At 57.1% G+C, this 107,143-nt stretch overlaps 9 protein-coding genes across 20 annotated transcripts; 5 read left to right on the top strand and 4 right to left on the bottom strand.

The window, feature by feature from the left end:
- Nucleotides 1–5,469: 5,469 nt before the first annotated feature.
- On the bottom strand, nt 5,470–50,340 carry PPIP5K1 (diphosphoinositol pentakisphosphate kinase 1). 11 transcript variants are annotated; one of them, XM_062642608.1, is made up of 32 exons: nt 50,234–50,340; nt 46,053–46,222; nt 45,584–45,758; nt 43,392–43,587; nt 43,213–43,303; nt 42,882–42,967; nt 42,491–42,645; nt 41,418–41,519; nt 40,984–41,145; nt 39,850–39,971; nt 39,289–39,390; nt 38,478–38,564; nt 37,322–37,397; nt 36,685–36,794; nt 36,026–36,111; nt 35,554–35,682; nt 33,204–33,325; nt 32,280–32,462; nt 31,271–31,412; nt 30,412–30,635; nt 29,303–29,430; nt 28,705–28,819; nt 27,180–27,287; nt 25,819–25,935; nt 25,412–25,576; nt 24,264–24,354; nt 19,364–19,486; nt 16,180–16,242; nt 13,555–13,734; nt 7,986–8,123; nt 7,444–7,557; nt 5,470–6,398 (listed from the first exon to the last, which is right to left on the bottom strand). In XM_062642608.1, exons 3-32 carry the CDS (start codon nt 45,728–45,730, stop codon nt 5,737–5,739), a joined length of 4,326 nt encoding a protein of 1,441 aa, XP_062498592.1. In that variant the 5' UTR covers nt 45,731–45,758; nt 46,053–46,222; nt 50,234–50,340; the 3' UTR covers nt 5,470–5,736. The 11 variants fall into 11 exon arrangements, with proteins under 11 accessions (XP_062498592.1, XP_062498593.1, XP_062498591.1 ...); XM_062642609.1 differs by lacking the exon at nt 50,234–50,340 and adding an exon at nt 50,081–50,131; XM_062642607.1 differs by lacking the exon at nt 50,234–50,340 and having other exon boundaries at nt 46,053–46,407.
- A 551-nt stretch (nt 50,341–50,891) lies between these two features.
- Nucleotides 50,892–59,763, top strand: CKMT1A (creatine kinase, mitochondrial 1A). The gene is made up of 9 exons (XM_062642587.1): nt 50,892–51,219; nt 56,005–56,203; nt 56,566–56,661; nt 56,779–57,000; nt 57,480–57,565; nt 58,549–58,672; nt 58,820–58,954; nt 59,183–59,308; nt 59,513–59,763. The coding sequence occupies exons 1-9, from the start codon at nt 51,071–51,073 to the stop codon at nt 59,627–59,629; spliced, it is 1,254 nt and encodes a 417-aa protein (XP_062498571.1). The 5' UTR covers nt 50,892–51,070; the 3' UTR covers nt 59,630–59,763.
- A 2,893-nt stretch (nt 59,764–62,656) lies between these two features.
- On the top strand, nt 62,657–70,838 carry PDIA3 (protein disulfide isomerase family A member 3). The gene is made up of 13 exons (XM_062601781.1): nt 62,657–62,860; nt 62,959–63,037; nt 63,898–64,015; nt 64,448–64,555; nt 65,466–65,595; nt 65,799–65,915; nt 66,399–66,524; nt 67,010–67,192; nt 67,710–67,818; nt 68,695–68,823; nt 69,542–69,621; nt 70,130–70,187; nt 70,434–70,838. The coding sequence occupies exons 1-13, from the start codon at nt 62,706–62,708 to the stop codon at nt 70,551–70,553; spliced, it is 1,512 nt and encodes a 503-aa protein (XP_062457765.1). The 5' UTR covers nt 62,657–62,705; the 3' UTR covers nt 70,554–70,838.
- Nucleotides 70,839–74,967: 4,129 nt separating this feature from the next.
- SERF2 (small EDRK-rich factor 2) lies at nt 74,968–75,673 on the top strand. Its single transcript, XM_062642621.1, has 3 exons — nt 74,968–75,125; nt 75,273–75,381; nt 75,488–75,673. Exons 1-3 carry the CDS (start codon nt 75,119–75,121, stop codon nt 75,549–75,551), a joined length of 180 nt encoding a protein of 59 aa, XP_062498605.1. The 5' UTR covers nt 74,968–75,118; the 3' UTR covers nt 75,552–75,673.
- Nucleotides 75,674–77,612: 1,939 nt separating this feature from the next.
- On the bottom strand, nt 77,613–81,323 carry SERINC4 (serine incorporator 4). Its single transcript, XM_062642618.1, is given in 12 exon segments — nt 77,613–78,176; nt 78,607–78,834; nt 78,836–78,897; nt 79,117–79,189; nt 79,324–79,450; nt 79,521–79,616; nt 79,842–80,053; nt 80,115–80,208; nt 80,292–80,371; nt 80,440–80,618; nt 80,959–81,105; nt 81,209–81,323. Coding segments are annotated over 12 exon segments (1,605 nt in total). The 5' UTR covers nt 81,299–81,323; the 3' UTR covers nt 77,613–77,959.
- A 582-nt stretch (nt 81,324–81,905) lies between these two features.
- Nucleotides 81,906–82,792, top strand: HYPK (huntingtin interacting protein K). The gene is made up of 4 exons (XM_062601736.1): nt 81,906–82,131; nt 82,276–82,331; nt 82,450–82,501; nt 82,632–82,792. The coding sequence occupies exons 1-4, from the start codon at nt 81,946–81,948 to the stop codon at nt 82,725–82,727; spliced, it is 390 nt and encodes a 129-aa protein (XP_062457720.1). The 5' UTR covers nt 81,906–81,945; the 3' UTR covers nt 82,728–82,792.
- A 322-nt stretch (nt 82,793–83,114) lies between these two features.
- Nucleotides 83,115–86,978, bottom strand: MFAP1 (microfibril associated protein 1). Its single transcript, XM_062601735.1, has 9 exons — nt 86,801–86,978; nt 86,496–86,715; nt 85,790–85,919; nt 85,344–85,531; nt 84,740–84,848; nt 84,508–84,668; nt 84,101–84,260; nt 83,834–83,923; nt 83,115–83,730 (listed from the first exon to the last, which is right to left on the bottom strand). The coding sequence occupies exons 1-9, from the start codon at nt 86,877–86,879 to the stop codon at nt 83,548–83,550; spliced, it is 1,320 nt and encodes a 439-aa protein (XP_062457719.1). The 5' UTR covers nt 86,880–86,978; the 3' UTR covers nt 83,115–83,547.
- Nucleotides 86,979–87,305: 327 nt separating this feature from the next.
- LOC134176036 (collagen alpha-1(I) chain-like) lies at nt 87,306–93,480 on the bottom strand. Its single transcript, XM_062642629.1, has 5 exons — nt 93,400–93,480; nt 92,492–92,681; nt 90,832–92,335; nt 88,451–88,583; nt 87,306–87,755 (listed from the first exon to the last, which is right to left on the bottom strand). Exons 1-5 carry the CDS (start codon nt 93,478–93,480, stop codon nt 87,306–87,308), a joined length of 2,358 nt encoding a protein of 785 aa, XP_062498613.1.
- On the top strand, nt 90,527–106,389 carry FURIN (furin, paired basic amino acid cleaving enzyme). Of its 2 annotated transcripts, none has more exons than XM_062601722.1 (16): nt 90,527–90,695; nt 93,421–93,793; nt 97,635–97,733; nt 98,844–98,939; nt 99,156–99,284; nt 99,546–99,622; nt 99,973–100,061; nt 100,231–100,403; nt 101,160–101,372; nt 102,120–102,220; nt 102,348–102,451; nt 102,601–102,718; nt 103,605–103,784; nt 103,884–104,008; nt 104,423–104,539; nt 104,623–106,389. In XM_062601722.1, exons 2-16 carry the CDS (start codon nt 93,614–93,616, stop codon nt 105,189–105,191), a joined length of 2,370 nt encoding a protein of 789 aa, XP_062457706.1. In that variant the 5' UTR covers nt 90,527–90,695; nt 93,421–93,613; the 3' UTR covers nt 105,192–106,389. The 2 variants fall into 2 exon arrangements, with proteins under 2 accessions (XP_062457706.1, XP_062457705.1); XM_062601721.1 differs by lacking the exon at nt 90,527–90,695 and adding an exon at nt 91,466–91,608.
- Nucleotides 106,390–107,143: the final 754 nt, after the last annotated feature.

Below are 107,143 nucleotides of genomic sequence, written 5' to 3'. Positions count from 1 at the left end.
GGAGGGATGAGCTAGAAAGCAATACTGCAAGGCTGGACATACAGCTCCAAGGTATTTCCATCTGCTGTGTCACCCACGGTGCTTGGCCCGGCGCCGAGGTCTGACTTCATAATAAGCATCCAGGACCCTGTGTTGTGCTTGCCTGGGACACATCAGTCTCAGTGCTTCTTTTCTGGCAGCTGACACAAAGAAAATGCTGCTTAGAAACTTGCTCCTGGGATTCAAATGGAGTTTCTAGGAAAACTGTTTATTTTGCATTTAATTTATATATTTATTTTTTGATGTTAAGCTGAGTTTTGTGTGAATTTAATAATTTATATATGTTGACATGACACCATGTACTCTTAGTTCAGAGGTTTCTCAGCGCAAATACTTAGACGCTGCAATTTGAACAGCAACATACAAAGGCCCCAGAGAACCTGCTGGCAGCAGCAGGGCTCAGCCATGTCTGAACTGCAGCGGCTGCAGCACAAGGCTGAGGCTGGCCACAGCCAGCCCTTCAGCAAAGCCCTTGGTAGGAGCATGTCAGCTCACTCGGGACTCAGCAGATCTCTGTCCTGCGCTGTACTCATTCTAACCATGGAATCACAGTGTGTCTGCCAGAAGAATAAATGTCATTCTCTGTAACCCAATGGGCTCAGTGCCCGTGAGTGCTGGTTATGGCAAGAGACTGCAGGTGGTACCACAGCTGCTCCTGCTGCCCCTGGACACTGCTGGGGTGGGGGGGGAGCTTCTGGCTCACCTGCAGTGGGCTGCTGCCAGCAGTGCAGGAACGAATGTGACCCTCCTTGACTGGCTCCCTGGATCCTGAAGCGTGGCTAGGTGTAAAGCTAATGCACTAACTTTAGATAGACCCACACATGAATGTTTCTCAGTTTTAAACTTGAAGCAATTGTGACTAAGCAGCAGTAGTAGTGAGGTTTTGCAAGGTGCCTGCGTCCTCCAGGCAGGAGTGTGGTCACTGGCACATGCTCCAGCGAAAACCATGTGCTCGGTGCTGCTGCTCGCTGCAGCCGTGCTGCTCGGACCCCTTTATCCTGTGGCAGTTTGCTTCTGCCTCGAGGCGCCACACTTTTTATTTAGTCTTTTGTGTCCGTCTTCTCCCTTCAACTTTTCTCCTTCCCCTCCCTCCCTCCATCTTAAAAGACTACGGGGAAAAAAAAACCTTGTAAAAATGCCAATTTGTAAAGATTCTGCCCCTGCTGAGCCTGCGGGAGCCAGCAGAACCCATCCAGAGCCAGAGGTGATACAAAACTATAGAGAGAAAGAGTTAAACTCTGCTTTTGCTTGTTTCTGCATGTGGGCAACAACGCGTAATCTTCCTGTATGTAATAGGTACAAAATACTATTTTAAACCTATAATTAAAGAAGTGAACGTCTTAACTGTATTGAAATGGCAACCTGTGCTCCTAGCTTCTTCTATGCTAAACGTCTTAAGAACAGAGCCCTGATTCTTTTCTTCAGCATCATGTTTCTTTTTGAATTTAGTTCCTCAAGTTCTGTCCTTTTGCTCATTTCCATGTGAAACACTCTGTAACTAACTGCTGTCGAGAGAGGAGCCCAACACATTCATAATAAAGCCACATTAACTGCGAACAAGAACACTTCCAGCGGTTTCAGGCTGGTCTTTGAGTGAGTCCCTGCATGGACACAGGGATGCTGAGAGCCCCGGCTTTGCCACTAACACCCCCCCCTGCACCGACACAGGGGCATGGAGCCTACCTGGGACCCCCACCTCCTTCCCTGCCCCCTGCACCACAGCCAAGGACGCAGCCCCCAGTGCTCCGGTGCGGAGCCTGGCACAACCCGTCCTGCCGCTGCAGCTCCTGCTCACGCGCTCCACGGTGCGCCGCTGCCGGGCCCTGCACTGCCGGCATTCCTTGGACCGGACACATCTCTGGTCCTGGGCAAGGCAGGAGGGACTTGGCTCAGGGCCTGTGGGCATTGGCGGGGCATCCCATGCTGCCAGTGCCCATCGCAGCAGCAGCCTCTGTACCTCTGCAGCACTCCAGGGTGACCGCTGGAGCGGGAGGCACTTGACTGCAGCCCTTCAGCTACTGAGCAGGGCAGCAGCCCTGTGCTCTGCCGGTGCTGCAGCGGTGCTGCCCGCTCAGCTCTGCTCCTGCCGGGGTGTCCTCAGGGGGAGACACAATGGCACAGCTGAACGCAAGGCAAAAGGAAAGCAGGTACCGGGCCACGGCCCTTCAGAAGAGAGGACATTGTGGCCACGGAGCACGGCACAGCTTGTGCAGCATGTGACACAGAGCTCAGGGCAGCTGCCAAACTGCTGCTGACAGGGGAGGAACCGCAAACCATTACCCTTAACCAGGAACTATTTCCACAGCTGCTTCCCTGCTAAGCAAGCATATGGACGTGGCCATGCTCCTGCTCACTGAGAGGCTGTGACTGTACATGCCTTTCCAGAGGTGGGAGCCTAAGGATCCTCCTGCAGAGCAACTTGAAGAGGCAAGCAGCAATCCTTCAAGCTCCTGGGCCTATGTCCCCCTGTGGCCTGCGACAGAGCAGCCATCCGCTGAGCGGCACCGAACCCAACAGTCCTGGGCCACAGGAGGAGCAGGCACATAGGACCCTCACACCAAGGGCAGACATAGGTGTCCTCTGTTGGTCACCTGTGTCTGTCGCTTGCTGTGCAGGACCTGGGGAGGGAGACCAGGATTAGTAACTTGTGGGGAAGGGGCATGGCTCTGAGAAAGCAGAACAGATAATCAAAGACAGGTCCCAGTAAGACAATGACACGGCCCTCCCTTAATCAGCTCCTTCGGTATTTGCCAACTGGTGCACCAGAGGAGTGCCCGAGGCAAAAGCAGCAATACTGAGTTTGGTCTTTTTTCAACATGCAGGGCTGCCCGGACCTTGAACCACCAAAGCCCAAACCCTGCACACGCTGCACAGCCCGACCCTTCCTGCAGCTCTAAGGACTGGTTGAGAGAAAGCCTGCCACTTTGCACAGCGCGCAGGCCATCGCTGCGCTCTGGCTACTTGGTACAGACAGTTGCTACTTGCTGCCTGTCCTGCCGCACGGCCTGGGCCATGTCTCTGCGCTGTTTTCCTGCTGCACACCCTGTCAACAACTCAGTTTTACTTCATTACATCTGCCAGGGGTTTGACAAGCCTGATCCAAACTTCCCCAACCACTGCAGGCAAAGAGACGCAGGACCATGCAGCAGTCACTTGTGCACATCACTACTTACGCAGCACAAGGGCATTTGAAAGTGCACCTTAAGCTGCATTAGCATAGATTTGAGGAGCAGGAACTAGCTTTGGCAAGATTAAGCCAAAAATACCAGCTTCTGCTGCTGCGCTCACAAACTGCAACCATCCTTTTCTTCCCCCCCCGCGTGAGTCACAGCCCTTCCTTACACCACCCTTCTGTTTGGAAAGGGCTTTGTGGATTAATCACTCCTGCTGCTAAGCCAAGAAAACATGGTAAAGACACTGCTAAGAAAGCATGGTCAGTGCTCAGATTTCACAACACACTGCAGATGTGCATTTGAAGCATTAGAGCACCGTGAAAGACAATTCTCGACACAGGCAGGCAATAAGCAGCCCTTTTAAAATAAAGGGCACCATCCCTTCTTGGCCTCTCTACGCAAGAGAGCAGCTACAGCCCAGAGCCCTGCTCCTGCATCACTGTGGGCAGCCCAGCTTTTTTCTTCTCAGCTGCCTGTAGGACAATATCTGCCCTTGAGTTCAGGACTTCTGCTTCCACAGCGCAAGCACCACCAGCCACAAGTCACCAGCCTGTCTCCCTGTTACCCTCTGGTCCTACAAACATCACAGTATTGTCACTGTGCAAGGTACCAATGCAGCTAATTTCTGGCTAGAGGACTCCAGCAACCAAAAGATAAGAGTTAGAAGCTGAAATTAGACACCAAGCAGAATTTACAGAAATCCTTTAAATTTAGGGATACGGAGGTTTGTACTTTTCATCACAAAACCCCTCTGGCCCCTCTCTTGGCCCCAGTCCCTCACCAAGCTGCAGAGCCACAGAGGAGCTGTGGCTGTGAGCTGCTTCCCTTTGTCATTCCCTCCATTACTGACCCTGGGGGGTACAGGACCCGGTGCTGCTCTGCCTCCCGTGCTCCCGCTGCCAGCTCCCGGGCAGGGGTCTGTGGCACCACCCAAGGCCTCTGTTCCTCCAGGTCTTTAAGGCAGGGTTGCCAATGAAAGCCTGGGGGCTTCCCTGCAGCAGGTCCCCTTCTCCCATAGCCCCGCAGGAGAGGGCAGCCGGTCCTGAATCCAGGCACTGTTCAGCTACTGCACTGCAAGTGACAGTGAACGCGACCTTTCTGAAGTGCCCGGCCTGGCAGGCAGGGGTTATGAGGTGTGAGGAAGAGGACACTGGCTGCAGGATGTGCTTGCTGATGGCAGCGAGCTGTGGACCGAGAGAAAGGAGCTGAGCAGGCTGACCCGGTGTTCGCATTCCACCACCAACCACCCTGGGACCTGGGGAGCCAGTACTGCTCCCCCCAGGATGACCGGGTCTTTCGTGGAGCAAAAGGGGCGTGTGGCCTTCTTGAGCACAGCCCCATGCCTATGCACTCACTTCAGTGGTGGCTTCAGCCACAGCTCCTCCTCCGGGACAACAGAGAACAAGCAGGGCGCGCTCCTTCACATGCACCGCTGCCCAAGTCCACATCAGAGACAGAGACGTTGGACCCACAGCATCAATTTACTGTGAACACACGTCATCATCACAATACAGCGTGGATATCTTTGGGCACAGCTTCACAGAAACACAGGTCCTAGCTACAGACAAACGCAGACTTGTCCACAAGTACAGGAGGCGCAGGAGGCACAGCCCTGGCCTGCACGCAGGAGGCGGCAGGGACACCCGTATCAACCTTGCCTTCAGGCTTGTGCTCACAAGTCAATTACATAAATATGTATTAAATACTTCTCATATATACTAGAGATATCTCCTTCTTGGTTTCTAATAATCCTGATTTGTTCAAATAGCAGTTTTTTTAAAAATTTCTGTCACCAAGACTTCAGAGCTGTGCCCTGCCCGACCCTTGGGGACGAGAAAAAACCCGTGTGTGTCCTCCCTGCCCACCTCTCTCAGGCCGGATGCCCAGGCTCCCGCCTGCCTGCCCCAGCCCAGCGGGAAAACATCAAAGTCTACACCAAAGAGATGTTTCCTTGCAGTTTTGCACCTCATCCCCTCACTACTCTCCTTCCCACGCTCAGAATGCTTTCTGCTTCTCCTAGTCTTCCTGCTATGGACCCTCTGGACCTGTTGGTGGTGGCCAGTGATGGGAACTGAGAGAGGAAGAAGGAAGGAACAGAGAGGAGGCTGGTGGTTGTGATGGATCTGATTGCTCTGGGCCCAGACTGCCTTTCTCTGTAGCCTATGGGCCAAAAAATCTCAAGGGAGCATCTGTCCCCTTTGGACTTACCACCCCAAAAGCCTTGGCTGCACCCATCCTTTAACTCTGCTGTCCCCTTGGGACACAGTGCAGCCCCATGTCCCCGTTCCACAGAGGTGCCATGCATTTGTTGTTCACTTAACAAGGCAGAGAGGCATCGTCTCATGCCAAATGGCAAAGAGCTCGCTTGTGGAGGAGCAGAGCAGACTCTTTCAAACCCCAAAGTCCTGTGGCCTTGGGACATGGCTTGTTCTGTGCTGTAGAGAGCCAGCCGCATGAGGTGCTGTGCAGGAAACTGGGCTGCCTCCAGGCTAGAAGCGCTTGCAGTTTGCTATCCGGTGAGCCACTAATTCTGCTGATTCCCCCGACACTGCAGCTGCAGCTCTTCCACACTTCTCTCAGGAGGCAGGGGCTGCCCCTGGCCTGGCACAGCACTGTCCCCCAGCGGCTCCTTGCCCACATGCTCTGGGTCCAGAACCTCGCCCAGCAGCTCCTCTTCACAGGGCACCAAGCCCTCCTTAGACAGCCCTGACTGACCCAGGCCAGTCATTCCCCCTACACACCCCTCACCTGACTTCACACTCTCCCCAGCCAGCCTTACATCAGGCCCTGCACCACACTCTGGGTTCCCTGTGTTACTTGGTTCTAACATTTCCCCAGCTGATTCTTCTTCATCCAGCTCCACCGTGCTCTTCTCTGGGTTAGAGTCCTCCTCCGCCAGCTCCTTCTCACACAGCTCCAGGACCCTGCCTGGCTCTGGGCCCTTATTCCAGGTGAGGGTCTCTGGGGCACTTGGCTCCAACAACCCAGACACCTCCACCTCCACGTCAAGCCCGCTGCCTGGCGGCTGTCCCTCTTCTTGCTCAGGGGACTGGCTATTCAGCTGTTCCTCGCTTTTGGGGGGACTGATGCAAAGTTTCTCACTGAAGCTGAAGCGAGCACAGTTGTCCACAGAGGTTGGGGAGGATGGGCCTGCACTGGAGACTGTGCTGGAGGGGCCACTGCTGTCTGCAAAGAGGAAGAAAAATCTTCAAAAATTAGCTGACATCTCCCCAGCCCAAAGCCTGGGCAGACCCAAGCTGTTGCAGTCCCACAGTGCTATAGCAAGTAGGTGAGGGTAGTCTATGTGCCATGCAACCTGGCCGGGGCCTGCAGCTGCCCCTGCCTGTACTTCTGGCAGCTCGGCCGAGGAAAACCCAAGCACACAACCCCTGCATGCTAAGCTCAAGTCACCACTGGAAGAAGTACAGATTCTCTACCAATGCTTATTCTTGCCTTATACTGTACAAGGAGCAAAACTAGAGAACAGATCTAGATTACATCTAATCCAATAAAGGGAGGAGGATTAAACAACTGTTTCCAGTCAGATCAGTTCCCTGACCTTGCTGCCCACACATACACTCTCTACTCCTGGCACAAAGAGGGTACAGCCAGGAGAAGAGAAGGATTGCTCCTTCAGTGGCAACCTTGACTTGTGTTATTAAGACATTCACGGTTCAACTGCTGGCTAATCCTTTACCATTCGAGTTCCAGTCAGATCTGCAAAGGGAGCTAACAACAGTCACCAGCTCTGCTGAGACTGTGACACATGAGGCCCAGGGGCTGCAGAAAAGCTTGTAAGTGAAGAACTAAATGATGGGCTGTCTGCATGGAGCTCTGGGTGAGGCATGGATGTGGCTGGTTATGAAAAGGTATTTCCATGCGCCAACACTGAGCTGGCCATATGCCACTGAGTATCACAAAACTGGAAATGAAAATGAGGTGCATTCAGGCCCTCTATATCCTAGTGCACAAAGCAGAGGATGTCTGGAGTGACAGCATCCATCCAACAGCACGTGTCCCCAGGATATACAATATTACAGAGTCCCTTTTTGCATCTTTCTTTGGAAAGTATGACTGCTTTCCCTTTTACCTATTTCCCTTTTCTGTTTCTGTTCCTTCAAGGGCAGAGCATAGAAACCCTGAGCACGAATATTTGGCTTCCACCATTTGGTACCCTTTACTTCCCTCCCTCACCATCACATTGACCCATGATGAAGAAGGGAACACTCACACCAAGGGGGCTTATCCGAACGCTGGCGCAATGGCAAAGAGGAAGATGACAGGATTCGCTGGGACATAAAGGGGTCTCCTGGTATCTGGCTGCCAATCATTGAATCAAACAAAGCTTCAAGAAAAGAAACACACAGATCAGTAATATTCAGACAGACGTAAAGGAATGGCTTGTAGCCCAGCAGCTGTAAGCAGGCACTCCCAGAAGGGCTCAAGAACAGTGCAGATTCAGAGCCACGCCTGTCCATCAGCTCCTGGGAATCTGAGGCAAAGATTTCCAAAGCTGGGGTTTGTATCCATGTCACTGAACTTATCAGCTACAGACAGACCTGACCGATTACTTGGCTCTCAAGTAAGTGGCCTCGGATGGCTGTGAGCTGGATCCCACCGCTCACTCCTGGGCTAGAACACTCTAGAACAGGGTGGTTTGTTTTGTTGCCAGTCCTGTCAGGCTGATCTGTCCCATTAACGCAGAGGACCAAACGCTCTCCTTGCCTCAACTCTGTTCTGGCGCACCCAGAGACAAGCCCACCTCACCAGTACCTGCAGTAGACTGGACATGCGACTCACTGCAGCTCCTGCACACAGCTGTCAGGAACTCGTTGACCTGTCGCAAAGAGAGGGAGTTGTGCAGGGTCTCCAGGGGATAAATGGTGGGAACCATGGAACAGCCTTCAAAACCTGGAAAGAAACCCAATCAGAAAATGAATAGAGCAAACAGCAACCTAAATCCATGCAGGACCACTCATAGCTGAAGGAGCTGGGCAGTCTGTGAATCAAACAGGCACACTCAGGCCTAAGGACACCTCTTCCAGGCCGAGAAAATCACCGCTAGGCAACCACATGCAGTAACAGACCTGAAAGCAAGCGTCCAGGCACACGCAGAAGGAGGGGAAGAGGAAGAAACGTATCTTAGCAGCAGCCGTGTTTGCTGCAAAGCCTGTGACCCTTTTGCTAAACTATATGGTCATGTTGGAGAACTTAGAACAGAGCCCGTGCTTTACAGAAGGAAAACAGGATTCGAGAGAAGTCCACAGAACATCCACAGGAGGACCCACCACCTCGGCCCAGCCTGGCACAGCCCCCCTCATCCCCTCAGCAAGGCAGCGCAGGCTGCTACAGAGGCAGGGAACAGCAGAGCCTCCACTCGCACCTCACAGCCTGCATTCCCAGTAAGGGATGGGCAATGTCTGAAGCATTTGTCCCCTTAACAAGACTTCACTGCCAGCAAACCCAGAATTAGTAGAAATATGTATCTCAACATTTAAGACACTTGCTCAGAGCTCTGCTGCATCACAGCCATTCACAGCAAACTCTTTGCTGCTCAAGCCAGAGGAGTGTTATTGCAAAGCATCTTCCTCTTCATCCAAGCTTCTTGGCAAGGTTTTGTGGAACCAAGCCAACCTGAAAGTATCAGAGGGGCAAGGAAGAATTAAATGAGTCTCTGAGAATATGGGAATGAGGCCTCCTCCTGCTCTGTAGCTCTTGAGTTTAAAGGCCTGTAAACTTGAGCTTAGGCTTCCTATTCTGTAACTTCCTAGCTCAACTGAGGAGCTCAGAAAGACCCTGGGAAGGAATTGGGTCTCCTACAGAGAAGGAAAATTACTTTGAAATGCAAGTACAACAGCTCTTGATGCTCTACTGTGTCAGGATTGCTGCCCAGCACACTGGGAGGCTGTAACTAATCTCTACAGCTTGACAGCACCTAAGGGGAAGACGTAAACCAGCCTAGATTATCTGCTAAGTGTGGTCACTGTTCCAGTCACCTCCAGGAAAGTCTCTGCTCCAGTCTGCTCATCTAACCCAGTTCTGCAAGAGGCAAGGAGCATGAGCCAGCAGATGAGCAAAGCCACATGCAGTATGAGGAGGCTGCAGACCAGATCATCACCAGGTCGCAGTGCTGCAGAGACACTGCTGTAACAGCTACTGGAGATAAAGAACCCTCCAGGCAGTCCAGGGAGGTTTACCTATGCCACAAAGGGCCTACAAACATCAATTTAAGGCAGGAAGGGTAACAAATCCTTGGCTAGGATGAAGAAATATAAGACACAGGAAAAATACCATACTCTTTTGTCCCTTGCTGAGAATCCTTAGAGTGCATGTGCTGAAAAAGGAAGAGTAACTGTTCATTATTTTCTCCTGGGCATTCTGGGAGAGTGAGATAAAAGACAAGACTTAACACCTTGCTGTGTGGAGATGGTTGTGGAGCACCACAGTATGAGGCTGATGTCATTTCACAACAGAATCTGTTTTAAGAGGGACCAAAGTTGGCTCAGCTGTTGGGGTCTCCAGAGGAAAAGGGAAGAAGTTTTACTACAACACAGGGCAAAGCAACATAGGTGGAAGATACACTGGAGGCACTGATGGGGATCCAAGTGATTGGGCACTCCTTTAGCAAAAAGAGCAAAAAGCAAACATGTGACACTGACAACACTGCTGATGTGAAGGGGTATACCTGTACCCTGAGGGGGTGATGCCTGCTCACACAGCTCAGCACTGTGGCACTTGACTGGTCTGAAGCAATTGGAGGAAAAAGCAAAAGTTTTCCTTCTCAAGCTGAAGCAAGACTATTTTTGAGGAATCCCTCTCATCTGTGCACGGCAGCCCACTTCCCCACACACCTCCCTTACCTGCCTAGCTGCTGGGAGAGGCAGCATCCTGCACCACAGCAGAGCCACAGCAGAAGTTACCAGTACAGACTGTAATCCTTACATGCATCACAGCAGCTCTGGCCACTGCTGCACCACACATGATTAACAAAGAACCCACATCTTTGGGAAGGGCAACAAAAATAAAGCACGAGTGCAAACCACAGGAGCCTTTCCAGCTGGACAGGTCCCCAGTGCCAAATGCCTGGCCACTGCGGATGCTTCCCAAAGCCTTTTCCTGGGGCCTGCAGGGCAGGAGTCTGTGATGCTGACAAAAGCATAAGAAATGAGACAGAATTCCATTCATTTTGTACCAAAGTCATACAGCAGCCCACAGAGGAATGAGTTTCATTTTTCATTTTGTTCAGGTTTGACTACACTGACTGCATTAAAATGCAGAGGGCAATCTGCTCCCTTCAGAGTGGGGTCTGCCCTGGAGGGGGAGGCATGTGGCATGGATCTGCTGACCAGAGTAGATAAAAATGAATCCCAAAGTCCACTGTAATCTTCTCCAGGTGAGGAGCACAGCGTGGTTATGTCCCCAGAACTTTTGTTCAGTAAAATAGGAAGAAATCATCTGTTAGACTAAAGAAGACAAGACTTGGTTATGGGAAAAACCTTAAGCTAGACCAGGCAGAGGAGTCTGCCAAGTATGTTATCTTGGATGTCCAAGGTGGCTGCGTGTGATGTGGGGGAGCAGCTATGGGAGACTCTCCACCCTGAATCGATAGTGCAGCAGCATCCTGACACAGCGGCAGAGAGAACGGCACTGCCGGAAGAGCCACTCTGCAGGCAGGAGCACCGGGGTACAGCTCCTGTCGGGGACTGCAAGTCCTGTTTCACCTCTGCCAGGCACACTGATGCCAAAGCTGAAGGTCCACTCGGGTTATGGCCGAGCCAACTGCGCTCCCGTTTCAACTCCTCGCCCCAGACCATGTTCTTGGCAAGCGCACGCTGTCACAAAATCTGCTCAGTGCAAGCAGGCTCATGAAGTCTTCCAGAGGTTCAAGGAGGGAGTGAATTTCCCCTTGCAGTAACACTGTTTCAGAGCTGCCCAGTACCAACACACAGCACTCCCTAAGAGCAGTAAGAAGGTGATTTGGGTACGAGCACCCTGGTGCAGCAACCATCTAGCATGCTATACTTTATAAAGCAATCGGAGACCTGCACCTGCCTCACATCTTCCATCAAAACCAGGCAATCCTAGATTCCTAGGAGACTCCAGCAGGCAGTGACTCTCCCCCCCAAGCAATCCCTCAAACCCCACTGACCTGTGGCTCAGAATTGCTCTGAACCTGATGTGCCTTTTCCATATTCTCTGGTCTCCCCTTGAACTCAGCTAAGCTCCTGACACCCGCATGTACCATGGTGAGGAGTTTCAACTCAGTGTGAGAAAAACCACTTCTGCCTGAAGCTGCGCCTACTCAACTCATTAGAAACCTCCCGGCTCCTGCACTGGAGCAGACACTGAACTCGGATCCCCCACCACCCCTCTCCAGAGCACTCCAACCACTGCCACAAGCATCTTTCCCAGACTGCAAATTTCTACCTTTTCCACATCATCCCAAGTGGTGATGGTCAGATCAGAGCCCCCAGCTTTATGTCTGAACTTGGGGCGGTTTCCCTTTGTCATGTACATTTATTTACATGGAACATCACCGGGTGGTTTACTGCCCGCTCCCTACCACAGGGCTGTCCTCTGCTCCTCCACAGCTGACCTCTGGCTTCAGTAGCATTGTAATTCATTACCCACAGGGACTTACTTCACACTCTTCTTTTTCCCACATAGAAAAGCACGGGTTTCCAGAGATTGCTTCCAAGCTCTACTGATGACCTTTCCAACTATGGATGCCAACTTACACTATTAACTCCCAGATTCTATCATTTAATTCATGCTTGCTTTGTATGGATAGAAGTACAGTTGAAAGCTAAGAAAGAATGGTTAGGAGTAGGCAGTTTTCACAAGGAGGAGAAGCTGGGCTGTCAGCTACAGAGACCAGAGAAACCCCTGGTCCGAGAAGAGCCCCAGCAGGAATCCCAAGCATTCTAATTAGCTGTGAGCTTGATGAGACTGAGAGAACAGCAAGAAGGAACTGGCTGATTGCAGAGATCAGATTCCCACACGGGAAGCCTGCCATGCTGAGGTACTCAGCTGGGGCGTTTGGCTGCACTGGGGCAGGCTGCACAACCCAGCTCCACGCTCAGTACATGGCAGATTGCTGCTCAAAGCCCCGAGTCCGTTTCTTCTCCCAGTGGAGCTCACAAGAGAAGCTCAGCCTTGGCTTTGAAGCAGTCTGCTGTGTCCCAGCATCTCTCCCCTTGAAGCAACTTTGCTCCTCTTTAGTATTTGTTGCTAGGAGACCAAGGATTGTCCTAATTATATATGGAAAGCAACTGCCATTTCCAAATTGTCAACTTGACAGAAAGGGCCATATTGAGAGAAAAACAGACTGTGTAAGAAAAAATCTCCTTTTTCAGGCTCTGAAAACACTTGATCCTGCTGCTTCACTTCATGGAAAGCTGCACTGCCTCTGCCCCTTACACCTATGGATCTGAATGAAAAAGGAGGTCCATGCATCACATCACACAGCGCAGCAAGCCACATGCACCAAGCAGGTTTTATGGTGCCAGGTAAATGTTAACAGCCAGCCTTAGGTAGCTGCCTCTCTGAGGCAGGAATCTTCCTGCTTGTCTTAGAAGCACTGAGACCTCAATGCATCAGACTTTCCATCCATGCCAGAGGCTGAAAAACACCAGAGAAACAGCAGCAAGCTGTGATCTGAAACAGCTAGATTCAATGCTGAAACCGCCTACCTCTTCCCACCAGAGACAAGACACACTGCAAAGTTCCTACCAGGCAGAACAGATGCCATGCAATGCAGCCACGCAGAAGCTCAGTTTCTACCCTCTCTTAACTCTGTTTCTCTAGAAACAACACAATCCCACAAGCACTCGCTTCCCCAAAATTCCCACAGCAAGTTCACTCTGCATGTGACCAGCTGCAGCACCTCCTTGAGCCTCTTCCTCCCCACAGTCCTACTATTCACTTCGGTTCCTCTGCTAATAATGGGGCACCCTGTGGTACCCCACCGAGACCTGCGCAGAGCTATCATGTCAGCCTGGTATCACACCAGTACTTGCTCAGTGTCTAACCTGAAGGAAGCTGAAGGGCTTACCCTGGCTAAAGGAAGAAGGCAACGAACAATTGCCAGAGATGGAAAGAACACAGTTTACAGCCACACAAAGAGCACTGGCTCCATGTGGAAAGGCTACTGCCTAAGGCTCCAAAACTGCCAGGTACAACAGCCCACACAGCTTGCTGCAGCAGCAGCCCAGAGATGTAAGGGATGCAGTGAGGGAAATGCTTTCCTTTTTTTAGAAGCAAAGCATACTTTGCATTCTCAAGCACTGGTCCCCGCTCAGCTCCAAGAGCAAGGGACCAAGGCAGCTGCAGCGTGCAGTACCGTAAAGACACTCCAAGTCCTCCTGCCCTGAGATCAGCCAGCTCCTGAAGAGGCGCAGGTGGTAGGAGCAGTGCTGGAGGTGATGGGCTAGAGCGGCATCCAGGGAGATGTTCCGGCTCGTGGCACAGTCAGAGGAAAAACGGCGCAGCAACTGGGCAACGTGGAGGTGCTCAAATGTATCTGGAGGAAAGGGGCCATAGAGAGTGAGAGGGGACAGAGAAACTGTGGGCAGAGCTGTGGGCATGGGGCTGCCAGCACCAGGGCTGCGGGGTGGGAACGACCCGCACCACACACTGCAGCCCAGTCCCTCCCGCAGCAAGCAGGCCAGGAAGACCCTTGGATCTACATACCCCCAGTCACGCTGCAGCAGGCCAGGCTCCCACCCGGCCCATGCTTTGCCACACGCAGCTCCAGCGCCGGGGCAGGCCCTGAGCAGCGAGGTGTCATCTTTGGAAGTGGCAGTCTGACAAGCGAATACATTTTAGGACAGGTTCCAAATCCAACACAGCTCAGGTTTGGCTCCATAAGAAGGTCAGGCCCGCGCTCACCCTCCCACAGCTGAGACAAGAAATCCAAACTGCAAACAGAGTGTTCCAGTCCTGCATCCAACGCAACCTCAGCACACGAAGAGAGCAAACGGCCCAGGGTCTGACTGAAAGCAGAGTGCTCAGGGCGTGTTAGAACAGAAGGGGCACAGAAGTGCTGACCTCACCGCTCCAGACACTCGGAACAGCCCTGTGGAATCTTCTGTGCTATCTTTGCATGGCAGACAAGACACTAGCATGCAGGCATGTCTCCTGATGTACACAGCCCCAGGTCACGCTCCCAAGACTCACAAGACAAGAGCACAAACCATTTGGCCCTGACACTGTGACATCTTGGCCTCTGCTCAGGTTCACCCATCACATTTCACCACACAGAGGCAGCTCTTCAGAAACAAAAGCCAGAGTCAGAGCTGTGAATAGCTTTTGCATCTTCAGGCGTGTGGTTCATGTGGCTAAACACCCTTCCTGCCAAAACCAGTGCCAAGCCTAAACCAAATACACCAAGTATGCCTTCAAGCTCACACCTGCTGGATCTCTGCCTTTCCTTTCTTGATTATGGAGCATGTTGCCACTTGGGCAAAACCTCATGTTCAGTTTCAATTTATCCTGTTTGGGGGGGATGCATTTGCTGTGCAGTGTGGCTTAGGAAAGACCAGTGCCTGGGACAAGTTTTGCTGGCAAGATAGAACAACACATCCTGCTGACACACATCACGTGAGCCCAGACGGTATCCAGACACACAAACAAATTGAGCAGTTGGCCAATCTGGGATAAACAAAACCAAGCAAACACAGAAAATAGATTCCCTTCAGTTATTCGAAACAATGAAGTCACAATTTAGCCGCCCTTTCCCCTTTCATCTTTCCCAAAACTTTGGTCTTTGGAACAGTCTTCTGAACTTCTTTCATCTTCCAGATCATGCAGAGCAGAGTATCTTCATATTTACTAAGCAACAAGATTGCAGAAGCAGCCTTGATCGCATAAGACAGAAATATTTAACCTGGCATCTTTCTGTGATCTGCTTTGATTCACCAGCAGCAGTCATGAGGTAGGAGTGGTGCTGTGAAGCAAACCTTGTCAAGAGTTTCTGTGCAAGATTCAGATAGCAAACACTAGTGCAAGACATCTGCTACAACAGAGCTAGCGGTCTTTAACCTCAGAAGACTCACAGTTCAGGTGTTGGGTTAGTAGCAATATGAAGCAGAGACAGGGAGTCAACAGAAGCACTGTCAGACATCCTTTACCAAGCCTTTCCACAGCTACCAGCATGCCAGGAGTGCAGCAGGTTGCCTCTCCCGGTGGCACGAAGCCCATCTTCTCCTACCTTAGGAAGGCGTCAGGCCCGAGCCAGCACTGTCCACCAACAGCAGACAAGTGAAAGCTCTGGAAAGACACCATTCCCAGGACAGCATCTCTGGGAAAGGTGAGCCTACTCCCACCAACATCACCACGACTGCAGTGACAGAGGGCCCACCGAACAGATAGGTTTACAGATAGGAGGCCATGAGGTTACCAGTATGACTGTGCTGAGGAGCACCATGCGTGGGGAAGGCTGTCAGCACTTCCTTCTCCCCCACCCTAGGCTGCACTCCTCCGTTTGACACACGAGTAGCCTCAGGCTATCCTTGCTTTGGTTCTGCAGATCTGCAGTGTAAAAACCAAGGACCCAAGTTGCTGAAGCTTTTAGGATACAGAGTGGATATCCCCCCCTCCCACCAAATCCAATGGCATCCCACCCCGACCCCCACCCCACCGAAAGGGAGCATGGAAGAAGGCCTTAATGTCAGCAGTGGAACTAAGGGCTGCTTTAGGAGTCCATTCTCAGAGCCACTGCTCTTGCTTTTTCACTGGGTACACAAATGCCTTGGGGGACAGCAGAGGAACAACTGAGCCATCACAGAGGATGAATGAACACGTTAGTCACAGCGAGACAATGGGGGAAGGTGAAGCATGTTCGGACACCAGGTACAGACACAATAAAACCACAAGAGTGCTGAGAGGAGACTATGTGCAGAGAGAATGTAACGTGAGTGTGGGGTTAGGAGTGTGAGGGAACGTCAAATCAAGGAAGCAAACGTACCATTAGTCGGATGCTTTGCAAACGACACAGAAAATCGTTTTACGGCTGGCATAGACAAGAGCTCTGAGGAAATAAAAACAGATCATCTCAGTTAACAGCCTGCTTCTAAGGATTCCCCAACCTTCATATGCTTGCAACTACCCTTTGAGGTTGACCTGCTGCTTCACCCCGACAATGTGCTCCCATTGCCACTGCTGTGGCAGCCCAGGCACTCCTGAACTGCAGGTCTGACTGAACCTCTTGGCTTCCTTGTGCTCTGCTGGCTCCCCACTGACCTTGCACTGCCCCGCAGAGTCCCTCTTGACACCACAAAACCTCAGCCACATTCTCTCCATCACCGACAGCATCTCACACCTACCCACCCTATCTGCAGCCGTCCTGAGAGCAACTCAGGCTCGGCCCAGGGTGAGAAGCAGTGAGGCCATGCTCACAGCCACAGGAGCACATGGCCAAGCAAGCAGCAGCACAGGAGGACAGCTCTCAGGATTCACCTCTGCCCAAGGAAAATGACAATCATTTTGCAAAGGAACTGAAGAGCTCTGGCATAGCCAAGTGCAGCTCAAACACCCTTGCAGTGTAAGCTAATAGAGCTATTCATGCCTTCACAGGTAAATCAACCAACGAATTAGGGAACAAAGAGAAGACCCCTGAAAACATGCCTCTACAGTTCTGCTGCTCAAAGCATTTCAGTACTAAGAGGATTAGGGATACACTGTTTGAGTGGTCCTCAGGCTTCTCCTGGCCATATTCCAGGCCAGGCCAAGCTCTCGCATAGAAATCACCCATCAGAAAGACAGTGCAAGGAAAGATTCTATGCAGCTAATGGGATGCAAACAGATGAGCCTTAGAAGACATGGATTAGTCTCCATATGCACCAAAGAAAAAAAAACCCACCAAAATGCAGACAACTTCAGTTTATTCCCACTTTGGAAATTCCTCAGCTATCATGGGAAAAAGAATGCCCTAGGTCAGACCCTCTGGATGTAGGATTTGATGAGACCCCAGCCAGTCATATCTTTTGCTGCTATTTGGGAACTTTTAGGAAATATTCAAAAATACTTTGATTTCTCTTTCATGTTCCATGTGTCCATTCCACCTAGTCAGTAGGGTCCTTACACCTATCCCTGCACACACTCCTAAAGATACACAAATCAATTTATGCTCCACACCCACATTGTGCTTCTCTAGCTACATCCACTGACTTTGCCAAATAACATATTTAAACCAACTCTCAAACTTGCAATTTTCTTTGCCAGTATAACAGCCATAAAACTGTTTTTCCCTCCTCAAACTCAACAAACAGAGCACAGCGATCTTCTCTACACATGCAATCCCTTAGAAGTACCCTAGTCCTGGAGCTGCGGCAGCCAGCTGGTAACCACCGCCATCCTACCCCACATCTCCCCCTTGCCTTTACAGCACATCAAGTTAAATGGTACTGCAACACAGTATACTGGATCCCTGCCTTCAGATGAGTCAGCTTCAAATCACAACCATCAGCTGAGGCTGGGACACAACTCTCCACTGAAGTGATCCTTAGCCCTCTTCCAGACCCCAGTAAAAAGGACTTCAGACATAAGGAGCATGTTAACTTCACTTGAGCATGTCTCTGATGAAGTGCTATAAGCCATGCACTACGCCTTGAAGCATCACAGCCATGGGAAAAAATTATCATGCAAAGATGTGCTCCAGAATCTGAAGGATTTTAAACATTACTAGCCTGATGATTGAAAAAGGCCTTGATACAAGTGTGCTCCTGCTATAGCTGCTATGTTACTTTATTCAGCTCTAGTGATGTTTGGCTTAAATGCTGTTGTTCAGCCTTTCATTGGTGTTCATTTAAGCAGGAACATGCAGATGGAGGCCTTTTCCACATTCCAAACTACCTTCTCTGGAAGCTAAACACCCTTTTGCCTCCTACTTGGTTTTCCAAGACCCCTGCTTCTTCCTCACAATTGCTCTTACTGCAGCAAGGTGCTGCTAGCACAGAGTGCCACAGCACACTAACAAACATGAAGAAAGAAGTGTAACATCCAGATGAGTAATTCTGGGCTGTGTTAGCCACACACTAGCTAAATCAGTCTGCCCGTTAAGTACTGGAAGGTGCAACTGTGTCCTGGCATGCAGAGACCTTGGCACTGAATTCAGGCTAATGCAGCAGGACTCTGCTCTGGACCTTAAACACGAGTAGCCAGCTGCAGGTACACTCCTACCGCACAGCCTACAGAGACAGGCAGCACAGCACCAGGACTGAGCAGGATCTGCTGTTCCCATCTGGGGATAGAGCAAGCAGTCTTTGATGCTCTTCCCTGAGAACTACTGCTGCCTTGGATTCACGCTGCTTGCAGTTATGGAAGGAAAGCAGTCAGAGCCCTCGCTGACCTTTTCAGCAGCTCTCCTGGTATTCACACCCTTGTCTTGTGTCAAACACCATGAGCTTATTCTGGGACCTCTGAGCCAGCACTTGCTGCCTTGAGCAGCTCTGACTGCTACAGCAGGGTTTAAAACCCTCCCAGTTTACCCTTCCTGTCTCTATCACTCCCAGCCTGGTGTGTGCTAGGGAGCTCCATGCAAAGGAGAGAAGCAACACAGTTTTTTCTTACACAGTGAAAAGCTGCACACAAAGCCAGTATATGTAATGGTCTCAATACAACAGCATTTATGAGGTTCCAATAGCTCTGAGACTGGATAGCAGCTTTCTGCCCTGATCATCTAGGCCATTTTTCTTTCCTCAAAGCTGGACAAAAATCCAAATGAACCAATCTCCTGCTTTTCCCAAAGGCTCCAAATTAATAATCTTCCCACCTTGTAATCCACCAGTGCCAGTGTTTGTTATGATTCCAGTAAGAAAGGCACTCAGACTCTGTAAAGTATTGACTACAATACCATTTGTTAGAACTAATACGAAGAATAAGAGGGGACAGATAATTTTACATCCATTCAGATGCTGGGAACCCTGAGTTATAATACCATACATCAGCATAAAACTCCTCACACAATAACAGCTCCTGTCTTGTCCTACCAAGAATCACAATTTCTTGGGATATGATAAAATGCATTACTGTAGATGTGATGAATATGCACGTTCTACTGTCATTCTTCTCAGCAGTCTGTCTTTGCCTCAGTAGCATCCTGAGACACCAAAGTCCACAGATTAACCACTGCTGCACAGGGACACACATACCGTCTTTGTATGTCAGGCTGCTGGCAAACTTTTTGCCATGGCTGCGAGCGTAGTCCTGGAGGTTGGGGGCACTGGAGGAGCCTCCCAGCACAGTGGTGCTAAACAGGCCGGTGCATTGTGACCCTGGAAAGGCATGGAAGGTGTTAGTATTGTATCTCCACTGCATGCAACTTCAGAAAAGCAGGGTTAGTCAAAGAATAAGGAATGAACTGGCCACTTCACAGGCAACCTCAGGAAATAAAATGATGCCAGGGAGCATAGGGATGCAGTATTTCCCATTCTAAATTCAACAGTGCCAAATGCACCACAGGTAGCCCAAAACTCAGCACCAGGAATGTTCCTGTCTCCATCCAGGGGTTTATTTCCATTTGGCTTTTTCGCCCTGCCCTAGGAGAAACACCTTGACACCCTCCAATCAGCAAATCTACATACTCATGTCAGAAAAGCCAGGATGCCAAATCAGTGATGTCCAGGTCACAGGGCTTCATGTTTCTGCTCCTCTGCCCCTTCTCTTTGGAAAGCTCCTTTTTCTGCAGGATACCGAGAGGAAGAGAGGACTGCCTGATCTGTTAATTAGCAAATGTGGATTAATGATGCTGTCAAGCAGTAAGGAAAGCAGTGTGAGCAGAGAGCTTGCGTTCACTAATGACTGCCCAGATGATATTTCACATTCATCTGGTCATGTCTGGCTACTCCAGAGAGGACCCAATTGTTCCATGAACTACCCTTGCAAAGCACCAGGTGCACCCACAGCATGGAACTTTGCCTATCCTATAGTGAGGAATATGGCATGCAAGACGCTCTCATGCACAGGAGGGCAACCTAATACCAGTGGCTTTGGCAATTGCTGGTGTTTGCTTCTCCAAAGCACAGTGTTCTGTAGAGTGACTGACATTATGTGATATTTAAGGGAACATAGAGCAATTGAAACATTATCAACTGAGGAAGGCAACTGTGAGTGAGACAAAACCTTATTATATGCCAGACAAACCCACTATAAGTTCTCTGCTAAGCCATCTTGATGCTGCATTCTGAACTGAGAATACTAACTACTAAAAACAACCTTACTCCCACATATAAAAGGCTTCCAGAAACAAGCAGGTTGATCTTGTTCCACCTTGTCTGCCAAGGCAAAAAAAATGACATACTGCCTATTAGTATTTAGCTGGAACAGTACAACTGTTACTACTGTTAAAAAGATCCTGCCTATACTGATTTGTCTTCTCTGTAACCTCCCATTTAGGTGGCTGAACAGTATAAAGGTTTCCACTCCCCAGAGCTTCTGAGCTGAACAAGCCCTGCTCTCCCACCTTCTCCTCCAAGGTTGTGTACTCCAGCCCTCACCCTCCTCCACTGCCCCTTTATGGTCTTACACCCGCCACATCCACACCTTCTTGCAGTAAGAAGCCCAGGACAAGACAGCAGAACTTCAGATGCAGTCTCACAAGAGGTGAATGAGGGGAAGAACTATCACAGAGCTACTCACAGGTCTAAGCTAAAGACATCTGCTCCCGGGAGCAGTGGGGGGGTGACCTAACGGGTTCTCATACGCACTGAACTTCAGCTATTCCACCACTGTGATGCTGCTGGTAGCTTTCCTCAGCATACACTAGCACATACATGTCCTTGGACAAACAGGCAACAAACTCTTGCCTGCAGGGTGACTGATACACAAGTCTTAGACAATTTCCTCCTCGTGGCTGGAATTGAAGCCCAGTGCTGGCTCAGCACAAACCAGAGTCTCTCAGAATGCAAAAGAAGCGTTGTCAAGCAGCAGCCAGGATGATGCTCCCAATCATCCTTCCACCACTTAAAAGCAAACCAGCAACAAAAATAACCTCAACAGATAAAAATGGAGCAGAGGAGTTTTGTGACTTTCTATCTTGAGCAACCTTGTGCCACTAATCATTAAGCTAAGGATACGCCACTGTAGACAGAGGCATCTTGATAGCACCCTAAAGCCAAAAGAGAATTTACAGAGATGACTCTATGGACAACAGCAACTGCCTACAGCAAACTCCAGGAGCCCACTGTAGCCAAAGTAAACGAACACACACACACATCCTAAAGAACATAGAATCATAGAATTGTCTGGGTTGGAAAGGTTCTTAAGATCATCTAGTTCCAACCCCCTGCATGGGCAGGGACACCTCACACTAAACCATGGCACCCAAGGCTCTGTCCAACCTGACCTTGAACACTTCCAGGGTTGGAGCATTCACAGCTTCCCTGGGCAACCCATTCTAGTGCCTCACCACCCTCACAATAAAGAACTTCTTCCATATATCTAACCTAAACATATGAGCCACTTAGTCAAGATGTAACAACATTTGCTAGCAATTCATGTATGTGGTGGATCTTTTTTGTATATTTGATTTTCAGATGTACCTTCAGTATTTCAGATATTTAACAAAATTCCCTTATTTCCCTAATAAATTTCAATTATTTTCCTATGGGAGTCTCAGCACAAAGCTTCATGCCCATTGGCAATACAACACCTCTATTGCTCAAACAGCAAGGAGTGATTTCACCTCATTTTGAAGTACTCTTGGATGCAAAGAAAGGCACTGAAACCTTTGCAGGCTTCTCAAGCTAGAAGCATACACACTATTGCAGACAATCCACAATAATGCACTTGCTCCTGCCCCCCCAAAAAATGTGGCATCCTCCAAAGCATCACTTTGCATAGACAAAGCAAGCTGCGGGCCACTCCTTTTCCAAAGAGACATTTCAAGGCTTTAAATTACAGGAAGGACACCATTCTGGCAGGTACAGCAGCAGAGTTATTATAGGAGCTCTATCCTGCTTCCCATTCCTGCATGCCTAAACACATGAGGTTAGACCTGAACAGACATTCTCCCAGAGAATTTGTTCTCTCAGAGATCCCGATAGCTTGCCACTGTCAGGGGCAGCAAGCAGTATCTGAATGAACCCCTCATAGCACAACTGCTGAGACAAGCATTAAAGGCAAAGTTCAAGCTCCTATGAGTTCTATATTATTTCTAGAGAGCACATTTCAGATCCTAAAAGCAGAAGAAACCAGATCTCTGCAAACAGGAAAGGAATCAGAATGATTCCCTGAAGAGCTTGACTTCTACAGGTAGAGGCATCAGAGGCATCATCCTTCTTAACAGTTCTCAGGTTAAGAGAAATTCACAGAAACACAGATATCCTAAGAACCAGGGACTGTGCAATCTGGGGTCTCTCTTCTGGGCCTGCAGCTGCAACACTCCATAGATGGCTGGGCTGAGTATCCAGCTAGAGGTCTACTGTCGCAGATCAGGACTATCAATTCCTGCTCAGCGTTTTGTCTCTGCAGAGCTTCACAGCTGGCAGACTGACAAGCACAGGCTTCCCAGCAAGACAAGTCAGGTAAGAACCTGGGATTAAACCTGCTGGGATCACATTTCAAATTCTGCTGTCAAGGAAAAGTAGTACTAAACAAGTGTTCAGCAGAGCTGTAGTCTTCTCTATTGCCAAACAGAGATTCCTCAGAAACCTGGAAAAGGCTGTGGCAAGTAGACTGTAATATCTGCTTTCCAGAGCACATGCCTTCTGGTACTCAGACATACCAACAGTAAAGATAATTTGTATGTAGCATTTGATGTATTCAGTAATCCTCCAAGCAGCTGCCTGTGCAACACCTCACAAATGCTTGTATTGATTCACATGGACTCACAGAATAGCCACAGGTATCTTCCAGCCTAAACAAGGCAGCTTGTTACAGCTACTATATCTTGCAGGTGGTCTGTGAAAGGCAAAAGTAAGTAGATGCACCACATGAAACAGCACATTCAAAACCCACTATGGCCAAGGCTATTGTGCCTTCATGAAAATCATGTGCATCAGCATTCCTTCTTAGATTTTTCCAACTGGCTGGGAGTTTAGCTGGCAGACTCCAGGAATACTTCCTAACCACTCTGGAGAAAATTCCCTTTACTTGGTAAGGACCAGCTTCCAAAGCAGCAGTTCATTCAAACGCAACAAAGAAACGATCAGGCTTTTTCAGGCCTCTTAGCTGCAGGATGTCCACATAACAGAGTAAGGGACTGATGAATCAGAAATGCTGCAAATCTAGAACCAGGCCAGAAGGTAAAAAACGTTTAAAGGAAAAAAGCAGGCATAACTTGGGCATTTCCACCTCCTGGTGCTTATTAGTCATTTGCAAGATCTAGCTTTCACAGCTGTCTTTGAACCTTGGGACACAAAGACAGCTTTTTAATTTCCAAACGGATCTTGCTTTAGTAAAAATATTTCAGGAAGAATTTCAACTACTAAGCCATAGTTCAGGTTAGCATGACAGGGAGCGGTATTCTCAAGGACAAGCAGAAAACACCAAGTACCCCAAAATACTCTCTTCTGCTGGCTACCATGCAAAGAATGGCTAACCAGGGATTCCAGCTCAATTACAGAGCTGTCAAACACCGTTGCAGATGACGGATCTGTTCCGCAGAAGAGATTTTTATGAAGTAAAGGCAGAAATACAATAATCTTACATGAAGAGCACCTTTGCATATAAACTACTGTTTTGCAGAACAGAAAGCACACCAGTTCTCATGTAAAATTATCTCTTCCTAATAAGTTCAGAAATGGTAGAACAAATGACAGCAATGTCGACCCAGAAGGCAACCTGCAAGTAAGCAGCCTGCTCTGCTGCTCACATACTATAAGGGATCAAAAGTGCACCTTCTGTTGCTAGAAGCTGAAGGAGAAGATCATACACAAAAGGAAATACAAGATAGTCTCTACAGTGGTCTAAACAGTAACACTAAAAGAAAACATGAAACATACAGAGAGACATACAAGGAACTTAAGCCACATGTGTATGTAGAGAGACAGACATGCCCACAGAAACACAGAGGTCCATGTGAGCAGGCTGGTTACAGGTCAAGTACAGTACCTAAGCCACTTTGCTTCATCTCAGAAGACTGTCTCGAGTAACTGCTGAAGAGGCGATAACCTCCTGATTTGGAAGAAGATTCAGATAGCACCTGCAAAGACAAAGAGTATCATCAGTGTCACACTCACTGGTCTCTGAAGGGAAAGAAAAGTATGCCTTTTCCTTAAAATCACAACTCCCAAGAAGCATAAAAGCACTCATATGCCAAGATTGTGACAGTGCATGCTCCATTTTAATTTCAAGTTTGCGTTGGGCTGTGGATCAGTGGAGATTTCAGAAGTATGAAGGGACTCAGGTACTGAGCTCCTTGTCTCTTGAGTCTCTTGCTGGGATCAGTGGGGCTTCCTTCTTTAGCAGCAGTGAAGTATATCCCCTTTGACTTAGTATGGGCCTTTACAAAGAGCCCAACTGCTGCATGCAAATATTACATTGTAAGTGACACAGAGATGGAAGCCCAGCTAACAAATACCTTGAGCCCCGATTCTGTGCTTTCACTGGTTCAGAAAAGATACAGCAAAAATGCCTGTAAAGTTCCTCCAAAAGGAGGGGCAACTCTAGAGCATTTTGAAGGTGCCTGCTGCCTGCGCAGCTAGCCCTACGACACGTAACAGCCCTGAAGGAGAGAAGTAAGAACAGTAAAATTGATCTTTGTTACTTTTTGCAGACCAGTGAACAGGACAGTTCTAAACCCTGGCAGTTCAAACCCTCTGTAGGAAACCCACCAGTTGGCAGGGACCTCTGGTCTGTGCGAGATCTTAGATGGGAGAAAGGAATAAGAAATGTGAAGCTGAACTGTGAGAGGTAAAGGGCCTAAGGGGAGTCATCACAGTTAGGTGAAGAGATTGCATACAGGCTTGCAGCTGGTTACCCTGATGCCTCTACAGAGCACATAATCTAAATAATACCTGCGGCTTTAAGCATTTCCTTACTTGCTTTTCCTCACCAGTTCCTCTGACCTGTGCTCCCCCTGTCCTTCCTGAATGAGGAGGAGTCTGGGAGGCCTGTTTTCCAAAACATCCCTCTTTAACATCTGCAGATCTCTTCCCAGAATCAACTCAAACTCTGGGCCATTAAAAGGAATGCCAGGAAACCAAAACCAAGCAAAAGACCTTCATTAGAACCACCAGGGGTGTGCAAGGCATCGTTACCTCCATGGAGCCAGTCTTGCGGTTCCTGATCAGCGGTGACCTTCGCTGGATGCTGACCGGCTCGGAAAGCTGCGGAGACCTTTGCTGCCCGTGGTCTGGCTCATCCATGCTCTTCTCCTTGGAGAGATCCTCCAGGCTGCCTTGGTCTGCTTTCTTGTCCTCATTCTGCAGCAGGGAAACATTGACATCTACAGGCACGTGGCTCTGCAAGCGCTCCCCAGGCACTGCCCAGCCCTGCATCTCCAGCTCTGGGCAGCCCAGGAGGATAGCAGGACACTCAGACTGCCATGGTGAGCCCTGGTGCAGCCCACTAGTGGCACACAGCAAAGCTCAGAGGACCACCTGCTGCTGGAGACTGGCTGGGAGCAGAGGCTGGCAGGGCAGCCAGAGCCAGGCAGCACGCTCACCTCTGCAGAGGCAGGGCGAAAGCCAAACCCTGTGGGCACGTTTCTGTCTTCCTCACAGCCTTTCACACCAGGGCTGAAATGCAGCTCCACATGGAAACGCTCTTCTGAAGATGGGTCCTGTGAACGTGAGGCACAGGGAACAGGTAAATAAATAATCATCAGTGCCACTGTCAGCACAGGCCGTGGCCTGGATCTGGCCATCTCGCCATACTGGTGCGGCGCGCATCCCAAGTGCATCCTTTTGGAAGGAAAGCGAAAGCAACAAGAAACCATGAACATAAATGCTCTAGGTTTGTCTCATCCAAAAGGACAGCCTATATTGGCACAAAGCTGAGGCATTCAAATTGTTGTTATTTTGTGACAACAGCCACCAGAGGACAAAATGGTCCTCTGAGGAATCAGGCTGTATGTATATCTCTCTATAGAGAAGTCTGAAACATAGTCCCTTCTGACCCATGCCTGCTGCAAAACCAGCACACTGGTTCCCTCCTGGATTTTTAATCAGGTTGTTCCAAGATTTAAGTAACTGTCTCTAACATGAATTTTTGTGGTTTTTTTTTTTTTTAAGGAAGCCAAAGCTTTTACAGTATCTGGCTGTAATGATGTAAAAAAAAAAGTTTCACCATCTCTACTTACTAACAGATTTACACCACTCCTGAGAGCTCTATACAGACCTTCTTTATTTTCTTTTACAAATGGCACCAGGAAATATTTCACTCCTACCATGAGAACCCCACATCAGCTCTGTGAATACAAAATTCTAACTTGATGCTGTATGGCGGAAAGGGACTGCATCCTCACACACTACAGCCTCCTGCAGTACAGGAGCTGGGATTCAACCTGCTTATGGTCATCACCATCAGCTTGCACATTCCATATGGTTTTGAAATTATCCTCTTTACTACCTGAAGGTACCAGTATATAAGTCCCTGACTATAGCAGTGTATTTGTTAAATAAAACAAAGTTTATGAATGTGGAATTTCTGGATATTTTCTAGAAATATTTTGGAAAAAAATCCAAATATAATTTTTTTAACTTATTTTTTCCTACTGTTCCTTTTTAATTAATATTAAGACACCACAAATTCTTTTGTACCAGGAAATGCTTTAAAATAGACAGTATTGGTTACTTGAGTTTGGTATTCCTGCTCAGGGTGGCATTTGCTGTCACGTAACAAGCATTAACTGGATCACTGCCTCCCACCTAAAAATAAAACCTAGCAGTTGTGCTACTGATCCATCCATCTTTACCCACAAGTGGAGAGAGCTCAGGCTACAGACTTCTCAGCTGAACTCATCTCTCAGAGACTGGGCCTTGCATCGTGGCAGGAAGTATTTTATCCTACAGCTACATCCCTCACCTTGTTGTTGTCCTCGTAGAGCATGATAACAATCTGGGTCATGTAGTTCAGCTCTGAGATAGCACTCAAATAGTCCATGGCTCTCTTCCACTGCTGGTCTTTGTTTTCCTGATATATACACATAAACAGTCACATGGAATAAGCAACAGCAGACACCTTGCAGCACTCAGTGAAATGGCTCTCAGGAAGTTTGGCTCTCCACAAGATAACAACACTGTCAGGACAAAAACTGCCTTGCTTAACTTGCATGAAGAGAGATGACCATGCAGTGAGGGCAGGGGGTGGTTACCGGAAGGAGCAACTGCATAGAGGGACACTACAGCTCCCCACACAACCCGTGTGCAGACCTGAGCACAGCCAGCCGCAAGCCCCCTGTGCCATGCTGACTGGAGGAAGCATAACCCAGCAGGTTCCCAGACACAGTCATCCCCAAATAGCGGCTACAGAAATCTCACAAAGTAAAAGCACAGGGAAGGAAATTGTGCTACGTAAGGGACAAAGGCAAGCTGCTTTTACATGATGCCGAATGAAAAGGCTAGAGGGCCACGCAGCACCGTGGGCTCCAGGCGGCAGGGCAGCCCACCCCACACTGCTTCTCAACACAGCCAGGGAATGGCTGTACCTGAAATGCTACTGCTGCTGCTGCAGGACATCTCACCACCTTGATGGATATGAAGTAAACCCCACTGGGACAAATGAACCCAGATGCAGCCTAATATCCCTGTGCTGGCAACCCAGCATCCTCCAACACTCAAGACAGTGAAACAAGTGACGCCTTACCCAGTGAGCAATTCAGAGGTACTTGTACAATCAGAGCCTACAGATACACTGAGCTTCCACGGACATCAAAAGTCACATCTGCTCAGCAAGCCCAAATTCTCAAGGCATTTCAGAACATCATGCTTAAAAATGGGAGGATAAATCTGAGAGCCTCTCGAGGAGTCTAAAGCAAAGCTTTTTTCAGGGTCTGCATGTCAATTCCTTCAGGAAGCAGGCTATGCGAACAAGTGAAGGTTGGACTGGATGAGTTAGTCCCCTAAAAATGTGCAATTTGTCCCTCTGGTAGAGAGCACCCCATATGCATTTGAAACCTGAAGTCAAACTGATCTATTGACTTAGAATTGACAGAAAATCACTAAATAACAGGGTCAAGCTCTTGAAATAAAGGCTTGCAGGAAGCAGGAAGAGAAATTCCCTCATCCCATTGCCTTGTACTGCTATCCTCCTACACAGGTAGGACTCTACTCATCTGAAACCAGCCAGACAGCTCTTGGAGAAAACATGCTTCTGTACAAGCAAGGCAGGCAGTGTCAGGACTGAGGAAGAACAATCCTACATGCTGGAAAGGCAGGGAGCTGCAACATGCAAACACAGCACAGATGGAGCTGGCTGGAGGTCACTAATGCACACCATCACTGGGGGAGCTGGCTAGAGGGACAAACTACAAACATACACTGTCCACCTCGGAAGGGCCACTGAGAAAAAGCAGGGAGGCTTACTCTGTGAGCACTGCTGGGACACTTACATCCAGGAGCCCCCCATAGCGGAAGATACTGAGCAGAGAGTGCACATGGCTCTCACTGGTGAAGTAGAGCCGTGTCCGAACATGGCGACCTGGTGACAGAACTCCTCTTGAGTACCTAAACCAAAACCAGCCCAGTGTTACTCACAGTCTGCCAGTGAATTGCCATCTTTCATACAGCAGCATTTCTGGACACCTAATGGAACAACATAACCCCACACTGTTGAAGAGCAGCAGGATCAGAACAAACAGTGAGAGCACCAGGCACAGAAGCAGCAAGTTTTATGTTATCCTAATGGAGACACATGGTGGGGCAGAGGTGGCCTCATCATACTAGCACTTGTCCCTTGCTGAAACAAGGATGAAGGCACAGCTATTCAACTACAGTGGGCTTTAGCTCCTGTGGCACCATGTTCCCACTCAGCAGTCTCAAGGTGCCTTTCTATTTCTCTTCTGTTCTAGAAGCACCACCATGCCTCCCTCTTGGTGTGTCCTCCAATGTATGTTGAGTGGCTCCTTCCACACCAGTACACTCTTCTGGTGTGGTTCCCACACACTGCTCCAAAGCTGCCCTCCCTGCCACCAGCAGCACAGTCCTTACAAGGGATGTAGTTTGTTGACAGACTCATCTTCATGGGTTCTCTGTAGGTCCAACTGGATCTTTTTAATGAGAGGAAGACAAAAGCCAATGGCAATCTCCAGTTTCTCCTCCTTATTAATCCCATATTCCTGTGGGAATAAAACAACAGACACCCTTAAGCCCTGGTTCTTTGCTACATCCACATGAAAGGAGGCTGGACATCAACAGTCCTTTCAAAATGACCACTACATTTAAGCAAGGACAGAAAGGGAAATGTCATGCAAAACCCGTCTCTATTTTTTTTCCCATACTGCAGAGGGTAACAAGAGACAGAGACTTCTCCCGCTGTCTGTACGTTGACTGTCACTATTCTTCCAGCAGCTGAGAGACACGTACCATCAGGGAACCCCTCTTATGACACACAAACTTATGTCCTGGCCTGGCATGAGCATTAATGCAACAACTGCTATCTGCAGAGATTAAATTTGAAGTGCTTTGCTGGAAACAGCCAAACTGCATCTTGTCGGGAACACCGTGAAGAAGTTTAGAAGACCAGTTCTGGGCACAAGCACAACTGGACCTTGCTGGTAGAAGCTCATCCCATCTGCATGAAGCATTTCTGCCAGAAGTGGAACAGAACAATGGTCAACACAGAGATTCACTGCATGCGGCCCTCCCTTCTCCTCCCATGTTCATGGGCATAAACTTCGTGAGAAACAAGCCAACTTTGAACACTGAACAAGTTCTGGTTTGACAAGAATAACAAATTTGCCAGAACAAGCCTTGACTTCATAACAGAAATCTCTTTCCCCCTGTTCAGTCTTGAATGTGGAGAACGGGAAGTTGCTGTAGCACACACGCAGCTTGCAGCTGTGCTATAATGCACTACAGTGAACACAGAAATGCTGCTGCATCATCTCATCATTCTGATGCTGTCAGAATCCCCATCCAGGAAGACAGCTCCTTAAGCCACAAATGGTATTGGCCTCATACGAACACGTCTGAGATATATCTGAGGAACACCTGTGATATGCTGCCTTGAGAGTTAACGTGCAAGAGAGCCAAGAAAAAAGACAGGGAAAGGGTCAGAAACTGACACCACAGGCATCATCACACGCGCAAGACTGTACCTGGGGTATGATCACATCTGCCAGGGCTTTGGAGAGTTTGAAGAGTTCAGCTGTGCCTTCCAGTTTGAGTGCACAGTTGTGCTGCACATCGTACTTGATGCAGTCATAGATATCAGGGATCTTGCTGATGTCGTAGCGCCCGTTTTTCATGCGGAAATCTCGCTCCAGCTTGCTCCAGCGCTGCAGCATCAGTTCTAAAGTCTCGCTGTGGTACAGCTGCAGGTCTAAACACAGAGAACACCCAACCACATTCACATCCTCACTGCTTCCGTGTAGAGTTCAAGTGACAGCTATGACTCCCTTCTCTCAGCACAGAAGGGCTCTGATCATATGTCACCCACAGAGATCCCAGACTGGAAAATCCACTGGACCTGTTGCATGGAGTTTTAACCTGCAGAAACAAGCTACTCCCAAAATACTTGAGAAAAGTGAAGCTACTTGCCTGTTGGCTCATATCTGCCATAAACTGTGTGAAATGTCCCACAGATGCCTCCTAAAAACCTCTGCATTGTTACTAGGAAAGTTCTTAGAGATGAGCAAATCATGACTGATAAACTTACTGTTTATAGTCCTGAGCTCCCTACAGGAAATGCCTGAAAAAGTCAGGCCTCGCTCTCCAGGCTATACTGCTGCTGTTCACATTCACTCCAAACCCAAGATGCACATATCATTCCCTATACATCACAGCTCTCTTTAACTGTAGTTTAAAGTGAAATAGGAGCCTTCTACATCAATAGCACATACAGCATTTTGCTTTAGAATTTCTTTGCTACAAACATAAACCACAGTGGTGTTTGGGAGTTCTGAAGATGTAACAACAAAGAATCTGCTCCAGACTCTTTCCAGTTCTGATGCTCACCTGCAGATTTTGGGTCTTCCAGACGTTTTCGTATCTGGGAGGTGAGATTCTCAATCAGGCTGAACACCTGGTTGCAGACCTCAACTGGGTTCTGGATAAACGTCATGGAGTTGAGCAGAGAAGCGCTGCCTGTAGGTGCTAGCTGAGAGAAGATACCAGTAGAGATTAGTTAGTATCCTCACACACTGGAAACACATAATGTTTGCCTTCTGCAGCTCTACTGCTTTCTGATCCATACAGAAGTGTCCCCAGCAGAGTGCAAGAAGCTGGCCTATTCCTAGGGGTACTTAGGCATGTCCTAAAACTTTCTCAGGACCAAACTCAGAGGGAGCAAACAACTGCTCCTACCAGATCAGACCTCCCTCCACCTACAATATCCACTCTTGTCTAACTTTGCTTCTGTGTTTCAGCAGAAGGGTTTCACAGAAGTTTTAAATAGTTGAGATGGTAAATCTGTTCCTTAATGGTGACGGATTTCAGGCCAGTAACCAGATCTCAACCTGGGAAAAACCGTGGTTTGGGGACTTGTTGGAGAAGCGGATGTAGTGCTTTTATTGCTTGCTGTGCTGGATGTAGCCCATGCTCTCTCCACTGCACTTATCAGACACTGATAGGAACACAAAAGGGTTCGTATCCAAACAACATGTTCACACAGGCACAGAGCACAGATCTGGGATGCGGCGAGGTGCACTGCCTGCCCACAGCAACTGGGCAGCGTGCAGCAAACCATGAGAATTCTTCTTTTAGCACACCCGTAAGAATAAAATGCCCTGGGACTTCTAATAGGAGAGGAAGATTCTTCAAGGGGACAATGGAGCAACACTGAGGATTATCACCTGGAGAAGGGCAGGGGCCTGCCCTTTCCCTTCTTAAATTCAGTTTATATCCTGTCATCTTGAACTGATCTCAGAATAACCAACTACTGTTCACATACCAGCAGGCTTCACATCAAACCACCACTATTCTCCTTCCAGATACAGGAAGTAATAAAGCCCCACAGGTGCTTTACCTTTTCGTAATCCTCTTCACAGAACTCAGCATCCTTCTGCATGATCTCATGCAGTCGTGCCTTCACTCTGTGTTGACAGCTGCTAAGGGAATCGCTGTCACTGTCCAGGAGACCATTCATGTTGGCACTTTTCACCATTTGCACCAGGATGGGGGTCAGTTCTCCTTCCAGGGCCAGCAGACCCTACAGCAACACCAAACAAGGTTTCAGCTATGTGCAACCCAAGCAAAAAGCATTTCTGGTAGTTTCATGGCCAGCCTTCAGTCAACTTAAGTGAAATCCCAACTGTCCTTAAGGAGCAGTTATACAGCAACAGTACCTACAGTCACCAGTGACTCTGGAATGCTCCTAGAGCTACTCGACACAAAAGGTCAGCACAGCCTGCACAGCCCAGATCTGTCTAGGCAATTGCTGAGCAGACAACCCAGTCTGCAGGGAAATGGTGATACAGCAGAGGCTCTGAAGGACAGCTAAGGTCACCCTTGGCTCAAGCTTTAACTGCAGATGAACCTGTTTGCCCTCCACCTCACACTGCACCAAAGACATTTCATTTCCATTTTAAATCCAGCAGTCAAAGAATAACCACTCTGGCTGGGCAGTCATCCAAGAAACACTCATTTTGGAGGCAATTAATACTCAGCAACAGGTTTGAAGTGCTCTGACATCAAATACTCCATAAATAACCCCTTCACCAGCCAGAGTCCTATCCTGGACAGGATACTAAACATAGCATACATATGCAGCTACACTAGATTTCCAGTACTGCCCCATACACTTGCTATTTAGTGTACCACCATCCTCCCACCAGAGAGGGGGAAGCTCCTATGACAGCTCTTTATTTATCACCAGAGGTTTTCCTTTAGAACTGGCATATTTTAAGATTAATGTAGCAGACCTAACTGATGCCTAAAAGGGAGGAAGAACCTTTGCAAAAGCTGCTGCTGTCATCTGAACTCGTCCCTCATCTGAGGCATAGATCTTGAGATCATGACGGTAGGTGCTGTGCAGTCTGAGCAAGCCACATCCAGGGAAACCAGCGTAGTCACCTGGAACAGAGAACAAACTCAAAATGGATATTCTGACACCTGCAAAACTATCAGCTGAATATACTGCTTTAGACAACAGACTCCATTGTAGCAACGAAGTTATGCAGAGAATGAATCAATTCTATAGCCAGCATTTAGGCTTCTCCGAAGAAGACTGCTGCGGCTGTTGACAATGACTGCACTGGGATTCAGACTTTGCTTAACCTGGGAAACCTCATTTTGAGGAAAAAAAAAAACAAAAACAAAACAGCAAACATCCACCAGTGAAATCTGATGCTGCCCAAATTCTGCAGCAGCCCTCCCTGAGCACTCCACAACTGCTCTGCCTGCCTGGATAGCTTGAGATGCACAAACCCCTGCCTCCTTCGACGCGTGTCTGCCATCAGAACTGCAAGCAGAGCTGTTCAGCAGCAAGGCTCCTGGCTCCCAAAGCACATCTCACAGCACGAACTAATGGTTTGTTTATGATGGCTGAGTCAACCACAGGAGTCAGATCAGGAATGGCAGAAAGCGGCCCAGGCAGCTGGAGTGAGACCCTCCAAAGACAGTGCAGTGGTGACTAATTCCCTGCTGCCTGGAATCCCATGATGATTTTGCACAGTACCCAGTCACACTGCATGAGAAGATAGGAAAATTGCTCCCAGCTCTGAGCTCACAACTCAAAGAAACACCCTGCTAGACAAGGACAGACATAAGCCGCAAGTCAGCTATCTATCTGGACAAAGCTGCCATGTTCCATCTGCTACCCACGAACACAGCATCTCACAGCAAAATAAGATCTCTCCTTCTCCACGAGTGACTGTGTGAAGCAGACATCTCCAAAGCCATGACTCAGAACGACTGAAGTCACCTTGTACATGCTCACACCAAGCTCTACTGTGAGCAAGAGGGAAGCCACTCAGTGCTCACCAGATACAGAGCAGCTAGCTCAAAAATGGTATCGACTAACACCTTAGGGCTCAGCCCTACCTGCTGGTAACTGCACTCCACTTGACCAGAGCTCTGCAGACAGGTCTCCTCTCAGGTTTTGGGTCATTCCACTGCAATCAAGTCCCTGTGCTTCAACTGGAATGGCCTCTCCTGCACCCTGTCTTCTTGTCTCCCCAGTCTCTTGTCCAAGTCAATGGCTGATCCTCTCAGCTCTGGCTTCAGAGATCCACAACAGGCCTGGGAAGTCCCCAGCCTTTCTAACTCACCATTCCCCTGTTCAAGAATGGCACACAGGCCTTGTCATGAAGGCAGGATTAGCTGCTCTATAACTGTCCCTCAGATTGCAAGGCTGACCAGCCTCCTTTGGTCCCCCTTGTCATTTTTGAAGCTAGAAGTGACATTTCCTCTCCCCCAGCCCTCAGGCACACCCCCAGTCCCCACCACCTTTTGAAGATCATCTAGAGTGGCCTTGTAGTGACACCTGCCAGCTCCCACAGCATTCAAGGATGATTCTGCAGGGCCCATGGACTTACCATGTCCAGTTTGCTTAAGTATTCCCTGACACAATCCTCTTCCACCGAGGGCAACTCTTTCTTACTCCAGAAGGAAATTTATTTCATTTAAATTACCTTAATTACTTTCAAATTTAATTACTTAAATGGAATTAATTAAGCATACAAGTACAGGAGAAGTGGTATCCAATACTGGTCTCATCAGATCAATACAGCAGCAGTGTATGACTTCTGACTCTTTACTTGGATAAAAAAGGCAATCTTAGTCTTTTCCCTCCAAGCTCTTGCTGAGCTGCCTGTGTACTAAATGCTTTTCAGAGTGAGAATTATGGCAGAGAAAATATGGAGAAATTACCTTCCTATTCTCCTGGCTCAAGGCAGAATTCCCTTTGTTCCAAGGTAAGATTTCCTGTTTTCTACATCTGACCTAATTCCTTGTTAATCATAGGGAAATTCATACTTGCTGCATCAGAACATATCTTACTTGAACGGCTCCTCTTTTGTGAATACTGGCACATTAGTTGGAATAATGCTAATTGTGCTCCAAGACATGCTAGAGTTTACCCACTGCAGCAGACATCTCTAGCCAGCTTAGGGAGCTTTGGGTGCAAAACCCACTGGAATTGTTTACCCTATCCTAGCTAAAAGCACAAAACCAGTAAAGACCCAAGTCACACAGGCTGCACACAGCCCACAGACGTCTGAGCACCCTGCATGCTGGTGACTGCTGGCCTGGACAGTTTGGCACAGTCACAGGACAGGACCAGACACATGGGCAAAGCTCACCTTGGCCACCGGGGTACATACAGCGGAAGGCTCGGCCCAGCTCCTCTGCCTGGACTCTTCCTGCTGGTGTCAGCTCCCCACCCCACTTGAGCACCAGGAGAAGGGATGGGGAAGACTCTCGTCGAGCTTCTAGGAGACAAACAGCTACTCACTACATCAGATCTCACAGCTGAGCTTGCACGGGGAGAGGAGGGGAGGAAGAGGAGCTTGTCATCAGCATCCTGTAGAGTGTTATCAACACAAGCCTGACCCAAAATCCCCAGGAGCCAAAACAGCAGGTATGAAATTAAGAGACACTATTTTTTGAAGGCACAGGCTGACATTCATTAAATTCGAAGCATAAGCCCTGTGGCACCATCATGGTATGTTGGAACATGACATTATGCATCACTCCAACCCCCACATGTTGTGAGCAAAGGTAAGATATGGGTCACTAATCTTGCTTCCACATCCAGAGGCCAGGTTTCTTTACCTTCATCTTCACTTGCAGCTTTTGGATGTCCATGAGGCAGATAGGTTAACTGAACCTTACGGTTAATGCCAGAAAAATGTCCATACCTGTCACAAGGAGAGGGAGGGAAACAATTTAAAGAAATCAACCCCACTCACCTTTTGCCCAGAGGTCTCCAGGCACCACACAGCAAAAACACAGCACAGGCAAGAGACTTCATGCTGCAACACCAATTGCAACGCAACGCGAACATTTCTGCCATCTACCTGCGACCCAACATGCAGCCTCAAAACCAAACAACTCCCCCATATTCAAGTAAAAGATCCACTCACTTGCCTGCCCTTCAGCTGACAGCTCTCTGTGCTCTCATACCTCACTGGGGCTTTAATCAACCTTAGTTCATTTCTAGCTACATCTTTAAGTGAATCACAGAAAAAAAGCCTAGTCTGCCAGCACCCCAAGGAGAACCACATCCCTAGTGAGCAGAGAGAGCAGGGGAAGCAATCATAGCACAAAATCATCCTCTGAGCTCCACAGACTTGGCCTGAGCACAGACACTGCCTATGTATGCCACAGCGAGCTATGGTCCTGAGAGAAACCCTTCCTTTGCTTCTGTGATGCCAACACCAGACCCACAGCTCTAAGGCAAACTCACAGTGCCCTGAGATACGAGCCCTTACATCTCCAAGACGCTCTTTAGCTGTTCCAGTTTGGATTTCCTCTCCTCAATCTCACAGTCACTGTGGGTTCCCAGGTCCACCACAAGCTGCCGTGCAATGTCCAGCACTTCCTGTTGGGGAGCAGACAGTCTCAAGCATCCAGCAACTCTCTCTCGGACTCACCACTGTACTCCTGCGAGGCCTCTAGATGGCTTCACCCAGCATCAGGTTCACACAAACCAGCACCAGGGACACGTCACTTCACAAGACACAGCTCAGACAGGACAAATTTCATGCTGCAGTTTGGCTGATCCCCACCCTGTGCTCCAGCCCTGTTCAGAACCAAGCAGGGGCCTCCAACTACCCCACTCCCTCACCTCGACCCATCTTTCACCAGAGGCATCCACAGCAGATGGGCAAGTTGCATCAGGTCATTCCCATCCTATAGTCCTTGTATCAGCCAGGAACAGTTTCCATTCCACTCTCGGAATGGAACTGCTATCACCCAGCTGAGGGTGCACACAGTGAGGAATAAGAAAGGGAGTGTTTGTGCATGACACGGTTGCTCTTTTGAGAGCACCACCCTCCCAAAGAATTGCCTCACACTGGGATCTGTTTTACCTGCACGTTCCACACAGCAGCCCCAGAAAGGACCCACCTGTAGCTGCTCTGGTCTCTTCAGCTTCAACTTCCCTGTCTTGTAGCCATCATATTTCTCAAATAATTCAAAGAACCTGAACAGAGACAACAAAGAGCCCTGATCCAGTTTCTGCTGTTTTAGTGCTACAAGAACTGTCATCCCTCCATAGGCATTCATGCTCTGTTCTTCAGGGAGAACAAGTAGACCCACTGGCTCCTTTCTGTGCTTCAGAAATTCTGATAAAAACAAGTGTTTCCATCTTCAGGTACAAAAAGGAAGCAGCCACCAGCTTCCCATTTAGTGGGGTTGCCCTGGGTTCAGCTCTAACAGCTATTTTTCTGCTTTCTAGGATCTGGTGCAGTGCTGGGTTTTGGCTTTAGTCTGGGGATAACCCTGGTAACACACTGATGGTTTAGCTGGTGCTCAGTAGCACTTACCCCGACCAAGAACTTTTCAGTCTCATGCTCTGCCAGTGAGGAGGGACATGGGAAGCTGGGAGGAAGCAGAGACAGGACACCTGACCCCAACTAGCCAAAGGGGTATTCCATGCCACAGCACGTCATGCCCAGTACAGAATCTGGGGGGAGTTACCCAGAAGGCCCAGATCGTGCTAGGGTCAGGCTGGGTATTGGTCAGCAGGTGGTGAGCAATTGTATTGGGCATCACTTGTGTTTGTTGATGGGGTTTTTTTCCCCTTTCCTTTTTACTTTTATAGTCTCTCCCCTTGTTATTCCCCTTATCACTATTATTATTAGTGGTAGCAGTAGCAGTTTTGTATTATACCTTAGTTACTGGACTGTTCTTATCTCAACCCATGGGAGTTACATTCTTTCCATTCTCCTCCCCATCCCACTGGGAGCTGGAAGGAAGAAAGGAGGAAGTGAACGAGTGGCTGCACGGTGCCAAGTTGCTGGCTGTGCTTAATCCACAAAGGGAGCACTTCCCTTTGCAGCACCTAACAGAATTCACTCTTTCTTGCAGTGTTCACACAGAAGGTGCCAGATCCTTATGGTGAAAGGGGGATCCCCCAACTGGGCAGAAAGCATTTGCTTGAACAGAACCAGGAAAAAGCACTGCCTCCCATGCACTCAGCCCTTGTGCTCCTCCTCTTGAGTGAGGAAACAGGCCCTCCTCACTTCTCAGCAGCACAGCATCTTCTTGTCTTGACTCTTACCGGGGATGCTTCACTTCCATTTTCATCTTCTGCTTTGGGGTGCGATCTCCATGACGGATGACTGCAATAACACAACGAAGCTCCATCCTGAAGAAACACAATATACACCTGACAAATGTGCCCCTACGCTCCAGAACCGCCACCAGAAAGCAATTTCCCATTGTTCTTTCAGTTCCATCCTTTTGACAGCTGCTTTTCTCATCAGTGGCAGAACTCCCATATGAAACCAAGTACAAGGCTATAAAAGCAAAGTACTGCAGACACTACCAGGTCATCTGGTTTGCTATAGTAGCACGTACTTTGTTCACTTCTTCCATGCATGCAGGTGTGCTGAGGATCATAAAGAAACTTCTGCCATTGATCTTTTAGCCTCAGATGGTGGACAGTAAAGTGAGGGTCTGCAAGTGTACAGGCAATGTGAGTACTTCAGCTGATTGTTTTCCACCCTTTCCACTGGCAGCTCCACACACCTCTTCCCCAGGCAAGCAGCCTGCTGAACACTGAGCCAGCTGCAGTGATGCCCTCATCAGCTTCCTGTGCTGACCAAGAACCTGGGCCTTCTGAAAGCCATGTGAGCAGTTTCTGCAATTCCTGCAATGGCTGCTTGTCTGCATTCGCCAAAACTATGACTTGTTTACCATTCATCAACCCTTTTGTGTGCATGGCTAAGCCCTTCCACAGGCATTTCAGGATTGCAACCAAGACAGCAGCTGACAATGTCATGCTGCTGGATGATGTCTGTCCCTGGGACACGGTTTGCACTTTGTCCCTCATCTGGCCATCACCAGCATTCTCTTGAGAAGGTACTCACATGGTGCCTGAAGTTGTGGGGACGATGGGAATGTCTTCTGCCTCTGTTGGGATGGACCAGGGAATATGAAACTGGGGAGCCAATTCCCGCATGATTATATTTCTGGAAGAGATTATAATACAAATCTCACAAGAAATTCCATTCCCTTGGTTCTCCACCTTCTCCTTAGTGGTCCAAGCTGGAAGATTTGGAGAGCCACAGAATTTCCATTCATCATCCTTGCAGAGACATCTACCACACCATGGGCTGGCTAATCAGGGCACCCTAAAGGGACACCAATTTTCCTCATATCACCAATACTGCAGCTGGACTTAGCACCCAATGGAAAGTCCTGTAAGATAGCTGTCTAGTCTACAGCTAGATGTAAGGCCAACACAGGCAGAAGCTCCAGGGGCTAAAAGTAATTAACCCACTTCTCCCAGAGCCAAGCTCTCACCTGCTGAACAAATGTCCCTGCATGAACCACCTGCAGACCTCTCCAGCGTACTGATCAGCACCCCATATTCAGTTTCCTTTGATATGAGTTTCTTTACCTGCTATCAAAACTCTAATTTTACATACCCAAGGATTTTGGCACAGTCATCGTAATACTTCATGGAGTTCTTCACAAAGCTGAAGCCGTTCACATCGCAGACAAAGGAGTGGCCGTTTGCCCGCAGGAGGTCGAACCCACACACTGTTTGCTGCATGAGGAAGCAGAGGACACAGGACTCAGGTACGCTGTGAGGGAGTGCAGGAGGGGACAGCAGCCCGGGCACACACAAAGCAGCCAGTGCACACTGCGCAGCACTGCTCTGCTAGTGCTGCAGCCATTCTCCACGTTCTCCACTCCATGCCTGCCCCAGGAGCCTTGAAGAAGTGTGAAAATACAGCCAGCAGGAAGAGGCCCCTTAGAGGAGCCTTTACACCCTCACAGCTGTATCAAAAGCTCAACCCATGAGCTCCCGGATTAAGCTGTCAGTCACGCCCCACCTCCCAGAGATCTGAAAGCTTTAGACAAGAGCAGCGCCTGGCTCTCCTGCTCTTGCCTTTAGATCCAGCAATTTTGAATAGATGGACAGATGGACAGACAATAAGCAGTGCAGGCAAAGACATCCTTCACTAGGTGGAAAGTTGGGCTACAAGGTAGAACAAGCCCAAAGCTGTATGAGCACAACTGTATGGGTTGCAGATGGCAGTGGGGGTAGAAGCAGAAGCCAAGTGCTTCTGCTGTTGCCATTGCTGAACGTGTCATTTCACCATACCTAGACTCACACACTCACTCTACCTACCTATAAAATAGAACACAAATATGCACAAAAGACATATTAAAAATAGAAGAAAGCAGAAGAAGACCAAGTTTTGCACATAAGCACAACTAGGAAACAGTAAAGATGCGATGAGCACAGGTCAGATGGACAGAAGCATACTCAGAACCTGATATGAAATACTCAGATGTATGCTGGACACCAGCCACCCAAGAGCAGAGAAGGCATCTGCTGCAGGCCCTCCTGCCTTCCCAGTCATCTCTGACCAGCATTCTGCCATGGCCAGCAGGACCAGCTGCACCCAGCCAGCAGAGACAGCAACTGCCATCAGGCACCCAAGACTGCAGCACCAGACCCACATTGGGGTAACAGAGCTCAGCCTTCAACACTGAGATTTGGATCAGACATTCGTGGAGTATCCTGCCTGCACTGGAGATAAAACACAGACCTTAAAGGCTACGCAGACTTTCCGAGCAACTAGTTTCTCCATGGCAGTCAGCATGACTGGGTAACGGATTTCTTTCCCTTCACTATCCCGTTCAACCTTCCCATCCAAAGCAGGGGATTTGCGAGCCTCAGCATGGGCATAGTCCGGCCCCACAGTGTACACCTGGGAAGAGAAATAGGTGAACCTGACATAACCAGCTAGATTGACTGCAGCTTCCAGAAGGTGCTTCTACTGCAGACGCAGAGAGAAGAACAAATGGTATCATACACCTCCTGTTACAACTTACAGAACACTTGCTCCCCACTTTGGGATCCAGGCTGCACAGTCAGCACCTCGCAAACACTCACGAATCTAAGTAGGACTAAGCAGGACTGCCCAACTTTCAGGAATCCCAGGCCTGCTGAAGGATGGAGCTAATCCAGACTCTTCCTTACCTTTACATCAGTGCCATCTGTAGGCATAAATTCCTCATAAATGTATGAGCCTGTCTTCCTCACACTGCTCTCTGGGGAATACACACTACTCCGGCTGCCAATCTGAAAGTAGAGAATAAACACCTCAAGGAAGAGCATGGAGCTCCTTTTCTTAGATGGAAGAACAACAAGAGTAAGTTTCATTGCATAGGCCAAGAATTAGCAGAATGCCTCTCAGAACTCCCACCTATTCCAACACACTTATTTATATAGGACAAAAGAGACTCCAAAATGCAGCCTCTTCCAGGCTTTAAAGACAAGAAAAGTTATTACAGACCATTAAGTTGACTCCAATCACTACAAGGATATGGAACAAAAAACAGTGGCTAAGGACCCAGAAAGAAAGGAGCCTAGCTAATAATCAAATGAGAATAAAGGATGATGGGCAATAATCAGAGCCATTTAACTTCCTTCTCAGACAGTTGACTGCTCTTATGGGTATATGATGATGTTGGTTTCATTTTTAGTAAGGCTTTCGAGACAACCTCAAGTGGCATGCCTGCACGTTACCTAAGGAACAATCCATTTATTAATGGCAGATATGTAACTGATTGGAAAAAAGAAACATCACAGCTATTAACTGTGTGCTGGTGAAGTGGAAGTGCGTAAGGGCAGATGCCCTGTGCAATCTAAGAATGAATACCTCATTTAACACGTTTTCAAGCTACACTAAGCTGAGAAGGGCAACAATGATGCTAGAGGACAGGAACGTAAGTTTAAAAAAATTTATCTCCATAAACCAAGGAAGTGATCTGGAAAAAACAGCATGCAGCTCAACACAGAACATGGCTCTGTGACTGCTAGACAGGACACAGGTCAAACAGGAAGGCAAGGTCAGCATTACCACTAAAATATGCCCTTCTGCAATTCTCAGATAGATGGGGTTGAGCTAGAAGTTCTAAGGTCTAGATCTCCCCAGCACAAAACCTTCCCTTCCCTTCCACCTGCCCCCAACACTCCTTCCTGAAGCCACATGGGTTTCAGAGCCACATATCTGTTGGTTCTAGCACCAAACCTGGAGTCCCCCTCCTCACCTTCCGAAAGAGCCGCTGGCTGCCCCCACCTGCTGACGTCGGGTAGTAAATATACACATTATGGTCTTCAGCACTGACTGGCTTCTCTACAAATGGCTTTGGGAAAACAGCTCCATTTACCTCGACGTGGTCCTCTCCCTCCACCAAGTTGCACTCTGGAGACAAAGCACAGCAGCAGCACTTCAGGAAAGGGTGCAACAGCCCCAGTGCAGAGCTGAAGCCCTTCAGTCCTGGCCCGACAGACAGTTCTGCTGCTGGGAACTTTGTTCACAAAAAACAACAGACTTGTGAATCAGGCCTCTCCAAACTGATCGTCAGCACCTGCTTCTTGCAGAGTATCTGAAACAGTGCAGTACGCGACAATGGCTTTTGGCAGAGCCTGGACACTGACCTTCTGGCCTATCAGGATCTCGATTGAGCACAGCATAGCGGGGCAAGTCTATTCCCTCTTCTTGAAGGATCCGATACACTTCACGCCTGTAGAGGACAGAAACGGTATCACAAGAGTCTAGAATGTCCTCAGTAAGTGCCAAGGCTTCACTCCCACAGATGAAGAACAAAGTCAAATGAACACAAAAAATCCCCAAGACCGAGAAAGGTCCCCTTCCTCCCCATCTCACTCATTTGCTTGTGGCCAGGAAGACGAAGTTTGCAGAGCACGCTGAGGAGAAGAGTCACACAAAGGAAGAGGGAAAGTGCTTTAATAGATCACACACACCTACCTGTCCTGGATGTAATACTGCATGTCAAGGTCATTAATCAAAAACGGCTTGCACAGCTTGGCATAAGCAACTGCTTTATCCAGGGGGAATCCTGAAAGACAAAGGCAGGGAGTGGAAAATGAGTGGAAGGTCCCTTGCTCAGATCTCAAGTATGCTAAAGCCTGCCACAGACTTTTTACCTTTGGAGTGGAAGGATATGAGGCAGTCACAAGAGGGCCAGTTTTCCACCGGTTCATTCAGGATAACATCTTCCCCCATGATCACCACTGTGATATACTCAAACTTGCACAGACGCTCCAGAATCTGCGTCATGGGCTTTGACTTGGACTTTTTGGTCATGGCACAGATTCCAACCACAATCTGCCGTTCAGGTGGCTAAAGGAAGACAGAGGTCAGTTTAGTACTAAGGGACTAAACTTTTCATACTAAGTACTAAATTCAATAAATTGAATTTAAACTATAACAATGTAGAAATGCAGAACAAACATAGAACGCGTGACATCCTTGTCTCTAAATTGGAGAGACATCAATTTGATGGACGGACCACTCGGTGGATAAAGAACTGGCTGGATGGCCGCACATAAAGAGTTGTGGTCAATGGCGCAATGTCCGTCTGGAAACCAATAACGAGTGGTGTCCCTCGGGGATCGGTGTTGGGACCGGTCTTGTTCAACATCTTCATCGCTGCCATGGACAGTGGGATTGAGTGCGCCCTCAGCAAGTTTGCCGATGGCACCGTGCTGTGTGGTTCGGTTGATACCCTGGAGGGAAGGAATGCCATCCAGAGGGACCTCGACACGCTTGTGAGGTGGGCTGATGCCAACCTCATGAAGTTTAACCATGCCAAGTGCAAGGTCCTACACCTGGGTCAGAGCAATCCCAGGCACAGCTACAGGTTGGGCAGAGATTCAGAGCAGCCCAAGGAGAAGGACTTGGGGGTGTTGTACTGATGAGAAAATGAACATGAGCCGGCTTCAGTGTGCGCTCGCAGCCCAGAAAGCAACCGTATCCTGGGCTGCATCAAAAGGAGTGTGACCAGCAGGTCGAAGGAGGTGATCCTGCCCCTCTACTCTGCTCTCCTGACACCTCACTTGCAGTATTGTGTGCAGTTCTGGTGTCCTCAACATAAAAAGACCATGGAACTGTTGGAACAAGTCCAGAGGAGGCCACGAGGATGATCAGGGACTGGAGCACCTCCTGTATGAAGACAGGCTGAGAAAGTTGGGGCTGCTCAGCCTGGAGAAGAGAAGGCTGCATGGAGACCTCAGAGCAGCCTTCCAGTATCTGAAGGGGGCCTATAGGGATGCTGGAGCTGGGCTGTTCATTAGGGGCTGTAGTGACAGGACAAGGGGTAACGGGTTAAAACTTAAAACAGGAAAAGTTTAGACTGGATATAAGGAGGAAGTTCTTTGCTGTAAGGGTGGTAAGATATTGGAATGGGTTGTCCAGGGAAGTTGTGAATGCTCCATCCCTGGCTTTGTTCAAGGCCAGGTTAGACAGAGCCTTGGGTGGCATGGTTTAGTGTGAGGTGTCTCTGCCCATGGCAGAGGGGTTGGAACTAGATGATCTTAAGGACCTTTCCAACCCTAACTATTCTATGATTCTATGACTGCGGGTTACCCATCACAAAACCATGGCTTCAAACCATAAGCTGAGACACTGGAAGTTAATGCACTGACCTGCAAAGTCAAGACTCCACAGCAAAAACATCTGGGAAATGAAAGAGTTTCCAGTCCTTCACCACACCTGATAAATAGCTCCGCTCAGTATGAAGGTACACAACACTGCATGGGTTTGAACAACCCACTTGCAACGGAGACTCTGGGTACAAAGGCAATGGAGATGATGCTGCACTGGTGTATGGTCCCAGTTAATTCATACAGACAGCAGCAACATTCCTGCTGCATGTAGGCCTCATACAGAGCACCAAATGTTACATTTAACATGATGCTAAATAGGGGCCAAGAGCAGTCAAGAGATGGAGATCATTCTCCTTTCTGCATCCTGTTCCTAGAGATTACAGAAAAGAATGAATGTTTCCTTTCTGCAGACACAGCTCTGCCCTTTTCACAATTCCCAGAATTTGTCTCAGAAATTTCCCTGGTGAAACAGGAAGGTTTATGGGAGCACCAAGGTTACGCTGCTAGGACAAAGAAATCTGCTGTTGCACCTGAAAAAGACCTGCAAGCAAAAAGGCTGGGATTGCTGCAGCATGAGGAGTGAGCACGGCAGCACAGCGATGCCACACAGCCTGTGCCACGTCCCCGGGAGTCCCAACTGCCCGCAGCCTCAGCAGCAACCACACAAACCCTGGCTGAGACCCAGGAATCGTGCACAGACGCTCCAGCCCAGAATGCCGGCACCTCCTTACCGACTCCTCCTCTTCCTCATCTTCAAAGAAATCTGTTTCGTCTGTCTTCATGTTTGGTCCCAGAAAGTCCGTCTCATCATCCCTGGAACCGACAACAAACCTGGGAGTGGAGTTCTCTCCCTCACTGGAGGTCGTCAGGGACGACATTGCAGCTCCGGTGGCCGACCATTCCGCTCTGGAATCCCAGCATGCAGAAAGGAAGAGAGAAGGTCAGAGGCAGGGTGAGCCAGGGCCAGCCGTGCTACTGGAAGCGGTGATGGTGGGGAGGGCAGGGACTCATCTGGCTTGAGTCAGCCCAGGGATGTGTTGCCCAGCACAAAGGGGAGGAGCAGGAAGAGACCCTCAGGGTGGGAGGGGATCAGCATTCAGGATCGTTTTAGATGGGCAGCTCCACTGTGCAGTTAACCCCTTTACACTGACTGGGAAAGGGACAGTGTCACCACCAGCGCTGAAATCATGTGAGACTTACAATTATGCATGCTCCAAGCCACTGTCTAAATCATGGAAGGGGACAGTGGACACTCTCACAGGCTCGTACACCCAAAGACATCAACTGGGACTCCACAAGTTAGGACAAGGCTTAGGGCGGTGACGGTGACTTCCCAATTGCCAACTTTCATCCTTTCAGCTCAAGAAGACCTACAGTAACAGAAAGATCCGTTTGAAAGGAGCATGAGTCTGCAGGGAGGAGGGAAAGAGGACACAAGAGGAAGCATCAGCAACAGTCTGGGCTGCAGGTCAGGGCTCCTGAGTTTGCAAGCTGGCTCCAATTTACTCTATGACCACAGAAGCTGATTATCGGGGTACAAGCTCTGCTTTATAAACACCAGTGTCTTGCACTGGTCTTGCACTGTGTCCTTGCACCGTCACCTACAGCAGCAGCACTGCCTGCCACCACAGCAGCCGGGTTTGAATACACCATACGCATGCCCTGCACACACCAAGGACACAGCTGCTCACCTCTGACCATAGCTGCACACACATAATGTCACACTGTTCCCCTTTACTGTGTTTTCCCCAGCTGGAAAGTGGCCAAAAGCATTCCTCCCATGCAAGTGCAACCTTGAGAAGAGGGCATTGTGAACACCTCATGTTATTATGTACTTCCAAAAAATGGGCATGAGACACTATCACTGCTTCTCATGCTCTCACATGCCTTCCAGCACCCCCCAGATGCCTTCCAGCACCCCCCAGACCAAGTCCCTGAGCTTCCTCCCCTGTTGAGCATGGTTCCCTTTGCTGCCAGCACACCGCAGGAGGCTGCACTGCCATGTACAGTTGTGAGCTCCCAGTGCTCTGGCAGCTCCTCTCCCCCGAGCAGAGCCACCGCCTGCCAGCGGCACGGGTTTGTGGTAGGCAAGAATCCCCTCGCCAGGAACATGGGTGGGATGTGGGCAGGAGAAACACACAGAGCAATCCAGCTGCTTGTGAAATCACCTTGTAAATAAGGGACAGAAGCAAGCATGCCTGCACACAGAAAGGCTGTGCACGCTCCCCAGACGGGCAAATGCAACAGGTAAGCACTCGGAGAAAGAGCTGGAGCAGAAGCACCCCCAAAGTCCCACAGCCGCACTGCCAGGCGCTGGTTATCACACTGCATCTACTGGAGGAGCTGACACCAACCCAACAGGAACCAGAGGCGACAGAGCGAGCCTGGACGTTGCACCCAGGCGCGGACGCCCGGGTCTGCCTGGCTCTAGCCCACACGGGTACCCAGTGCCACCTGCTCCTGCACAGGCCTCGGGCTCCAGCATGCAGAGAAAGCTGTAATTCACCACCAGTACTCTGCTGGCAGGAGCAGCAGCTCTGGCCTGCCAGGCCATACAGGCACCTGATGTGTGCGCCACACAGCTCTGCTTTCACATGAGGACACGAACAGGATGCCCGACATGCTCAGGAACCATTTCCACTCCTGTGCCCTGCTGCCAGTGCAGAATGAGCCCTTAGCAGCTCAATGGCTGATGATTTAATGAAGTAAACCATGCAAGGAGAGGAGGAGGGTTGTTTTCTCCAATCCCATATGGTCCTCCTGAAAAAAAAAACAGATCAAGCAGCAGGAAAACCTTTGCCCTGAGAAATCGTTGAGTTCTCTACATCCCTGCTCCTAGCACAGAAAAAAACCCTCTGCCTTATCTGTAGCTATTTCTAGAGGCCATGACACACCACACTTGAACCAGGCAAAAACCTGGAGTCTTGCTGAAGCCAAGAGCCACTGATGCATCAGGCGTGCCCCTGGTGTTAACAGTGAAAGCCTCATGAGCTTAGGTAGCCTCTGGTGTAAGGAAAGGTAGAGGGCATAATGAAAGCCTTTTAAAGTAGATCCCTTATCTGACTAGATTCATTGCCAGAGAGACCACAGGCTCTTGATGAAACAGAGTTTTTATCTACAGTCATAACTAAGGCAGGTAAAATTCAGATAGCCTGTTCCTGTTAAAGGGAAGCAGGCAAATGGAGCTCTATCCTGAGCTCCAAAGCTTTTGGCCATTACCAATGGCCAGTAACATGAGGTGCTGTCCCCACGCTTGATTCAGCTCTAGTGCTGGGTGCCAAGAGAGTCCAACAGAAACGGCAGCAGTGAGTTCCTGCAGGGTGCTCAGCCCACACCACCACCACCATTACCTCCTTTCTTCAAACCTAGAGCTATGAGAAGCAATGACAGTTTGTGATGCTGACAGCTCTGCATCATCCTCACTGCTTCCTGAGCTAACTGCTCCTAGAGGTCATACATCCAGTCCAGTGCCTACTTGCAGAGAGTGCTACAGGCCTTACCTTTCACTAATCACAGCAAGCAAATTAAGTGTTAATAATGCTGGCTGTGTAGTCCAAGAGAGACAAAAGCATTTACACAGCTCTCACACACACACAGAAAGGTAAAGATGGAATATTCAGGCTTGCTGGTCCCATCATAGCTACACAAGGAAGTACACACCAGTGGCTGCAGTTAAAGACATTCTTGCACTCCCTTCTCAGAAGGGCAGCTATGATCTCCTGCACAATCATACTGAAGGCTCCTATAACCACCTATAGCAGCCAAAAGCTGCTGACCCACAACTTGGAACTGAGACACAGACCTTGCCTCTCTGTGTCCTGGGACTAATGCAGCTCCCTAGACCACCCTGTATTAGTGATAACAAGCTAAGTTTAGTGACCTGTTTTCTGGTTCCCCACCAGTTCATTCTGGCACTGTCCAGATGAGGATGTTCACGGAACAGGGAGACTTGTTCTCTGTGCCCCACTTCTGAGGTACCAGAAATGTCAGAGAGAAGGCAACATGACCAGGTCTCGTATGAACTCTGTACTCAGCGTGGCACTGCCCACTAAAAAGAGTGGGCTTGGGCAGTGCCTTTTGTTTCATTTGTTTTTTAAACGCCTGATTTCAAGGTGCAGTCCCCGCAGAGGGGGCTGGAGGACGAGGACTGCAGTAGCTGAATGAGGTTCACCACCTGGCTGGCAGCCACCGGCGGGACAAGAGACAGGTCCAGGAGCAGAGGCCCCCCAGGGAGCAGTGGGAGGGAGGCCCCAGGAGTACAGGTACCACCTGCAGATAACAACCAACCTGAAAAGCTGGTGAGTGAAGCACCTTTGCCCAAAGTGACTCCTACTGCCACAAGGGCTGTTTGTACTAAGGGCAATTACATACTTACTTACAAAAGGTGAAAGCTGTACTCTTATCATAGACACTTAATTGCTTCAGAAGAAAAAGAACACCTATTCCAGAGTTAATAATTAAAAGCTCTTTGGAGGTGCTGTGTGAAAGCAAGCTCCCTCTGTTCTGTTAACAGAGGTTCAGCATGTTCACAACCAGGAAGCTGAAGTCCAGCTTCTAAACATGAGCTCTGCCCATTCGAGCAGCACTTCTGGGAACTCCCAGTCCGTGGCCATCTCCAGGGCCAGCCCGCGATGGTGGAAGCATTGTGGCTGCCTGGCCAGGATCTGCTCTGCTACACAATACCCTGCAAGCAAAGAGCAGCCTCCTGCCTTATCGCTTCTGCGCCGGAGCGAGCGCTGCGCTGCTCACAGCACCTGCGGCGCTTCTTGTCTTATGAGGTCGTTTCTAATGAGGTTTTTTAATGAGATCGTTAAGTGTGAAACTTCACAGGACCACAAGGTACCTGACACATAACGAAGGCTCATCCGCCCCTGCCTCCCGGCCCTTCCCTCGCACCGAGTGCGATGCAGACACAGCCTCGACCGGCCCGCTCAGGGAGAGGGAGGCCGAGGCAGCGGCTGCTCCCCCAGGGCCGCTCCCTCAGCCGGGCGGCACTGACACGGTCACGGTCACGGTAACGCCAACCCGGAGGCCGCCCGTTCCCCGCGACACCGCCCGGAAGGCGCTGCCGGGCCCGCTCAGCCACCGCCCCGCCCGCCGCCCCACGGGCCCTCCCGGGCAGAGACGGCGGACGCTGGGCCCGACAGCCGCGGCCGGGCCCGGCCGGGCCGGGCCGACAGACTGGGGCTGCGGGAGACAGGGCTGCGGGAGACACGGCTGCCACTTACCCTGCACCCCCCGACAGTCACCGACGAGCCGGCCCCAGCAGCGCTGCGCCCGGACCCCCATCCCCGTTTCCCTCCCCGGGCCCGGCGCCCCGAGGACGCCCCAGCACCCCGCAGGGGGCGCGACGCCGGGCGCCGCCATTTCCCTCCGCTCACCTGCGGCCTCCGAGCGCACCCTGCGCCGCCGGCGCTGCCGCCGGCCAATCAGGACCTGCTGACGGCCGAATCCAGCCAATGGGCAGGCAGGAGGGCGTGGCCGGCCGGCCACCGACCGGGCGTGGCGTGGCGGCCCCTGGCGGCGGCGGCGAGCGCTGCGCGGCCGGGCGTGACGCGCGCACGTGGGGCGCGGGCCCAGCGCCGGGTCCCTCGTTACCACGGCAACCGCGCCGCGCGCGCCGCCCCCGCTGCCGATCCCGTACCGCGGGTCCGCAGCGCTCCCTGCCCCGCAGCTCTGAACCCTCCGGTGCCGCGGGGCCGCCCGCCCTAGCCCGGCCTGTGGGGCCCGAGGAAGGGGCGCCCGGCACCGGGCAGCGGCACAGAGCGCGGTGGGGCGGGGGTGCCGGTGACCGCCGCCCGCGCCAGACCGGGCCTCCAGGAACGGTCCGCCGGCCCCGCGACACATCCCGGGCTGCATCCCACGCGTGGCTCCAGGCCGGCAGGGACCCGCGTCCGGCTTCAAGTGCGCGGACTTTCCTCGGCCTCCCCTCCGCCGCCGCCGGCCGCTCTGTGCCGCGCCGAGCCCGACCCGGGGCGCGCGGGTGTCCGGGGCCCGGTGCGCGGCCGCCCCCCGGCGCTGTCCGTCTCGCGGTGCTGAAGGCGGCGGCGGCCCCGGGGAGGGGCGGGGCGGGGCCCGCGGCAAGCAGGTGGCAGCGCCTCGCGCCCCCCCGTGCCCGGCCGTTCTCCGCCTCCGCGCACCCTCCCGCTGCCGCCGTTCCCATTCCAGCTCCCGTTCCCATTCCCATCACGTCCTGCTCCCTGCCGCGCCGCTCCGCGATGGCCGGCACCTTCGCTCGCGCGCTGTCCGCCCGCCGCTCCGCCGGCCTCCTGGCAATGGTGGGCGCCGGCTCCCTCGCCGCCGGCTTCCTGCTCGCCCGGGACCCGGTCAGCGCCGGACACCGGCAGCGGCGGCGTTACCCGCCCAGGTACTTGCGGGAGGGCGGCGGGCAGGGGCCGGTCCCTGCGGCACCAACGCCGGGGAGGGCGCGGGGCTGTCCCGGAGAGGGGGGGGTCCCGGGTGCGGCGGGGCGGGGGCTCTGCTCGTCCGCGGGGTGGGGGTGACCGGGACGTCCCTGATCCCCGGCCGGCGGCTGCGGGGCTCGGCCGTGTTGGACGGAGCCGCCCAAGGGCACCGGCGCCGCCGCGGCGGGGCCTCCGCGCCCTCCCCGAAGGCTGGGCCGCCCCAACCGCCGCGCGGCCACCGGGACCTGCACGGGACCCGCCCTGACACGGGGCCGCGGCCCCCCCCCCCCCGGCGCATCCCCCTGCCCACGGCCCGGCTCCCCAGCACCGTCCCAGCGCTGCCGGCAGCACCGGGACAAGCCGCTGCCCCGCAGCATGCGGCGGGAGGGAGAGGGGGAGGACAAGGGCTTGCCAGTGGGGCTGGGGGCAGGGGGACTCTGTGGGCTGCTGGGGCATGGGAGGACAAAGCCCAGGCTTGGCGCGGTTGTGGCAGGAGCCAGGGGACACTTGCCAGCGTCCTGGTGGGAACTGGATGGAGCAGAAGGACTCATTCTCTCCTCCCGGCCAAGCACCCGGGAGCTCCGCCTGCAGGAGCCGGTGTCAGGACAGAGCTGGAGGCTCCTGGGCAGCCCCCGGGGGCTGGCGGCAGCTCCTGGCCTGGCCTCATCCGGCTGAAGCAGCCTTCCAAGCACCATCCTTGGGGACAGGGACTTCTCTATTCAACAGAAAGGCTTCCTGGCAGGTCCTCACTCCTCCTTCTCGGGCGGTTTGTAAAGGGAGAAGTGGAGGTGCCCGCAAGGGCTGAGCGGGCAGCCCCCGGCCTGCAGGCAGATTTTGGATACAGATGAGCCCTGGGACGTGTGATCAGGATCTGTGGGATGTGCGCATGGAGCCAAGCTGGGCCAGGCGGGTGCCTGCAGGGCCACGGCCCGGCTTAAGCATGCTTTTGGCGGTAATGCTGGCTCTCCAAGAGTCCTCGCCCTATTTACACAACCTGTGCCTGATCTCTTAAGCCAGATAAGTGTCACAGCTGCAGAGCGGAGCCAAGGTTCAAGCAGCAGCACAGAAGGCCTTGTGTCACTCCCCCAAGAGTGTTTGAACCACTCTTGCCAAGGGCTGCCCAGGGACCCTGGCTGGGCCACCAGCACACGGGGTGCTTTGGGGCTGGAGGCTGGAGAGGTGCTGGAAGGTCCTGCTCGCTGCCCAGCCCCAAAGAGCATGGGGGGCTGTGGCATAGGATGGGGCTGAAGGCAGGAGCTGCCTGCACCTCACAGGCACTGGGCAGGGGAGGAACAGGGTCAGAATGGGAGAGGGACACGATGGTGACCAGCTGGTTCTTCCTCCGTGCCCCGGCACCGGCTGCTCAGTCTGGCACAGCTCAGTCAGGTCAGGAAAGCAAGGAGTGGGATTTCCTCCTCACCCTGGTGCCGTTGGAGGCGGTGCACAGGGAAGAAGCAGAGTGGGGAAGGAGGCAGCACGTTACTGCTCCAAACACATACAGCCGCTGCGGTCCCTGCACCAAACACTGTGCAGTAGGAGAGCGGTGAGGCGCTGCATTGCAGGCTCAGAGCCATGCTTGTGCAGAAGCTGTGTGCTGAGAGCAGTGCTGAGGCTCAGAAAGGAGGGGACAGAAATGAAGCCAGTTGGAAGAGTGACGAAGGTTGGATGTTACTGTTTATTCGCCTCCAAAGAGGTGAATAAACAGCAGGGAAGGGGGGGCTCAGGTGAGTCTGGAGGAGGGGGTGAAATCAAGGTAGGGAACGTGTCTGAGAAGCTCTAAAATGAGCTTCCTGGGAGGGTCTGTTTAACTGGGCATGGTTTTGTAATGGTGCCGACAATGGAAAAGAGCTTGAACAGAGCCCCAGGACCAATCCACAGCATCCACTCCGCAGGGTCCAGACACCCACAGTGATTGTGCTCCTCTGCTCCTTAAGTTAAATGACAGGAGGCATTGGCAACAGCCTTGAGGGATCTGAGCAGCACTGCTTGTCATTGCACTGCTTGTCACTACACTGCGGTGCCAGTGGCCACCCTGGGAGGCTCGGGCGCTCCCCCAGGGAGAGATGTAGGCACGGAGATGCCAGCTGCAGTGCCACACGGTGCCTCGTTTGGACGGCAACGCCAGCGTTCCTGTCAGTGTGTCCACACAAAGCCCAAGCCCTGTCCTCCTGCAGAACACAGCGTGGGCTGCACTGCCTGCAGCAGCCTGAGCACCACGCACCCTGCACACCCCACACAGACCCCATGCACCCCACACCCTCACACACACACCCCATGCACCTTGCACACCCCACACAGACCCCGTGCATCCCACACCCCCACACACACCCCCCATACACCTCACACACCCCACACAGACCCCATGCACCCCACACCCCCCCTCACACACCCCACACACCCCACACAGACCCCATGCACCCCACACCCTCACACACACACCCCATGCACCTCGCACACCCCACACAGACCCCATGCACCCCACAGCCCCACACACCCCATGCACCTCGCACACCCCACACAGACCCCGTGCACCCCACAGCCCCACCCACACACCCCATGCACCTCGCACACCCCACACAGACCCCGTGCACCCCACAGCCCCCCACACACACCCCATGCACCTCGCACACCCCACACAGACCCCATGCACCCCACAGCCCCACACACACACCCCATGCACCTCACACACCCCACACAGACCCCGTGCACCCCACAGCCCCACACACACACCCCATGCACCTCGCACACCCCACACAGACCCCATGCACCCCACAGCCCCCCACACACACCCCATGCACCTCGCACACCCCGCACCATCAGCGTGAGCCCCCACAGAGCTGGTGACGCCAGGGAGGGCACTGGGGGTTATGGATCATGGTGCAGAGCCACGGGGAGATGCAGAGGCCTCCACTCCCGGGAGGCTGCTCCTGCGGCAAGCACTTCCTGCTGCAAGGACAGGGAGCGCAGTGGCTCCTGGCATTGCCCTGTTCATCCTGACCCCCTCCAGCTCTAGGAAGGCTGAAGAGAAACTCCCCAGATTTGCCGGCTGTGATTCAGGGCTGTTCAGGGGAACGTGTGTCCGGAGCAGGAGCAGAATGAGCACTGCAGCAGGCACAGACCCTGCGGGCAGGGATGGAGTCTCAGGGTTTTGGACTTCGATACCTCGGTGACGGTTGGGACTGCCCGTAGCAGACAGCATGTATAAACCTGCTGCAGTCTCCTGCTTACTGGGAGTGAGCTTGCTCCCCTTAGCAACCTTTGCTGGCTTTCTGGACATAGTCTGCTGCCACTAGGGTGGAAAGTGCAGCAGGCTGTGCTCCTGGCAGCACTGGCTGTGCTGCAGGCAGAGGAGGAACTTGTCCAAGTGTCCCATTCTGATCAGCAAATGCTTTTTATGAGAGTGTGTCTCCCCGGGGAGACGCGGGTCTGCAGCCAGCCGGCAGCAGGGGCAGGAGCAGGGGGGAGGCTGGGCAGGCTGTGTCCGCTCTCAGACGAGTCAGCTTCTGAACTGGAGCATCTCTACATGGCACAGATGTGGGTGGGCTGGGGGAGCAGCCCTTGGCCTGCGCTGCTTGGGAAGAGTTCCAGCCTGGAGGAAATGCCTCCTTGCACTGGTCCAGGCTGGAGCTGCCAGTGCTTTCCTACGCAGGGCAGACCCAAGCCCTACCTCCCTTTCTTTCTGCAAAGCGCAGGAAGCCACAAGCAGCAAAGAGCCGTAGGCGAGGGGCCAACGCACATTCCTGGTCCTGCAGATGCAGCGGGGAGGCGTCAGCGCTCGGCTCCGCAGCACCAGGACCCGGAGCAGGACCTGAGCGCCGCGCAGTGCCCGGACTTGCTGCTGTGATGGCAGCCGGCTGCTGCTCCCACCGGCCCGGCCCCACACCCGCCCGTCACCTCCTCTTGCACAGGGATGACCCCTGCCCAAGCTGCGCTTCCCCCAGGGCAGTGCCCCTCCAGGCACAGGCCATCAGCCAGGACTCCGTGGCTGACATGGGCCGGTCCTGGCCCACTATGGCAACAGAGGCACCACCTCCAGCAGGAGGGATTTGGCCCAGGAGAGCACTGTCGGGTCCTGCCCTGCCAGCCCCACATGAACGCAGAACGAGCTCAAAGCCCAGCTAAAGTGGGAATGAGGTCAGGGGATGGCCTCCCGCTAAGCTGATTAGAGAAAAGCATACCCCTAATACAATAAACTGCACCGGAGCAGCGCGGCTCCCACCGGCTGCAGATCGGGGTCAGCCAATCTCCTGCCCCACAGCATCCAGGCTGTGGGGAATGGGGCCCCGGGCCTGGCCAGCTGTTGAGCACACAGGGCCCCACGTGCTTCTGCCACCCGTGCCCAGTGCACACCCAGCCCACTGCCCACAGCCCCAGTGCTGGGCAGCACCATGGAGGAGAAGGGGAGTGAGACCCCCGGCAGCTCTGCACTGCCTCCTGCTAGCCCGGGCTGGAGCTGGGGCTGGGGCTGGCGTGACCGCCGCTTGGCCAGCAAGAGCATTCCCAGTGCCAGGCCCTGGTACATGGCTGATAAGGAGCCGCACCCAAACAACCAGCCCAGATTGTTCATGGACTCTTGTCCTTGCGGCATTGTCAGCCCTCGGCTCAGGCTGCTCTCTGCCCTTGCCGCACAGTGCCCCTAACTGCTCTTCCTTGGCCTTTGCCGGTGGGCACAAGCAGAGAAGCTCAGCCTCCCTGCCCAGAGCTCCCCACTCTTGCCCCAGAGGACTCATCAGTCTCTCCTCCTGCAGTGCTGAGTACCCCGACCTGAGGAAGCACAATAACTGCATGGCCAGCAACCTGACGCCAGCCATCTACAGCAGGCTCTGTGACAAAGCAACCTCAAATGGCTGGACCTTGGACCAGTGCATCCAGACGGGCGTTGACAACCCCGGCCACCCCTTCATCAAGACCGTGGGCATAGTAGCTGGCGATGAAGAAAGCTATGAGGTGAGTGGCAACCCTGCCTGCAGCAGCCTGGTACCTGTGGTACATCCAGCAGCCTGGATATCAGTGCCCATCTCCTGCTGCCCAGCCCGGGCAGCTGCAGAGGCCCCTTGGCCAGCCCCAGTGTGTCCCTGCAGGACAGGGGGCTCCTTCAGAGCAGCTGCCCTGGAGCCCTGCATCCTCCTCCGCCTCCTTGCTGGGGCAGCAGCGGCCCCATGGATTGCTATTGCATCGGATGGCAAGACCCACCATGGCCCCAGCCACCCCCTGTATCTCCCCTGCTGCCACGTCCCCCGTGCCGGCAGCAGGGCCATGTCCGTGGGGCGCAGGGTCCGCATGGTGCCCATCGTCCTGCTCGCTTCCAGGTGTTTGCTGACATATTCGACCCCGTGATCCAGGAGCGGCACAACGGCTTCAACCCCCGCACCATGAAGCACTTCACAGACCTGGACGCCACAAAGGTGAAGGAGCTGGGCAGTGGCGCTGTGCACGGGGGTCTCTCCCCGGGCCTCGGGGACAGGGCCCCTGCCAGCACCGGTGTCCTCCTGTAAGCGCCCCATGGCTCCTGTCTGTTCCAGATCAAGTTTGGCCACTTCGATGAGCGCTATGTGCTCTCGTCCCGGGTCCGGACCGGGCGCAGCATCCGCGGGCTGAGCCTGCCGCCAGCCTGCACCCGTGCCGAGCGGCGGGAGGTGGAGAAGGTGACTGTGGAGGCACTGAATGGCCTCACCGGAGACCTGTCGGGCCGGTACTACCGCCTCAGCGAGATGACGGAGAAGGAGCAGCAGCAGCTCATTGACGTGAGCCAGTGCAGCTCCTGGACGGCCACCCCTTCCCTGGTGTTGCCCCTCTGGGAGGCTGTATCCTCCCTTCCCAGCCCCATTGCCCTATGGGACCGGGACCCCTTCCCAGTGAGGCTGTCCCTTGGTGGAGGGGGTGTTCACATTCTGCTCAGCCTTCCCACGTCAGGGAGGAAGGAGCTCACTGAACACAACCCCAGTAGCTCACAGCCCCTCCAGCTCTTGCCCCATGTCCCTGCCCATGCCCAGGGGAAGGTAGGCTTGTGGTACATGGCTGGTGCCCTACCAGCCCCCGGAACAGGGTGGGCTGTGCAGCAGCTGTCTTGTGCCTCCCTGGCCAGGAAGGCAGGGACTGCTGCCCACAGATGGGGACAGCAAGTGAGCTCTCCCTGCCTGGGACAGCTGCGGTGCAGTGGGACAGGGTGCCCTGGCACTGGCTGTGCGGCCCTGGCGAGCCCGCGCACTCTGCCTCCCTCCAGGACCACTTCCTCTTCGACAAACCAGTGTCCCCGCTCCTGACAGCAGCAGGAATGGCCCGGGACTGGCCCGACGCCCGAGGGATCTGGTGAGGATCTGCCCTGGCACCAGGCAGTCATCAGGGCAGAAAGGCTGGGGTGATGCTGCTGCTCCGTCAGGCTGCCCCAGCCCTGCCACCACGTTCCACACACCGGCCGCACCGCAGACCCAAGCACGCACACCAGTGCTCACCCACGGCTCTGGGGCTGGCCTGGGAGCCCCTCGTGAGCTGCATTCAGCAGCCACCCACTCCATGCACAAACCACACCATGCTCCTGAAAGCGGAGCTTTGGAGCCAGCCTCTGCTGTCGGTGCTGCCCGCTCTCACCCTCCTGTAGCGCCTTGTGCTCTAGGCTGCAAAAACCCTGTAACTGCCTTCTGCTGTCCAGGCAATCCCCAGTGCTCCTTCTGTCCCCAGGCTTCTCCTGCCACGATGTCATCTTACTGCTCGCCCCAGCATCTATCTCTGCACAGCCATGCAGCATCCCACACACCATCGCTCACCTGAGGTGACAGCCAGCTCTCACTCTCACTGGCACAGCACACAGCACCTTTATAGCAGCCTCATGGAGAACAGCTCCACAGCACACGTTCCCCAGCTCCAGCCACCCCTTAATACAACATCCCAATGTGCACCCCACACCTCAGAGCCCCCTCCTGCTGCCTGCATGGTGCAGGAGCCATGTTCCTGTCCCCAGTCTGGGCAGGGCTGCCACCATGCTGGCACCGAACTCTGCCTCCCAAGCAGCACTTGCCTGTACAAACGGCACTTGAGCCAGCACCAGTCCCCTGCAGTGATGCATGTGGATGAACACTAGCCTGTCCCCAGGAGCATCTCCTGGCTGGCTGCCTTGCTGCCTTGCTGTGCTGTGGCAATGTGCTCCCAGCCATGGGCACAGGAAGGACTGGGGGGCAGCACTGGCACCTTGGCCACGGGGGCAGAAGGGGCACAGGTGGGCCTGCCATGGGTGGCTGGGTGGGCATGGGGCATCTGCAGGCAGGCCGCCAGCACAAACACTGCCCCATCCCTAGGCACAACAACGAGAAAACCTTCCTGATCTGGATCAACGAGGAGGACCACACACGCATCATCTCCATGGAGAAGGGTGGCAACATGAAACGTGTCTTTGAGCGGTTCTGTCGTGGCCTGAAGGAGGTGAGTGCCCGATGGCCCCACAGCACCTGGCCCTTGACAGGCAGCTCGGCTGGGGCTGAGCAGCGCTGCCATGCCTGGGGCTGAGCCGTGCCAAGTACTGGGCTCCCTGCACCCGGGACTGAGTGGCTGCTTGTGCCTCTATCCCAGGTGGAGCGGTTAATCCAGGAGCGTGGCTGGGAGTTCATGTGGAACGAGCGGCTGGGCTACATCCTGACCTGCCCCTCCAACCTGGGCACTGGACTGCGAGCGGGTGTCCACATCAAGCTGCCGCTGCTCAGCAAGGTATCACTACGGCCGGGTCCGTGGGGAGCCAGGCCAGGGCTGTGGGAGGTGCAGGACTGCCCAGGACCCTGGAGCTCGTTTCATGTTCCCCCAGGGGCCAGCCTGGGTCTGCTCAGGGCAGGGCTCCCTGTGGGTGTTATGAGCAGGGTCCTTGAGTGGTGGGAGGGCTGCTCTGGGGAGCAGGCAGCGGCTGAGGGTCCCGCTGAGCACTGACACTTTGGGCACCAGGACAGCCGCTTCCCTAAAATCCTGGAGAACCTCCGGCTGCAGAAGCGTGGGACGGGTGGTGTGGACACTGCAGCCACTGGCAGCATCTTTGACATCTCTAATCTGGACCGGCTGGGGAAGTCAGAGGTGAGTGTGAGGCAGAGCTGCTTCTAGGGAGGGAAGTTTGGGACGGCCCAATGAGCCCCAGCCGCTCAGGGGCCATGTGCCAGGGCTGGAACAGGGGTGCAGTGGTGGCACCGCCTGCCCTTGGCACCAGTGGGGCCAGCCGGAGCCCGGCTGCCGTGGCATCCTGAGACAGCCCCCAAGTCCCAGCATGTGCTCCTGATGCAGGTGGAGCTGGTGCAGCTGGTGATAGACGGAGTGAACTACCTGATTGACTGTGAGCGGCGGCTGGAGAAGGGGCAGGACATCCGCATCCCAGCCCCATTGCCGCATGTCCGGCAGTGAGCTGGACCAAGGCAGCGCCAGCCCTGTGGGACCCACCTCCCCTCATCCTATAGCTTTTGTTACCCCTGTACCCAGCATGTTGCTGTATCCTGTTACCCACAATGCACCAGATCCCATAAACATGCGCTGCTTTAGCCGTGGCTTGGTCTCCTCTTCACCCCAGCACCCTGTGCCCTGCAGAAGGGCTTGCACGCAGTTCTGGGTTTCCTGCACTGCAGAGAGCTGCTGGGACAGACAAGGCCAGGAAGGAAAAGATGCTCTCGGGCCATGTGCTGCTGTGGGCAGGGAGCAGAGCTCATCACTTCTGCCCATTGCAGTATTCCTGGGATGCTCACAAAAAGCATTGGGGCAGGCAGAGTAGGAGAGCCAAGGTGAAGGCAGATGGGGGCCCAGCTCTGCTCCTACCTGCAGGAGAGAAAGCACTGTCAGAGCTGAGCATGTCAGCCCCAGCACTGCATGGAGGAGCTCACATCTCTGCTGCTGCCAGTGCTCCAAGTGCAGTTCTGGGCAGGGGCAGCACCATCTGCCCCCGGGTAGCATAGGGCTGGGCTGGGGTCTCTGCAGGCAATGGAATGCAGGGTGCAGGTTGGGGCTGGCCCCACCACACGTGTAGCAGCCTGAGCCCACAGTGCTGGTGGCCAGGAGGGCCACGGACACAGCCATGAAGGGGATGAACCGTGACAGGCTGGCAAACAGCTGGGGGTGAGACAGGGCCATTTGCGGAGCAGCAGCACAGCCACAACCGCAGAACCTCCTCCCAGACATGAGTGAGGGCACCTGCAAAGCTGCGTGAGCCCCAGCTCCGTCAGAACACAGCCCCAAGCATCCAGCACAGGTCCAGCGCCACCCAGCAGTACCCTGGGTGAGCACCCCCGTGCATGGGCTCTGCAACCCTTCACACGTTGGACCTCTGAACTCCAGCAAGTGCCTGCCATGTGCAGGGTCTACACTCCCGTGTATGGGCCGTACCCCCACATGCTGTGCACCTCCATCACACAAACTCTGCAACCACCGCATGCAGGCTCTGCGCACTCTGCCCCGTCCCAGCCCCTCTGACCCCGGTGTTGCAGGATCAGGAAGTGCTGCAGTGCTTCTGCCCCACCACCAAGACCAACCCCTGGAAGCTCCCCCCTTCACCTGCAGATAGTCCTGTGGGGCGGCCGCAGCTCAGTGCAGCCGGCAGCAGGGCCCCGTCACAGCCCTGTGCTTCGCAGCGTCCCACAGATGCACCAGGATCTCCAAGGCAGGAGCACCCTCGCTGTCTTGGAGTAGGTCCCAGAGCACAGCCTGCAGCGGAGAGCAGGACTGCTTCGTATCCCAGCCCAGAGCGCCTCGCCCAGTGCCTCACAGCGAGTCTGGAGCAGCTTCTCCACAAGGAAGCTGACCCAGGGGCAAGGGGAGGCTTTACCCCGAGCTGCAGTCCTGACACTCCAATCCAGGGCCGGCCATTAAGCAGAGCACGTGAACTGGTTCTGCTCCTACCACGCCTGCACCAGCAGCTTCCAGACATCAGCAGCGCTGCCCACGAAGCCCGGCTCCAGACCCTGCGGCTCCCAACACTCCTACGACAGGGGCAGCTCCGAAGACCCCACGGACAGCCGGGACAGAGCCGAGGCGCAGGCCCTAATGCCTGCCCAGCCCCAGCCCTTGCCCCTAGCCCTGCCCTGCTCCTGGCCCTGCCCGCTCACGCCGCTTCTGCCCCGCGGAGCTGCCTCCCGCATGTCTCGGCTCGGGGCTGGAACCCGAGGCTGGAACCGGCTCCACGGCAGCTAACGGTGCCGCTGTTGTGTTACTGATGCCGGGAATCCGCCGGCGGCGGTGGCAGCCGGGGCTGCGGGCACCGCCGGGGCTGCGGGCACCGACCGCCCGCACTCCCGAGTTTCGACCCCGTGGCGGTCCCGGAGCTGTCGGCAGCGGCCCCTGCTGGAGCGGGGAGCGTCTGCGCGGAGTAACGGGTCTTAAGGAAGAATCGCCGGGAGAGCTCCGACCTCTGCACTAATTTGTTCTTACAGACCCCGCTCATCCCGCCCGGAGGAAAGCTGTCCAGGCGCCGGTACACCGAGCCCGTAACCCACTGTGTTCTCAGAGCCAGGCCTCTCGGTGCCTGGTGGGAGCCGGTGTCCCACGGCCACTGCTGCGGCTGCTGCGGGGCAGATGCTCCCTCAAGCTGCCGGTGGAGGATCCAGTGAGGGAGCCCAGCGGCCCCTCGATGCGGAGTTTCTCTGGGTGGTGGGGTCTTGCTGCGGTCGACGTGGAAACAGAGCAGCAACCTTCCTGTGCTTCCAGAGACCTGTGTAGGGACAAAGCAGCTCCTAAGGCTCTGCCTTCTCCCCTGCCTGCAGGGGTTGGGAGCACAACCTGGGGGGCACTGAACACCGAACGAGACCCGTCCAGGCAGCGCCCTCCAGACAGCAGCAGATAAGGCACTGCGGCGTGAAGAGGGGGAAAGCCAACTTTGCCGGCTGGTTTAGGAAGCAGTGGCACTCAGCTAGGACCAGGCTGGGCTGTGAACGTGCTTAGATCCAGTCATGCGTGGCGTTCAGCTTTGAACAACCCTCAGCTCCGCCGCCGGTGTCGCTCACGCTAGCGGTGAGCTCCCTGGGCGCGGAACGGCTTTTAACGAAGAGCGGCCAATGGACGAAACCCCCTGGAGACCGAACGAAGCCCGGAGCTACCGCCCCGAGGCCCGGCAGGAGCCGACCCCGCCCTCGACGGGACCTGCAGCTGGACGCTGGGCCGGGCCCGGGCGGCGGGAGAGGGGAGGAGGGAGCCCGGGGCCGAGCCCTGAGCGCGGGGCTGCGCAGCGCGGGCGGGCCGGGAGCGCCCGGTGCCGGCACAAGCCGCTCCCGCACCCACCGCCCGGGGCGGGGCAGAGGCGGGGTCGCGGCAGCTGGCCCCGCCCAGCCGTGTCGTCAGCCCATTGGTCGGGATCGGCGTGACGCGCGCCACGGCACCCAACGGGGAGCTGCCACACGGCAGATCCGGCTCGGGGGGCGGGATTTCCGGCCTGCGGCCCCCGGTGCCTGTTCAGCCGCCGCCACCGCCGAGGAGGGAGCTCCCGCCGCGCGCCGCCGCCATGTCCGCGCCGCGGCCGCTGCCAGCCGCGCTGCTGCTGCCGCTCCTGGCGCTCGCCGTCCGCGCCTCCGACGTGGTGGAGCTCAGCGACGCCGACTTCGAGAGCGGCCTGGCCGAGCGCCCGGGGCTCGTGCTCGTGGAGTTTTTCGCGCCCTGGTGAGGGGCCGCCTGGGGCGGGAGGGGGACGGGAGCTGCGGGGCGGGGGCCGGGGCCGAGGCGCTCGCGGCCGGCCTAACCCCCCGCCGTCATCTCAGGTGCGGGCACTGCAAGCGGCTGGCGCCGGAGTACGAGTCGGCAGCGACCAGGCTGAAGGGGATCGTGCCCCTCGTGAAGGTGAGGATGGGGAGCGCCGGCTCCTAGCGGGGTCAAAGCAAAGCTTTGCTGTCGCAGTGCGGGCCCGTCGCCTGCCGGCATGTGCTCGGGCTGTGCCGGGCTTCGTCCCTTTGAAGGCGCAGGCGGCAGGGAAGGATCTGGAAGCTGAGCCCTGTGCAGCTGCCGCCGCCGCGGTGTGCAGAGCGTGACGTGGGTGTGTACAGGCATGTAAAACGGGGCTTGCCTGAAAGGGAGGAAGAAGCCTCCTGTGAGCTGTGTAGCCCAGTGTGACACTGGCCTGTCCTTTGGTCTGGAAAGTGAAGGATGCTGACCAAGAGCCTGCTTTTCCACCAGAAATCCTGTGCGGTTTTCTCAAATAAGGGTCTTCCCATAGGGGGAGTGGTGTGGACTCCTGACACCAGGGCCTCCTTGCCAGTTGAGCTCAGCCTGTTCAGGCATTGTAGGACTTCAGGATTGATACAGTGCTGAGAATAGTGGATTCTTATGAACCCTGTCATTGTGTTCTGGCAAACGAACAACTCCATCATCTCTCTGTCATCTTTCCAGTATTTCATTAGATATTTTCCCATTCCTGTCGCTACACCCCTGCTGCCTCCTCCCCTGGTCTTAACTCTGCAGAAACAGGCTCTGTGTAAGGATACCCCCAAGCCTCTCAGTTGGCTGTGTCAGACCTGGCTTTTCGGGTCTTGTAGATGCTTTGTGGGTCCTTGTGCTTCATGTGAAAGGAATCCAGGCTTGGCTAAAGACACATGAGAGCTTTCAGAACTTCTGGACTTCATATGTGATAACGTGGGCAATGACAGAGCTGCCCTCTTGTGTGTTGCGTGCTTGGTCTCTGGGCAATGCTTCTCTTCCTTCAGGTTGACTGTACAGCAAACTCAAACACCTGTAATAAGTACGGAGTCAGTGGATATCCCACCTTAAAGATTTTTCGAGACGGAGAAGAGGCAGGAACCTACGATGGGCCCAGGACAGCAGGTAAGAGCTCATCGGCAAGCATCTGGCTTCCCAAAGAGATGCTGGAAGGAAGGGCCCACATATAATAGACTTGTGTCAGGGATGCTGCATCTGTTGAGGGATACAAAGTAGGTCCCCACATACACACCCCCCCCTCCTCGCCCTTTCCAGGACTCCGTGTGCTGGCAGAGCCCTGGATGTTTATTATTTAAAGCTCTCCTATAAAGGTGAAGATTTCCTCACTCTTTAACTCCTCGTGTCTTGGGTGTACAGTACCTGGGAAATGCTAGAAAATGTGAAGCTGGGGGTAGTGCTCCTTCAATTCACCTTATTCATTGAATGGGAGGGGTGTATGGATTCTGCAGAAAGAACTTTGGTTTTCTCAAGCTTTTGAGAAGCTTGAGAAATGTCTTGTGGAAGTTTGTATTCCTACCTTTGTTGATCTCTTTTCAGATGGGATTGTCAGTCATCTCAAGAAACAGGCAGGACCTGCTTCGGTGGCTCTCAGTTCTGTAGCTGAATTTGAGAAATTCATTGGTGATAAAGATGCTTCTGTAGTGGGTGAGTAGCTGCAGTGCAGCACTGAACTGAGGGGACACTTGGCTCTGGGACATGTCTTGGGGATTACACTGTGGAAGGTGAGAGGTGGTATCACTACCTGTAGCAGGAGACGTTCCAGGCAGACCCAAGGAAAAAGGTTTTTCATTATGAGACTGAAGCCCTCGAACGTGTGTGCGCCCAGAGGGATTTTGAGACCTTCACAGGCAGGCTGGGAGACTTTTTGAAAACTCAGGTGGACAAAGCTCTGAGCAACCTGATCTGACTTGGAAGCTGGTCCTGCTTTGGGCGGGAGGTTGGACTCTGTGACCTCCAGGGCTTCCTTCCAGCCTTTTTCTTCTTTTCACTGCGGTTCTGCCTGCCTTCCAGACCTCCTGGCACCAGAGGGGCTGGTTTTGAAGTTTGTGGCTTTTTTGGCTGGTTGACAACAGGCAGCTTTGGCTTGCTAGAAAGTGCATTCAGGTGCTGTCCTGTGACACCAGTAGACTGTGAGCATCATGGCCACTGTTTGCAAGGGGTGATGGCAGCTTTCCTTCGGGCAGTTCAGGTGCCACCTTATGAATGTAACTGGGTGGGTATTAATCTGCGTTTCCAGACTTACTTTTATGAAGTCCTATTGGCAGTTGTTAGCAGTAGTAGTGCATGTGGCTACAAATGGATGTCTTAGTGCTCACAGGACAACTGTGACTAAGCTGGGCAGACTCTCCAGTAACATTCTGCTGGTGGAAGGGAGAGAGTATAGAAAGGTTCCAGTAAAAATAGGAGAGAAGCTCTCTAAGATGAAGCTTTGAAGATGGATTGGGGGACTTGACTCGGAAGGGATCTTTCAGTGCACTGTAGAGATAAATGTTGAGGGCTGCACAGTGACTGCTGTTGGGTTGGTTGGGGGTCACCATCTGTCTTTCTGCTTCAGGCTTCTTTGGAGATGGATCTAGTGATGCTTACTCAGAGTTCATGAAAGCCGCCAACAACCTAAGGGATAATTACCGTTTTGCACACACCAGTGAGGACCAGTTGGTGCAGAAGTACGAGGAAGATGGAGAGTAAGTTGCTTAACACAAAGATTTCTTGTTATTGACACATTTGGAACGAACTCAAATTTGTTATCTGGGTTCACTTTCTGAACATAGCTTCCCCATTGCTTGTTATGGTGGGTTTTTTTTGTTTCTCGTTATAGCCTGTCTGAATAATGGGAAGGGTCTGACAGGGAGGCCTAAACTAATTCATTCTACCTGCCTCCCCTCAGGGGTATAGTCTTATTCCGTCCTCCACGCCTGGCAAACAAGTTTGAGGAGAGCTCCATCAAGTACCCTGAAGACAAAATCACCACTGGAAAGATCAAGAAATTCATCCAGGAGAACATGTGAGTGATTTCTCACTAGAGAATGTGGTAGACTGGACCCAGTTAGCTTTGGTCCTGTCAGAACTTGTTTTCTCTAGCAGGCACTGCTACCACTTCCTGCTCGGTGTCCAGAAGAGCTGTCTGGCCCACACTGGTCCCTTTGGGGACCACCTTGCTGGAAATCCTGGCATGGCTGTTAGCATTTACTGTCCATATTCTAACCCCCACACTTCTGTTTAGAACCTGAACTTCCTGAGATATATGCCAGCTTTGGCCTTATTGAGGTCAGATACAGCCATTGAGGTTGTGGCTGTAGATGGAGATTTGACTTAGAATAACGTAGTACATGAACGAGCACAGTGTTTCACCCTTAGCTCTTACTGATTACTGGCATTTAATGTTTTTGGGTGGGGAAACAAGAGTGGGCTGCATCAAGGCTGTTGCTGGAGGTAAAGGGTTCTGGGCAGTGAAACTGAAGCTGCTAACCTCTGTTTCATTTGATAGCTTTGGCATCTGCCCACACATGACTGAAGACAACAAAGACTTGATCCAGGGCAAGGACTTGTTGGTGGCTTACTATGATGTGGACTATGAGAAGAACGCAAAGGGCTCCAACTACTGGCGGAACAGGTAGCGGCAGGGGGTTCCTCGGCCTCACTTGTTCTGTAGCTCAGCTGAGAGCTCCTCCTGCTGTCCCAGGAAGCTTCCAGCTGAGTTTCTGGTCAGAATCATTGGGGTGGCTGCTGCCTGCAATATGTGTATCGTTTGAACCCCCTCCTGCTTGCTTTTGAATCCCTCGTCCTTAGACCTCAAACATAAACTTCCTCACTGGTCCTGTGTGGGGTTCTATTCTTTGCGTTCCCCAGTGTCTGTGACCCTGGTGGACATGGTGACAGGGGTGGAGGGTGAAAGCAGGCCCCATTCACTACAGACATTGGTTTAGTTCTCTGTTTATCTACACCATTTCTACAGTACTTGCCTATGCAAAGCACATCATGTAATTGAATTCTTTGTCCATTGTGCACTTCAACTTGAAGGGTCATATGTCGTGTGAAGAGAAAATGTTCCAAGGAATAATTCTTTGTTTTGTGGTTTATGTTTCTTTTTCTCCTCAGAGTTATGATGATTGCAAAGAAGTTCTTAGATGCTGGCCACAAACTGTCCTTTGCTGTTGCCAGTCGCAAAACCTTCAGCCATGAGCTGTCCGAGTTCGGCCTGGACAGCAGCACAGGGGATGCGCCAGTTGTCGCCATCAGGACCGCCAAAGGAGAGAAATATGTCATGCAGGAAGAGTTCTCGTAAGGCTTGAGCTGGGAGTTGCCTCTCACTTGGTGCACTTTGGTCTGAAGCTCTCTGACCAGCCAGACATGTTAGCTGTGAGGAAATGGGAAAGCTGGATGCTCCAGCTGGAAGAAGTGATTGCCAGGTCAAAATGGGTCCTCTCGTATGTTTTCCTGTCCTTTAGAGAGCTGGCAGCTCCTCCTGTTGTACAAAGATAGAATTTAACTTGATATTTATGCGTCTGGTTAGTAACTGAGATGCAGAGGGAATAGTTGCACCTTTCTTCTTGAAAAAAGAAACTTAAAGCTACTCGAAGGCCTAAAACTTCGAATGGTATGAGTACCCAGCCTCTTGCCAAAACTCTTTCAGGGCGTCTTTGCACTTGTTCTGGGGTCTTCTAAGCCAGCCCCAGACTGGTGCTGCTGGAGATGCAGGTGACATATGTTCTGTGGGTGGAAGGAGCTTAAATCAGCCTTGAAAGCTTTCCCCTCCTGTGTGTGTGCTGATGGCTGTAAAATGTCACTTCACTTTCAGCCGTGATGGAAAGGCTCTGGAGAGATTCCTGCAAGATTACTTTGATGGAAACTTGAAAAAGTATCTGAAATCAGAGCCAGTCCCTGAAAGCAATGATGGCCCAGTGAAGGTGAGTGCTGCATCAGGCGTAGCAAAGCTCCTACCAGTGGCTGTAGAAGCAGTGTTCAGCAGCAGCTTCTATTCCTATGCCAGTGTGTCCGATGCTGCAGGTACTGTGCCGTGGCACCTTGGGAAACCTCTGCTGTGCTAGATGGAGGAACACTTCTCTCCCTTGTTGTATTGCAGTTTTCTGAGCCAAGGGAGAAATGCAGCTTGCAGTTTTGATTCCATTTTGTTCTCCCAGTGTAGTAACTGCTGTTTGATCATACTAGTGATGTGCTCTACAAGTGCAGGATCATCCAGATTTACAGGGATTAGGCCAGGGCTTGCTGTCTTGGCTTGTGCTCCCTCATGGCACAGCCTCAAGTTGGTTGTGACTGCACTATTTCTAAGGAGTTACATGTTCATCTCGTTACTGGGGAGCAGTGTAACTCCTACTTTGAATTTGTCATGTAAATTTTGCCCTGAATGGAAGCATTCTATGGCCTGGGTTTCTGATGAGGGCCTTAATCGGGGGGTGGAAGTCACTGCTTGTCTTTGTGTGTGGGGAGATGGACCCAGCCAGTCTTCCCAGACTGATTCCTCAGCCTGGAATTTGCTGGGATTATGAAGAAATTATTTTCTCTTCCTCTTGGAGAATACCAGAGGCAAACCTCACTTGCAAGTGGTGCTGATGCCTTGTGACAGGCTTTTACCTGCCAGTTGGGAATGTTGCAGTTTAGTGAAGATTGTGTGTTTGGTCATTTTGCTGCCTGCTGTGTAGGTGCAGCATGACTTGTCCTGTGGGAGGGCCAGGCTTTCTTGGCAGAGGGTATGGAGCGTGTCCTGTTACAGCCTCACTTTTAACTTGGAAGAAACCCTAACTTATGTGATCAAATGTTACCAGGTGGTGGTTGCTGAGAACTTTGATGAAATTGTTAATGCAGAAGACAAAGATGTCCTGATAGAATTTTATGCACCCTGGTGTGGCCATTGCAAGAATCTGGAGCCCAAATACAAAGAACTGGGGGAGAAGGTAAGTCTGGGGCTCTGTTGCAAACACAAAAGGGAATTTTGCAGCACTAAACAATCTTGCAGGTTCTGTCTGTCTACCATTTATGTAATGGGGCATAGTTGTGCTTTCCTGAGGACTGCGAGCTTGGGCATCTCCTGCGGGTGCAGAAGTACATTGGCAGGATCTGGAGCATGGTAGCAACCACACTAGGAGGTTTAGCCAGTGCCCTTTGCTGTGGCACAGAAATATTCATTGATTCAGCAAATGTCCTTGACTGCCAAAGATCCTTTTTGGGTCTTTTCCCTCTTCATGATTCACAGTCTCCCAACTGGTGAAGGATAACACTGCCCTGCACACTTGCATGAGTGGAGTAAATTGCTCTCCCAGATCTGACCCGCTTTTTGGTATCTGTCTGCCAGGCACCCTCCTTCCTGAGCTCTGCACATCCTCACAGCTGCCCTGCAGCGTGAAGGAAGCAGTTGCTCTGGGGTTCTCCAGAAGTAGCAGCCCAGTTGAGCAGGGAGCACTGGGATGTGTGTGCTGCATCCAGCTGGCTGAGGAGGGACTTTGTTCCCTCTGCTCCTGTTGAGGCAGAAGTAATAAACTGCTCAGCAGAAATCTGCTCACCCGTTAGCATGCTGTGTGCGCTCTCTTCTGACACAGCTATCTCGGGTGATGTTGGTGAGTTCTGGTGTTAACTGCTATGGATTGGTTACTGATAAGCTTTTTCTACCAACAGCTCAGCAAAGACCCCAATATTGTCATTGCCAAAATGGATGCTACAGCCAATGATGTGCCTTCTCCCTATGAAGTCAGAGGGTAGGTCTTACTGTTGCTACACCATGTCAGTGAATGTCTTCATGCTTCTGTCTCTGACCTGCAGCCTCAACAGAGGAGCTGAAGGAGTCTCGGGAGGATGGGATGGGCAATGGGCATGCAATTGCAAGGTGTTCACTTAGTGTGAAGAAACACAGAGTGAAAACAAAGGACATCCATCCCTCTGCTTCTCTGGGATTGTTCTGGTGTCCTGGCTGTGCCTGGAGGGCTGTCTTGCTGCTTTTCAGTCTGCTGTGATTCTGTACTTGGCAGTCTAAAAATGATGCTGGGCTGGGTTTCCTGGAAACAGTTTAGGTAGCAGACATGAACAGGGCTGAGCTCAGCCTCTTCTGCAGCCATGGCCAGGCTCTTTGCCACACTGCTGGGTATGGTGCTGAGCTGTTAAACCAGGGGAGTGCAGGGGGTGAGTCCCTGCTGTGGGGGCTTGCCTGCTGGTCTGAAAGAAAACAGAGCATGTCAAGGGGCTCAAGTGTCTCTTCTCTCTCCCCAGCTTCCCCACCATCTATTTTGCTCCGGCTGGCAAGAAACAGAATCCAAAGAAGTACGAGGTGAGTATTTTGCTGCTTTGTGAAGAAGTGAAACAGCACCCAGGTGCCGAGGTGATGCCAGGCCTTTCTGGAGCTGCGGGTGCTGCTCTGCAGCCAGCAGCACCTCCTTGTGGTGCTTGGTGCAGACCCAGAGGAGAGCTCTGCTGGCATCCCTTCCCTCTCCTCCCTGCACCTGCACTCTCCTGTAGTGAAGGAGAAGCCCCCAGGGAGTCCAGCCTCTGCCTCATTGTCTTGTGCTTTCTGCAGGGTGGCAGAGAAGTGAGTGACTTCATTAGCTACTTGAAGCGGGAGGCAACCAACACTCCTGTGCTGCAGGAGGAAGAGAAAACCAAGAAATCCAAGAAGAAGGTGAAGGAGGATTTGTAAAGTACCCACTTGCCATCTTGTTGGGATGAGCTCTGTGTGAATTGGGGAAGCACTGGGCAGACTGGGGCCAGTTCTGGGTTGTGGAGAGTTGGTGACCATGTGGGCCCAGGGGCCCCAGCTGCTGTATCTAGTTCTGTTTAATTTCCTGCCGTCTCTTAGCTGCGCTGCTGCAGGCTCCCAGCCTGGGCTGTGTTGTGGTTTGGGAGGGGGTGGGGGGGAGGGTTATTTTCTAATTTTTTTTTTGTACATTTGGAGAAGTGAAACAATAAAATGACCCCCTTAAGACCGAGTGTCCCTGTGCCACGGGGACCTGCCGCACCTAAACCAGGATTCTGCTCCTCATGGGCAGCAGCCTCCTCCTGTGTGTCTTGTTTCCTTCACTGAGCCTTTAGAAGTCTGCTGAATATTCAGTTCTGCCTTTAGCTTGTTCTTCCTCAGCTAACAGAAGTCCTTCCAGAATGTAGTACCAGCAGCAGTTGTCCCATTGTGCTTTTAAGCTGGTGTGAAAGTATCCAAGTGTAGTGGAGGGATGCTACTACTTACTCTACCCAAGTGCAGGTAGGGCCAGGGCTGAGGGTGTTTCTCACAGCCAGTGGGTTGTGTGTGGTTAGGACAGTTGGGAGTAGTTCATTACAGGATCACCGCTTCTTTTGGTAGCGCAGGCTAGTACCTGGCGCTCCCCAGGAGGGACAGGACTCGGATGCTGTGCTGCAGTCTGGTGTGGGCTGTGACTGACCATGGTGTGGTATGTGCAGTGCTCGGTTCTTCCTGCCCAGGATGTGCTGACTGGGCGGTGAGTGAGCAATGAGGGGCTGTTCTTGCTCTGTCTCATGCTGTGTGTGAGTTGAAGTGAGGACCAGCAGCTTCACGGAGCCCTGCTGTGCTGCAGCAGTTACCATGGCAAGAGCCAGTGGTTGCTTCCTCTGGGTGTTCCTCCCCCACAGCTCCAAAGGCTGTGTACCAGTTAGTGCTGCTGGAATTCTCCAGGTACAGTAGATCCTACAGCGCTTGACATATGGTTCTGTCTACAACAGCTCTGCGGTACAAGGATTTCTTCCCCAGCTACATCTGTATCTTAAACCACGTCTACCATCATACTCTGCTGCGGCTTGTGAGTGCTCTGTGTCCCAGAACCATGTGCTGCAGTTAAACTGTGCTTCCCATAGGTCTGCAGGGCCTGAGGATGGACCAGCTCTCAAGGGAAGCCCTGGGATTGGCTGCCCCAGGCCTGTGGCTCCTGCTCTGGGGGACATGGCAGCCAGAGCCCTTCCGTGTCAGGATAGTCACACCAGCCTTCTCGGGAGCCCAACCATCTTTGCCTGCAGACACAACAGGACAGCACAGGATCAGTCCTGGCTGACGGGACAGGGGCATGGTAACTGCCCCAGTGCTGCTGCTGTCTCCTCCTCACTGGTACACCCTGAGACCCCCAGATGTATGGAGCTGCTGCCCTGGCTAGGGTGAGCAGTGGCCACTACATCTTGGGGACAGCTGGTCCTGGAGGAAGCAGTGCTGCGGTCCCAGGGGCAGAGCAGTGCCCTGCAGCCATCAATCCCCAGCCTGGCAGGGAGCAGAGGCTCAGCAGCCACTCATTCAGGCCAGTGCCACCCACAGCACCCCACTAACAGGCAGAGCTGGGGCAGGCTCAACAACTGCTCTGCTGCGGGGCTCCTTCACTGGGACAGTGGGTACTTGCCCAGCAGAGGCTGTGATCTCCTGGATGCTGCCCAGCGTGCCCAGCTGGCCCTGACCTGGGGGAAGACACTGCCTCCAACCAGGACGGCCCAGCCCTGCTGTCTCCCCAGGCTCCCAGTGTGCTCATCCCCGGCCTCCCCGGTTTCCCTGTAGCTGCCTCGGGTTCCCGGATCCCCCGCACCATGTCACCCTCGGGCTCCCCAGTCCTTGCCTGTCTCCCCACTCACCCCGTGGCTGCCCTGGAAGGCGATCACGGGCCGCGGTGGCCCCTATAGCGGCACCGGGCACTGATGAGTCCCGCCTGCAGGCGGTTCTCCTCTTCCCCCCGCCAGGTCGCCACCGAGAGCCGCACGTGCGGGCTGAGCCGGGGCCCGGGCCCGCAGTCGCGGCATGGCCCGGTGTGCGGGACCGCGGCGGGAGGGGCGGCGGCGCCGGGAGCCTGGCGGCGGGGCTCGGCCTCAGCCAGCTATTTTTGCCACCGGGCCGCGCTAATCCCCTGAGCCGCTTCCCAGCGTTAAGTAATTCCGAGGAGGGATGCGCCCGGCGGCGGCCCCGGCCTGGGCAGCCCCGTGCATTCGCCGTGTGACGGGGCCGGCGGCGACGCAGCCGGTGGGGGCTGAGGGCCACAGGCACCGGCCGCCGAGCCCTGGGGCGGCACGGCCCGAGGCCGGCTGGTAGAGGTGGGCGGATCGGAGGGCAGGGATGCCGGGACCCTCTCCCGGTGGCTCCCCGGAGAGGGAGGTGGGGACCGGCGGGCGGCAGCGGGGGCCCGGCAGGGGAAGGCGGGTGCGGTTCCGGCTGCCCCCCACCGCCATCGCGCTGCCGTCGGCGCGCGAGGAGGAGCAGGTTTTCTACCGGCGGCTGGAGGCTTTGGCGGCCCCTGGCCCCGGCGGCTTCGGGCCGCTCTTCGCGGCCGACGGCTGGAGCGACTTGACGGGTAAGCGCCCGGGGACCCGGGGAGAGCCGGGGAGTCCCGGGGTGGGTCTCAGGGCCACCGCCGCTGCCCGCAGAGGACCGGCTGCTGCGGAAACGAGTGGTGAGGGATGGGCAGGACGGGCTGCGGCCGCGGCCAGGGCAGGAGGTGTCGGTGAAAGTGCTGGGAGCGCTGGAGGACGGAGGGCTGGTGGAGCGGGACCCGCGGCTCACCTTCGTGCCTGGCTACGGCGACGTCGTGCAGGTCAGCCCCGGGCAGGGCACGGTGCGGGCCGAGCGCTGCCCCGTGGCGCGCCCGGCCAGCTCTGCTGTGTCTGCGTCCGCAGGCCCTAGAGCTGGGCGTCCCCACCATGCAGCCCGGGGAAGTTGCCTTCTTCCTCGCCGCCTTCCCCTACGGCTACGGCCGCCCCGGCAGGTAGGACGGGCAGTGGCAGGGGGACCCGGCAGACAGAGCCGGGGCAGGCAGCGGTACGGGAAGGGCGGTAGGATCGGGGCGAGTAGGGGCTGGGCACGGGCAGCCGGCGCTGTACCCGCAGGGAGCCCGACGTGCCGCCCGAGGCGCCGCTGCTGTTCGAGGTGACACTGCTGGAGGTGCGGGAAGCCCTCGACCCGCAGCCGCTGCCACCCGCTGCCCGCCTGCGCCTAGGAGCACAGCGGAGGGAACGGGGCAACTTCCACTTCGCGCGGGGCGACTTCTCGGCCGCGCTGCGCTCCTACCGACTGGCGCTGAGCGCCCTGGACGGCCCCGCCGCCGGTGAGACCAGGCGGAAAGGGGGGTGTAAACCGGGGGTGCGCGGCCGCGGGAGGGTGAGCCCGCTCTCTCTGCGCAGCCCCTCCCGGGCCACAGGAGGAAGAGGAGCTGCGGGAACAGCGCGTCAAGTGCTTCAACAACTGCGCGGCCGCGGAGATGAAACTGCAGCGGGTGGAGGAGGCGCTGGCGGCCTGCGAGGCGGCGCTGAGCATCAGCCCGGACAACGGCCGGGCGCTGCTCCGGCGAGGGCAGGTGGGCCCCGGGCCGCCCCGCGTCGAGCCCCTGCCTGGCCCCCCGCTACCGTCCGCTCCTCTCCTCGCAGCTGCTGGCGCAGCAGGGCCGGGACGCGGAGGCCGCGCTTGTCCTGAGGAGAGCCCTGGAGCTGGACCCCGCCAGCGAGGTCTGTCGGGGCGGGGAGCGCGGCTCGGGGCCGCACCGGGACCGCCGGGGGTCCCGCCGCAGACCCGCCCGCCGCAGCCGCCCCGCCGCCCGCAGGTCGTCCACGCCGAGCTGTCGCGGCTGGTGAAGCGCCGGAGCGCCCCCGCCGCCCCGCAGGAGCCGCCCCACGGCCCGATGCCGCCGCCGAGTTCCGGGTGCGTGGTCGCGCCGTCGGACCGGGCTGCCCGCGGCGGGGTCGGGGTCGGGGCCGGCGCCCACCTGGCGCGATGGCGCTCACGGCTGTGTCTCCCCGCAGAGACCCGGCACCGCCCACGGCGGAAGGAGCAGCCTGAGCAGAGCCCGCCCAGAGGAGCCGCCCCGCCGGGAGTGGAAGAGAGGCGGCGGCGGAGAACGGGGGCGGCGGAGCGGGAGGGGAGGAGCGGGGCGGAGCGGAGAGCACAGGACAGGACAGAGCCCGCCCCGCGCGGATCGGCTCCCGAGGCCACGCCCCCTCCCTGCGCCACGACGGGGCGTGTCCCCTCATGCACCGCCCACTGCCGCGTGGGCGCGGCTCCAGCGCCTGCGCTCCAGCTTCCGGCTTTTTCGCCCCCGACGGCGGACTGGCAGCCGTAGCCCGCGGCCAATCAGGCGGGGCCTGGCTGGAGTCGCCCGCCAATAGGACGGAGGCGGGGGCGGGCTCAGCGCGGCTATTGGCAGTGCCGCGCCTTTAAAGAGGGGAGCGGGGTGGGGCGCGGGGGGGTCGGTGCGGGACGTGGCGGCGGAGCGGAGGGCGGGAGGCAGCGGAGCCATGACCCGTGAGTGCGGGCCGGGACCCCCGGGGGGATAAGGGGGAGGGCGGTACCGTGGCCCGGGCGCGGGGCCGGAGCGCGGGCTGGGCCGTGGGGCAGGCGGTAGGCCCTGAGGCCGGGCCGGGCCGCGCTGAGGCGGCCGCGCCGTCGCAGGCGGGAACCAGCGCGAACTGGCGCGGCAGAAGAACCTGAAGAAGCAGAGCGACTCGGGCAAGGGCAAGCGGCGGGACGACGGGCTCTCGGCCGCCGCCCGCAAGCAGAGGTGAGCGCCGGGCCGGCCGCGCCGCACCCTCCCTACCCGGTACCCCGGCCCCTTCCCGCGGGTGGTGCCGGTACCGCTGCCAGCCCCGCAACGTGCTCTCCCGCAGGGACTCGGAGATCATGCAGCAGAAGCAGAAGAAGGCCGACGAGAAGAAGGAGGGCGCCAAGTAGTCCGCGGCCGGGCCGCCAGCCGGCAGGATGCCCAGCGCAGCCCCGGGGCCGCGCCGCCCCGGCAGCTCCCTGCGCCCACCTTGGGCCTGCCTCCTATTAAAGTAGCTCGTGGAGCCCTGCAGGCCCCGTTTCCTCCCTCCGTGTGCCCGGGCGGGGGGGGCTGGGAGCGGGAGAGGGCACCGGTGCTGCCCCCCCCACCCGGAGGGAGCGTTCGCGCTGGTGAGGAGCGGGGATGGACCAGGCGCGGCCGCTGTGGCGCGGAGCAGCTGCATCTTCGTGGTGAGGAACAAAGATGGGGCCGGGCCCAGCCTGGGAGAGCTCCGGGCATCCCCCGGGGGGTGGGGGCAGAGCAGCCGGTGTGTGGGGGCAGAGGGAGGTGGGGGAATGGAGGCAGGGCAGGATTGTGCTGCAGAGGATGTGCTGTGGTGGGGAAGGAGGCGCAGGGTGATGTGGGGCTGGGCCCAGGGAGGTGGCAGCTGAGCCTGGCACAGGGGGAGCTGCCTGCTCCACAGACCTCTGCGGGCACAGTCGGAGCAGGGATTGTCCATGAGGGGGTACAAAGCAGCCAGCGCGTCTCCTGTGCAGCTGCAGTGTGGAGCTGCCTCGGGGGGGATGCTGAGGTCCAGTGCAGTGCTGTGGACGTTGCTCGGCTCCACCATCCTCTTTGCTTCCCTGCAGGGTGAGGAGCAGCAGCAAATGAAGTTTGCTCCCCATCCACTCGCAGCTGCTTTATCTGGAAGCCCATCCCTGCCGGGAGGGACACCCAGAAGCTGCTCCTGTGCCTCTGCATTGGCTGGGGCTTGAGGGTGCTGGGGGCAGATACTGAGGGTGCTCAAGATGTCTCCTCTGACCTGGTTCTCGCAGAGGTGCAGCAGGGAGCTGGACTGCCGGTGCCCCAGTCCCCTGCCAGCACCATGGGACAGGGCAGTGTGGGTTTCCCCTTCTTCCTGCACCCCTGATGGGACAAGTGGTGATGGGGTGCCCCTGCCCCGCAGCCTGGCTCTTTGCACCGGATGGGGAGTTACCGGTTTGCTCTGGTGCAAGGGCAGGAAGCTTCCTCCTGCTGAAGCGGCTGACAGAGCTGCAGGGTCTCTCTGCCTCACCTCTTGGGGCCCTGCTGGGTGACAGATGCTGTGTGAGGAGCCCAAGAGCAGGAGCTGCCAGGAAGCAGAGCTGTGTCCCTGTCCCCAGCCCAGGTGCAGTTCCCTCGCCTGGCTGCCCTGGGAGTCCTGTGCTGCCGAGCAAGGAGGCTGTGTCCACGCTGGTGCCACTGCAGCCCAAGCCTCCATCCCAGGCGCTGTGTCTGGAGTGGGTGGTGCAAGGAGCCGCCCCCCAGTCCTGTGCTGAGGGCAGTGCTCAGGTGGGGGTGGCTGCAGCTGAGGCTGCCTCTGCACTCCCTCTGCATTTGTGGCCAGTACCCTCCACGTAGGTAGCGAGGGGCTGTGGGTTCTCAGCCATCTCTGCAGGGCCTGATGCTCCTTGCAGGGACAAAGCAGCTCCTGGGGATGTGTCCCCTTGGCTGGCACAGGGGCCACATGGATCTCCCTGACTGGCATCTGTCCCTGAGCCCCATGTGGGTCCCAGCACCTCCTGGGCAGGGTACAAGTGGCAGAACCCACTGCTCCAGTTGTGGACCCCATGGTGTCTGCACCAGACTGGACCTGAGCATTGCCTCCCCAGGTGATGTCCTCACCTCCTGTGGGACTGTATCTGCTGGCTACTGCAGGCCAGTGGGCTCAGGGCTGGTGTGAGCCCTGGCTACAGGTGTTAGTGCCCATCCTGCACCAGCCTCCAGTGCAGGGCTCACTGGGTGATACTGGTTCCCATGGAACCACCCCACTGTATTTGCCACATGGGCCTGGAGCCAGTACCGCACCTTCTGGCTGGGCTCCCCCAGTGCCCCACCTCATTCTGGTACCTGAACGAGTACCCCCAGTGCTCCCAGCTCAGCCACACCCTGGATTGTGCCCCCCTCCAGTAGAACTGCCCCAAAAGGGCCTTGGCTGCTGTTGCTGCATGGGCAGAGCTGGTGCTGGGGGGGACAGATGGCACAGACTCAGCTCAGTTTTATATCAAAATGTACTCAACGAGCTATATACAACGAGCACGCTGCTGGTGGGGGAGCAGGGACGGGGAGCTGGCCGGGGCAGAGCCCCAGGTCAGGGCAGTTGGCGCAGCAGGAGCTGCCCCTGCCCAGAGGGAGCCCAGTAGCGCCCAGGCTGAGCACCCACCACCAGCTCGCTGGGGCCAGTGCAGCACAGGACCTGTGTCCCTGGGAGCAGCCAATTCCCCCTTGGGCTCCCAGATGCTGCCGTCTCCTGGGCCAGGGGGTCATGAGGGGCCAGGGGGGCCCAGGCACGGGGCACAGCAGGGACCCCGGGGCTGGGCACAGTCCATCCCAGCAGGGGCTACGTGGAGACGCTGATGGGCTGTGGAGCACGGCGTCGCCGCAGGATGCGCATGGCCGGGCTGCTGCGCCGCTGCTGGGGGGGGCTGCGGAGGCAGAAGGGGCTCAGCAGCAGCCACAGGTAGAGCAGGACGCAGGCCCAGCACGAGGACACCTTCACCCAGAAGGTCGACCAGCTGCCGTGCGTGAAGGTGGTCTCCAGCACCACATTCTCGTAGCTGGTGGGACAGCGCATGCGTTGGGCCCCCGACGGACACCGACACGGGGCTCCCCGTGCCACTGCAGCCACTGGGTCACCCTGTGTCCCTGCAGGCACATGGCCCTGGGCATGTCCCACCTGCCTGGAGACCCCCTGGCCCCGCAGACCCCAGCCCGACTCCCTGCAGCACACAGCTGCTGTTGTTTGAAGTGGTGCTGGTCTGTGGGTGCAGAGCTGGGTGCTTCCCAGTGGGCACCGGCTCGGTGACGGCACGACCCGGAGCAGAGGAACGGTGAGGAGCCTGAGCCCGTATGGGTGCGGGTCAGAGCTAGCAGGGTGATGGCACTGCAGGGTGATGATGCTGGGGGTGACAGTGCTGGCAGGGCTGCATGAGCAAGAGGGAAGGGGAGCAAGAGCAAGAAGAGTTGGGCAGGAGCAGGGAGCTGTACCTGAACCAGTTGGTGAGGGTCATCATGACGTAGAGTGAGGCGAGGAAGAAGACGAAGTGGAAGGCTGAGTAGCTGTAGACCACCTTGTCTCTCTCATCCTGGATGATGCGCTGTTCCCTGGCAGGCTCCTCTGCTTGCTCACCCATCTGCTCGGTGCCTGGGAGAGCACCAGGCCACGGTGGCTCCTGCAGCCCCTTGCAGCAGGCTCTGCCCTCCCACCAGCAACCCCCTGCACCCACCTCTCAGCTCCTCCTCCATCTTCTCAGGGCAGCAGAAGCAACAGGAGGGTTTCTGCAGAGAGAGCAGTGTGGTGGCCACTGCTGCTGAGCCCTGCTGCTGGATCGGCCCTGCCTGGCACTGGGGCTGCTGGTGAGGTGCTGGTGCAGGCAGGAGTGCACCACGGGCACCCCTGTGCTTGGCTGGACAAACCTGACCCAGGGCTGTGACGGGGGCTTGGGGCGGCGGGAGGACACAGGGCACAGCTGGGGGGCAGCATCCCACTTTACTCACTTTAAACTCAGAGCTGTAGACTTTGACCATCCAGAGGGGTCCGAAGACCTCAGCGAGGTAGGAGGCTTCATTACTGTGCCCAGGAGATAGGCAGAAATCATAACACAGGCACTCACCACCCTGTGCCAGGCCCCCAGCCTGCCCCATGGATCAGACACAGCTGCAGGAGACCTGTGCCTGTTCTGAGCGCCCCGTGGGCACACGCACCATGCAAAGAGCACACAGGCATACATGATGGCAGTCCCCAGGATGGCAACTGTGGTGTCCTCCGTCTGCAGCTCATCCTGCTGCAGGCCCGGGAAGCAGACTGTGAGGTTCTGCCCCTTGTAGAGCACTGCGGAGAGGCAGAAGTGGGACGGGCGCTCGCCCAGCACCGGGCTGCCACAGCAGGCAGGAGCACCCACCTCTCTCCGGGGGTCGGCTGGACAGTGCGGAGAAGGTGAGGTACATCACGTAGCAGCTGATGATTGAGGACTGCAGCAGCCCCGAACGTGGCTGCTCTGCAAGGGTGGGGTCAGGGTGTCACCGGAGTGCCATGAGCTGCCGGATGGGCTCCACGTGGACCCCGGGAGCCCCTGCATCAAGGCGCACGAGGGGAGCTGTGTCGTCCCCAGGTGCCCAAGTGCTGGCCCTGAGCTGGGAGCCCACGGCCACCCCCACAGGCACAGGGTGCAGCCAGGCCTGCCATGCCACGCCACGCCAGTGCTGTGCCATGCCATACTCACTGAGCCGCACGCAGGGCGTGATGGAGATGAAGGACATGATACCACAGAGGCTGCCGTTGACGGTGAGCAGCGCCTTGTTGAGGTGGCAGGCAGCCGGGTGCGTGTAGTACTTGTAGAGGAAGGAGAAGGCCGCGGAGGCGAGGGTGTAGAAGGCGGCCGTGGCCAGCAGCACGGCCAGGTACCAGCGCTTGTCCTGCGCAGCGCCCGTCAGCCTGCGGGACAGTGGGTGAGACGGGGCAGGGGCCCTGTGCCCACCCAGTGCCCGGCACTCACCAGTTCTTGTTCCAGGTGTGCGCGAAGGCGGTGATCAGCACCAGCTGGATGAGGATGAAGGCAAAACCCCCGCAGACGCCGGTGTAGTGCCAGGCTGGGGGCAGAGGGCAGAGCTGGGCTAGCACAGGGCCCAGCGCAGGGCATGGGCTGTTGGCTTGGGTGCAGCGCGGGACGCACCTTGGATGAAGCCGTCCTCAGGGATGAAGAAGCTGGCGGCACAGAGCCCCAGCAGCACCAGCATCTTCAGCAGCCAGAACCTGCAGGCAGTGAGCGTCAGGGACACGGGGAGCCCGGCAGCACCCGGCCCCTGCTCTGTGCCCCGTACCCGTTGTGGAGCCGCGCACGGCAGCCGGCGCTGGAGCGCACGTTGAGCAGCAGGGCAGCCTGCGCCAGGTGGAAGCAGGCGGTGCCAAAGCAGACCCGGTACACGGCCGAGGATCCCACCAGCTGCTCGCAGTCCGTGCCCCTGGGCAGGTGTTGGCACAGCACCACCGCGAAGGGCACCTGCAGGCACAGGACAGGGAGGCTGGCAGGACCGGCACCCATCCAGCACCCTGGACTGACATCCCCAGCGTTACCAGTACCTTCTCCATCCCCAGTACCTCTTGGGACCTGTCACTTCCAGCATGCTGCACAAGTCCTGTATCTTCAGTAACCCTGGCACCCCTTCCCCTTGGCACTCCCAGCAGCCCTGTTACTTCCGATGTTCCCAGTATCCCAGTCCTCCTGGCTCCCCTGGCACCCCCAGTGCTCCCGAGACCCCTGTGTGCCCCTGGGGTGCCTGGCATCCCAGGATCCCTGTGACCCCCAGCACCCCGGGTGTCATCCCAGCCCCAGCTGTCACCTTCTCCCTGACAGCCTGGGCCACGGTGCGGGACAGCATGAGGCAGCACACGGCAGAGGCCAGGACGTGCAGGAGCGTGTAGAGGATGCGGGTGCTCGTGGACACACGGAGCCCGTGGCAGGGGCTGCAGCCACAACCACGGCACAGCTGGGGGGGGGGGGGGGGGGGCACGGTCAGTGGGGATCCCAGAGCTGCGCCCTTGGCCCGGCACCACCCCCCCGGCCCAGCCCCGACCGTCCCCTTGTCCCACCTGGCAGAGCAGCGAGTGCAGGAGGCGGCCCTGTGCCCGTGTGCCCGCCATGGCCTGGCTCGGCTCTGCTTGCCCCCCCGCTGCCCCCATGGGATTAAGAGGATTGTCGGCTCGGCCCGCCCCGCCATCTGCTTGCTGCTGCCGCCGGGCAGCCACTGCTGGGCGCTCTGTGCCGAGCCCGGCCAGTGCCCACTGTGAGCCCTGGCCACGGGGACCCTGGCCTCTTCACCGCGCAGCGTGGGGCCTGGGCACGGCTGCGGGGGTCCGAGGGGCGCTACGGCTGCAGCGTCCAGGCTCCCCCTCCGCAGGGAGAAGGCTGGAGGGGACGGGACGGCGCCGGGAGAGCTGCCCCCGAGGCCGAAGGGACGGTGCGGGACACAGCGCAAAGGGAGGGCTGTGCCTCCGGCGGGGCTGCTGCTTGGAGGCTGCCGGTGGGAGGCGCCCGCTGCGCTTCCCCGTTTGCTGCACGGCTGCAGCGCCCCCATCCCGGCACCAGGCTGTTTGCCTTCACCGCCCCGTCCCACGCCCTCACGTGAGCGGCGCTGCGGCCGCTTCCGGCTGCTCGGGGTCACCCCGCGGCACCGACCCCGGGCCCCCCCCCCGCCCCCGGAGCGGGAGGACGGCGGGGGGCGGAGCGGAGGAACGCCGGGGTCACCACCCACTGCTTCCGGCGGCCTCACGTGACCGGAAACACGGTCCCAGCCGCGTCGTCACGTGAGCGGAAGGGGGCCGGCGGCATGGCGGCGGAGGGCGATGTGGAGCTGGAGCTGGAGACGGAGCCGAACGGCGGCGGCGGCGGCGGCGATGGGGCGGGCGGGCGCGCGGCCGAGAAGCCGCGGAAGCACGACAGCGGCGCGGCCGACCTGGAGCGCGTCACGGACTACGCGGAGGAGAAGGAGATCCAGAGCTCCAACCTGGAGACGGTGCGGGCGGGGCGGGCCGGGACCGGGGTGGGGCGCGGGACGATCCGGGCCCTGAGCGCGTCCACGGCGGAGCCCGCCCCGGTGCCTGTCACGATGGGCACCGCCCGGTGCTGCACAGGCCGGTGACTGTGCTCGTCCTGACAGGCCATGTCGGTGATCGGAGACCGGAGGTCCCGGGAGCAGAAGGCGAAACAGGAGAGGTAACTGCCTGCACTCGCTCGTGGGTGCAGCCGCTCCGTGCCCGGCTTGCACCGGGTCGCCCCTTGGTCACCGGTGAGAGCTGTCAGTCAGCGGGGGTTCGTCTGTTTCTTGCCGCAGGGAGAAGGAACTGGCAAAAGTGACCATCAAGAAGGAGGATCTGGAGCTGATTGTGAGTGGGGGGCGGCGTCCCAGCCTCCGGGGACAGTTCGGTGGCCACACGCGGGCTGCACCTGCAGCCGGTGCACAAGTGGTGGCCCCGTCCTGCGCCGTGACTGGGTGTGCTGCCGCTGTCCCTGCAGATGACAGAGATGGAGATCTCGCGAGCGGCCGCGGAGCGCAGCCTTCGGGAGCACATGGGGAACGTGGTGGAGGCTCTCGTCACTCTCACCAACTGAGTGCCAGGCGCAGGGCCGGCTGCAGCTGGATTCTGTGTCCCTACACAATAAAGGTGCGGTTGGGAGCAGGTGTCACTGTGGTCTGTGTGGCCGGGCGCCTGCCTTGTGGGTCCCATAGGGCACACGGTGCTGATACATGGGGCCCAGCACTGTGCTGGTAGCCTGGAGCAGGATGAAGTGACCTGCAACTTGCCTGAGCACTGAGACTCACTGCTCTTCCTGCCTGTAACCTCACCCCTCTTGGGGCAAGGGCGCTGTTACCATCAGGGTGCAGTGACAGCCATACGTGTGCGCTGCCCGATGCCTCCCCGGCTGCACCAGGCCATCCTGGCTTGCAGGAAGGTACAGAACAGGATGGCCATGTTCACAGACAACAGCCAGAACGTGTAAGAAAATGATGACTTTAATCAAACCCACCCCCCTGTATGGGTAGAAAAGCCAAGTCCTGCACAACCAGGGAGAAGAAAAGGGGTCACCGAAACAGGGCCTGAACTGAGCAGGGAAAGTACAAGCCACAGGGACCAGGCAGGTATAAAGTCTGTTCATCCCTCCAGAAGCGGGTGCACTGGAGTTGCCGTGCTCCCTCACAGCCCTGCTGGGCACTGGTGAGGCTCCTGGGGTGGCTTCCGGTGGGATGCTGGTGGGACCATGGGCCTGGCCAGCACGGACAGGCTGCTGTCCTGCACGGCACCGGGGCAGGGAGCCCGCCAGGTCACGGCAGTACAGGGAGCAGGGAACTACAGCAGAGGAAGGGTTTGTCACCACGCAAGTCCCGGCACAGTGCTGTGTCCTTCCCGTCCCTGCCTGGGCTCCCACTGCATTAAGTGGTTTTTCGCTTCTTGGCCGAGGGTCTCTCGAAGACGTCCCGAACACCCGCCGCTTTCTGCTTGAAGAACTTGGTGTTCTGTGCACTCTCCTGGCCCCAGGCGGAGTCAAAGGAGGTGGTGTCCTGGTCCACCAAGTGCGTGTACTTTGTCCGCCCTGAGCGCCCGAAGTTCTTGACCTGGGGAGCAGCAGAGCTGATGAGGAGCTGTTTGGGGAGGACGTGGGGACCCGCTGCTTCGCCCTGCCCCACGAGGAACCGTGACCCCAGCCAGCTCACCCACCTGCATGACTTTGGGCAGGATCGTCTTGTTGAAATGGTCCTCGAGGGTAGGGGCACTGAAGTCCCTCTTGTACACCTCCTCGTCCTCATCCTGTGGGGCAAGCACACACCTGCTCAGCTGGCACGTCCCCAGCAAGCACTGGCAATAGTCGAGGAGAGCCCCTGTGCCACCAGAAGGGCACCCCCAGCCCCATGGTACCACAGGGGGAAGTCGTCCCCATGGTCACAGCCCCAGGCTCCAGCGCAGCCGTGCCCAGGGAACACTCACCATGAAGAAGGCGCCGCGATGGTAGTACTTCTGCAGGAACTTGTACTTGCCCTTCACTGCCTTGTTGGTGATGACCTTGCCATTGGCCCGCAGCTCGGCGCGGCGCTCCTCCTCCGTCAGGTTCCGCATGCGCTCGATCTCTGCCTTCTCCTTCTCCATGCTGGGCAGAAGAGAACCCCCTGAGAGCCGCATCCCACAGGGATGGCTGCTGCTGCCATCCACGGCGTTACACATCGGGGGCCTCTGCAGGGGCACAAAGGCCCCCCGAGGGTGGCAGGAGGGGCTCTGGGTGCTTGGTCCAGCCAAGACCATGCCGCCGAAGGGAAGCCCAGGGAACAGCTGCCTCCACTGCCCGTGGGACCTGGGCTGCAGGCTTCCCTCCTCATGCCTCTGGAGACAATACTTACGCTTCTCGTTCTTCTCGATCCCGTTTGATGCGCTTCAGCTCACGTACTTTCCAGGCCTCATACTCCTCCTCATCATTCTCATCATCTGTATCAAGTGCATCCAGTGCTGCCAGTGAGCGCTTGTTCTCCTCCAGCTCCTTCTTCGCTTCCTCCTCTACGATCTGCAGCAAGGAGCAAGCTAAGCTCACTGCAGCAGCTGCCCCCCAGCAACCCACAGTCTGCCCCATGGCACCTTGAGTGTGTACTTGCGCCTCTCCTCTGCCAGCCTCTTTGCCTCCTGCTCCAGCTCCTTCTGCTTCAGGGCCTCTGCTTCTCGCTCTTGGACTGTGATCCTGTCCTTCCTGCAAGCAGGGACCCCAACCACCTTCAGCCCTGCCACAGGCCAGTGCAGCCAGCCAGCTCCTTGCAGGCTTCTCCCCCTCCTGCACCACAGCTGCTTCCAGCCTTTACCCTCTCCAATGGCAGGCTGAGACCCAGGGCCCTCAACGCCTTCCAGTGTCACCCATGCCGGGGCTGCTGCACCATTCCCCTTTGGCTGCCAGCAAGCACAAGAGCAATGGGAGAGCAAGCCACCGGCTGTGGGGCTCAGCCCACTGACAGCTTGTGTTTGCCACCATACGGCACTTGCACAAGGGTTCCAGTCAGACCCCGCTGCGACTTCAACCTGCAGCAACCTGATGAAGGGCAGGGATCACCCCACACTCCCCAGCTTTGCCCTGCCAGGATCTAACCATCACACTCCCCCATGGAGGAAGAGGAAGCCACAGAAGTGGAGTCTGCATGGCCCTGGCTCCCGTGACCTCACCCAGGGTGACCCACACGGCCACAGCACCCACTTGCGGATGAAGACGGGCTTGAGACGCGGCTCCATTTCGTCCTCACTGTCTGTGTATTCCTCGTACTCAGACTCTGACTCGGACTCTTCTCCAGACCGACCCTCATCTTCCAGCTCCATCACTTCCATCTCCTCAGTTTTCCTCTCCTGTGCTCGCTGACGCATCATCCCGCGCCGGCGCTCAATCTCCTGCACAGAGACACAGAGCAGTGGAGAGCGGCCCCGCTGCCACTGCCCTCCGACTCCTCTGTCAAACACATGCAGTACTTGGATTGCTGATGACGAGATTATATACCCGTCCCATGCAAGAGGGCAGTGTCCCACCAGCTAAGTCACAGCCAGCTGTGACATTCGTCCAGCTCCACCAGACATGTCTGTGCAAATGGCAGGTCCAGCCTGTGCCCCTCAGAGGTCTCCCATGGCCATTATTCAGATCTACAAGCTCACTTCATCATCGATCTCCTCCTCTTCCTCCTCGCTGGTGTCCTCCCGCTCCAGGCGCCAGGCTTCCCCCTCCACCTCTGAGTCGCTTTCTCCAACCACTTCAGGCTCCACGATTTTACGGTGCCTCGCCAGCCTGCAACAGAGCAGTTAAACAACAGCCAACGTAAAGAGCCTGCAAGAGGCTGGCTACTCAGGGCTTGTCCCCAGCGAGGGCATGGAAAGCGCTGGAGCTGCTGAGTGTGGGCAGAACGCAACACATTCTCTCCTGGGGCTGGAGTGGCCGGGCACCGGCAGCTTCTCCCTGGCGATGCTCTGAGCAGGAGCAGGGCTCCAAGCTGCAAGTCTCCCCGTTACCAGAACCAAAAAGATCAGCAGCTCCAGGGGAGGTGGCAAATGAGTATACTTTGCATGATGCCGTCCCTTCCCACTCCGCTGAGCCTCTGCACACCACATTAATGGAACCCGTTTTCACTCACACCCCCCCAGCTGCACCCAGACGTGGGGATGTGCCCTGGGAGATGGGGACTCCCGCACAGATGGGGCCTGCGGCACAGAAGTGAGAGCAATCGGAGGCTCTCCTGCACTGCCTGCAGAACGTTCTCAGCTCCTGCCTGCTGCTCCTCCCCGCGTGCAGCAGCGCGGGGTCTGCACTCCCCAGCCCCTGCAGAGACGATCCCGCAGCGGGACGTGGCGCTGGCCCCGCACTCACCGCTCCTCCACATCTTCAGCGATGCGGTTCTGGAGGCGGCGCAGGCGGGGGTCGTTGGCGAGCTCCTCCTCCTGCTCCTCGGGCTCCACCTCCTGCTCCTTCGCCTTCTTGATGAACTGGAACTCCTCATCCTCCTCCTCCGAGGACTCCATGGGCGCGTAGTCGGGCCGCTTCCCCGACACGTACCGCTTCACCTTCACCTTCTCCATGGACAGCTCGCCTAAGGGCGCCCGGGCCGTTACCAGCGGCCCCTCGTCCCCGAGCCTGCCCCGCCGCCGGGACCCGGCCGCGCCCCCCCCCCTTACCCTTCTCATTGCGGACGGGCACGGCGCCCGCCGTGGACTGGATCGGTGGCTGCTTCATGAGGGCGCTGGGGACCGCCATGGTGCCGCGGGGCCTGGCTGATCCGCGCCCGCCGCACCGGCTGCGAGCCGCCGCTCACCGGAACCGGGACAGCAGCCCGCTTCCGGCGGAAGTGACGATCACCGCGGGGTCACTTCCGCGGGCCGCCGGTGTCTGTTGGTGCTGGGCGCTGCGGGAGCGGAGCGCCCCGGGGCTCGGCTCGGCTCGGCTCTGTCCGGCCGCCGTGCCGCGGCACGCAGGGGCAGCGCCGGGGCCGGGATCCCGCTCACGGCCGGGGAGCTCCAGCTCCGGCCCCCTGCGCGGGGCCTCCCGCCGTGCCAGGCCGGGGCCGTGGTCTCGGTGACCGGCGGCGCTGGCTTTAGGGCCTTGCCACCCTCCTGGGTACGGAGCTGCTTTGCGCCGGGCCGGACACCGCGGTTCGGCCGCCGGGACACCGAGTGCTCGGCGTCACCGTGACTCCCGCGGGGCCGGTGGCGGAGCCGAGCTCCAGCGCTCCGGCCCCGCTCCACCAAGCCCCAGGGCAGCCCCGGGCGCAGCCGGCACCGAGAGGCGGCGCTGTTTCTGGTGCACAGGAGCCTCTGGCCGTGCTGCGGGGCTGGGGCCGCCCCTGCGCTTGCCGGTGGCAGCGGTGAGGTCCCGGCAGTGGCCTCTTGCCCGGAAGGGCAGCGGCTGTGGCAGCTCCGCTGCGAGCGGGGTTTTCCTGCCGCACGCGTCAGCAGACGGGGGCCGTGAGGCCTCGCGGGGCCCGGCTGGGGCGGCCCCGGCTCCAGCTCCCACCCGCACAGATGGGGCCTCTTGAGAACTGAGTCCCAGAGCACCGCCGCCGCGGCTGCCATCCTGCGCCACTTCCTCCACAGAGAGGAAGCTGGTTCCTCTTCTGGGAAGTCCGCTGGCTCCCTGCGAGGGGGAATTTGGGACACGGGCCAGAGCCGTGCTTTAACCCGCCGCTGCTGCTTCAGGGCTGCACCAGTCTGCCTCTGGTGCACCCCAGCTTCAGCACGTCCCTGCAGCAGCCAGAGGGGCTGGGACGGCCTGGAGCTGTGCGGGGAGGAGGGACAGGGGTGCCGTGGGATGCGCAGGGCTCCCTGGTACCCCCCAGTTTATGGTTTGCTGTAGCACCTGAGGCAATAGTAGCTGTAACCCCACAGCAGCCGATGTCCTCCCCAGCTTTGCCCAGTTGTAAGCAAGAGCTCGTTCCTCTGCCTTCGGCCCTTGTGCCCAGATGACAATTGGAACTCCCACTCTGCGTGAGGGTTGTCAGTGTTTTCCCACCTCCTGAGTCCTGCACTGCCATGGCAAGGAGCAGGTGTCAGCACAGGACTTGTAGGCACATCAGTTAAAGTGAGGACTGGGAGCTGCACACAAAGCACATGGTGTCCTGTTCAGGTGAAGGCAAACTAAAGACCTGGGCAAACAGGGAAATGGTTTGAGGGCCTGGTTGGGTCCTGTGACCATGGGCATTGGAGGCTGTGGCGAGAGGTGGCCCTCAGCCTGTGATGTGTCTGCTCTGCCCGAGCTGGAGAAGCCAAATGGCACATTGCCCTGGGCTGCCGGCTCCATCGAGGCACCGGGGTGTTGTGGAGCTGACCTACCCTTATCAGGTACCTGGGGACGTGGTAGGAGTCCCTCTCCCCAGCACAGCGCCGCTGCCATGTCCCAGAGCAGGAGCCGCACCGTGGGATGTAGATAAGGTCACAGAAGTGCCTGAGCTGCGGGTGTTTGTGTCTGCAGTGGCACCGCAGCACAAGGTCAGGGCCCGCAGTCCCTGCGGTGATGTTGTGTCTGGGAGCGTGGCCATGGGCAGAACCTCCTGAGCCACGGGGCCCTGCGGAGCGCAGCTCCTGGTGGACCCAGGGCAGTGCCAGCTCCGCGGCACCAGGACCTTCCCAGGAGCCTGTTCATAGCGTCCAGTGGTGAGGAGAGGGCGGGGGCTCCCAGGAAAGTGGCTGCAGCTTTGAGGAACAGCGCAGGCAAGTGCAGGGGGCAGGGCTGGGAAGTGTTTGCAACACGGGCATGGGGGACAGTGGGTTGCTGTGCTCCAGCTAAACATTCAGGTACTGGTCTGGTCCCCCTGGGCGTCGCATGCCTGCCCATTCCTTGGGTTTCTCCACTGTTCGTGAGGACCTTCTGCCCCTCCTCCAAGGGTTCCCCAGTCTGCCTTCTGGGCGACAGGGGCTCTGCAGGCAGAGCTGCAGCCCCAGTGCTGCCCTGCTCTGGGGCAAGTGGGCAGTTGCATCACTGTGGGAGCTTGTGCAACCTCTGCAGCCCAGAAGCCAAAAATTGACCTGTTTTTTTTTCCCGGAAGTAGGTTTGCATTGATTGGGCTGCTGCTGGGCCACACCAGGGTGTGCTTGGCACAGAGCAGCAAGGGGGGTCTCCCCCCAGCCCTGGTGAGCAGTTTGCCTGTGCCTGTGTGGGCTCCTGGGGGGATGCTGCGGGAATCACCTGACAGGCACAGAGCTGCCTGTGAGCTGGGAGTCACTGCACAGAGCACTGATGCCTCCAAGCGAGGTCAGTCAAGTGTCCAAGAGGAGTTCATGCTGTGGTAGCCATGTAGGCACAGCTGAGAGAGATGGGAGCAGCCACTGCTCAGATTCAGCCCAGTGACCCTGGAAGGTTGCTGGGGAAGTAGATACCATCCATACTGGGGCTTTGTGACAGGCTGAGAGAGCTGGGCTGGTTCAGCCTGGACAAGAGAAGGCTCCTGAAGAGGAGACTTTAGAGCAGCTCCAGTGCCTAAAGGGGCTCCACGAGACCTGGAGAGGGGCTTGGGACAAGGGCCTGTAGGGACAGGCCAAGGGGAATGGCTTGAACCTGCCGAGGGGAGACTGAGATGAGCTCTTAGGCAGAAGCTCTTCCCTGTGAGGGTGCTGAGGCGCTGGCACAGGGTGCCCAGAGAAGCTGTGGCTGCCCCATCCCTGGCAGTGCTCAAGGCCAGGTTGGACACAGGGGCTTGGAGCAAGCTGCTCTGGTGGAAGGGGTCCCTGCCCGTGGCAGGGGTTGGAGCTGGATGGGCTTTAAGGTTCCTCCCAACGCAAACCAGGCTGGGATTCTAGGATAGGTACCATGGCCCAGCGCTCCCCAGCTCTGGCAGGGCTGTCGGGTAGGCAGTGGGTCCAAAGCTGGTTTATGTAAGAGAGGTTCTTCCTGCCTGCCTGCCCCGTGGCACTGAGATAAGCCCCGTGGTGACAAGGGCCCTTTGTCAGCTCCTCTCTGCAGTGACATGTCACCGGCTCAGGCGCAGCGGCTGTCACCTGCCTGGGCACAGCCAGTGCCTAATCCAGACATGTCGGTGGGTGCTGGGGAGGGCGCAAGGGTGCAGCTCACTGCCCCCCTCACCAGCGGGACCTGCCCCTGACACACGGAGCACCCTATAACTCTGTGGGGCACTCTGGGGTCAGCTGCACATCCAGGAGCTGGCCTGGGCCCTCCAGCTGACCAGAGTGGTGAGTGCTGTGTGTCCAAGGGGTGCCAGGTTTCCCCCTGGGCTGCCTGGTGGGTCCATGGTCCTAGAGGCTGGGCCTGGGGTGCTGCAACCCCCGTGGCCAGTGGTCTTGGGGCCATACACTGGGGTCGGCCCATGCTGAGTCGCTGCCCCAGCAAAAGGCTGCTGCCAGGTTAAACACAGGCAGGTTTTGCAAAGAAACCTGCCCTGTGCCAGATTTTCTGGGCTGTTCTCAGCATCTCAGTTACCAAGGTGACTGTTTCCTGTGCGATTGCTAATGCTTCATGATCTCGATCATGATATCCGAGTGACTTCCTTTTCTCTGTGAGGAGCCGTAGGACCTGCTCCTTCCCAGGGCTGCCCAGACGCTTTCAGAGCTGCAGAGGATCCAGGTCAGTTTGGGTTCTGCTGCTTTTGCTTTCTGTGCTTGACCTGACTTTTGTACTGCTCCAGCCGCGATGCGATGGACAAGGGTGTGTTGCGTGTTTGGAACGGCCGAAGCTGAGATGAGCCGCCTTCACTTCTCACCTTTTCTCCTTGTGGGAATCCCTCTCCTGAAACCGGGCTGATGGGTTTTGCTCGTGTCGCTGGTTCCAGGGCACTTGCTCAGCGGGGCCGGGACCCCGCTTACAGCGGGTGATCCCATCGGCACGGGCGAGGAGCGCGCTGCCCCGGGGCTGGAACGGGCCGGTCTGGGTCAGCTCGTGCCCCGCGCCGCAGAGCCCCCCGCTGTGCGCGGCACCGGCACGGGAGGCAGGGCGGCTCCGGGCGCCGGTCTTTGCGGGCGCCCTCGCACCCTGCCCGGAGCCGGGGCCCGCGGGAGCTCTGGCAGCTCCCGGGGCTGATCCGGGCCTCTCGCTCCGCGGCATGGGCGGCCCCACGGGGGATCGGAGGTGCCGGTGCCGGCTGAGGGTGGGTCTGCCCGCGGCGGGGCGAGCGGCACCGGTTCTCGCAGTGCCCCGGGGGGGGGGGGGGGGGCGGGCGGCGGCGGTGACGGCATCCGGCGGCGCCCGGCGGAGCGGCGGCCGTGCCGCGCCGCGCCGGGCCGGGCCGAGCGGGGCCGGGGCCGGGCAGTGCCGGGCCGAGCGGAGCGGAGTGGAGCGGAGCGGGGCCGGGCGGGGCGGGGCGGCGGGCGGCGCTGACAGCTGCTCGGCGTAAACAAGCGGCCCCGCCGGCCGCCCCGGCCGCCCCTGCCTGGGCCGGGCCCGGCTCCGGGGCGGGCGCTCCGGGCGCCCCGCGGAGTGACGCGGCGCCGCCGACAGACGGGCCCGGCCGCCGGCGGGACGGGAGCGGGCAGGCCGCGCGGTAAGGGCACGGGGACGCGGCCGGGGCACGGCTCGACCCGCCGGCGCCGGCGGTTTGACAGCTGCGGCGGCCCCGGCCGGGCGGGACCCCGGGGGGGCGACGGGGCCGGGGCGGGAGGCGGCGCCGCGGTGGGGGGGGGCCGGGGCCGGGAGCGCGCGCTGGGTCTGTCGGAGGGACCGACCGGAGCCGCCGCCGCGGGCGAGAAGGGACCAGGCCTCGTCCCGTCGCGCCCGCGGGCCTGCCTGGCCCGGCCGCCCTCGCAGGCAGCCGTCGCCCCGCCGGTCTGCGGGCGGACGGCGGCTCCGCGGGCCTCGGCCCCGCGCGGCAGCCGGGCTCCGGTGTCCATCGGTGCCGGGAGGGATCCCGGCCGGCCTCTGCCCCGCGTGTGCCGGGTGTGATCGGCACCGAGCTGTCTGTGGGGCTGCGGGGGGGGGGGGGGGGGCGGCTTGTGTCCCCTCGGCCGCCGCCGTGCCGCTGCCCTGCAGTGCCTGTCCCGGTGCCGCTTCCTCCTCATCCCGTTCCGGGGGCACGAGGCCCGGGATCTGCCGGCGGGGCAGCGGCGCTGCCGGGGACTCCGGGGCTGTGCTGGGGGCACTTGGAGGGCCGGGGCCGCGGGGGCCGGGCTCTGCACCCCGCGGCAGGGCCCCGCTGCAGCCTGCTCCCCACGTGGGAGCGGGTGGCTGCCGGCTCCGGGACCGGCACAGCAGAGGAGACTGCCCGCAGGGACCTGGTCAGGGGGTGCGGTGCTGGCACAGGCACCAGCCGTGGCAGTGTCCCCTTGTGCTGTGCTTTCCGCTTGTGCAGTAGCTTTTTCCCTTCCGTGAGGGCTCTGGGAGTGTTTCCCACTGGAAACTGTGATTTGGGCCCTGGCACAGTCTGGGACCCAGGGCTCCCGTCCAGCCGCTGGTGGGTGCTCGTGGCTCCGGGTGCCTCGGCAGCGTGGCCGCGGTCTGGTCGCTGAGGGGGAGCCCCAGCGCTGTGTGTGCTGCAGCCCGCGGCGAGGGCTCAGGCGGCTCCGGAGCTGCTCTCCTCGCCTCGCAGCGCCGCAGGCTCCCTGCTCCCGAGCCCGCTGCCTGCGGGAGGGGGATGGGGCTCCTCTGGGCACTGCTGCCTCTCACCTTTCCTGCTGTCCCTGGACCATGACCAGGTATTACGGTGTCCCTGTGGAGCACGCACTGCATGCGCTGTGTGGGTCGCTCCCTGCTCTGCTTCCCACCTGCCTTCCAGCTTCTTTCTTGTCCTTGCCCTCTGGCCTGGTGCAAGCTGTCCCCAGGCCCTGGTTTGTACTGGAGGTGACGGTGTGCCCCTTTTCCTTGTCCCTGTGCCAGTTTCCTTTCTGTTGTGGAGATGAGTCACGCCGGTGTCACCATGTTGTGCTCCAGAGGAAGGGCAGAGCTGAGCTGCTGACGGTGACAGGCAGCACGGCGCTGGGTGCTGCTACCAGCAGCGATGGCTCTGCTCACCAGAGAGCAGGGGCTCGCCCTCCTTCCAGTGTCTCTCATTTAGCTGGGCTTCCTCACACAGTGCATGGGGGCATCTCCTTTGGCCCCCCTTGGGACTGGAGAAGCAGCTTGTAGGCACAGAGCATAAGTACACATTGGGCAATAGGCAGAGTAAACAGCGGCTCTGCAGCCGGGGGCACCCTGCGGAGCCAGTGCCATGGCTCCTCGCAGCCCCGTGTCCTGGTGGCCACCCATGCTCCCAGGGTCCTTCGCCCAGAGCCAAAGCCACGGCTTGGCCTGGCAGGGCCTGCCCTCCCCAGGCTTGAGGAGTGGCACCCCAGGGCCTGACCCCTTTTCCATGTCTCTGCAGATCCTGCTGCTGTCCTGGATTGTCTGTTCCTGCTGCTGGCTGCTGCGGGCTCATCCCCATGCTCGCTTGGGCTGAGCGGGTAGCAGCGGGGCAGAGAGGCTGGTGTGCCCCGGGGTGCTGAAGCAGGGAGGCCGCTGGACCCACCGCTCCCGGGACCCTCCTGCTCCCCACCTCGAGGAGCCCCGATACTCTGATGGATCTGAGGCCCTGCTCGCTGCTCCTGCTCTGGACTCTGGTGGTTGCCCTCGCTCTCCTGGCGCAGGAGGTGCTGGCCCAGCGTATTTACACCAACACGTGGGCCGTGCTCGTCCCTGCGGGGCCACAGGAGGCTGACAGGCTGGCCAGGAAGCATGGATTCCTCAACCTGGGCCTGGTAAGTGCCCTGCTTCCCTTTCCCCATGGAAGTGGTTGGCTCTGCCATGACCTGGGTGGATTCTGGGTTCAGTTTGGAGCTAGCTTAGGGCAGCAGTACCACTGCATTCTTGCTCAGCTGCTGCAGCATCCGCTGTGTTGAATCAAGGGTGGTCAACAGCTGGATGGAGCCAGGGTCTCTCACTGCCACTGGGGCAGTCTGGTGGCACAACACAACGTGGCACATTCTGCCTGCTGGAGCAGGAAGGAGGAAAAGCCCGTTCCAGCATGAAAACATCAGGAATGCTCTGCATTGGTGGAGGAGGAGAGTGCTCCCGTTTCCTGACTGAGCTGCCCCAGTGTGGCACAGCCATGGCTCAGCCGGGCAGCACCGGCACCTCCTGGTGTCCCCGGAGCAGGTGGTCCGACAGCAGCCGCGTGTCCTTGGCCCTGAACTGCCCTTCACAGGAGGTGTCCGCAGGTCCCTGCTGCACTCAGCATTCTCTGTGCTCAGCCAGGGACGGGGCAGTGCTGGCGGCTGTGCTGGGGCTGTCAGTCTTTGGCACCAGGGTGGGGAGAATGGGGTGATGGCAAAGGAGCAGGGGTCCCTGGGCTTGTCCCCAGCATGAGGAGCTCTGCAGCGCTCTGTTCCTGGCAGCCCTGGCAGGGCCAGCTCCCCAGTGCTCCTGCTCCTGGCAGCCCTTTCCCTGGCCGGCTGCAGGTGTGCGCTTGGCACAACCTGATCCATGGAGCTTTTCTCCATCCTGTGCCATGGGCAGGGTGCAGGCTCTGGGCTGGCAGCATGCGGGGGCTTTGTAGATGGAGCTGGCACCAGCATGGCTGCTGTGACCAAGGAGTGGGGCAAGGGGATCCCATGGGAGTGGGTGCAGCAGGGCTGGCCCAGAGGGACCCCCAGGCCCCTGCCCAGGCACGAGGAGCTGCCCAGCCACTGCTCCAGCAAGATGCGGCTGCGTGGCTGTGCCAGCGCCCTCGGGCTGCCTGCGTGCCCGGGGGTCTGTTGCCCTGGGAGCAGGACGCTGCCCCTGCACTGGGCTGGCTGCTCCGGGAAGGAAGCGAGGGGCGAAATCCCAGAGGAAATTGCACAACCGGTGGCTGCGGTGTCAGGACCTCGCTGTGAGCAATGGCCTCGAGCGGTGGCGGGTGGGGAGCATGGTGGCTGCTGCTGCTGCGGGTGGGTGCCTTGTGCTGCCCCTCCCAAGGTGATGGGCACACAGGGCTCTGAGGACAGGGAATCCTCTGTCCTCTGGGGCTCACGCCAGAGGAGGGAACTCTGTAGGGGCTGGGGCCAGGCCTCACTTGGGTGTCTGCTGCACGGGCAATGGGACAGCTTCACACACGTGCTGTCTGCGTGGAAGTGTCTTGGAGCCAGCATCAGGGCAAAGGATGGGCTGGGCCCGGGCCACTGCTGTGCAGAGGGGACCAGGAGAGCAGCCCAGGACATGTCCTGCGGGGCCAGGTCTGTGCTGAGACCCCTGGGAGCAGGAACAGGGCTGAGGTGCCACCAGCTGCTGTGCCGGGTCCCAGGGCCAAGGGGCACCAGGCTCTGTGCCCGTGTCTCTGCTGGCCCTGGGCTGTGGTGCAGAGCTCTGCAGGGCCCCACAGCTTGGCGGGGAGCCCAGGCCTGTTTGGGGTCTGTCCCCGTGAGCCGTGGGGGCTCTGTGCCAGCTCTGCCCTCACCTTTTCCCTGCGCTGTTGGCTCTGCGGCCAGAGGCTGGCACCTCTCCCCCCACTCCCAGCCCCGCAGCTGCCAGCGGAGCAGCGGCGAGGCAGCACTTGCAGGCAGAGCCCCGCAGGCTGCAGCAGTTCAAGCTGGGGCAGGAGCTGCTGTTCTGGGCACGTTTTGTGCCGTTCTGGAGCCCATCCCGGTGTATGTGCTGCAGGATGAGGCTTGGCTGGCCCCAGCAGCCCGCTCCCACAGAGGGGCCGTGGCAGCCTGGCAGGAAGAGCAGGAGTGGAAGGAGCCAGAGTTTCCCTCCTGGCGGGTTTCTGGGCTGCTGTTCCTGGGGGTGTGTGTGGCACTGGGGCAGGATGCGGCAGCCAGGCTGGAAGAGGGGGGACCGGGGGCTTCTGGCAGTGCCCCAGTGAGAGGCCCACAGGGTCCTTATCTGAGAGGATTCTGGCCTCAGCGTGGAGCCTGGACACTGTCCTCGGAAGTGCACTGTCCTGGCGTCCTCCCTGCCTGTGGAGCTGGGGCGGGCAGTGCCCTGGCCAGGGAGCCTCAGGCAGGGAGGTGCCGGGACCCACAGCTGGTGGCCTTGAAGGGGACCCAAGTGACAGTGCTGGGGTCAGAGGAGAGGGACTGGCCGAGGTGGCCACAGGCTGGAAGATGAGGCAGGAGCTGTGAGCTGGCACCAGCGTCTGTAGGATCGATGCTGCCTGCCCGGGGATGGCTCTGCCCTTGCTGAGGACAGGGACTGTGGGATTAGGGTGGAAACGTGTGGGCTGGCTGGCTCCTGCCGGCCACCGCAGTGTCTGTGCAGACCTAATCCAGCCGGATGACCAGCAGAGCCATGATGGCGCAGGAACAACCGCTCTCTGTCCTGACCCCTGAGGGGTGCTGGGGCAGGGCAGCCAGCCTGCAGCTCCCTGTCCCCTCTGCCTGCCCAGGCAGAGCCTTTCTGCCTTGGCACCTCCCTGGGTGCTCTGAGCTGCGTGCGTCCCAGGCCATGCTGGGGGACACCGTGTGCTGCAGGGAACAGGCACGGCTCTGTCCCCAGTGACTCGAGGGGCGATGCTGCTGTAGCAGGCAGGGCTGCAGCTCTGCAGCCCCCTGTGCCGGGGCTCCAGCCTGTGCCCTGCAGGGAAGGGCTGCAGAGCTGCAGCGTGAGTCCTGCCTTCCCTCCGCCGGCACAGGGCAGGAGCAGGACTGGGGAGCGCACCCGCATGTCCTGGGGAGCCAGCATGGTCTGTGGCTTCCCTGGATAGCACCAGCGGGTGGGGGGTTATTGCCGTGCTGCACTGGGATCCTGCCTGCAGCCACTGCCCAGGAACCATGACTGCGAGGGGGGCGAGGTGGGCACTCAGCCCCCTTCCCTGCGCTGCGAGCTGGCTGCCGAGTCCTGCGCAGCAGGGCTGGGTCACCGCAGCCCGGCCAGCCCCCGGGGACGTGCGGGAGGGGATCAGGAAATGACAGCACTGGAGAGGGTTCGGGGTGTATAAATAACCCTGTGGTGGCTGCGGGGCCTGGCCCAGCCCCAGTCCCCGCGCACGGAGCTGGATAGTGCTGCCCAGCGCCTGCGTGGCAGCTGCCCCCACTGCGTGTGCCTGCGCTTGGCCCCGCTGGAGCTGGCTCTGCCCCGACGTGGAGCCTGGCACGGGTGGGAGAAGGGCTCTGCTGGAGGCCTGTCCGCAGGAGCAGAGCCTGGGTTGGACCCTCCCTGCCTGCTTGGGGCTGCCTGGGCCCCACCAGGACCCTCCTGCACCGGTGGCAGGGGTGCAGGGTGGCCCTGGGAGGGGCAGTTTTGCCTCCTGAAGTTGGTGCTTCTCCCACGCTGCCTCCCACAGACCTGTCCCTCTCTGCCACTGCCTGCCTGGGGCCTCCCTGCCAGGGCAGCAGCTTTGTTAGACTGTGGGTCTTGGTGCCCTGTGGGGGCAGGCAGGAGGGAGAGGTGGGCACAGGCTGTGTCATGGTGGCTCCACGGTCTCCCCAGCTTCCTTATCACGAGCTGCTGCAGCCTCTTGCAGGACATTCTGCCCCAAGCACCTGACATAAACCTCATCAGCCACTCTGGAGTGGGGACTCAGCCTACCTGTGCCTGCCACAAGCTTGGGATTGCAGGCAGCGGACAGGGAATGGGGGAGACCGGCCTCTCACGTCCGTCCCACTCCTTTCTCTGTTGCAGATCTTTGGTGACTATTACCACTTTCGGCACAGTGGCGTGGTGAAGCGTTCCCTCTCACCCCACCAGCCCTGGCACAGCCGTTTGGCCAGGGAACCCCAGGTACGTGCAGTGGGGGCCATGCCTGCGGGGGCTGGCTTTGGTTCTGGCCACTTACACTGCCATGTGAGCCAGCACCAGGCACAGGATGGGTTGAGCTGCCGGGAGCCATCCCCTGGCACTGAGGCTCTTGGCAGAGCTGGGTGGGAGCCTGGCATGTGTCTGGCAGGGGCAGGGATCAGCAGTGCCAGCATCACTGGCCTGTGGGCTGCTGTGATCACAGGATCATAGAATAGTTTGGGTTGGAAAGGACCTTAAGATCATCCAGTTCCAACCCCCCTGCCATGGGCAGGGACACCTCACACTAAACCATGCCACCCAAGGCTCTGTCCAACCTGACCTTGAACACTGCCAGGGATGGAGCATTCACAGCTTCCCTGGGCAACCCATCCCAGTGCCTCACCACCCTAACAGGAAAGAATTTCCTCCTTATATCCCATCTAAACTTCCCCTGTTTCAGTTTGAACCCGTTACCCCTTGTCCTATCACTACAGTCCCTAATGAAGAGTCCCTCCCCAGCACCCCTATAGGCCCCCTTCAGATACTGGAAGCTGCTCTGAGGTCTCCACGCAGCCTTCTCTTCTCCAGGCTGAGCAGCCCCAACTTCCTCAGCCCGTCTTCATACGGGAGGTGCTCCAGCCCCTGATCATCCTCGTGGCCTCCTCTGGACTTGTTCCAACAGTTCCATGTTCTTTTTATGTTGAGGACACCAGAACTGGACACAATGCTCCTAGTGAGGGTTAGGATCTCTCCAACTGGTGCCAGGGCATGGGGCAGCCTCTGTGCCGTGAAGGGCTCTATGCCCTCGTATGGGGACAGGGCAGTGCCAGCAGTGCCGGGCGCCAGCGTGGCGGTGCAGTGGGGCTGGTGGTGCAGCAGGGCGTGCAGCGCGGTGCAGCAGAGCTCTGCGCTCTGTCCTCCGTGCTCCACTGGAGCACAGCCTGGCTCGGGGCGCCCGGCGCTGCTGCCCGCCGTGGCTCTGCTCGGCAGGGCAGGGCATGGGGACAGGCTTGGCTCTGGTAGCTGCAGTGGGGTCCCCAGGCTGCTGGTGCAGGGCAGGGTCCCGGCGAGCTGCTGGCCTCATTGCGAGCCCGCTGTGCTCTCTGCGCCCAGGTGCAGTGGCTGGAGCAGCAGGTAGCCAAGCGCAGGACCAAGCGCGACGTTTTCATGGAGCCCACAGACCCCAAGTTCCCGCAGCAGTGGTACCTGGTGAGTGCTGGGCGAGGGGGGGAGCCGTGCGGTCAGCGCAGCGCGGGCACAGACTTGGCACCCCAGGGCCTGCTGCCAGGCCCCCTGTGCCTGGGCCCCTGGGAGGGTTTCTTCATCCTCATTCCACAGCAGAGCAGGGTGAAGGCTGGGAGGGGTCCGGGCACTGCAGTACCAGCAGCTGGGTGCAGTTCCTATTGCTGAGGTTTCTCTTGACAGTACAACACCAACCAGCGGGACCTGAACGTGCGTCAGGCCTGGGAGCAGGGCTACACAGGCAAGGGCATCGTAGTTTCCATCCTGGATGACGGAATTGAGAAGAACCACCCTGACCTGGAGGGCAACTATGTGAGTGAGGGCTGATGCCACAAAGTGGTGTGCCGCAGGAGCCTGTCCATGTGTCTGCAGCTGCCTGATGCAACCCTGAAGCTGCATGGTGCGGGGTTTGTGCCTGCTGCTGTGGGATACGCAGGAAAGCGATGGAGGTGGGACTGGAGCTGCCCCATCACTCAGCCCAGCCTCAGGGCCATGGAACACAGGCATGGGCCCAGGGTGGTGGGGCTCAGTGGTGAAGGCATATGGTCTCTGACTACCAGATCTTCATTCCAGGATCCAGGAGCGAGCTTTGATGTCAACGACCAGGACCCAGACCCACAGCCCCGCTACACACAGATGAATGATAACAGGTGAGGCAGGAGGCAGAGGTGAGGGCAGCAGAGCCGAGCTGCGGCAGTGGCTCAACAGCAGCACTATCACAGGGGTGGTGGCACACTTCTGCCCCACAGAGAAAGCCTCCTGCATGCTCTTCCAATGCAAGCAGCATCCTTTGTGGCTGCCCAGTGCCAGTGCAGGCTGTTGAGTCCTCCCTGCTCTGGAGCAGGAGGGTTGATGGAGGACCCCTGAGGGGCCTTTGTTGGCTGCACGGTCTGGGAGGACGGGAGGCAGCCTGGGTGCTGGGGCCTCTGTCTGCAGCCGGTGCTGAGCCCTGTGTTCCTCACACCCCATCTGAGCACGCTTTGCCCTGTTTCTCCTGCAGGCATGGCACACGCTGCGCTGGGGAAGTGGCTGCCGTAGCCAACAACGGGATCTGTGGTGTCGGCGTTGCTTACAACGCCCGCATCGGAGGTGGGTGCCATCCTGCCCTGTACTGAGCAGAGCCTGCGCTGGGCTCCACAGGGCCTGATGTTGGAGGAGCGGCTGTGCCGGGGGTCTTGGTGCAGGGCGGCAGCAGTGCAGGGGGGCACACCGTCACTGCCGCGTCCGGTCACCCGTGACATCTGCTCTCTGGCCCTAGGCGTGCGCATGCTGGATGGGGAGGTGACTGATGCTGTGGAGGCCCATTCCCTGGGCCTCAATCCCAACCACATCCACATCTACAGTGCCAGCTGGGGCCCGGAGGATGACGGCAAGACTGTGGATGGCCCGGCCCGGCTGGCGGAGGAGGCTTTCTTCCGAGGGGTCAGCCAGGTGAGGGAGTTTGCCCGGGGAGTGTCGGCTGAGCTGCCCCTGTAATCCCTTGCTCTGCCTGCCCTGGTTGTTGTCGCAGCCCTCCTGTGATGAGCTGTCTTTCAGCTCATCTCCAGGATCAGGCTCTGTTGGTTTTTCCTGTTCTTCTTGTGTTATGGCTCTGAGTCAGGGCTCCTCCCGTGCCCCTTATCTCGCCTCTCTGAGAAGTCTTGTCCTCCCTACCCTGTGCTCCTGCACAGCCCTGCTCTGGGCTAGCCTCTCGCTGCTCTCAAAGCCCTGTGCTGGCTCCTGCCTGGTTTCATGCCAGCTGCTCTCTCTTGCTTCCTCTTGTCCTCCCCCTGCTCCCTGTGCTGTGAGCGCAGCATTTGGCATTGCCGTGGTGCAGCTCCTATGGGGCAGCTGCAAATCCAATCAGCCTGGGTGGTTTCCAAGTGGAAAAGGACGTCAGGGCTTGGAAGACCCTCTTCAGTAGGGCTCCTGCCACCCAGTACTCTCCCTGTTGGGGCAGCTCGTGCAGCCTCCCCAGGGCTGCCCCAGCACCCTCCATGGGCTCAGTGGTGCTGGGGGCTGGCAGCGCCCAGGCTGTGGCCGGGGGCATCCTGCTGTCTCCTGTGTCCCCGCTACATCTGCTCAGTCTTTCCTGCTCAGGCTGCAAGAGCCCCAGGCAGAGCTGGCACCGCCCTGGTCACAGCTCCAGCCTGGGGCTGCCGGCAGTCCAGTGCCGTGGTGCTGGCCCTCACCCTGCTCTGTTGCCAGGGCCGAGGAGGGCTGGGCTCCATCTTCGTCTGGGCATCCGGGAACGGGGGCCGTGAGCACGACAGCTGCAACTGCGATGGCTACACCAACAGCATCTACACGCTGTCCATCAGCAGCACCACGCAGTACGGTAACGTGCCCTGGTACAGCGAGGCCTGCTCCTCCACCCTCGCCACCACGTACAGCAGCGGCAACCAGAACGAGAAGCAGATTGTGAGTTGGGGCTGCTGGTGTCAGCAGGGTGGGGGCTCATGGGTTTGGGATGTGCCAAGCTGCAGCTCCCATGGCATCCCTCTGGGAGTTGTGGTGCTGGGAGCGGGCTTGGCCCCCCTCTGCCATGCTGCCACCCTCCAGGTCATTCCCAGAGCTCGGTCTCATGAGTTGAGTGGTTCTGGAGCAGCTCTGCTCTGGAGCCAGGCTGAGAGAGCTGGGCTGGGTCAGCCTGGACAAGAGAAGGCTCCTGAAGGGGAGACCTTAGAGCAGCTCCAGTGCCTAAAGGGGCTCCACGAGACCTGGAGAGGGGCCTGGGACAAGGGCCTGCAGGGACAGGCCAAGGGGAATGGCTTGAACCTGCCGAGGGGAGACTGAGATGAGCTCTTAGGCAGAAGCTCTTCCCTGTGGGGGTGCTGAGGCACTGGCACAGGGTGCCCAGAGAAGCTGTGGCTGCCCCATCCCTGGCAGTGCTCAAGGCCAGGTTGGACACAGGGGCTTGGAGCAAGCTGCTCCAGTGGAAGGGGTCCCTGCCTGTGGCAGGGGTTGGAGCTGGATGGGCTTTAAGGTCCCTTCCAACACAAACCATACCATGGTTCTAAGATGATTCCATGAAACTCGTGAGCCGCCCCAGGAGCAGGGCCTCTTCCTCACCTCCTGCAGCCCTCCTGGGGACCACAAGCCCCTCAGCCAGCTCCAGGATGTGGCTGGTGCCCGCAGCACCTCCTACCCTGGCACTGCTCCCTGCAGGTGACAACCGACCTCAGACAGAAATGCACCGAATCGCACACAGGGACATCGGCCTCGGCACCCCTGGCCGCTGGCATCATCGCTCTCGCTCTTGAGGCCAAGTAAGGGCAGGCTCAGAGTGGGGCTGGGCTGGGGGTGCTGCGTAGCCCCTGGGGCAGCATTGCCGTGGCATGAGCTGCCCAGGGCTGAGGAGGTGGCACCGGTGCCTGAGCCTCTGTTCCCCCGCAGCAAGAACCTGACCTGGCGGGATATGCAGCACCTCGTGGTGCAGACGTCGAAGCCGGCTCACCTCAACGCCAACGACTGGGTCACCAACGGCGTCGGCCGCAAAGGTACTGGCGTGCTGGGGGGGGACCAGGGGCTCCGGTTCCTGCAAGCACCGCTAGCCTGGGGGTGCTGGGGCAGAGCTCCCCAGGCAGCCCTGGGGGCTGCGGCCCCTGCTGAGTGCCCTGGGGCAGCGCTGACCCCTCTCTGTCCACAGTCAGCCACTCCTATGGCTACGGGCTGCTGGATGCTGGTGCCATGGTGAGCCTGGCCAAGAACTGGACCACGGTGGGACCTCAGAGGAAATGTGTCATCGACGTCCTCACAGAGCCAAAGTAAGGGCTGGTGAGCCCAGGAGGGCATCACCCTGTGCACTGCCCCGTGCAGGAGCCCAAGGGCCTCTGGGTCCAGGTCCAAGGCTGGGTAGGATCTCCAGGGATGAGCTCCTCTGAGACCTTGGACCATCCTGGGAGAGCCTGGGGAGGGCTGGGGAAGGTGCCTTCAGCTGACATGGCTCGCTGAGCCTGCCCGCTCTGCTGGGGCCGTGCTGCGTGCTGCGGTTTGGGAGCAGCCAGCACAAGTCATCCCGGACACACAGGGGCTTTTCAGGGGTCAGACAGAAGCTCCTTTTACTCCCGCTTGGCCGCTGCTGCCGCAGCACAACATGTGCTGAGCCTCGCATGCGGCCAGGGCGCTCCCCGGGGGCTCTGAGCATGGAGCGAGCCGGGGCTGGGTCTTGCCTGTGCCCTTGTCCTCTCCTGGGATCCAGCCTGCCTGTCCGGAGCCAGTGCTCTTTGTGACCAGCATCCTGTCCCGCACCAGTGCTGGCACTGCGGGCAGCTGCAGGAGATGGCTGCACCCAGCCAGCGGGATGGGGACGGCCGTGCCTGTCCCGTCCCTGGCCACACTGAGCAGGGTGTAGCTGGCCTGGCAGCAGGCAAAGAAAGGGCCCATTCAGGGCTGATGTGGAGCAGTGCCTGGGGAGGTGGCACCAGGCAGCACGTGCTTGGCAGAGCAAACCCCACCATGCCCAGGAATGCGGGCAGGTCCCTCTGCCTGCACCAGGGATGGAGAGGAGGCACCATCAGCTGCTGCGGGGTTGACTCCCGCTCCAGCCACCCTGGGGCAGCTGCCAGGCCTGGCAGGAGGGAGCAGGACCAAGGACACCCTGTCAAGAGCCCCCAGGCTGGGACTGGACTCACTCTTGCCTGCCCTCGTCAGGGACATCGGGAAGCGCCTGGAGGTGCGGCGGAAAGTGGACGCCTGCCTGGGGAAAGCCAACTACATCAGCCGGCTGGAGCACGCACAGGCGCGGCTGACCCTGTCCTACAACCGGCGCGGGGACCTCGCCATCCATCTCGTCAGCCCCATGGGCACCCGCTCCACCCTCCTGGCTGCCAGGTATGTGCTGGGCTGCCCCAGGGTGGCCCGAGGCTCAGGCTGGCCCCACTCGGTTTGTGGGATGTGGGCACCCAACTCTCACACTCCCATCTTGCCCAGGCCCCACGACTTCTCGGCCGATGGCTTCAACGACTGGGCCTTCATGACGACGCACTCGTGGGACGAGGACCCCTCTGGGGAATGGGTGCTGGAGATCGAGAACACCAGCGATGCCAACAACTATGGTAGGGCTGGGCTGGCCCGAGCCCCACTGCTGCCTCCCTCCGAGCCTGGGATGAGAGTGGGAGCACCTTGGACACCCGGTGTCCCCCCAGCACTCCTGAGCTCTGGGTGCAGTAACACTTGGGTGCTTTGCAGTGACCTGCTGGGGAGAGGCTGGAGCTGGGCACATGGGAGGAGATTCCGTGGCTCTGGGCAGTGGTGGGGTCTGAGGCGTCAGGTTCTCCCCATGCTGGGTGGCCTGGCCCTGCCCCACAGCAGTCCTGTGCCTGGGCATTGCTGCATGCTGGGGACTCTCCAGGAGATAGGCAGAGCCCTGTGGTCCTTTGGCAGCCCATGGAGGGGACCAGTGCAAACCCCCTCCGTGTGTCTGCCCCGAGTGTGGGCGCATCGGCAGTCCTCAACCCGTATCCTTGCAGGCACACTGACCAAGTTCACGCTCGTGCTGTACGGGACGGCCACTGACTCCCCGAGCCTCTCCAACCAGCTGGAGAGCAGCGGCTGCAAGACTTTGACCCCCAGCCAGACCTGTGTGGGTGAGTGTGGGGCTGGTGGGTAAGGGATGGGGATGTGGGGCACAGGCAGCCCCCAGCCCGCACTGACGCTGCCTGTCCCGCAGTCTGCGAGGAGGGGTACTACCTGCACCAGAAGAGCTGCCTGAAGCACTGCCCTCCCGGCTTCGCGCCCGGCATCCAGAGCACACACTACGAGCTGGAGAACAGCGTGGAGCCCATTGCCCCGCACCTCTGCCTGCCCTGCCACACCTCCTGCGCCACCTGCACCGGTCCTGGCCCCAACCAGTGCCTGACCTGCCCCGCGCACTCCCACTTCAGCAGCCTGGACCTCTCCTGCTCCCATCAGACGCAGAGCAGCCGTGCGTCCCCTGCCCTGGCAGACGGCGAGGGGCTGGCCGAGGCTCCCCCTCCCACCAACCTGCCTGTCCTCATTGCCAGCCTCAGCTGCGTCATCATCGTCGTCATCTTTGTCACCATTTTCCTGGTGCTGCAGGCGCGCTCAGGCTTCAGCCTGCGGGGTGTGAAGGTCTATGCCCTGGACAGCGGGATCATCTCCTACAAGGGGCTCCCCTCTGACATCTGGCAGGAGGAGGGCCCCTCAGAGTCGGACGGTGAGGACAACGAGGCCCACAGCGAGAGGACTGCCTTCATCAGAGACCAAAGTGCCCTTTGATGAGCCCTCCCGCCCCTCCCTCCTCCCTGCCCAGCACCATGGGGCCAGGGTAGGCAAGGCCGAGGGGTCCTGGACTCTGCCCCCATCCCTGTCCCGCACCACAGCAGCCCGGGGCTCCCACCCACCGGCACTGTCCCTTGCCCTGGCCTGGGCAGCCGGGCACAGCCCTGCTGGCACCCTCCCCAGCTCCGCACTGTCCTGGTCTGGCTCCATCTGTCTCTGCCCCGTGTCTATCCTGACCCTGTGCTGGGATGTGTGGTGGCAGCAGGGTCTCTGACTGGCCCTGCGCTGGCGGCCATGTACCCTGCCCGGGATGGTGGCTGTTGCTGGGGGTCACACACATCCCCTGGGTGGGCAGTGTGTGAGTCCCTGGGGTGTCACTGCTCAGGCTGGGCTGGCCAGGGTTGGCTCTGTCCCACAGCATCCCCTGCCCCTGCCGCCCTCAGCACCCATCTGCATCCCTGGCTCTGCCCACTGCATCCCGCCTCCCTGCCACCCACCGAGGGTCTGTCTGCCTCCACCCGTGCCCTTCAACAGCAATAATGGCCAGGCCTCGGCTGCTGCTGCCTGCTTGCCCGCTGCCTGCCCGTCCCGCGTGGCTGCCTGCAGCGCGGACAGGAGCCCCCTGCACCAGGGAGCATGGGGCAGGGCAGCGCCTTGTGACCGTGGCTCAGTGCTGCTGCGTGGGCAGGGACCCCCACGCACCCCTGCTCTGCGCCTGTTTTGCCCCTGGGCAGGGCTGTACGGGTGCTGGCCAGGGCAGTCTGGCAGCGCCTGGCTCTGCCTGCACCCTGCCTGCGCTGGGCAGAGCCCGGCGACCCCTGCCCCTCGACGTGCCTTGCCCCCACTTGGTGACAATCCGTTCTGCTCCCTGCTGGAGCCCCTTCCCGGCACCGCCTGCCCTCGCCGCCCCTTCCCCGTGGGCTGGGGGCAGGTGCCACGAGCCCCTTTGCCGTCCGCACGCCGGGGCCATGGCACGGCCTGTGCCCATGCCCATGCCCGCTGCAGCCAGCCAAGGACGGAGCCGCCGGCTGGGGGCCACAGGACTATTTTTCTATAATAACTTTTTGGTGCACAGTAATTTTTTCTTGTAATTTAATCAGCCGGGAGCTGCCTCCTGAGCCTGTTTTTAATTTAATGGATGTGGATATAACGCTAGAGAGACTGAGTTATTAAATGTTCAGAACTATGCAAACCAGCCCAGCTGCCTGTGCTCTGTGTGCCGTGGCCCCACGTAGCCCATGGGATGCCCGGATCTGCCCTGCAGTCACAGGAGGGTCCTGGGGCACTGCCTGCAGCAGGCACTGCGCTGGGATGTGCAGGGAGCTGCTGCTGCCCCACGGTGCTGCTGCAGGAGTCTTCAGCGCCGTGTCCCCCCAACAGCCCCTGGCCAGGGCAGAGAAGCGCCCCGAGAGGAGAAGAGCATCCCCCCCCAGCCTGGGCTGTGAGCAGGGGCTGCTGCTTGGGGACCTGGTGGGATCAGCCCCTGCCCTGAGCGACGCGAAGCAGCTGCTGGTCTGGAACCCACAGAGAGGAGCTGATTCGAGGAGCGGCTGCAGTGGCTGGAGGTGCGGGAAGAGCCTGAGGAGCCCGAGCACCCTTCCCACAGCACTCGGGCTGAGCCTCCGTGCTGCAGCCGCTGCATCCAACACCACGCTGCAGCTGGAGCGCATCCCCTGCGCTGGGCATGGCCAGGCTGGACCAGGACCTTGCCATGGCCAAGCCTCAGGCAGAGCCCAGCTCAGCTCCACTGAGCCCCCCTGTAGGGTCCTGACCCCCAGGAGGCTCCGTTGGGCTGCACTTGCTCGCAGAGGCTGCCCCGCTGCAGAGCCCCTCGGCCTTGCTGCGCCCGCAGCAGCTTCCTGTGGTCAGGAGCTCGCTCCCTGCAGCGTGCAGGTGGCTGCAGGCGCTGTTCTTGCTGTTGTGGAGGCCGGGGCAGGGGCAGGCCCCTG

Source organism: Pezoporus occidentalis, unplaced genomic scaffold, assembly GCF_034315485.1.
Source record: "Pezoporus occidentalis ecotype Australia unplaced genomic scaffold, CSIRO_AGI_Poc_V1 ctg72, whole genome shotgun sequence".
NCBI lineage: Eukaryota > Metazoa > Chordata > Aves > Psittaciformes > Psittacidae > Pezoporus > Pezoporus occidentalis.
This window is presented reverse-complemented; position numbering and strand designations above follow the sequence as displayed.

Coding starts and splice junctions, on each gene's coding strand:
- HYPK (XM_062601736.1), top strand. CDS start 81,946: ATGGCGGCGGAGGGCGATGTGGAGCTGGAGCTGGAGACGGAGCCGAAC. Junction 82,132..82,275: donor AGAGCTCCAACCTGGAGACG/GTGCGGGCGGGG, acceptor TCGTCCTGACAG/GCCATGTCGGTGATCGGAGA. Junction 82,502..82,631: donor AGGAGGATCTGGAGCTGATT/GTGAGTGGGGGG, acceptor CTGTCCCTGCAG/ATGACAGAGATGGAGATCTC.
- MFAP1 (XM_062601735.1), bottom strand. CDS start 86,879: ATGGCGGTCCCCAGCGCCCTCATGAAGCAGCCACCGATCCAGTCCACG. Junction 84,849..85,343: donor AAGCCCGTCTTCATCCGCAA/GTGGGTGCTGTG, acceptor CCCTGCTTGCAG/GAAGGACAGGATCACAGTCC. Junction 83,924..84,100: donor ATCGCGGCGCCTTCTTCATG/GTGAGTGTTCCC, acceptor CTTGCCCCACAG/GATGAGGACGAGGAGGTGTA.
- FURIN (XM_062601722.1), top strand. CDS start 93,614: ATGGATCTGAGGCCCTGCTCGCTGCTCCTGCTCTGGACTCTGGTGGTT. Junction 93,794..97,634: donor GATTCCTCAACCTGGGCCTG/GTAAGTGCCCTG, acceptor TCTCTGTTGCAG/ATCTTTGGTGACTATTACCA. Junction 103,785..103,883: donor TCCACCCTCCTGGCTGCCAG/GTATGTGCTGGG, acceptor CATCTTGCCCAG/GCCCCACGACTTCTCGGCCG.
- CKMT1A (XM_062642587.1), top strand. CDS start 51,071: ATGGCCGGCACCTTCGCTCGCGCGCTGTCCGCCCGCCGCTCCGCCGGC. Junction 57,001..57,479: donor AGCAGCAGCAGCTCATTGAC/GTGAGCCAGTGC, acceptor GCCTCCCTCCAG/GACCACTTCCTCTTCGACAA. Junction 58,955..59,182: donor AGCTGCCGCTGCTCAGCAAG/GTATCACTACGG, acceptor TTTGGGCACCAG/GACAGCCGCTTCCCTAAAAT.
- LOC134176036 (XM_062642629.1), bottom strand. CDS start 93,480: ATGGGGATGAGCCCGCAGCAGCCAGCAGCAGGAACAGACAATCCAGGA. Junction 92,682..93,399: donor TGCAGAGACATGGAAAAGGG/GTCAGGCCCTGG, acceptor CCCCTCCCGCAG/GCAGCGGGCTCGGGAGCAGG. Junction 87,756..88,450: donor TCCCCAGGTACCTGATAAGG/GTAGGTCAGCTC, acceptor TCCCCCTCGCAG/GGAGCCAGCGGACTTCCCAG.
- PPIP5K1 (XM_062642608.1), bottom strand. CDS start 45,730: ATGTCGTCCCTGACGACCTCCAGTGAGGGAGAGAACTCCACTCCCAGG. Junction 41,520..42,490: donor GCCAGCGGCTCTTTCGGAAG/GTGAGGAGGGGG, acceptor CTCTACTTTCAG/ATTGGCAGCCGGAGTAGTGT. Junction 39,391..39,849: donor GACTGTGCCAAAATCCTTGG/GTATGTAAAATT, acceptor AATCTCTTCCAG/AAATATAATCATGCGGGAAT.
- SERF2 (XM_062642621.1), top strand. Junction 75,382..75,487: donor GCCGCCGCCCGCAAGCAGAG/GTGAGCGCCGGG, acceptor GCTCTCCCGCAG/GGACTCGGAGATCATGCAGC.
- PDIA3 (XM_062601781.1), top strand. CDS start 62,706: ATGTCCGCGCCGCGGCCGCTGCCAGCCGCGCTGCTGCTGCCGCTCCTG. Junction 66,525..67,009: donor TCCAACTACTGGCGGAACAG/GTAGCGGCAGGG, acceptor TTTTCTCCTCAG/AGTTATGATGATTGCAAAGA. Junction 70,188..70,433: donor AGAATCCAAAGAAGTACGAG/GTGAGTATTTTG, acceptor TGCTTTCTGCAG/GGTGGCAGAGAAGTGAGTGA.